General features: G+C 42.2%; 5 protein-coding genes and 3 non-coding genes across 8 annotated transcripts in view; 2 read left to right on the forward strand and 6 right to left on the reverse strand.

Annotated features, from left to right (window-relative positions):
* The first annotated feature begins 29022 nt into the window (after positions 1–29022).
* Positions 29023–30834, forward strand: LOC106603680 (brain-specific homeobox protein homolog). Its single transcript, XM_014197646.2, has 3 exons — positions 29023–29498; positions 30026–30216; positions 30313–30834. Exons 1-3 carry the CDS (start codon positions 29246–29248, stop codon positions 30550–30552), a joined length of 684 nt encoding a protein of 227 aa, XP_014053121.2. The 5' UTR covers positions 29023–29245; the 3' UTR covers positions 30553–30834.
* Positions 30835–34175: 3341 nt separating this feature from the next.
* jhy (junctional cadherin complex regulator) lies at positions 34176–68791 on the reverse strand. Its single transcript, XM_045716261.1, has 9 exons — positions 68717–68791; positions 67580–67932; positions 62348–63107; positions 49395–49505; positions 48268–48326; positions 47416–48211; positions 37153–37239; positions 36127–36267; positions 34176–35321 (listed from the first exon to the last, which is right to left on the reverse strand). The coding sequence occupies exons 1-9, from the start codon at positions 68750–68752 to the stop codon at positions 35100–35102; spliced, it is 2565 nt and encodes an 854-aa protein (XP_045572217.1). The 5' UTR covers positions 68753–68791; the 3' UTR covers positions 34176–35099.
* A 21515-nt stretch (positions 68792–90306) lies between these two features.
* Positions 90307–94934, reverse strand: LOC106603660 (heat shock cognate 70 kDa protein). Its single transcript, XM_045716262.1, is given in 8 exon segments — positions 90307–90663; positions 90665–90702; positions 90904–91126; positions 91356–91576; positions 91796–91948; positions 92101–92384; positions 92387–92533; positions 94912–94934. Coding segments are annotated over 7 exon segments (1161 nt in total). The 5' UTR covers positions 92529–92533; positions 94912–94934; the 3' UTR covers positions 90307–90563.
* Positions 90772–90865, reverse strand: LOC123742628 (small nucleolar RNA SNORD14). The gene has a single exon (XR_006769778.1). It is a non-coding gene; the product is annotated as a small nucleolar RNA SNORD14 (small nucleolar RNA).
* LOC123742630 (small nucleolar RNA SNORD14) lies at positions 91215–91308 on the reverse strand. The gene has a single exon (XR_006769780.1). It is a non-coding gene; the product is annotated as a small nucleolar RNA SNORD14 (small nucleolar RNA).
* On the reverse strand, positions 91645–91738 carry LOC123742629 (small nucleolar RNA SNORD14). Its single transcript, XR_006769779.1, has one exon. It is a non-coding gene; the product is annotated as a small nucleolar RNA SNORD14 (small nucleolar RNA).
* An 8288-nt stretch (positions 94935–103222) lies between the features above and the next one.
* On the reverse strand, positions 103223–113973 carry LOC106603679 (cytotoxic and regulatory T cell molecule). The gene is made up of 11 exons (XM_014197645.2): positions 113899–113973; positions 111618–111755; positions 111201–111353; positions 110189–110308; positions 108783–108944; positions 108193–108390; positions 107616–107696; positions 104791–104865; positions 104503–104655; positions 104115–104198; positions 103223–103840 (listed from the first exon to the last, which is right to left on the reverse strand). The coding sequence occupies exons 1-11, from the start codon at positions 113942–113944 to the stop codon at positions 103677–103679; spliced, it is 1374 nt and encodes a 457-aa protein (XP_014053120.1). The 5' UTR covers positions 113945–113973; the 3' UTR covers positions 103223–103676.
* A 5427-nt stretch (positions 113974–119400) lies between these two features.
* LOC106603659 (heat shock cognate 70 kDa protein) overlaps positions 119401–144179 on the forward strand; it is a 25542-nt gene continuing 763 nt past the window's right edge. The window contains exons 1-9 of the mRNA XM_014197598.2: positions 119401–119501; positions 141194–141403; positions 141604–141809; positions 141904–142056; positions 142355–142910; positions 143023–143225; positions 143452–143650; positions 143751–143983; positions 144084–144179. The exon at positions 144084–144179 is cut by the window's right edge and continues 763 nt beyond it. Of these exons, the coding sequence (XP_014053073.1) occupies positions 141199–141403; positions 141604–141809; positions 141904–142056; positions 142355–142910; positions 143023–143225; positions 143452–143650; positions 143751–143983; positions 144084–144179 (1851 nt within the window). The 5' untranslated portion in view covers positions 119401–119501; positions 141194–141198. The remainder of the gene's footprint in view (positions 119502–141193; positions 141404–141603; positions 141810–141903; positions 142057–142354; positions 142911–143022; positions 143226–143451; positions 143651–143750; positions 143984–144083) is intronic.

The raw sequence follows: 144179 nt of genomic DNA on the forward strand, positions 1-144179 counted from the left end.
TTCGTCAGAATGCACTCCCAGGACTTCTACTTCAACACCCAAAGTTGTTTTGGTTCCAAATAATCCATAGTTATATCCAAATAGCGGTGTTTTGTTCTTGCGTTCAAGACACTATCCGAAGGGTGACGCGCCGGCGCATATCGTGACAAACAAATTCTAAATTTTCCATTACCGTACTTCGAAGCATGTCAAACGCTGTTTAAAATCCATTTTTATGAGATTTTTCTCGTAAAATAGCGATAATATTCCGACCGGGAGACGTTGTTTTTGTTCAAAGACTGAAAGAAGAAAATGGTGTCTTCACGTGCACGCGCGCACCCGTGTCATTGTTCTCAGATCGACCACTATCCAAATCCCCTACTGTTTTCCGGCCAGGGACTGCAGAGTCATCATTCCCCATTCTGGCGCCTTCTGAGAGCCTGTGGGAGCCTTAGAAAATGTCACGTTACAGCAGAGATCCTCTGTTTTCCATAAAGAGGCTATAGAAGGCCAAGAAATGGTCAGAGAGGGCACTTCCTGTATGGAATCTTCTCAGGTTTTGGCCTGCCATATGAGTTCTGTTATACTCACAGACACCATTCAAACAGTTTTAGAAACGATAGGGTGTTTTCTATCCAAATAAAATAATTATATGCATATTCTAGTTTCTGGGCAGGAGTAATAACCAGATTAAATCGGGTACGTTTTTTATCCGGCCGTGAAAATACTGCCTCCTATCCTAAACAGGTTAACAGTGATGTCATTGAGACCCCGGTAGTCAATGCATGGGCACAGGGTCTTGTCCTTCTTCTCCAGAAAGAAGATCCCTGCGCCAGCGGGAGAGGAAGAGGGATGGATAAATCCAGTAGCTAGGGAGTCCCCAATGTAGTCCTCCATAGCTTGGTTTCAGGTCCCGACAGCAAGTACAGACACCCCCAGGGCGGTATGGTGCTAGGGAGAAGGTCAATCCCGCAGTCATAGGGGCTGTGCGGCGGAAGGGAAGAGGCCCGGGACTTGCTGAACACCTCCCGGAGATCCTGGTACTCCGCGGGAATGGTGGAGAGATCCGAAGACGTCCCGGGGCAGGTTGATGAGTGGGTTGTGTCGCAGGAGCCAGGAGAATCCCAAAACCACAGGGACCTGGGGGAACTTGATGAGCAGGAACTGAATGGTCTCATTGCGACTCCCTGACACCCATAGGATGATGGGAGTGGTGTTATGGGTGACCCGACCGATAGACCGCCCATCCAATGCTCTAACATCCACGGGAATGGAGAGGGGCTGAGTGGGGATGTTCAGCTCGGAAGCCAGCGTGGCGTCCAAAAAGCTCTCATCGGACCCAGAGTCAATGAGGACACGGAGAAATTTGGACTGGTTTCCCCTCGGCAGAATGACCTGAAAAGGGGTGCGAATAAGGGAAGCAGAAAAGTTCCCCATATGGCCCACCAGAGTACTCGCTCCTACCTGTGAGCCTGGTCTTTACCAGGCAAGAGGACACAAAATGACCAAAGTCCTACAATACAGACAGCTCCTTGTGCTGATCCGGTGTTGCCATTCCACTGGTGACAGCCCATTCCTGCCTAGTTGCATGGGCTCGGGAAACAGTGCCTCGGCCCTCCTCGTGACTCTCGAGGAAGATCGGGAAATCTTGGGTGCTCACGGCCACGGGACTGTCGGGGACTTCCGGGATGATGGAGGCGAGGTGGAATCCCTGGACGTACGAGTGAAATCAAATTTCCTCTCCATCCGTCATTCCCGCAACCGCCCATCGATGCAGATGGCCAAAGAGATGAGGGAGTCAAAATCTGTGGGTAACTCCTGAGCCACAAGCTCGTCCTTAACCTCCTCCGAGATGCCGTGCAAGAACATGTCAAACAGTGCTTCCGGATTCAGCCAACGTTTGGACCCCTTCCATCAGCCCACGAAGCATTTCCTCGTGCCTACCAATGGAGGCTCTGCGGGAGGAGATGGCGTTTTGCAGCTGGTCTAGGTCTGCTGGGTCAGTCAAGGCCAGTTCGTACTATCAGGTATGAAGGTAAGACCCAGATGCAGACCACGTTGAATAAACAATAGTTTAATATTCCAACGGGGCAGGCAATAGACAGGTCAAGGCAGGTAGGGATCAGTAAACCAGAGGTGGGGCAACGGTACCGGACGGCAGGCAGGCCCAGGGTCAGGGGCAGGCAGAGTGGTCAGGCAGGCGGGCTCGGAGTCAGGATAGGCAAGGGTCAAAACCAGGAGGGCGTGAAAAAGAGAGACTGGAAAAAGCAGGAGCTGAGACACAAAACGCTGGTTGACTTGAACGAACAAGACGAACTAGCAACAGACAAACAGAGAACACAGGTATAAATACACAGGGAATATTGGGGAAGATGAGCGACACCTGGAGAGGGGTGGAGACAATCACAAAGACAGGTGAAACAGATCAGGGTGTGACAGAGTAGGTATTCGAAAACTTTTGACCGGTAATGTATTTATATATAAACTCAGCAAAAAAAGAAAAGTCCTCTGAGTTGCGTTTATTTTCAGCAAACTTAACATGTGTAAATATTTGTATGAACATAACAAGATTCAACAACTGAGATATTAACAAGTTCCACAGACATGTGACTAACAGAAATGGAATAATGTGTCCCTGAACAAAGGGGGGGTCAAAATCAAAGTAACAGTCAGTATCTGGTGTGGCCAGCTGCATTAAGTACTGCAGTGCATCTCCTCCTCATGAACTGCACCAGATTTGCCAGTTCTTGCTGTGAGATGTTACCCCACTCTTCCACCAAGGCACCTGCAAGTTCCCGGACATTTCTGGGGGGAATGGCCCTAGCCCTCACCCTCCGATCCAACAGGTCCCAGACGTGCTCAACGGGATTGAGATCCAGGCTCTTCGCTGGCTATGGCAGAACACTGACCTTCCTGTCTTGCAGGAAATCACGAACAGAATGAGCAGTATGGCTGGTGGCATTGTCTTGCTGGAGGGTTATGTCAGGATGAGCCTGCAGGAAGGGTACCACATTAGGGAGGAGGATTTCTTCCCTGTAACGCACAGTGTTGAGATTGCCTGCAATGACAACAAGCTCAGTCCGAGGATGCTGTGATACACCGCCTCAGACCATGACGGACCCTCCACCTCCAAATCGATCCCGCTCCAGAGTACAGGCCTCGGTGTAACGCTCATTCCTTCAACGATAAATGCGAATCTGACCATCACCCCTGGTGAGACAAAACCGTGACTCATCATTGAAGCACTTTTTGCCAGTCCTGTCTTGTCCAGCAACGGTGGGTTTGTGCCCATAGGTGACGTTGTTGCCGGTGATGTCTGGAGAGGACCTGCCTTACAACAGGCCTACAAGCCTTCAGTCCTGCCTCTCTCAGCCTATTGCGGACAGTCTGAGCACTGATGGAGGGATTGTGTGTTCCTGGTGTAACTCGGGCAGTTGTTGTTGCCATCCTGTACCTGTCCCGCAGGTGTGATGTTTGTATGTACCGATCCTGTGCAGGTGTTGTTACACGTGGTCACCCACTGCGAGGACGATCATCTGTCCGTCCTGTCTCCCTGTAGCACTGTCTTAGGCGCCTCACAGTACGGACATTGCAGTTTATTGCCCTGGCCACACCTGCAGTCCTCATGCCTCCTTGCAGCATGCCTAAGGCACATTCACGCAGATGAGCAGGGAACCTGGGCATCTTTCTTTTGGTGTTTTTCAGAGTCAGTAGAAAGGCCTCTTTAGTGTCTTAACTTTTCATAACTGTGACCTTAATTGCCTACCATCTGTAAGCTGTTAGTGTCTTAACAATCGTTCCACAGGTGCATGTTCATTAATTGTTTATGGTTCATTGAACAAGCATGGGATACAGTGTTTAAACCCTTTACAATGAAGATCTGTGAAGATATTTGGATTTTTACGAATTATCTTTGAAAGACAGGGTACTGAAAAAGGGAGGTTTCTTTTTTTGCTGATTTTATATATGTTTATACACATATACACATTTCCACAGGTGTGCATTCGGATGGTAAATCAGTCCCCTAGACTTTTTACACATTTTGATACGTTACAGCCTCATTATAAAATTGATTAATTAAATAAAAAATCTCATCAATCTACACATAATACTCCATAATTGTCAGGGGCGTCATAAGGATAGGACCAACGCGCAGCGGGTAAAGTGCTCATCTTCTTAATTTATTAGAAATAACACTTAAACAAAAGAAACAAACGACGAAACAGTCCCATAAGGTGCACAGACTATACAGGAAATAACCACCCACAAAACACAAGTGAAATAAACCTCAACTAAATATGGCCTCCAATTAGAGACAACGACAACCAGCTGCCTCTAATTGGAGGTCCTACCAAAAACCCAACATAGAAATAGAAAACTAGATTTAAACATAGAAATAGAAAACATAGAACCTAAACCAAAAACACCAAAACACACAAAACAAACACCCCCTGCCACACCCTGACCACACTACAATGACAAATAACCCCTTTTACTAGTCAGGACGTGACAATAATGACGAAGCGAAAATAGGTTTTTGAACATTTTTGCGAATGTATTAAAAATATAAGCAGAAATACCTTATTTACATAAGTATTCAGACCTTTTACTATGAGACTAGAAATTGAGCTCAGGTGCATCCTGTTTCTATTGCACATCCTTGAGATATTTCTACAACTTGATTGGAGTCCACCTGTGGTAACTTCAATTGATTGGACATCAGTTGGAAAGGAACACACCTGTCTATATAAGGTCCCACAGTTGACAGTGCATTTCAGAGCAAAAACCAAGCTATGAGGTCGAAGGAATTGTCCGTAGAGCTCCGAGACAGGATTGTGTCGAGGTACAGATCTGGGGAAGGGTACCAAAAAATGTCTGCAATATTGAAGGTCCCCAAGAACACAGTGGCCTCCATCATTCTTAAATGAAAGAAGTTTGGAACCACCAAGACTCTTCCTAGAGCTGGCCGCTGGATTAAACTGAGCTATCAGGGGAGAAGGGCCTTGGTCAGGGAGGTGAACAAGAACCCAATTGTCACTCTGACAGAGCTCCAGAGTTCCTCTGTGTAGATGGGAGAACCTTCCAGAAGGACAACCATCTCTGCAGCACTCCACCAATCAGGCCTTTATGGTAGAGTGGCCAGATGAAAGCCACTCCTCAGTATAAGGCACATGACAGACCGCTTGGAGTTTGCCAAAGGGCACCTAAAGGCTCTCAGACCATGAGAAACAAGATTTGAATGGTAGTGTGTATATATATATATATATATATATATATATATATATATATATACACACACTATATATATATATATATATATATATATATACCAGTCAATATATAGAGTACCAGTCAAAGGTTTGGACACTATTTTCTACATTGTAGTGAATGTGAAGAAATCGAAACTATGAAATAGCACATATAGTATCATGTCATGTTGTAACCAAAAAAGTGTTCAACAAATTAGATTATTCGAAGTAGCCACCCTTTGCCTTGATGACAGCTTTGCACACTCTTGGTATTCTCTCTATTTTGAATGTTTTGATGTCTTCACTATTATTCTTTTGACTGGTACTGTATACATATATATACATATATATGTCGGTGCTGCAAAGATGGTTGTCCTTCTGGAAGGTTCTGGAAGATTCTCCCATCTCCACAGAGGAACCCTGGAGCTCTGTCAGAGTGACCATCGGTGCTTTGTCACCTCCCTGACCAAGGCCCTTCTCTCTTGATTGCTCAGTTAGGCCAGGTGGCCAAGCTCTAGGAAGAGTCTTGGTGGTTCAAAACTTATTCCATTTAAGAATGATGCAGGCCACTGTGTTCTTGGGGACCTTCAATGCTGCATAAATGTTTTGGTGCTCTTCCAAAGATCTGTGTCTTGTCTACGGACAATTCCTTCAACCTCATTGCTTGGTTTTTGCTCTGACATTTTTTTTTATGTTGTAACCTTTATTTAACTAGGCAAGTCAGTTTAGAACACATTCTTATTTACTATGACGGCCTATCCCGGCAAAACCCTAACAACGCTGGGTCAATTGGATGATCAATGGAAACAGGATGCACCTGAGCTCAATTTCGAGTCTCATAGCAAAGGGTCTGAATACTTATGTAAATAAGGTATTTCTGTTTTTATTTTTAATAAATTTGCGTACGTTTCTTAAAACTTGTTTTTGCTTTGTCATTATGGGGTATTGTATATTGTTGAGTTAAAAGTTATTTAATCAATTTTAGAATAAAGCTGTAACATAACAAAATGTGGAAAAAGTGAAGGGGTGTCACGGTTGTCGTCGGTTAAGGAGGACCAAAACGCAGCAGGAATGTTGACGCTCATCTTGTGTATTTATTTACCAACTAAGTGAACACCAAAAACGAAAACGAACTTACGAACACCGAAACAGTCTTGAAAGGCACACTCAGCAAAACAAGAAACAATCTCCCACAAACACACAGACAAACACACCCAACTAATATAGGACTTCCAATCAAAGGCAACACCACACAGCTGCCTTCAATTGGAAGTCCACCCCAATTAACTCTACATAGAAACAGACTACCTAGACTAAACATAGAATTACATAAACATAGATCATAAACCAAAAACCCGGAAATACTAAATCAAACGCCCTTTTACCAAAACACCACCCCGAACCACATAAAACAAATACCCTCTGCCACGTCCTGACCAAACTACAATAACAATTAACCCTTATACTGGCCAGGACGTGACAAGGGGTCTGAATACTTTCCGAATGCACTACATACTGCACTCTAACTACAGTTACAGTGTACTGCAGTTATACTGCACTCTGATTGCAATATTTTTTCATAGGTCATTATGTATTGAAAGGTCAAAGGGAGTGGAAACATGACGTGTCAACCACCCATTTCCGAAAAAGAACGTCATACTGTATGATGTGTGAAGATGATAAAAACATTTGTTCAAAACAGAGTACATTCTTCTGGTAATATTGTTCTGAAATGACTCAAAGGTAGTAAAGCTATCAATGAAAGGAGAGTGTTTTATGCACAGCTATCTTAGCACAGGAGCTGAACATAAAATAACTGTAGAATAAAGTAATGTCTACTCACTGTTTGCTGCTCTCTAAATGGATCTTATAATAGAGATTTTAGTGAGATAAAAATGCAAAGACTATGTCAGTCAAAATATGTTTTTGTTACACTAAAAGCTTTAAGTTAAGATGACTTGGAGATGCAAAAGGTAAGCGAAAATTACTTTATTCTACAATAATAAAACCAAGCCATCGCTTCAACTCATTTTATATTTTCTGCTTACTCCCATATTCAAGGCTCCTTATTCACAGCCCATATGTTTACACACATTTAAAGGGATAGTTCAGCCAAATTACAAAATGTAATTTGATCCTTACCTTGAAAGCAGTTTACCGACAAGGAGATACAGCAATCCACACTTTGGTTTTACTTCTTTCACGGTAAGGAAACAAATGTACTGAACAAAAACCTGAATGCAGCACGCAACAATTTCAACAGTTTTACTGAATTACAGTCCATACAAGGAAATCAGTCAATTGAAATGAATTCATTAAGCCCTAATCTCTGGATTTCACATGACTGGGCAGGGACGCAGCCATGGGAGGGCCTGGGAGAGCATAGGCCCACCAACTTGGGAGCCAGCCCCACCCACTGGGGAGCCAGGCCCAGCCAATCAGAATAAGTTTTTCCCCCACAAAAGGGCTTTATTACAGAAAGAAATTCTCAGTTTATACTCAGTTTCATCAGCTGTTCGGGTGGCTGGTCTCAGACGATACCGCAGGTGAAGAAGCCAGATGTGGAGGTCCTGGGCTGGCGTGGTTACACGTGATCTGTGGTTGTGAGGCCGGTTGGACATACTGCCAAATTCTCTAAAATTACTTATGGTAGAGGCTTATGGTAGAGAATGAACATTCAATTAGCTGGCAACAGTTCTGGTGAACATTCCTGCAGTCAGCATGCCAATTGCACGCTCCCTCAAAACTTGAGACATCTGTGGCATTGTGTTGTGTGACAAAACTGCACCTTTTAGAGTGGCCTTTAATTGTCCCCAGCACAAGGTGCACCTGTGTAATGATCATGTTGTTTAATCAGCTTCTTGATATGCCGCACCTGTCAGGTGGATGGATTATCTTGGCAAAGGAGAAATGCTCACTAACAGGAATGTAAAACTCATTTGTACACAGAATTTGAGCAAAATAAACTTTAATAAACTTTGTGTATATGGAACATTTATTTTATTTCAGCTCATGAAACATGGAACCAACACTTTACATGTTGTGTTTATATTTGTGTTCAGTATACATAAAAATTGAGCTGAACGATCCCTTGCACCATCCTCATTGGGTTAATAAAAAGGTGAAATGTTGACATTGGAGCAATCACTAGAGGCTGCTTAGCAATTAACCAGCATAATGCAACATGGTGACATAAAATACAATGTCAGTCTTTGCAACAGTCTTTTGTCAGCCAGACTAAAAGGGAAAAAAATTACTTTCCACTGTTGGCCAACTTCGATGGACTTTTAAGGCACCCACCCATCAATCATTATTAGGCCTAATGATGTCCCCATTTTGACACTCCAGAATCAGTGTGGGCAAATAGCCCTGGGAAGAGGAGCAACATGGAGCGAGATAGCTTTTCTCTCATATAATTTGCGACCACAAATTGCAAATCAGAGGCCGTAATAATGTACAAAGTCAAGTTTGGTGAGGGAGAAAATGGAAAAATATATGGCTGTGTCCCACCCTAATGGATATCCTTGTAGTCGGGAGAAAATGGGACCCAATAATGTCTTCTTAATGTCCGCCAGCGGTGTTTCAGGGAACGTATTTCTGCAAGCAATCACTTAATGGGACCAGCAAATGTTGACAAAATGGACAAGCACTGAGCTATTTCTGGGTTTGACAGACGGAATGAATCTTTGGCTCTTGCAAGGAGAAAAGGAAACAAGCAACAGGGGGAAAAAAGGAAAAACAAAAACCTTTCACGATCCATTCGCCTCCAGTGTGTGTAATGTTTGTGTGCCGCTAAAGTGCAGACAGTGACAGGAATTACAATTATTTCATTATGGGGGAAATGAAAAGACTTAAGTGTTGTGATTTCTGCAGTCTTTCATAGATCAATCTAATGTGCGCTCACATTGGAAATAAACCAAAATGGAAGAGGGAAAGTGAAGCAGCGTCTCCTTAAATCACGCAATTAAAATGCCAAATTAGTTTCTTGATATATTCATTTAAGTGGTTAAGTGGAAGGGTTTCTCTCCCCATCCGTGATGCTGTCTAGCAGGCGTGGGGGGAGCGTCGTCTGCATGCTCTTTTGATTAAAGCCACCGCTTAAATGCTAAGAAAGACGCTGAAAGCACTTGCCGTCCAAATTAGCCATCCGAAGGCTTCAAAATCCAATTCTAAAGAGTTGATTTAAGCATTTAGGCAGAATGCGGCTGGCAACTTAAAGGATTCAGAAACATTTTTCCAGCTGCATTCAACAGCTTTTAGAGGTCATGGCTAGCATAAGGGTTTTACGGTTTGTCATCTTGCGAGTGCAATGCAAAGTGAGGACAGTGAATACAGTGAGGTTAAGTCATTTAATATGTATCCCCACCTCTGTATAATAAGGTCAAAATAATATCATCATTGCCACAATTTGATAACAATAGAATATTAGGTTTTATTCCTTAACTGGTAATTGTATAGGCCAACACTGAATACATTTTCAGTTTACAACAATGTAACATCCAATTTTTTTATCAACAGTGCCTGTGTACCACTTCCTTCATTTTATGAGCAGTGTTATGAAAAATGCTGCAACATGTTTATCGGTAGTTGTCATGATCTGGAAGATAAAAAATAAAATCTGATATATGCAAAGTAGATTCACTGTACAAAATGATTTGTAGTCTCAACTAACTAATTTAAGTTTTGTGCTGCATCATCTTTTTAGTTTTTTTTTGTTTTGTGAACTTAAAATATTAAGTTATCCCAACTTACACAAAATCTATATTCACTATTAAACAAAAAAGGGTCTCGAGGATGGGACTGATGCTGACCAGTCCTGTGTGAACACAGTGGCTTGGAGGCTCAATGTCAAGTGCCAGTATAATGGCCACTGGTCAATGATTGACAGACAGAATGGTCAGACCGGGGAAGTACAGTGCCTTCAGAAAGTATTCACACTCCTTGACTTATCCACATTTTGTTGTGCTACAGTCTGAATGTAAAATTGATTACATTTAGATTTTGTGACACTGGCCTACACACAATACCCCATAATGACAAATTGAAATTATGTTTTTTTTTTATGTTTCAACATTTATTAAAAATGAAAAGCTGGAGTCAATAAGTATTCAACCCCTTTGTTATGGCAAGCCTCGATAAGTTCAGGAGTAAAAATATGCTTAACAAATCACATAATACATTGCACAATAATAGTGTTTGACATGATTTTTGAATGACTACCTCATCTCTGTAGCCTGAATATCCCTTTGAGCATGGTGAAGTTAATAATTACACTTTGGATGGTGTATCAACACAGTTGCTGGAGAGGAAGGAAACTGCTCAGGGACATTACCAAGAGGCCAATGGTGATGTTAATACAGTTACAGAGTTTAATGGCTGTGATAGGAGAAAACTGATGATGGATCAACAACGTTGTAGTTATTACAAAATACTAACCTAATTGACAGGGTGAAAAGAAAGAAGCCTGTATAGAATAATATTTTGATTCTATAAAGATTTCCTTTTCCCTCTGTCAAAACATGCATCCTTTTTGCAACATGGGACTAAAGTAATAATGCAAAAAATGTGGCAAAGCTATTAACTTTTTGTCCTGAATACAAAGTGTTATGTTTGGGGAAAGTCCAATACAACACATTACTGAGTACCACTCTCCATATTATCAAGCATAGTGGTGGCTGCAGTTTTTCAGGATAAAAATTTGACCTGGTTCAGTCTGCTTTTCACCAGAGACTGAGAGATGAATTCACAGAGCTTGAATTTTATTTTAAATAATAATGGGCAAATGTTGCACAATCCTTCGACACTTACCCAGAAGACTCACAGTTGCAACCACTGCCAAAGGTGCTTCTACAAAGTATTGACTCAGCGGTGTTAATACTTATGTAAATTAATATTTCTGTATTTAATTTTCAACAAATGTGCAATTTTCTCTAAAAACACATTTTCCCTGTCATTATAGGGTATTGTGTGTAGATGGGTGAGAAAAATTGAGGCTGTAACAACAAAATGTGGAATAAGTCAAGGGGTATGAATTCTTTCTGAAGGCACTATATATGGCTGGTGGTGTTAGGCAGAGCGAGGCAAGCCAACAGACTGCACAACAAGAGGACATACAAGCCAATGGCATCGTAATGGACATGTGAATGTGAATCTCAGTCAAATAATATTTTTTTAATTGCTCATGGAAGCATTAATGTTATGAACCTCTTAACATTTTGTGTGCTCTTTCCCCAGCTTGCCAATTTATACTGCCCCTGAGCTCCTTACCTAAACCCATACATACATGTGTGCTTTCCATAACAAAATGAATCCGACATAAGCAAGATGGATTTGATGAAGATGGGTTTTTTCTTCCAGCAAAGAGGCATATTGTCCACATTGATGGTGCAAGATGATATAAAATACCCTCCTGGCTGCTGAGTTGAAATGGAAGAAAATAGGTAGGGGTCTATAAAAATGAAGTTGGAAGTAAGTACGCCACTCACATCTATGGGGGGAAAAAATATTTTCCAGGGACATGTTGTAGACATCGATTGGTCTGAGCAACTTGCTGTAATGCAGGTAATGGAGCTACTCTTCTCCTTTCATCTTCAGGGCGAGTGTGTGGCGAGGCGAGGGAAGGCCCAACAGGAGAGGCATATCAGTCGTAATGGACATGCATGAATATATGGGGGGAAAACAAACCCTTATTCTAATAAGCTAATAGCCTAGCTGGTTTGTGTGTGTGTGTGTGTGTGTGTGTGTGTGTGTGTGTGTGTGTGTGTGTGTGTGTGTGTGTGTGTGTGTGTGTGTGTGTGTGTGTGTAAGCTGTCATGATGGTGAATGATACAGAGGAAATGTGCTTTGATGGTTGTATATTTTCCATGCAGAGAGTTATAGGAAGATTTACTGATTCTCACTTTGGGATAGCTTTAGTAGTTGAGGAGAGTAATGTCGCATTCTGATGCTATTTCTCTTCTTTTAAGAGTACAATTTAAAAGAGAACTGCATTAAAGTAAGTCAAATTAAAACCGAATCGTGTTTTTTATTATACAGTCACAGATATTCATAACATTTGAGTGCTCAAATTTCTTCAAATGTGCATTTTTGTTTCTACGGGTAACATTATTTATTGGAAATACACTTTTATCTTTAATCTGCTGTAGACATTCTATAGAAGATAAATCGATGTTGGGTGCCAAATTATTGTTGAATTTCCAGAAAAGGGGACATAGTTCTCTGACATATTGGTCCACTTTGGACATATTCTGCACCATTTCAGTTAAGCATATCTTGACATTTTAGTGCTATATCTGGTTGTCAAAAGTATCAACCTGTCCTCAGGGCAATTCGTAGGATTTGGTACTTACATTTGTTCCCCTCCATTTAGTATGATATACGTTAGCTTACGTTATGAATGGAATAGTGGTTGGACAATATATGACTTACCCAATCTTACAATGTCATATGAGTTGGATGACATAACTTTATCGTAAGTCTTGGAGGACATATGCTACCGTTCAAAAGTTTGGAGTCACTTAAAAATGTCCTTGTTTTTGAAAGAAAAGCCAATTTTTTTGTCCATTAAAATAACATGAAATTGATCAGAAATACAGCTGGCAGCTTCATTAAATAGTACCCACAAAACACCAGTCTCAACGTCAACAGTGAAGAGGCGACTCCGGGATGCTGGCCTTCTAGGCAGAGTTGCAAAGAAAAAGCCATATCTCAAACTGGCCAATAAAAAGAAAAGATTAAGATGGGCAAAAGAACACAGACACTGGACAGAGGAACTCTGCCTAGAAGGCCAGCATCCCAGGGGTCGCCTCTTCACTGTTGACGTTGAGACTGTTTTTGCAGGTACTATTTAATGAAGCTGCCAGTTGAGGACTTGTGAGACATCTATTTCTATTTCTTATTCTGGTTAGAGACCGTTTGCGCTGTTCTGTGAAGGGAGTAGTACACAGAGTTGTATGAGAGTTTCAGTTTCTTGGCAATTTCTCGCATGGAATAGCCTTCATTTCTCAGAACAAGAATAGACTGACGAGTTTCAGAAGAAAGGTCTTTGTTTCTGGCCATTTTGAGCCTGTAATGGAACGCACAAATGCTCCAGATACTCAACTAGTCTAAAGAAGGACAGTTTTATTGCTTCTTTAATCAGAACAACAGTTTTCAGCTGTGTTAACATAATTGCAAAAGGGTTTTCTAATGATCAATTAGCCTTTTAAAATTATAAACTTGGATTAGCTAACACAATGTGCCATTGAAACACAGGAGTGATGTTTGCTGATAATGGGCCTCTGTATGCCTATGTAGATATTCCATTAGAAATCAGCTGTTTCCAGCTAAAATAGTCATTTACAACATTAACAATGCCTACACTGTATTTCTGATCAATTTGAAGTTATTTTAATGGACAAAAAATGTTGCTTTTCTTTCAAAAACAAGGACATTTCTAAGTGACCCCAAACTTTTGAATGATAGTGTACATTTAAAAACATGAACATGTACTGTGCGTGTGTGCGCATCTATCAGTTAAATGTCAGTACATACAAACAAGTAGGTCAGATGGGGGAGAGGCGTTGTGCCGTGAGGTGTTGCTTTGTTTTTTGAAACCAGGTATTCCATAAAAAAATATTTTTCCAGCTACAATAGTCATTTACAACATTAACAATGTCAACACTGTATTTCTGATCAATTTGATGTAATTTTAATGGATAAAAAAAATGAGCTTTTCTTTAAAAAACAAGGACATTTGTAAGTGACCCCAAACTTTAACGGTAGTGTATATTATACATCTTTCTCTGAGACCAGGCTGCTTGTTGCGTTGTTACAAAGGAGAATTAGAAGAAGAATTGACATTGCTGGTTAGGAGAACTAACTTACTAGGGTGGCAGGTAGCCTAGCGCTTAGATTGTTAAACCAGTAACCGAAAGATCACTGGCTCAAATAGCCAAGCCGACAAGGTGAAAAATCTGTCTGTGCCCCTTGAGAATGGCACTTAACCCTAATTTGCTCCAAGCGTGCCATACGAGGGCTGACCCTGTAAAACAACACATTTCATTGCACATAGAATCTATATTTTTTTTTATTAACACCAAATTCTATGACAATTTAGATTTTATTTATTTGTTATTTTATTTCACCTTTATTTAAAACCAGGTTGTAACGGTTGTCGTCTGGAATGGAGGACCAAAACGCAGCAGGAATGTGGATGCTCATCTTGTATTTATTTTAAACCAAGAAAACACCAAAATAAAAGAAGAACTCACGAACAACAAAACAGTCTTGTCAGGCTCACACACGCAAAACAAGAAACAATCTCCCACAAACACTAAACCAAACACATACCCATATATAGGACTCTCAATCAGAGGCAACGAGAAAACACCTGCCTCCAATTGAGAGTCCAACCCCAATAAACCAGACATAGAAATACAAAAGACCAGAGACCACAGAAATACAAACATAGAACATTACCCAAAAACAATAAATCAAACGCCCTACTAAATAAACCACCACCCCGAACCACAAAACAAACACATCCTGACCGAAATACAATAACAAATAACCCTTATACTGGTCAGGACGTGACAGTACCCCCCCCCCAAAGGTGCAGACCCCGGATGCACCTCATAAATAAAAAAATACAAATAAAAAAAACAACAAAAAATCCCCCTAAACTAAAGGGAGGGAAGGGAGGGTGGCTGCCGTCACCGACGGCACTTGTGCTACACCCCCCCTCCCCAACCCACCTATACAGGAGGTGGTTCTGGCTCCGGCCTACTGTCCTCCAGAATGCAGACAGATTTGATTAGTTTCGGGCCGTAGGCAGACTCCCCTTGTTCCGGATCGTAGGCAGACCTCTTCCTTTCCACACTGTAGGCAGACTCATTAAATACATAGTTAATCATTTTTAGTTCCGGATCGTCAAATGACTTACTTAGTTCCGGGTTGCTGATAGACTCCCTTGGTTCCGGGTCATAGACAGACTCACCCGGTTCCGGGACGCAGGCAGACTCACCCGGTTCCGGGACGCAGGCAGACTCACCCGGTTCCGGGTCGCAGGCAGACTCACCCGGTTCCGGGTCGCAGGCAGTCTCCCTCGGTTCCAGACTAGACACCGTTGCCGGATACTCTGGACTGCACACCGTTGCCGGATACTCTGGACTGCACACTATTGCCGAACTCTCGAGGCTGGGCTGACGCACTGGAAGCCTGATGCGTGGTACTGGATGTGCCAGTCTGGGGACACGCACCTCAGGGCTAGTGCGGGGAGCGGGAACAGGTCGAGTCAGACTGGGTTGACGTACTGGAAGCCTGATGCGTGGTGCTGGTACTGGAGGTATCAGCCTGGGAACATACACCTCAGGGCTAGTGCGGAGAGCGGGAACAGGCCGAGTCGGACTGGGCTGATGCACTGGAAGCCTGATGCGTGGTGCTGGTACTGGAGGTATCAGCCTGGGGACACGCATCTCAGGGCTAGTGTGGGGAGCGGGAACAGGCCGAGTCAGACTGGGCTGACGCACTGGAAGCCTGATGCGTGGTGCTGGTACTGGAGGTATCAGCCTGGGGACACGCACCTCAGGGCTAGTGCGGGGAGCGGGAACAGGCCGAGTCGGACTGGGTTGACGCACTGGACCGTAGAGGCGTACTGGCGGTCTCGAGCGAAGAACTGGCATCGCTCTTACTGGCTGATGCCCACTTCCCCCTGGCAAATGCTGGTATTGCGCGTACCGGCCTAAAAATACTTGGCCTCGCCACAGTACCCATTACCCCGAAGCACGGGACCTGTCCATTCACTGGTTGCCCAGAAAAGGTATGGGGATTTGGCCTGGGGCTCACTCCTCGCCCAGCCAAACTACCCGTGTGCCCCCCCAAAATTTTTTTTATTGGGGCTGCCTCTCGGGCTTCAACGCCAGTCGTGTTCCCCGGTAGCGTGCCCGGTCCTCACTAGACTTCCTCCATGGGCCCTCTCCGGCCAGAATCTTCTCCCACGTCCATTTCTCCCGCCAGTCCATATTAAATTCCCCTTGCTCCTTACTCTGCTGCTTGGTCCACTTGTGGTGGGAGATTCTGTAACGGTTGTCGTCTGGAATGGAGGACCAAAACGGAGCAGGAATGTGGATGCTCATCTTGTATTTATTTTAAACCAAGAAAACACCAAAATAACAAAAGAAGAACTCACGAACAACAAAACAGTCTTGTCATGCTCACACACGCAAAACAAGAAACAATCTCCCACAAACACTAAACCAAACACATACCCATATATAGGACTCCCAATCAGAGGCAACGAGAAAACACCTGCCTCCAATTGAGAGTCCAACCCCAATAAACCAGACATAGAAATACAAAAGACCAGAGACCACATAGAAATACAAACATTACCCAAAAACCCAGAAATAATAAATCATACGCCCTACTAAATAAACCACCACCCCGAACCACATAAAACAAATACCCTCTGCCACGTCCTGACCAAACTACAATAACAAATAACCCTTATACTGGTCAGGACGTGACACAGGTAGGCCAGTTGAGAACAAGTTCTCATTTACAACTGCGACCTGGCCAAGATAAAGCAAAGCAGTGCGACAAAAACAACAACACAGAGTTACACATAAACAAACGTACAGTCAATAACACAAAAGAAAAGAAAAACTGAAAAATCTATGTACACTGTGTGCAAATGTAGAACAGTAGGGAGGTAGGCAATAAATAGCCCATAGAGGCAAAAAGAATGACAATTTAGCATTAATACTGGAGTGATAGATGTGCAGATGATGATGTGCAAGTAGAGATGCTGGGGTGCAAAAGAGCAAGAGGGTAAGTAATAATATGGGGATGAGGTAGTTGGGCGTGCTATTTACAGATTGGCTGTGTACAGGTACAGTGATCGGTAAGCTGCTCTGACAGCTGATGCTTAAAGTTAGAGAGGGAGATATAAGCCTCCAGCTTCAGAGATTTTTGCAATTCGTTCCAGTCAGTGGCAGCAGAGAACTGGAAGGAAAGGCGGCCAAAGGAAGTGTTGGCTTTGGGGATGACCAGTGCAATATACCTGCTGGAGCGCATGCTACGGGTGGGTGTTGCTATGGTGACCAGTGAGCTGAGATAAGGCGGGGCTTTACCTATCAAAGACTCATAGATGACCTGGAGCCAGTGGGTTTGGCGACGGATATTTAGTGAGGGTCAGCCAACGAGAGCATGCAGGTCACAGTGGTGGGTAGTATTTTTTCTTCTTATTATTTTATTAAGCCTTTATTTAACCAGGAAGGGCTCATTGAGATTTAAAATCTCTTTTTCAAGAGCGTCCTGGCCAAGATAGGCAGCACCAAGTCAATACAAAAATTACAGATAAACAACATGAAAACTACAAGTAAGTAGTATATGGGGCTTTGGTGATAAAATGGATGTCACTGTGATAGACTACATCCAGTTTGCTGAGTAGAGTGTTGGGGGCTATTTTGTAAATGACATCGCCGAAGTCAAGGATCGGTAGGATAGTCAGTTTTATGAGGGTATGTTTGGCAGCATGAGTGAAGGAGGCTTTGTTGCGAAATAGGAAGCCGATTCTAGATTTAATTTTGGATTGGAGATGCTTAATGTCAGTCTGGAAGGAGAGTTTACAGTCTAACCAGACACCTAGGTATTTGTAGTTGTCCACATATTCTAGGTCAGAACCATCCAGAGTAGTAATGCTAGTCGGGAGGGAGGGTGTGGGCAGCAATCGGTTGAAGAGCATGCACTTAGTTTTACTAGCATTTGGAGGAGCAGTTGGAGGCCACAGAAGGAGTGTTGTATGGCGTTGAAGCTCGTTTGGAGGTTTGTTAGCACAGTGTCCAAAGAAGGGCCAGATGTATACAGAATGGTGTCATCTGCGTAGAGGTGGATCAGAGAATCACCAGCAGCAAGAGCGACATCATTGATATATACAGAGAAAAGAGTTGGCCAGAGAATTGAACCCTGTGGCACCCCCATAGAGACTGCCAGAGGTCCGGACAACAGGCCCTCCGATTTGACACACTGAACTCTATCTGAGAAGTAGTTGGTGAACCAGGCGAAGCAGTCATTTGAGAAGCCAAGGCTATTGAGTCTGCCGATAAGAATGCAGTGATTGACTGAGTCGAAAGCCTTAACCAGGTCGATGAATACGGCTGCACTGTACTGTCTTTTATCGATGGCGGTTATGATATCGTTTAGGACCTTGAGCGTGGCTGAGGTGCACCCATGATCAGCTCGGAAACCAGATTGCATAGTAGAGAAGGTACGGTGGGATTCGAAATGGTCGGTGATCTGTTTATTAACTTGGCTTTCGAAGATTTTAGAAAGGCAGGGCAGGATGGATATAGGTCAATAACAGTTTGGGGCTAGAGTGTCTCCCCCTATGAAGAGGGGGAGGGCCGCGGCAGCTTTCCAATCTTTGGGGATCTCAGACGATAGGAAAGAGAGGTTGAATAGGCTAGTAATAGGGGTTGCAACTAATTTTAGAAAGAGAGGGTCCAGATTGTCTAGCCCAGCTGATTTGTAGGGATCCAGATTTTGTTTTTTGGGGGGGCCCCCCAAAGCAAGTTGCTGCAGGGGGTGCTGAGATGTTGGCCGGGGTAGGGGTAGCCAGCCGTGGAAAAATGCTTATTGAAATGATCGATTATCGCAGATTTATTGGTGGTGACAGTGTTTCCTATCCTCAGTGCAGTGGGCAGCTGGGAGGAGGTGCTCTTATTCTCCATGGACTTTACAGTGTCCCAAAACGTTTTGGAATTAAATTTCTGTTTTAAAAAGCTAGCCTTAGCTTTCTTAACTGACTGAGTATATTGGTTCCTAACTTCCCTGGAAAGTTGCGTATCGTGGGGGATATTCAATGCTAATGCAGAACGCCACAGGATGTTTTTGTGCTGGTCAAGGGCAGTCAAGTCTGGGGTGAACCAAGGGCTATATCTGTTCTTAGTTCTACATTTTTTGAATGGGGCATGCTTATTTAAGATGGTGAGGAAGGCACTTTTGAAGATCAACCAGGCATCCTCTACTGACGGGATGAGGTCAATATCCTTCCAGGATACCTGGGCCAGGTCAATTAGAAAGGCCTGCTTGCTGAAGTGTTTTAGGGAGCGGTAAAAGATTAGAAGAACTAACAACAAAGGTTAGGAGAATTTACGTAGCATGTTAGGTGAATTAGGTTAAGGTTAGCAAAAGCGTTAGGATTAACAACATTTTTACAGTTGTCCCCGATGCGACTCGAACCCGCAACCTTTGGATTTCTAGACGGTCACAGTATACGCCTATCCATTCTCCCCGACCAACCTTGCTTTTGTTTCAGTTATTCAGCATTTGTAACATAACATAACATATCGTATTTAATGGATGTGCAAACATTTCAGTCCAGTCTTAAGGTATTAGGGGTGCAATTTTGTGGACTATGTAGGACCATCATGGGAAACTCTCATATAGAGTATGTCTGGAAATTGTGGGTATGCCTCACAAAAGGATTCCAGTAGTTCTTACAGCTTGCATTTACAGAATAAACATATACTATTGAATCGAAAGTGGGTCAAGGAAAATAATAATTAGGAGAATATTTGCTAAATGTACTTTTGTTTTGGAAATGTAAATAATCAGTACTGGTTGAGGCAGAGCCTCTGATTTAACGCCTGGCCTGCTCTCCACTATAGCTGCTTCAGCCCTTCACTTTCAGTCAAAACCATCCAGTCATCAGTATTACTTCAACCTGACAACTTTAGACAATTCAGTTTTTTCAGCAGATTCCCAAACGACAAAACTAGTAGTGCTGATTGGTTAGCTCTCTGCCTGTCCCTTTGTCTGCCCTCTCCGTTTATTCTATCCCCCATTTCCCTTTTCACCGATTCAAACGATAGCACTATTAGCCTGCTGGAAATCTGCTTGTCTTGGCATTATACGGGCCTTGTTGTATTTTGTCAGGAAACCCAACTTTAATACAGAGTCACTTAGTCTTCATAAAAGGGGTCTATTAAGGTAAGCTTGTCAGCGTGTGGTTGAATTTATGCAATAGTGTCATCCATCTTGAAAATAATGAATTATATTTTAGTGTGTTTGTGTGTGACAGTCAATCTCTGATTCTTTCCAGTATATGAAAAAAAAAGAGTCAGTCATTCAGGGTAAAAATGAGGGTCAGTCAATGCTGATGTTAAATATTGGTATAGTGCTCCAAAACATTTCATTTTTAAATGTAGACTTATATCCTAAATGTTTAAATGAATGACTATACTGCATATGGTCAAGTTTATGAGTATATATAAGTTTACAGGTTGATATCACCAACTTGCATTGATAAAATAGGCACATGCTATCTGCTGTATTAAGAAATAAACAATAAATAATTTGTGTTTGGGAATAATCTGGTTATTGAACCACTGAGAGAAATTTACCAAATGTGTAGCATATAGAATCAGTTTTCAATAAACTATTGTAAAATCTCTACCAAATTATAACCAACAATTTTGTTCGTATAAATAGAATATGGATGGAAATGTAAGGTATGGTGACATATAGGTGACACCGAAAACAACTAGGTTGCCCTCTTCTGGCCAGTGTAAAACTGATAGATAATTGATGGGAGTGTCTATGGCTAATTAGTTTCTGCTCTCACAGTAAGAAGAAAAGTACAGTTGTTTTTGAAAGGGATGACAGATTTAATGTGATTTCATTTTTTTTTAAATCTGATATATTGGCACTCAATGCTGGCAATGAAATACTAGCATTAGTACATCTTTCAGTATTTGGGACAGTTTTACAGTAGTTATTTCTGGAATAGCAACAGATGTGATCACAAATGAACATACTCTTGAGAAGAGTATTGAGAAGCTGCTATAAGAACAGTAATACATAGAGCCATATAAAAACCCACATAAAATGTGGATATACTATATTTGCAATGGTTATTAAAATGATGTTCTGGATTTTACCAGACATAACCTGCCATGTAAATATTTTGAAGTTCAAATAAATGTGAAATTGAAATGAGAACGACCAGGGTTTGGTCAGAAGATATTGTATCAAATATCAAAGTTATCCTGGGCAGATGCCCTGAGTGAAGCTCTATAATATAAGAGGTGCCTATGAGGGCCCATCCTTTCCCACTGATCTCCCAGAGAACAAAGTGGACCTCAGGGGAGACACATACCTGCAACCCCTTGGCTCAATCCAGTGGAAATTATGTGATAATTACAATGCAATTACCAACACTTAGGGCCTCTCTCCCTGAAGTGTGTGTGTGTGTGTGTTGACAGGGGGCCGCGGCTGACCCCTGTATTCTAAGTGACCTCACGCTCATCATTGTGTGTGCGTGTTTGTGTGTCAGTTTGCAGGTGCAGGATGTACAGCTTCATGGGCGGAGGGCTGTTCTGTGCAGACGTGGGGAACATCCTCCTGATTGTTTCTACGGCAACCGATTATTGGATGCAGTACCGGCACTCCAACAACTACATGCATCAGGGCCTGTGGCGGTACTGCATGCCGGGGAAATGCTTCACACACAATGACAGCATTGGTGAGGACTACAGCCAGTGCACACAATGCTGTCATAACACTGTCATAACACCCAAAACATGTCATAGCAAGCCATAAATGGTATATGAGTGGTGCTATTTCCATGTTATGTGCCATGTCAGTGGTACGGCTTATGAATCACAATATGATGTGATGGGAGCTATACCAATCACACCACAGCTTGTTGATTTTGGCACGAAATAGTCATTATCCTAGTCACAGCATGAGCATCAAGGCTTGCTTTCCATAGCAAGATTCATATTTGCCAAGCACAGTTCAAACATGTCATCAATATGGTTAGTTTCAGGTCAGAACAGGCCAGGGTCAGCCTCTCTTGTACCCTGACAATTCCTGTTAACCTTTGACCCCCTGCAGCCCACTTGGATGCCACCCGAGCATTATCAGCATCATGGCCTTCATCCACTCCTCGTTCTTCAACAGGTTTGACAAAACCTTTGCTGCAGGCATATTGTTCTTCATCTCATGTAAGTTGGGTTCATTTACTTCTTTTCACTTATTTTACACATTTTACATAGGGCGTTTTCACATATGAAATTATGTACCCTGGTTCGGTTTCATGGAGCGTTTGTGGGAATTCTACAGAACACATTTTGCTTTCACAATACCTGAAATAACCGTTTCAGGGTGCGATTAGAAAAACGCACATTCTACATGACATTAGCGAGCTAGCTTGTTTACAATGCGCAAAAAAGTTCCATGTGACCCCCTCCACAATACCTGGTGCTCTGGTCCTGGATCTTGGACCCACTAATCACGCAGGTCCAGGATTTGTGTCAGCCAGGGTTCGTTTGCGTTTCACACAAGCTTTATAGCGCGGATCAGGGTACCGAAAGCTCCGGGATCCTGATCATAAGCGGATATGTGAAAGCGCCCATACTGTGTGGTTTTCTTTCCATGTCAACTGTATGATAAGTGATATAAGGCTGATATCTATATTTGTTGGATGCTGAATACAACTTTTAGTTCAAATTCAAAGGTTCTGTCGGTCGAATGGTGTCTAATTGTTTTTATGAACCACGTGGTTTTTGAAGAATAAAACTTAAATACACCATGCAAAATGTGGCATGGGATAGCATAATGATATAATTGCAGTGACAAACAGAGCTTTGGGACACAACATCAGGTGTCTGTGTATTAGTTTGTCTTTCTGAGTTGTGCATCGTCCTGGTGGTTGGCGACAGAACATATGTATAATCTCTTGGAACTCTATTTACCAGACGTAAAAAGAAATGTGTCCCTCACTATCAAATAAAAGTCCAAATTACATTTTTGTCGGAACCGCACCATAAGACTTCCGAGTTAGACAGCGGGTTGCCATTAGACCACGCACTTCGCGCGAGACGTCCTGCCACGGAATCTACCACTGTTTTACACAGCAGGAAGGAATATGGTGCGGTTTGGACAAAAGTAGGATTCTGACATTTAATTGATAGCAAGGAACAGCTTTCATTTTACGTTTGGTAAGTAGAGTTCCTACAGATTATACATATGCTTTTGTTGACAGGAAACGTTTTTTTGGTGAAGCCGGCTATATTGTGGTATGGTTATTTTCCGTCGCCAACCACCAGAACGATGCACAACTCAGGGAGTCCAACCAATACACAGACTCCCGATGTTGTGTCACAAAGCTATGGCGAATCGTGACTATGGGACCTACGCCTTCAGAGGGAACAAAAATCTTCCAATACATTGTATCAAACTCAAAAATCAAGAAAACATAGCATCACTTAATGCGCCCAACATTATATGTTCTGTAGTCGGAAATGTATAGTTCTCAGTACCACCAGTAGTTCTCAGTATCACCAGTACCGACAACAACAGTGTCACATCAAAAGTGACAGGCTCATTGTGCTAAAAGGACAGCGACCGTAATACCTGTGCACTCCATGGTGCTGAAGGAGTGACAGTTTTGGTCAAACTCATAGACACGGCTGATAGACAGGCGATAGCAGTCACACAGCATCAAATAATGTTAAAGAATAAGCATCACATTCAGTCCAGTAGGCCCCATGAAATCATAACAATACAAAAGCACAACCATTTAATTCCGAAAGGAAATTAACAAACCAGCTATTACTTCCCATTGCAAATATATTTTAGCACGTTCATCACACTAACTGGTGAGCTAACATTTAAATGCAACAATGTTTCACAGTCATTATTTTCAATGAGATAGCTAACAGCAAGCAAGCTGCAAAAAAATAGAACAGTGTAATTCACCAGATGATCATTTGAAAAAAAGGTTTGAAAGTTGTTCTTGAAAAGGGTGATACTAACAGTTTAGTAATAACATCCAAATTGAGGCCTTCTGTCCACCTTCTGAAGGCCTAGCCAATGGCTGACTGAGCTAGCTAGATTTCTCTACCCAGAGACCACCAAAGAAAAATTCTGATTGGATATTTTTTTCTCTTCAGTATTAACCCTTCTCTATCCAACACAAAATCAAGAGGTGAAAGCAGAAGACCACTACAATTATTGTAAAGATGAAAAAGAAATTAAAACAACATTTTAAATAAAATAAAAACATTTTAAATAAATCCTTAGGCCTTCCCTGAAGGCCCTCACAGTTCCCCACTGTATAATTGTCTGGATGAAATCTGGTTCTGGTTGAAGCAAGGTCAGATACTCAAATTATAACTATAACTAGCTAGGTTTCCATCCAATTGTTGACAGATTTTTATGCAAATTTCTAAAATATGTATAAAGACAATATGCTCATTTTCCCATCAGAGATGTGTTTCCATCAAATTGGCTTGTTGTGGATAAAAGGCTGTGCATGATGACATTGTAAACATAAAAATGACTTTTGCACTTAAATTCCCATGTACCAAATAAAAAATACAAGTTAAATGGGTTTCCATCACATTTTTCTACTGATGGTTTTGGCAACAGCTTACAGATACAGTGCGGGTATAGCCTATACATGATAAGATTATTATGGACAAAAGAGCAAGATCATTTTTATTTGTCAAATGGCAGCCAAGCATTATCATCATGTCACCAGAATAAGACCCTCATATTTATTGGATAGGAGCATCAAGCTCATCACCATGAAGTTTCACCGCCCTGTGAAGTTCATCATAACTTATTTCATATGTAGCCTAATAAACTGCATCCTTTCCCGAGTCATAGTGGGAGAACCACACAACATATCATCGCATGACTCCAAGTTTACTTCGACATATGTTGGTTATTAGGCCTATATCAATATTTGTGCATAAATCATTTCCACCACCATTTCTCACATAATTAATTTGACCAACAAAAAGATCCCACCCTGTGTAGCATATTTTGTTTGTCAACATTTTGGAAAGTTTACAGACAAATGTGCTTTTTCCATCAGGCCTGTCATGACATTTTTTATCCGACATGTAGTCTACTTTACTCGCATAAAAAGTTTGTATGTATAAAATGTAAAAAGATGTATAAAAAAAAAATGTAATTCTGTGTTTGAATGTATTTGCAGGGACTTTAAATATTGCAATATTGTTTACATTTTTGCATGTGTCTGCCCTTGTGTTTGGCACTTTCAACATTAACCTGAAACAATACTAGAAAATAAGATCTTAGTTCCATCTTATTATTGACTAAATCTAGCCTATTGTTTACTAATTAGACATACAAAAGGAAATCAGACACTTCCCAACAGCAAACTGTTCACTAAATAAGTGTGCATAATTGTGTATCAGTGTTGAAATTGATCAGTATCCACTGATGTCACAATTTGACATATTTCCATGTTAAAACCTAAAGCATAAAACTCTTAAGACTTTTAAGAATCAAAGAAATGCAAAAACATGGATGCCATCGTTAAATAATGTGATGTTGCAGTAAGTAGTTTGCTCTCTTTTTCTCTCCAGGCTTTTTCGTGTTGCTAGCAATGGCAGTGTACACTGGCGTGACGATTAATTACTATGGTAAACGCTATGGCAACTGGAGGTTCTCCTGGTCCTTCATCATCGGCTGGGTGTCAGTGGTGCTAAACTTCTTTTATTTATTTAACCATTATTCAGCCAGGTAAGTCGTGAGAACAAATGTGTACCAATTCAATTATGAATATGTACAGCTCCTAACTACTTGAACAAGCAACAATCTCCTTACAGACAATCTCCTTTGTTGGAATATAGAATTTTGGATGGTAGCTGAATTGTGTTTTATATCGTTTTGGACTACATGCACTTCAGTGTGTGTGTGTGTGTGTGTGTGTGTGTGTGTGTGTGTGTGTGTGCGTGTGTGCGTACGTGCATGATCCAAGTACTTCAAATAAAATGTGACAGATGTGACAGATGCATAAATATACTGTTTCCTGTATGTAGGTATAGCTATTAACAATCTAACTACGCTTTAGCAGAGTTGGGCAGGCTTCAAGAAATTATAGAACACAACTGCCCAGCGTCAGGCTACAGAAGAATAGCAGTTGTTTTCAAGTGTGTATCTTTTGGAAAATGTTAGTAATAGTTTTATAGCATGTATGGGGATGCACAATAAGCTGCTATGTTGAACACATATGCTATTATTATATAGGCTATCATAAAAAAATGTATATTTTTGGATCATACAACAATGTTTTGGTCCTGTGGCAGGCATTCTTGTACAACATGATGAATGATATGATTGTCCAGACTAACTGGATTGGTTAAGTGGAAGACCGCGATAAACCTATTGCATGCAAGATGATACACTGGTGCAGGGTAAACATATTTGCCAAACACATTGTGTGTGGAATTTGTGTCATGATTTCACTTCGATAGGTTAAACATTGACTGAAGTTAATTGATGGTAGTCAGAAATGTTTAGGCCACCATTTCCCAAACTCTGGGGACCACAAGGGGCGGACATTTAGTTTTTTGCCCTAGCACTACACAGCTGTATCAAATAATCAAATCTAGATGAGTTGAATAATTGAACCAGCTGTGCAGTGCTAGGGAAAAAAACGAAATGCGCACCCCTTGTGGTCCCCAGGACAGAGTTTGGGAAACTCTGGTTTAGGCCTATAGGACAATGTTTTGCGATAAAGGTGTTGGAAAAATGTATGCATATTTCAATTCAATCATGATGTTACATATCAATTGATGCCAAAAGGTCAGTGAAGACAAAGGATCTAATAAAACATGTTCTTCACGTGCCCGCGCAACTGGTACATGATGGGAAGCCCCGACGCAAAACAAAGACGAATGTCAAAACAATATAAAGCATATTTCGACTTAATTTGATTTATCTTGTTACCAGATCAATAAATATAGTAACACTGCAAACCCCCAAAAAAGAATGACCAGACGACATCTCTGAAGCTAAACTATATATTACCAAATAGAATGCTGCAAACCTCTTATCGAAGGAAATGTGACACTTAAAGGCGCTGCATGGTCAATCCACTATCTGCATTGGCCGTGTAGCATTTACAGTGATACGGCCTCTGCAGAAGTCAGGTCATTCATACTTATTGGGCTTTGTGGAGCAGCGCATAGCTGTTGTGAAGGAAGTTGTCAAGGAAGTGAGTTTGTGTTTATACAGGACCTCCCGGCCCCACCTACCATCAACCAATCACACGGAGCCCTCCGCATTGTTACAGCATTTGGGAGGCGCACAGCAATGTGGTAGGGAGCTCAATTTGGCCTCTGCGTGGCTCCGGAGGCTCCGCAATTCCGTCACACATCCATACAGCGCCTCCATACAGCGCCTCCGACAACATTTTCAGATCAAGCGTAAATTGGCTTTTAGAATTGACGCTCTGGTGCCCAGGCATCACATTTTACTTGATGAAATGGCTGTTAAAAGCCGATTAACCCCACCTTAAGAACGGAACGGATCTTATTGACTATCCGTGCAAAGACGATTTCATCACCATTGTTTATTTACCCTACTTTCAAATTTTCCTCTAAAACCAACTAGTTACCCTGATGTTCTTTTAAGAAGGACTGGGGAGGCGCACGTGCATGTCAGAGGTCTTCTCAACTTAGTTCATGGTTTAGCTGGAAAGACTCAAAATACTACTATGCTTTGCAAGTGTTTGTTTTTTTCAGCAAGATAATTTGTTCTATAGGCCATTTATCTTCAACAAATGTTTATACAAGTAGCCTTCTACAAATATGTCAAAAGGGGCCTCAAGAGGATTACCAAAGTGAACTAAGACCTGCAAGTCATGTCATATCACTTCATTCGATCAACTGTCGAATTGTGCAGTTGCCATAAAAGCCTATGATTTTTGGACTCAGCTCAGAGAGAGAAACAAACGAAAACAGTGCCTCAAGCTGTCACATTTCCAAGTTCATTAAACTGGTGCTACATTCCATTTGGAGTCATTTGCAAGGTGCACATTCATTTTCCTTATACAAGCTCATGCATATGGAGGACATGTTTAAGATTTGGCGCAGTAATGCAATTTCGTGAGTAATTGAATCCAGTAATTAATTTGTTCTGCCTACCTGATCAAATGGAAATACTGTCCTCGCGCCCAAGGATTACTACTTCCGCTCTAACATCTCCCCTAATTGCCTAATAGCATTGCAGCGAAAATTCTGCCTGCATTAAGACACTTTCACATTAGCCAGCGTGATTGGAAATGTGATGACAACACGATATCAACAAATTAAGGCTTCAGTCGCCTAAATGTCGCAGGAGCACCACTTGTACTCTCACAGATTTTAATACCAACAATTACAGCCAATTTAGGGCGGAATTAGCAGCTCAAAATGACTAACTAAGTAAAGATAGTATAGGAAACTGACTAGCCTAGGGATTACTACAACAGGCTACTGTTGCACAAAACAATAAGTAATGCCATTTAGAGTTGTAAATGTTAGTGTTCTGTCGTCTATTTGGGAATGCCACCAGCAGTCCCACAGATCTTAGGAGTAATTCAACAAGTCTAAGATAGGCTATATGTAGAAAGTGAAACGTTATCATTTGTTAATCATTGGTGTTGCCTAGTAATGGCGTATACCTTGTTATAAACAGTTTATGTTTATAAATAGGCTATAAATTGCACCACAGGTTATGTGACATATATAGTAGTCTAATGGTTTAAAATAGTAGGATATATGTTTATACTCAAATTTGACTGTAAAAGGGGCGAATGGAAGCAATTTTGACTGAGGCGCGGGAACAACTGCAGGACTTCCGTGGGAAGGCTTTTTCAGCACCATGGCGAGCGACCCTCCCTCTTCGTCATCATCATGCTTAATCCATACAAAACTAATTCCATGCTCCGCCCCACTGGCGTCCTATTGGCTGATTACAAATCAATTTCACAATTTACCACAGTCGCTCCCCTTGGATAAATAGTAGGCTAATTTACCTCCCACTGGCACTGAATAAATAGTAGGCTAATCTGCCTGGCACCACTCACTGGCTGCCACACAGACGACAATTCTAGCGTTTGAGACTGACGAGACGGGCAAGAAGTTTAGTGCTACCCTTCCCTGGTTTGTTAGGGTGCGCTTGGCATCAACACCACACTGACTCAATTTTGAAAGTGTTTTCAGAGATTTAAGATGAATCTGAACTACACATCCCCCATGCCTCAGATGCCAGCCCAAAGGTCAACGTCGTTCTTCATCGAAGATATTTTATTACACAAACCCAAGCCTCTGAGAGAGGTCTTCCACTCGCCGTTCTCAAGCTCTCTGGCTTCCCGAATGCCTCTCCTAGAATATGGATACCCACTGATGCCCACTCCGATACTAGCGCATCACCCGCACCATCCTCTACACAAGCTGGACCATCACCAGTATTTCTTTACGTCTGGTAAGTCAACGAAGGCACTGGACTGGTAAATGCATTCACGATGCTAAGGCAGTCAGAGAGCGCAATGACAGTTAAGACGTTAACGTTGACATTCCGTTAGGCCGATAAAGATTTAATTCCAAATGGGTCTTTTATAATGTTGGCGCATGCATCATTTCAATTTTAGTATCCCATTAAACCCAATAGCCTGACAAAACGATGGAATTGTCTCCGGCGTTTTACAACAGGTGCATCGGCCTTTTCGCGCTTAAACATTGGTGCAAAAAATAAATAAAATCAACTCAATCAGAACAAAAACAATTTATACTCAATTATATAATGATTGGCTAACTATAACGAGGCCTAAAGTAATAGTGTGAAGAAATTGCATGGAGTAAAACGCTTTAAAGCCTGATTTAAATAGGCCTTTTGATTTTCCCACATGCCTAGAGTTTGACATCTCATTTAACTTAACAAATGTATATGTTAACATAATTTTATTAAATATTGTGTTGTATTAAATTTTGAATGCAATATTTATTTCACAGGGATGCAAATGCCGGCTTTATTTCAGCATCATCCAGAGTTACCGGGCAAGCATTGCAGACGCAGGAAGGCGAGAACGGTTTTCTCGGATTCTCAACTATCTGGTCTGGAAAAGAGATTTGAGATACAACGGTACCTATCCACGCCAGAACGAGTGGAGTTGGCAACAGCGTTAAGTCTCTCGGAAACCCAGGTAAGAAAACTAACATCACACAATCAACATAGCCTTCGGGATGGTCGCACTGTGCTGAGAAGCAAGTTTATTAAATATTCCACCTTTGTCACACAGGTGAAAACATGGTTTCAAAACAGAAGGATGAAGCATAAAAAGCAGCTGAGGAAAACACAAGATGACCAGAAAAATCTGAATGACTTAGATAGATCCATGGATAACGCAAGTGAGAGTGAACTCAACGGAAAAAATACAGATGATGTTAACAGTGGAATCGAGCCGAACTCGTACATTTTGGAAAATGAGGACGATGTTGATATCGAGGATGACATTTGCTCGCCAGAACCTTCACTATAGAGCAAGTGGCAAGTTGTTTTAAAAACATAATAACCATGACCCATTGTAAATGTAAATATTGAATTGTGTCTTTTCCATATGAAATTATATATAGCTTTTTTAAACAAATCAATGATAATGCAAAGTAGTATTTATTCAAGGGTATGCGTAATATGTCACTACACATTCATTGTAGGCTCTGTCTATATTTATGTTTTCCGTGGCTGTAAAAAGAATCATATCAAACAACTGTACATACAAAATATAATTTGAAGCAATGTTCATTATTAGGATGTTATTAATAATATTATTATTAGTATGACTATTATCTTTGAATCAAAAGTCAAACAAAAACCAGACATCTTAATTCTAAGATTTTTGGGGGGGAATGTTTAAAACCACAAGTTGATTATTTTGCGAGAAAATCTTTGAAAAACATTTGTATATAACTACTTTGATAAACAAAATCGACATCTCAATTGCAGCATGTCACATTTTTAACCTATCTTTTTGCACTTTCGTTCAGCCTAATGAAAGATGTTGCAGCATATGCCCTTTGAAGTGTTATTGCTTTACTATTAAAACGTGCATGATAACCAGAGCTAATTGTTTATTTAGCCTGTACCATTTATCGTTTACATTAGTTGGTTTTATTATTAGGCTAAGGGATTAAAGTTTCATTTTCCTCTAAACTTGGATGAATTGACCAATGTTTCAATTCAATGCCAGTTAATACTTTATTCGTTCGTTATTAATAAATAATTATATCTTTATAGGACACTGGAGATTTAACTAGAACATATATTTTTAATTTAAATAGTTTTATAGTAATACTCATACTTCTGAAAAGCAATTTTAGCCAATGATTATGTCAGTCCGGTTCTACGACCTCTTTTGTACTTCAATAATAATAGCATCTTCATTATAATTAATTATGGTTATAATAATATTTTTAAGTAGCCTATTATTTTGCATAGGCCTATCCACATGAATATCTTTAGAAAATGCACCGTCCGTATCTATAGAAGAGATCAGTTGTAATAGCTTTTTACTAACGTAACCCACCTATTAAAGAACCAGGAGCCATTTAGCTGTGGAGGTAATGTGAATCCGAGGCTGCCTGTTTAAGTTGCTCATGCGGTTGTAAACCTTGGTAGGTGGGACCCCGCTGAGTGAGGAATACAATAAAGACTTCCTCACACCAGAACAAATAGTTGTTACATGCAACTTGGAGGAAGCTATTCATAAACATTCTCATGACTTTTATTCAACTTGAGTTATTCTGCCACTGGATCACCAAATGTCTTAGGAAGAGCAGAAAGAGAAGACGTGCACCACTGACTCAAGCAGTCGACTCAAAACAACATGGGCCCCTCACAAATTGCGTTCAATGCTAAGCTAAATGGGGATATTTGGACAGATATTTAAGTCAAATAATGTGTGCATAATGTTGTTGACATTAAAAGTAAACCAACCCATCGTTGGTCTTTGCCTCTCCGTGGTAGAATATTACTCGAAAGTTGTTCCCAAAAGGAATGAATCGCTGGCGTAGTAAAATAGGCTACCAGCTCCAACCAAACTAAATTTAACACTCAAGTCAACTGATTTGTTCAGAGAATTTAAAAATGTAACGAATGTTGTAAAACTGAAAAATATTCTGGAAGTATGGAAAGAATGCAGGATAAAGTAATTCAGTATAGCCTAGAAATTCAGTCACCTCTTGCAACACAACTGCCACACCTGAAAATAATATGCATTGATTATTTCAATATTCTCCACCTGTATCAATCAGCCATCACTTAATTGCTTGGCCAATCAACAGAGACACTAACAGAAAACGATTTGGACAAATAACAGCAAAGGGAATTGAGAGCCCTTCATTGTATAGTGAATGATACATGGAGATGTTAGTAATAATAGCATGCTTTAATTTAAACACAACAGTAAATGTTGGGGGTTTAAATTACAACATTGAAAACAGCATCCATGACTTGGTGAAAGTAACTCCATAACATACCCATTTTTAATTTTCTCTGAATATGATCAAAATCAGTTAGTACACATTGTTAAAATATACTCACGTTAGATAATACTCATCAGTAGCATGCTAACACACAAATTTGACATTTGAGAAACATTGATGAATGTCTAATTCTGATGTGAGACTGAGAGCTGGAAGCAGCACTACCCTTTAGGCCTACAGGTGAGCAAGTAGCTAATTTCTTCTGCAATGGCAATGAGTGCAAAAACAAGGGCAGATTTTTATTTAAGTATCATCTCTAGTAGAAAAATACTTTCTTATTTTCCTTTCAGATAATGAGAATTCACTATTTGCTTTTAGCTCAACCCCCCGAGAAACAAACACCCACCCACCAAGGAGTTGGAAGCCAGGGTCTGCCATGGTGCACCCCTGGAGTAGATTATAGGTTAAGTCCCTTACTCAAGGGTACAATGGCAGGAGCTGGTACGCCACTTGCCACCAGATTTTCCTATCAGAATTGGGATTCGATCCGGCAACCCTCTGGTTCCTGGCCCACCTCTCTAACCTCTAGGCGATCTGACACTTTCCATGTGGGCCACTTCATCTGGAATGCCCTTTAAAAGCATGCACGCATGCACTGACACACACATGCACACACCGTACGCACGCACGCACACACGCACAGGCCAAAATCATCAATACCAGCTATTGTTGAACTTATTGAGTCATTTAAATGTGCACCACAAGGCAGCTCTCCATTCATTTGGAAGGTTTAAATTAACAGGCACATCCAAACAGGATATGCAGCACTCTCCCACCCTTTGAAAAGCAATTCATGTCGTTTTCAAAACATAATGCGGATTGACTGAGAAAATAAAAAGCGTTGAAGAGAATAGGCCGTGCGGAAGGTGATCAATTAAAAGATTAAGCGTTTTGCAACACATGGATGCATCTGCATTTGGACCTAATAGTGGGGCCATCAGCTCATTTTCAGGAGCCTGCCGCCTACTCACATCAAAGCATGCACGTCTGCCCCGGTTATTCCAATCGGCAGAAAGGGATGCTAATTTAGCCCCCTTCATGTGTGGTGGTGAGAGACTCCTTCAATTAACTAGATTTCTATGGCAAAAGAGGGGTGGGGGGAAAGATGCAAAGAGAGTTGGTCTGGATAGGCAGTGTTTCTCATTAGGTCTGGTATTTATTATTACCCCCACACATCTGAGGCTTTAACACTAAAAACACAGTGCATCAAAGACGCCATGATGGGTTAAATGGAGACTATAATCTAATTAAAATATTACATAGGAGTAAATAGCTCTTTGATAATGATCTGACGGTTCTATTAAATAAATGGGGGGCGCTTGAGATTTTGTTTTATTGGGGGGGAATTATCACTTTAAAGTACAGAGAACAAGTTTACAGACCCTAATCAGGTGTCCTTCAAAGGGTCATCTTTGTTTGACCCATTTGTATCTGTGAAGTAGAGACTGGGGGATACAGGGAGAAACTAATCAGGCATGGAACAAAAAGAGCAGATTATTTCAGATTAACAGCAGCAACCAGGTGCGTGAGAGGGTGAAAGGGGACAAATTGGAAATGTGGATAAAATGCCAAAGAGTGAATTACCAACTCGTTCCCCCAAAAATGAGACAATATAGCAGAGTACCGGAAGCTTTTTGATTTAATGACGTATTGTTGAATTTACAGAGGATGTTTCAATGTCAAGTGCTATAAAAACAACAGAGAAAAACAGATGGAGTACACAGTACTATTTACAAAAGAATTGACCATTAGGTCTTTACCAATGGTCTACCGACAGTATTTTTACTCAGTTGCCTACTCCTTGTCATCAAACAACCTACACAAAGCTTTAGGTGTACATGTTCTCTCAGATTGTAATATTGCACTATTATGTGTGGTATTGTACTAATATGTGTAATATTGTACTACAACAACAAACCATATGTGTTATGCCTGAATTGACTTGAGCAGCTGTACTGTATTAGACATTTTCAGGTCATGTGCACTCAGGTCATGACTCATGAGCAATTGTAAGGTTAAGAATTTTAGCAGAGAGATATTCAAGTAATTGAGGAATCATCAATAGCCAGAGCATGATTTATCTGAAATGTGTACAAACCATTTGCATATTATTCAAACATCAATATATTACCTTATTATCAACTGCAAGCTAAAAAATCCACTTGGTTTGGGATTACAGTACTATGTTTGCCTATAGTGTAAGTCACGGTATGGTACTGAATAAGTACCATGTTTACCTATGGTTTAAGTGCATCAAATCATATGAAGAAACACGCAAGCTATGTTTAACAGCATCACTAGTTGTAAAAAAACGTTCATATAGTAAATGCTTATGTCATCAACCACAAACAGACAGGCTACGCTGTAACACCTCAAACTGCAGTTATAGACACAAGCATTAATGAATGATTGCTGCACTAATCACCTGCTTATTCCTGCATATTGTCTATATAGTCCATATGCTGAGTTTCTTCAAAAGTCGAACGGCCATGTCAGCTTTAAGGGTGACTCCAGTGTGCTGTAAAGTGAATGGGCCGGTGCTGTGTCAGATGGAATGCACCACATTGAAGCGGGCCACAGTCTGTTTCTCCTGCTCGTGCCGTTTCCTCAGGGCCTCCACTGTGGCCAGCTGGGATAGGTCGAGGCCCTCCCGGAGGCGAGTGTTGCCCCTAAGGGCCCCCTGGGCTCTCTCTGGCTCTCTGGTCTTGGGCTGCTGGGCTTGGGGCACTACCTTGGGCCTCAGGATGCTCCTGGCGTACTCCAGGGCCTTAAATCCAATGGAAATAAAAGGTAACATTTTATTTAACACTGACAGGTATAATGAGATTAATATAATACCGTAAGGCTTTCTATGAACATGTATGATGTTCTTATAATTCCCCATATCATCCCTCCTAACTAAATCACTGCCACCTTGAGTCAATAAAACATTTGCTATAAACATATAAGATGACATAAAGACTCACGCTTACAAGTAATAAACAAGTAATAAAGCATTAGGCTTTAAGTAAAGTTTTACAGAAATATAGTTTGGAGATGGAGGGTCAGGTACAACTGCAAGAACTGGGAAAAAAAACTATGCTTTCAAATGGCCGATTGAACTTGGGGATCCAACTTTGTGACAGAATGTTGATGTGTCTTTAATTGATCTCAGTCTCGCAATCAAGTGACATTTCAGTGCACGGGGATTCATTTGTTTTCTGTAAATAACAAAATGGCAACTGGAAGTGCAATACAGACAATTTTCCTAAATGAGCCTATTGTTTCCCAGAGGATGCAGTAAGCTCATACATTGTTTCGAATTGTCTCCTATTATCTGAGACAAAGATACCACATTGTGTGATGGAGCTGACAGATAATGATGATGGACAAATTGACTGAGGAAACCGGGGGAAATGGATGCACTTGAAGCGATGTACTCTCTCTGGCTTTTTTTTTCTCTCTTTCCTTCTTTCTCTCTCTCTTGTCACCGTCTTTCCACCTCTGACTCTCCCTCCCCCTCCCCCTCTCTCTCTCCCTCTGATTTTCTCTCTGATTTGCTTTCTGTTTCTCTCTGTCTCTTTCTCTGTTACCTTCCTCCTAGGAACCATGTTGTCCTTGTTGTTGCTGCCCACTGGGTTCCTGGCGGCTGGCAGAAAGGGAATCCTACTTATCTTCTTGTTCTGCTCGCGGATCACATTTGAATACAGCTTCTGTCGTCTCATTTTCTCGGCCTGAGCCACGTTGTGAATGAACAGAGAAAGAAAGAGAGGGAGTAGAGGGGGAGATTACAAAAGAGTGGGTTTAATTAACTGAGCCATTTCTCCCTTAAGGCCCTATTCTCTTTGTGTATACCTCGGCGGAGCCTCTCCACACCGCCCGACAAAACCAAATACAACAAACCATTCAGCAGGCCTATCAACATTTACACATATCATTCACTAATAGGGCCGACCCTAGAGACAGAGACGGCCTCAATCTAGTGCAAATTGGCCATACATGCTCACTTTTTACTCTCAGGGATTAACAAAAGATACATCAGACCCCAAATACCATTCAACCTTCCATGGCTACTCTCATTTGCTTTGTGAATCCAATTGAATCTGTTCAGAACGAGACAAGTCTTTAATGAGAAACAGGGACAGAGGGGCGGGATATAATGGAAGCACAAAGAGGCCATTGAAGATCATCAGCTGAATAAAATGAACCGGGTAAATGGATTTATGAAGCATCTAATCATTACTGTTGTCTGTTTGAGACCTACATTCCTTTTTTTTAACAAACACTTTAAAAAAAAGTTACAATTTAAGATTGCTGAATAAAAAATGCTCCCGAGTGGCGCAGCGGTCTAAGGCACTGCATCTCAGTACAAGAGGTGTCATTAAAGTCCCTGGTTCGAATCCAGGCTGTATCACATCTGGCCGTGATTGGGAGTCCCATAGGGCGGTGCACAATTGGCCCAGCGTCGTCCATGTTGGGTCATTGTAAATAAGAATTTGGTCTTAACTGACTTGCCTAGTTAAATAAAGTAAAGCATAGGGTACAGAATTGCTGGAAGCCATAGGAACATATTATAATTTGGTATGACAATTGGTTTTAAGGTAGGCAGAGGCACTTACTGTAATTTCTGTGATGGTGTAATCAGGCCCAAGGCCTCCAAGATAAACGTCCTGCTTCAGCTGCTTATAGTCCTTCAGGGTGTAGGCCTAGGACAATACACACACAAACATTCTACATATTACTAGATAATACTTATTATTAAGGCATGGAATGACATACACACACATTAAACTTTATACGGAAATGATGCCTAAGTACAGAAATATCTATATTTTGCCTTTAAACAGGTTGTTGATAAGTGCCTGTATGTTTGGGTCTTTTGGTATTAAGGGGTGTTTGTATTGCACCCTGGGGAGTGGAGTCCCAGGGACAGGTTGACAGAGAGATTCTCTCTTCTAGGCAGAGAGACGAGGAAGCACCTTAATCCGCAATGTATTTCTGAGGTGCACTCGAGCAGCAATCCACAAACTGCCCCGGACAATAGGGGACTAATCATTCCAGATCAGACTGGCTCCTTTTAGGGGCTCAGGCCACTTTGGAATTAGCCATTGGTCATGGAGATGGCTTCCTGTTGAGTTTTTTTCATTCTATTCAACCCCCTCCCATCTGCTTTCACAATTTTTGATACCCTCCACATTGGGGTGTTTACAAATCTACCCTGTAATCTTGTCAGACATGATGGCAAACATGGCAAAGTGGGGATATAGGAGAGGAAAGGGACAGGGGGAGAGACTAGTGAGGATACAGAGAGAGGAAAAGGGCAGGGGAAAGGCTAGTGGGGATACAGGGGAAGGAAAGGGCAGGGGAGAGGCTAGTGGGGATACAGAGAGAGGAAAGGGGCAGAGTATTTGGTATTTTGGGTATTTCATCCCCTTGGAATGAGCGCAACCAAAACAAAACTCATCTCCAAAATGGAAAAATGTGCAGTCAAAATAAATTGTGAGCCAGGGCAACACATTGGCTAAAGGCAAAACACAAAACTCACTGACCGCCCACCCTTGAGAGACAATCAGCAACCAAGTTGTCCTTCCCACGGACATGTCTGGTTTCCAGGTGAAATGCCTGCAATATCCGTAGTAACTTTCCTTTCATTAGGAAAGTTACCACCTCACTGCGGAGCTTCTCTCTCTTTTAAGGGTTCACTCGGTAGGCATGTTGTTAGATTTTTTTCACTATGGGGTAAGGGCCTGAAAAGCGAGCCTGCAACGGTGACCCCAGAACGGGCAACAAAACCAGAACTTAGTCCCCCACATCGAAAGTGCAGTTTTGGGCATTCCGATTGTACCAAACTTTCATTTTTGTTTGTACCCTCTCCAGATTCTCACTGGCAAACTCACAGGCGAGATGCAATCTGTATCAAAAAGCGCTAACGTGCTCAAACAGATTTGTTTTTGTTTTTAACGTGTCGCCCTGCAACAACCTCTCTTTCAGCAAACTCAAAAGACCTCTGACATGATGTCCAAACAGCACAAGAGGGACCCCTTCATCCCAGTCTTCCTCAAACTCAAAGCAGTAAGCTCTCAACATAGACTTCAAGGACTGATGAATTCTCTCAAGAGCACCTTGAGACTCTGGGTGGTAGGCACTAGAGGGGCAATGGGTTACACCCAACTGTTGTAGCATTTGCTGGAATACCTTTGACATGAAATTCGAACCTTGGTTCGACTTCACTGCGGAAGTCCAAACGTTGAATTTTTTTTGCCAGGTCCTTAACAATACTGGGAACTGTGATTTTCCTCAATGGAATGGCCTCAGGGAAATGAGCGGCAGCACACATTATGGTTAAGAGAAACTGGTTACCACTCTTGGCTTTGGGCAAAGGACCAACACAGAGTACCAGAATCCTGCTGAAAGGTTTGTCAAAAGCAGGAAGAGGCTGCAAAGGTGCAACCGGTACAGCATGGTTCCGTTTACCCGTCCCCTGGCAAACACGACAGGATTTACAGTAAGCCAGATGGCCTGCCATACTACCATCGTGAGCCAGCCTCAGTATCTCTTGTCGAAGCGTAACTGGAACGACAATTTGAGATACACTGGACCAATCGTTTTGCCCGAAGTGGCGCAAGAACACCATTTCCTCATTAAAACACCATCTCTGACAAAGCAACCCTCACAAACTTAATCAAACTCCTCCATTGGATGTATCTCAGCAAAAAGATGGGAGAGGGAAACATCTTTAATCTGTTCTGCAATCTGCTGTTTCCTAGACAACCCTCTCTTCCTTCAGCGATCCTACAAACTCACTTACCTTTGGGGTTTTCAAAGGAGAGGTCAATTCAGGAGGTTTAGCTAAATCAACCATGGTAGGATCGCTGACATCCTCCTCCACACTAGACTTGCTCCCGGTGACTTTCTTAGACATAGCACATGTAACAGCAGGGATCACTCTAGGGTAAGTCCATGGATTTTTTTATTAGCCTGTGTGTTTATGCATCTTTCAAAAATGATTCCACCAATCTTATAACCCCTCTAGGTGGATGTCAGTGACAGAAACGCTACCACAAAAGTGTATTTTGAACACTCAAATATTTGGGCACAGCAGAGCTTCAGAGAGGTGACTAGAGCGACCACCATACTAATGGGAAACAAAAGTCCATTACGTTCCACTGCAAAAATGTGTCACAATGTCCACAGGTGGCGCCTCTCCCCGTTCAGGCGGCACTCGGCGGTTGTCGTCGCCGGCCTACTAGCTGCCACCGATTTCCTTTTCTGTTTCGTTTGGTAATGTCTGGTTAGGGTAGAACCTGTTTTGTGTTAGTAATTAGTGGGGTATTTAGTCTGTCTGTTTTGTGTTTGGGGTTGTGCGGGATTGTTTCGTGTCTGTTATCGTAGGTTGGGGGGGGATTTCTTTTCTGGTCCTTTTATATTTAGCGTTTTGGCTTTAGGGTTGCTGGGCTCCATCCCGTTATATTCCCAAGACTGTGTTAGTCTTCCTTTGTTGGAATATTTTTTCCCTTGCCTTGTAGGCTTGATATTTTGGACTTGTTTTTCTTCATTAAAGTAACTACGTGTTTCACGTACCTGAGTCTCCTGCGCCTGACTTCACCCCTCCTGCAGAACTATTATTTGACAGAATCCCGCACCACAATGGAGTCAGCAGGAGCTGAAGCACCAGCCCCGTCCGTGGAGGAACAGGTTAGCCAACACGCCAACGTCCTTCATCGCTTGGGGGCTGCGATGGATCAGATGTTAGCACGCCTAGAGAATTGGGAGAGACGTGCTCTTCCACCTGACCCAGCTACTGTCCACCACCCTGTTCCCCCCTCAGCAGCGACGGAGTCCAGCCCGAGTGGGATTAAGCTCGCGCTCCCGAGGGAGTTTGATGGGACGGCCGCTGGGTGTAAGGGGTTCCTACTCCAACTGGAGCTGTACCTGGCGATTGTTCGCCCCACTTCCTCGGGAGAGGAGAGGGTGAGTGACCTCGTCTCTTGTCTCACGGGTAGAGCCCTGGTCCAACGCCGTCTGGGAGGGCCCAGATTCAGCCAGGGACGACTACCCGGAGTTCACCCGGGTAGTCGGGCTGTATTCGATCATCCCCCTGAGGGCAAAGCGGCGGGTGAGCGACTGTTCCACCTGAGACAGGAGACGAGGAGCGCACAGGACTTCGCGTTGGAGTTCCGGACCCTAGCCGCTGGAGCGGGGTGGAACGAGAGGGCCCTTATTGACCATTATCGTTGTAGCCTGAGGGAGGACGTCCGCCGGGAGCTGGCATGTCGGGACACTACAAACATCCTGGACCAGCTTATCGATCTGTCCATCAGACTGGACAACCTGCTGGCTGCCCGTGGGGGGGGGGGTCTCTCCTGTGCCCACTGTGGTCGCAGAGGGCACACTGCCGACCGGTGCTGGAGAGGCTCACCCGGGAGTTCAGAGGGCAGGAAGAGTACCACGTCGACACCCCAGGTGAGTCAGCACCATTCTCACCCAGAGCCCCCTGTGGCCACATGCATGTCTTAGTGTCTTTTCCTGAGTTTTCCCCGCACTCCCAGTATAAGGTGCTAGTCGATTCAGGCGCGGCTGGGATTTTTGTGGACCGTGGGGTCACCCATAAGTTAGGGATTCCCCTTATCCAGTTGGACCAACCCTTCCCCGTGCACACCCTAGACAGTCGGCCACTTGGGTCGGGCCTGGTTAGGGAGGTTACTGCGCCACTGGTTATGGTGATGCGGGGGGGGGGGGGTCATGAGGAGCGTATCAGCCTCTTCCTCATTGACTCCCCAGCATTTCCGGTGGTACTGGGTATTCCCTGGCTAGCCACTCACAATCCCAAAATTTCGTGGAGACAGAGGGCTCTTAAAACCTGTTGAAGCACCCGTCCCGCATGTGGGATCAACATCCAGCGTAAAATCATTTCGCCATATTCATAACCGAACAATAGAAACATTATATATATATTATTTTTCAAATATAGGACTATTTTATATCGTTTTATAGATACACCTCTCCTGAATCGAACCACGTTGTCCGATTTCAAAAAGGCTTTACAGCAAAAGCAAAACATTAGATAATGTTAGAGAAGTATATCGTCAAAGTATTCACATAGCCATTTTCCGACCAACCACATGCATCACAAATAACCAAAAAACAGCTAAATGCAGCACTAACCTTTGACAATCTTCATCAGATGACACTCCTAGGACATCATGTTACACAATACATGCATTATTTTGTTCGAAAAAGTTCATATTTATATATAAAAACAGCATTTTACATCGGCGCGTGACGTTGACTAACTATTTTCCCTCAAATGCATCTGGTGAATCAGCGCTACAATTTACTAAATTACTATTCGAAAATGTTTTAAAATGTAATATTGTCATTCAAAGAATTATAGATTTACATCTCGTGAAAGCACCTGCATTGCCAGATTTAAAAATAACTTTACTGGGAAATCACACTTTGCAATAAACGACGTGGTATGCTCAGAAAAATAGGCTAGCAATACAGGTCTGCGCCATCTTGGAACAATCGAATATCAAATCTACTCTTGTATACTATTGTAATTATTCCCTTAACTTTGATTATCTTCATCAGAAGGCACTTCCAGGAATCCCAGGTCCCCAACAAATGTAGTTTTGTTCGAAAAAGTTCATAATTTATGTCCCAATAGCTTCTTCTTGTTAGCGCGTTCGAAGGCACCTCAAAATGTTCCGTCGTGCGCGGGACTTCTCCTCATGAAAGCCCCCCCCAAAAATATTTAAGTTCGTTCAAACATCTCAAACGTTGTATAACATAAATCTTTAGGGCCTTTTTCAACCAGAGCTTCAATAATATTCCATGGGGACGGTTGCATTGTCTTTCAAAACGTTTCGAAAGGGGAGGGTAGCCAGGGGCGCCCGCATCATAATGGTGATGGCCCTCCCCATGTGACCAAGATCAACAGCCTCTCTTTCAGTCAGTTTTCACAGTAGAAGACTCAAACCACTTTGTAAAGACTGGGGACATCTAGTGGAAGCCATAGGAAGTGCTCAATGAACCATAGCTCACGGTGTGATTTATAGGCAAAGTGCTGAAGTTGAGTCCGCAATTCAGAATTCCACATCCTGTTAGAAACTGTCTCGGGGTTTTGACTGCTATATGAGTTCTGTTATACTCACAGACACCATTCAAACAGTTTTAGAAACTTTAGGGTGTTTTCTATCCACATCTATTAATTATATGCATATCCTAGCTTCTGAGTTTGAGTAGGAGGCCGTTTAAAATGGGCACGTATTTTTATTTTTTTTATCGCTGTAGCGCCCCCTATCCTGGGCGTGCGTCAAGAGGTTTTAAGGGGTGGTCGAGGGAGTGCTCGGGCAGCTGTATAGGGGTTTCCATCGGTGCTACTACGGTGGAGAGTCCAGACCAAGTCTCTACCGTGCACATTCCCTCAGAGTATGCCGATTTGGCTATCGCCTTCAGTAAAACGAAGGCGACTCAATTACCACCTCATCGACAAGGAGATTGTGCGATAAACCTCCAGGTTAACGCTGCATATCCCAGGAGTCACGTGTATCCTCTGTCTCAGGAGGAGACAGTGGCTATGGAGACATACGTCACTGAGTCCTTGAGGCAGGGATACATTCGGCCATCCAAATCACCTGTCTCCTCGAGCTTCTTTTTTGTGAAGAAGAAGGATGGAGGTTTGCGTCCGTGCATTGATTATAGAGGTCTAAATGCCATCACGGTGGGTTTCAGTTACCCATTACCTCTCATGGCTACGGCGGTGGAGTCATTTCACGGGGCGCGCTTCTTCACAAAGTTGGATCTCAGGAGCACGTACAATTTGGTGTGTATCCGAGATGGGGACGAGTGGAAAACCGCATTTAGTACTACATCTGGCCATTATGAGTACCTCGTCATGCCATATGGGTTAAAGAATGCTCCAGCCGTCTTCCAATCCTTTGTGGATGAGATTCTCCTGGATCTGCTCGGTCAGGGTGTGGTGGTGTACATCAACGACATTCTGATTTACTCCGCCACACGCGCCGAACATGTGTCCCTGGTGCGTAAAGTGCTTGGGCGACTGGTGGAGCATGACTTGTATGTCAAGGCTGAGAAGAGTTCTCCAAACGAGCTGTCTCATTTCTGGGGTATCGCATTTCCAGATCCGGGGTGGTGATGGAATGTGATCGCATTTCGGCCGTGCGTAATTGGCCGACTCCGACCACGGTTAAGGAGGTGCAGCAGTTCTTAGGGTTTGCCAATTACTACCGGAGGTTTATCCGGGGTTTTGGTCAGGTGGCGGCTCCCATTACCTCACTGATGAAGGGGGGCCCGGTGCAGCTGCAGTGGTAGGCGGAGGCGAACAGAGCTTTTTGTCGGCTTAAGGCCCTGTTTACCGACGCTCTGGTGCTGGCTCACCCGGACCCCTCTTTACCATTCATAGTGGTGGACGCGTCCGAGGCAGGGGTTGGAGCTGTCTTGTTGCAGCGTTCGGGCTCGCCCCCCAAGCTTCGCCCCTGTGCTTTCTTTTCTAAGAAGCTGAGTCCGGCGGAGCGTAACTATGATGTGGGGGACAGGGAGTTGCTAGCTGTGGTTAGAGCCCTGAAGGTGTGGCGACATTGGTTAGAGGGGGCGCAACACCCTTTCCTCATCTGGACTGATCACCGTAATCTGGAGTACATCCGGGCGGCGAGGAGACTGAACCCACGCCAAGCCAGGTGGGCTATGTTTTTTACGAAATTCCAGTTTACTATCTCGTACATCCCAGGTTCCCGGAACACCAAGGCTGACGCACTGTCTTGCCTCTATGACGCCGAGGACCGGTCCATCAACCCCACTCCCATACTTCCAGCCTCCTGTCTGGTGGCACCGGTAGTCTGGGAGGTGGATGCGGACATCGAGCGGGCATTGCGGTCGAAACCCCTCCCCCTCAATGTCCTGCAGGGCGGAAGTACGTCCCGCTCGGTGTTCGCGATCGCCTGATTCGGTGGGCACATACGCTACCCTCCTCGGGTCATCCTGGGGTTGAACGGACAGTGTGAGGTCTTAGAGGGAAGTACTGGTGGCCCACTTTGGTGAAGGACATGAGGCTCTGTCTCCTCCTGTTCAGTGTGCGCCCAGTGTAAGGCGCCTAGACACCTGCCTAGGGGGAAATTACAGCCCCTCCCCGTTCCACAGCGGCCATGGTCCCACCTGTCCGTGGATTTCCTCACGGATCTCCCGCCGTCTCAGGGGAACACCACGATCCTGGTCGTTGTGGATCGGTTCTCTAAGTCCTGCCGTCTACTCCCATTGCCCGGTCTTCCTACGGCCCTACAGACCGCGGAGGCCCTGTTTACGCATGTCTTCCGGCACTACGGGGTGCCTGAGGACATCGTCTCTGATCGAGGTCCCCAGTTCACGTCCCGAGTGTGGAGGGCGTTTATGGAGTGACTGGGGGTTTCGGTTAGTTTGACCTTGGGTTTTCACCCCGAAAGTAATGGGCAGGTGGAGAGAATTAACCAGGATGTGGGCAGGTTTCTACGGTCCTATTGCCAGGACCGGCCGGGAGAGTGGGCGAGGTTTGTACCATGGGCCGAGTTGGCGCAGAACTTTTTTCGCCACTCCTCCACTAACCTGTCGCCCTTTCAGGTGGTGTTGGGTTACCAGCCGGTCCAGGTTGCCCTTGCATCAGAGCCAGACTGAAGCTCCTGCGGTTGAGGACTGGGTACAGCGCTCTAAGGAGACCTGTAGTGCCATCCAGGAATCCCTTAAGCGGGCTGGGGGGCGGCACAAGGAGAGCGCTGACCGCCGCCGCAGTGAGGCCCCCATGTTTACTCCGGGGGACAGGGTCTGGCTCTCGACTCGGAACCGGCCCCTCCGCCTGCCCAGCCGGAAGTTGGGTCCGCGATTTGTGGGGCCGTTCGAAGTCCTGAGGAGAATAAACAAGGTGTGTTACAGGTTGCAGCTTCCTTTGTATTACCGTATTAACTCCTCGTTTCATGTGTCTCTCCTCAGGCCGGTGGTAGCTGGTCCAATGCAGGACGCTGAGGTGCGGGAGGTCCCTCCGCCCCCCCCTGGACATCGGAGGGGCCCCGGCGTACACAGTCCGGTCCATCTTGGACTCCAGGCGTCGGGTAGGTGGTCTGCAGTACCTCGTGGACTGGGAGGGGTACGGTCCGGAGGAGAGGTGCTGGGTACCGGTGGAGGACATCTTGGATCCTGCAATGTTGCAGGAGTTCCACAGCCTCCATCCGGATCGCCCTGCGCCTCGCCCTCTGGGTTGTCCTCGAGGCCGGCGTCGGTGCACTGCGGGAGCCGCGCGTCAGGGGGGGGGTACTGTCACAACATCCACAGGTGGCGCCTCTCCCCGTTCGGGCGGCACTCGTCGTCGCCGGCCTACTAGCTGCCACCGATTTCCTTTTCTGTTTCGTTTGGTAATGTCTGGTTAGGGTAGCACCTGTTTTGTGTTTAGTAATTAGTGGGGTATTTAGTCTGTCTGTTTTGTGTTTGGGGTTGTGCGGGATTGTTTCGTGTCTGTTATCGTAGGTTGGGGGGGATTTCTTTTCTGGTCCTTTTATATTTAGCGTTTTGGCTTTAGGGTTGCTGGGCTGCGTCCCGTTATATTCCCAAGACTGTGTTAGTCTTCCTTTGTTGGAATATTTTTTCCCTTGCCTTGTAGACTTGATATTTTGGACTTGTTTTTCTTCATTAAAGTAACTATGTGTTTCACGTACCTGAGTCTCCTGCGCCTGACTTCACTCCTCCTGCAGAACTATTATTTGACAAAATGTCTCTCAAACAGAAGGTGGAACTAACAAAGAGTCACTGACCAACAAACAAAACGAAACCGGTGGGGTTTTAGGAAGGGTTCTGAAAGACACTCATGGAGGTGTCCACTGAAAGTTGACTAGCAACAACAACTGGAACTTAAAAGACACCCACCATGGGGCCCACTAAATTTGCCCAAAAAGAGGCAAACAAAAGAAAAACTTACACCAAACGTAAAGACAGGAAGCAAACCAAAAAATGGCATAAAACGAAATCAGGGAAATCAGATAAAGAATTGTTCGTCTAGAAATCGAAATTGGGAAATCCATTTAAAGATGTCAACCCTCCGTATCTATCAAGAGAACTGGAGCTCTGGGCCAGCCACTCTTAAATAGCACCAGGGCCAGCACAGGTGCAACACCTTCCCACCTTTCCACTAAAGTCCAACCTCAAAACATAAATGGAAAAGCCAAAGCCTGTAACAGTAATAACGTGATAAAAGTCATTTTCTCAGATTAATTGGTACCTTAACAATAATCAGTAGAATATCTATTTAAGTTACCTACTAACATTAACTGAGTGTTTTGTCTTAGAAAGCGAATGTCTACTACTGTATGTGGATGTCTCTAGTCTGTGCTATACTACCTTATGGGAGCAGGGCTGACTTTCTTTGGACACACCTGCAGGGCTCAAGATGGCCAACGACAGAGGCCGTCATTGCATGTAAATGGATATCTTTAGCCGCCCCTTGCCTCCCTCTCTCTTTTATTCACCTTATTCTCTTACATGTCTCAAAATGGTTGTTTTACCTCATCATCTCATTGCTATTAAGTGCATCTTACAGGCATTAGACAATTAACCTGATGTTTTGCGTTCGTTGCCACTAAGGGGCACCTCCTTTAATCGTTCCGTTTGTAAAGGAGAACGTGAGAATGTTATCTCTGCTGTCAAAGAACATTGTTTGTGCGACTTGTGCGATGCTGATTATGCCCTTTGAGATTAGGTAAATGGTTGTAATGTAATTAGCCCGTTAACTGTATTGAGAAAGGTAACCATGCCCTGGCTTGTTAGTGTGGCAATTAAAGATTAACACACACACATAGTGTGCTAAAGTTAACACACACAGGTGCACACACACACACACACACCTTGTAAATGACTCTCTCTTTCAGTTGTTTCTCTCTCCTCATCTGTGCCAGGTAGGCCTCAGAGCTGCTTCTCTGCATGAAGGTGAATCTCTGTGCAGCTATGTCACGGCCTAGCTCAGGGTCTCCCGTCGTTGTTTTACCTATAGGGGGCAGCACTGTGTAGGAGCTGGAGGAGTATTTTGTCTCGGCGGTGTAAGTAGACCTGTGACTATCCTCATCATCATACTGCAGGACAACGTGGTTTTCACGCTGCAATGGGGCGTTCTCCTGGTGCCAGAGATGCGGTGGTTCTCTGCTGCCCTGGCAGAGAGGGGGCATCCCTGGGAAGCCCTGACTGCTGCGAGAGCCCCGACCTGGGCTCAGTGGAGACACATCAGCCTGTGGAACCAAAGCCAGCTGTAATGAACCGTGGTCTTGGGGACAGGGGTGAGGACCTGGGTGGGAGTAAGGGTTTACCAGGATGGTGTTCCTAAGCGGTACATTGGCGTTAGGGCTGTACCCGTCTATAGACTGTGGCTTCCTTTGGGGGCTGGGGCCGCTACAGGGCTTGGGTATGGTGAGAACGGTGTCCTGGTGACTGCAGTGCATAAAAGCGAGGAGCTTGGATGAGGTGTTGATGTTGAGGTGGACGGTGGGGGACTGTGTTAAGGGGATGTGTTGGGGCTGCTGTGGCTGGGTGTCCAGTATGCTAGACTGGGAATCTGTGTCACTGAGTGCCTGGAGGTGGGGTGAGTGGTGGGGGTGGGAGTGAGCCTGGGTCCTGGCTGCAGGTCTGGTGGTGTCAGTGGGGGGGGCTCAGGTAGCAGTCTCTTGGCCTGGCTTTGACCCCCTGAGCCAGGAGTCTCTTCTCACTGGGGGGGTTTGGGATTCACTCTCTGCTGAGCTTGCTTTTCTTTGGAGATCTGAGTTACCTGTGAGTAGGGGTTGGAAATAACACAACTCACATTTGGAATAACAGCAACCAATAGGCTAACAGCAATATGATCAACTCAACACTGACAATAAGGAAAGCAAAAGATACAAGTTCAATATCAATGATGTAGGTAATGGAGGTCAAACAAGTTGTGAAAATCAGGACTTCCTGCATTGGTTAAAATATATGAACACTTGATTGAGTCCCATGTAATACATCTAACAAGGACCCTATTTAACAAAGGAAAATAGGGTAATAACCAAATATTTAAGAGCAGGAGGATGCCAATGTACTGGAAATGTTCTTTCATTGACAAGATATCACATGAAATACGCTTTGGAAAAAGACATCAGAATGTATTTCCCATGATTGAGAAACACCAAAAAAATACACTTAAAATGTTTATTATAAAACATAAAATTCTCAATTTGTGAACAACCTAAGTGTGATCTGTTCCTTAACTCAACGTATCAGTGGGACGATGGCTGGAAGATTTTACCCACAATGTGGAAAAAATACCCTTCTTTCCTTATGTAACTGATGCTTTGTGGCTATTGTCATGGCCAGAGAGGGCCTTTCATGTTCTGTTGGAGATTCTCGTAGCATGGCCCTCCCAAATTATTCTGCCGGGCTCTGAGGCAATGTGCCTCAGCATTTATTGCCTCTGATTTAGCAAACACCAACTTTCCCTCATTCTAATGGGAAAATATTTACACTCCTCTCCTCTACCAAGGCAACAACATTAGGGTGACCGCTCAAGTGCTCAAAATAATGATGTCTCTCCATTGCACTCACTTTTTCCTGTCTGTAGAGGCTCCGTTTCAGGACAGTTTTTGGGCGAAGGCCCCATTATGCCTCGACAACTCTATCAGACATAGATTGGGTCCGTTGCGGGGGTAAAATTAAAATCCCAGGTGACAGTAGTGAACCCAATGTGCAGGCATTTTCATCTTGAGCAGAAAGCCCCTCGCTAGCAGTTATGCGTTATAAGGCAAAAACACACAGGAGAAAGCACAGGAGAAAGTGAATGAGATCATAACATGAAAAGGAGTGGAGAGGGTCCCACCTTGAGTTGCTGGGTTTTCTGGAGCCACCTCAACTCCGGGTCTGAATTGTCCCCTTGGCTTTCCTCCTCCTGGTTCCCACCAATGGTAATCTCCTCTGTAGTATCGCAAACCTTTGGATAGAAAAAGAGAAAACAAATAAAAGGAGAGTGGAGCAAAAAGTGTCATTCAAAATGAAAGAGCTGCTCATCGAACAGATTGAAAGACTTCAGGAAAATGTTGCTAAAAGCTGAGTCTGCTGTCTAACACTTGTATGAAAGCCTACATCATTTGTATAAGAGGAAAGCAAATTGGAGGTAAATATTTCACAGCACAATTAACTGAGTTAAACAATGACAGTCCAGTCAGGTGCACAATACTCAAAACTGCCCAATATATACAGTGCCTTCAGAAAGTATTCAGACCCCTTGAGTTTTTCCACATTTTGTTATTCTAAAATTGATTAAATTGTTTTTTCCCCCCCACTCATCAATCTACACACAATACCCCATAATGACAAAGCAAAAACCGTTTTTTTTTGTTGCTAATTTATTAAAAATAAAAAACGTAAATATTACATTTACATAAGTATTCAGACCCTTTACTCAGTACTTTGTTGAAGCACTTTTGACAGCGATTACAGCACCGAGTCTTCTTGCGTATGATGCTACAAGCTTGGCACACCTGTATTTGGGGAGTTTCTCCCATTCTTCTCTGCAGATCCTCTCCAGCTGTCAGGTTGGATGGGGAGCATTGCTGCACAGCAATTTTCAGGTTTCTCCAGAGATGTTCGATCAGGTTTAAGTACGGGCTCTGACTGGGCCACTCAAGGACATTCAAAGACTTGTCCCGAAGCCACTCCTGCGTTGTCTTGGCTGTGAGCTTAGGGTCGTTCTCCTGTTGGAATGTGAACCTTCGCCCCAGTCTGAGGTCCTGAGCGCTCTGGAGCAGGTTTTCATCAAGGATCTCTATGTACTTTGCTCCGTTCATCTTTGCCTTGATCCTGACTTTATATAGACAGGTGTGTGCCTTTACAAATCATGTCCAATTAATTGAATTTACAATCAAGTTGTAGAAACATCTCAAGGATGATCAATGGAAACAGGATGCACCTGAGCTCAATTTCGAGTCTCATAACAAAGGGTCTGAAAACGTATGTAACTAAGATATTTATGCTTTTATTTGTAATACATTTGCAAATATTTCAAAAAACCTGTTTTCAATTTGTCATTATAGGGTATTGTGTGTAGATTGCTTTATTTAATCAATTTTAGAATAAGGCTGTAACGTAACAAAATGTGGACAAAGTCAAGGAGTCTGAATACTTTCCAAAGGCACTGTACCTTATTTTCCCCAAATAATGACAACAGTCAAAATAAAAAATATTATTTTGAGAGGAGGCATTTTGAGGACACTAAACTGCAGGCTTAAAAAAAGATAGTACTGATGTTTCCCCTAACCACCAAAACTACTCTGCTCTGTCAAATCTGTAGCATAGGTGTAACCTATATTTTTTTCAAGTAGCCTGCCTAACAATCAATTCCCTCACGTTTTGGCCTAAGCTCCACAAACCCTCACATCCATTCTCTTTCATTTTGTACTGTAATGTACCATTTTCGAGAGAGAAATGTATTCAGCTAATGTCGTAATGAAAATCATTTAGTTAACTTGGGTCCCTCACTCTGCGTCCTGAGGACAATCTGAGAGGATCGATGGTATTGACAGGCTGAGGAGTTCCTCGTTAAATGCCACTAATTCTGGGAGAGTGAATAGGCGAAGGTCAGAGAGAGTGAGTGGATGGAGTTGTAATATATCCATCAATAAGTGTGGCGTCAAACTGTTCTGTCTATCTGCTGAAAGGCCAGGTATGCGGGGAGCTGGGCTGATAACCCGATGCAGTGTCCTCCCTATCTGGGCAAGAAGGCACACAGATGATAGCTAAGCGGCGGCAAAAGCAGAGCCGGTGTTGCAGTAAAAAGCTAATGAAAGAAGTAACTGAATGATATACTATTTTGGTAAGAAGACTGACATTTTAGAATTACTATCATGGTGGGATTTGGTGCATGTGATGTTATGGCATATTCAGCAAAAAAAATGGCTGCCAGAAAATTGAAATACGTTTTATGAGTAGTAGCCTAACTTCTCAATGTGAAACTAGGGAAAACTAGGCCTATATCGTATCATTACCATTTCAATGTCAAATGTCAGAAAAACTCTTCCGCTTAAATGCTGACATTTGAGGGGTGGTTTTGTAACTAAGTTAGGTGTTGATTATTTGGCACATAGAACTCAAGGTGATCCTGACAGTGTCCAGATCATATAACTGGGAATTAGAATACTAGAATGGACATGAACCTTCTTATGATGGGATAAAGGTTAGCCATTTTGGTCAGGGAGTTGGTCAATCATGGTTTGCCAGTGCTGTGATAAGTTATTGTGTAAAATAAGGAATTTCAAGAATTTATCTGCACTGTATGTTTGTTAGCTAGCCGTCTAGCCAGCCAGTTTTAGAGGAATCATCCCATAGATTTTTCAAATTAACTGCCAATATGCCAACATTCCATTCAAATAATGCAGTCAATCCACAGCCGTACACTGTCTGAAATCAGTTGATGATAGGACTTAGACAAGTTGTAAATGCAACAAGCACTTACATATTTCCAAGAAAACAAAAATGTAGACATGTATGGCCTGTTAACATATATTTTAGAGGCTATTTATACAGAAAATTGGTGAAAAACCTGTACAAACTATTTACAATTATATGGCAATATTTTAGGTTGACAATAAATCGATTACACAATTTCTGATATATCACATGCCTTACTTTTATTTTCCTGCATAAGTAAAATCACGACGATGCCTCCACTGCCATTAATTCCATTAATTCCAATTAGACTGGTTTGGATTTCTCCCTGACCAATATGGCTGCCATTTTCACACCATTCTGGAACTTTAAGGATTTATGACATAGCCCCTCTAGTAATTTAATAGGCTGTCTAATGGTCCAGGTGTTGTCCTGTGTGTCCCCAAGCCTGACACTGGTGGAGCAGCAGCTGTTTTGTGTGTAGATCAGTAACAGGTGTCAATGACTCCACCAATGACAGTATCCACCCACCCACCCACCTCTCAATCCCCAGCTTTCCCATGGCAAGACAGGACCACAACCTCTGCCCGTGCCCCCTGACACTGCCTTTTGTCACCCATTATAAAAATCCCAATCAATTGGAGCCAAATGATCTAAGCCAAATTGCATTTTGAGCATTGTAAGCTGTGTAATATCTATTCTGCTAAATTGGGGCCCGTAATTGCCCTCCTCTTGGCGAGACGAGCCACAACAAAGTCCAGGCAATTGGGCATGCCATTTTACTTTGAGCCGCCCAGGAAACATCAGTTTTTGCAATGAAGACTTCAAAGGGCCGCGGATCTTGGATTGCTATTTGGTTGCTATTGTGGCCAGGCCCAGGCAATCTTGATTAGGTGTTTACACTGAGGTAGGCTATACAGTGGCCGAGAGCCCCCGGGAAGCTTTGGTCTAAAACTATTAAGAGATTGTACATTATGTCCCATGGCTTTGAAGTGAGGGCCTGAGAGACAGGCGAGGGACTCAGCGGGCTGAGTGCAATAGCTGAAGATTGCTGCTGCTACTTCTGTCTTTATCAAAGGGGACCACTGCTGGAGCCCATCGTTGCTCCTGACACTCGCCGGCTACAAAGTTGCCGCATTACAAGATTGTGTACATTTTAATAACACTGCTAATTATGCAAGTTGATTTCAGACAGTCTTGTCTGTCAAAAATCAAATGGGGCCTTTTAAAAAGAGCATAAAGAGCATGGTTAGCTGGGCTTGGATAATGATGGCGGTGAAACTGATGCGATTTGTCTAGGAAATTGGCCTCTTTTGAAGGACACTGTGGAGAAAGAGAAGGAAACGCACAATATGCAGCAGAAAAATCATATCAGAAAAGAATGAGTTGGCCTGGTAATCATTATATAATGACTTGTGCTTGTTCTGCTGTTTGAAGATTGAGCCTCCATCTGCGCCAATAGGTTATCCTTATACAAATTATACAACAACTAAACCTTATACAAATGTTCTCAGAATATTGGACTGCTTAATTTCATGGTGCTGGATTACATCAAGGAGGCGGTAACACAAACTAGCCTGATCATTCTCAAACGAATGCACTAAAATACAATTTAGCCTACACTGCATGCAAATTGGTGACTGGAATCTTTATCCACAATGTCACCCGTCGAGTAAAATATGTTGTGTGGTTAGTAGTAGTAGCAATGAGAAAATAACACGCTAAGTCAAAGGAGACTGGCAAAACAGACGGTTTAGGGGAGGGAGAAGGCCTGGCTCTGTTTACATGCCACAATGCTAACAGCTCTTGACTATGCTAATCTGGATGATACAAGACATTGTGACAGGCCTAGGGGCTCAGATGAGTAGATGGTAGATGGGGGAAAAGGGTTTAGTGATATAGCTACACGGGGAAGCATACAGTGTACCCCAGCACAGAGGGAGCAGGCTACCGTCCTCAGCCAATTATGCGCCTGTGCCAGGTGCAGGGGGATATCTAAAAGACTATTGGTAACCATGCCTCTCTGATGTTCTTAATAGCTACTGTTGTACAGATCAACTCATAATAGGCACTAGATAGGCAGACATGGCTCCCTTTCCCTTCTCAGAGTGGATAGCAATTGAAAACGGCATTGCTCCTGCCAAATTAATTTTCCAGACTAGGTCAGAGTTCGCTGCTGCATATTCTGTAGTTTCCATGTGAGTCGACAAAGAAATGAGATATTCATATCTTGGATGATAAAAATGGATGGGCATCAGTCTGGTTCGACTGAAAAATGTAGCCTATTACTTTCTTTTATTTAAAAAGATATAAGGAGAAACTAGGAAGATATGTTAAAATATTATGATTAAGGAAAGGAAGCCTATAATCTGACTCATACTTGCCATTGAGAGGATTCAAAAGATAACATCAATGTGAAGCAGACCATTTAGCCTGGCAACATGTTTAATATATAGGAACACAATTGATACGTTTAGAGAAGGCTTTTGCCCACCCCCAAAAATCGGACAATCCTCACATCAGAAGAGTGTGAATACTAAGGCATCTGTGTTGGATCATGTAATGTTAAGACACTGTCTAGCTCTAGCCTTTATTTCAACAGCCAATTGCTGTTGTCGCCTGAACGAAAGTCTGTTTTCTCATATACAGTGCCTTGCAAAAGTTTTCATACCCCTTGGATTTCTTCACATTTTGTGTTACAAAGTGGGATTAAATGGATTTAATTGTATTTTTTTGTCAACAATCTACTCAAAATACTGTAATGTCAAAGGGTAAGAAAAATACTAACATTTTTTTAAAGATTAGTTGAATCTGTGCTTGAAATTCAATACTTGACTGAGGGACCTTACAGATATTGTATGTATCTGGGACAGAGGAATCATGCCAACCTCTATTATTTCACACAGAGTAAGTCTATGTAAGTTATTATGTGATTTGTTAGACCAAATTTTACTCCTGAACTAATGTAGGCTTGCCTGAACAAACGGGCTGAGTACTTATTGGATAACTAAAGTATAGTCGTTGCATATGCATTCATCTAAAAACAATCTTATTTTTCTTCCCCTTTGACATTACACTATTTTGAGTAGATTTTGACAAAAAAATGACAATTAAATCAGTTTTAATCCCACTTTGTAACAATAAAATGTGAAGAAATCCAAGGGGTATGAATACTTTTGCCTGTAAATGTTTTATGCATTTGAAAACCAGCTACAAAAATTATTTCACATATAATTATTTATTTCAGTGAGGTGCTATAGAAGTACTCTGTAATACTTCTAACGGAATATCAGTGGTCAATGCAAAGCCTTCGTCTGCATCGTAAATGCCAATCTCACCTTAATATTGCGATTTAAAAAAAGGAAATGCATGGACGTTAACAAGACTGAATATTGACCCAGCACATGTAAATCACCTCTCTCCAGAGACGCTGGGCAGAATTTAAAGTCAGTATTATGGCATTACAAAACACATCACAGGCAGCATCATAGGTATTAAATACCAGCAACTCAATAAATAAAACCCCAAGACAGCCCTCTCCCATACCATATACAGTACACCTAACCCCAAGAATAAAAAACAACTAAAAAGTGTCCAGCCCATATGTACAATTCCATAGTAAAAAGGCCTTATACTCACTGCATGAGTAGCGTAGATGTGTTAGCTGACAACATCACAAAAACGACGTGCACGCTTCAATGGGGCAGAAGTCAGCATGTTGTGATTCTGGATGGCGGGATTGCTAGCAAGAATGACAAGAAACTACCATGTGGGGAATAGTAAGTGGCTCGTTTCATCTTATTATTGACACCATGTCTTCTTTTGAGGTGTTTTTACTGATTTCATGTCAATGCTAATATAGTGTGATGAAACAGCAGGGAGCAGGCCTCGAACTCTCGACGTTCTAGCCCGAAGTCCAGCGCGCTATCGACTGTGCCGCAAAAGCAGCCTCGAGCGGCAGAGTCGATATCCGCGCTTTTAAACCCAGGGTCGTTACACTACTCCTTCCTTTCAAAGAGCGCGTCCTCGCGCTAGCTTGCAACTCAACGTCTTATAGGAACGCGCTCACCAGCCAAGCACACGCACTGTCGTGGATGCAAGGTCCGATCACTTCTGACACCAATGTAATGAAACAGCAGGGAGCAGGTCTCGAACCCTCAACCTTCTAGCCCGAAGTCCAGCTCGCTATCAACTGTGCCGCAAAATCATGCGCCAGCGGCAGAGTCGATATCCGCGCTTATAAACCCAGGGACATTACAATAGCTACAAATTACTAGCTAGCTAACCAACAACTATAACGATGTATTTGAGCGACAATAAGGGCTCATTGTGAAAAAGTATTTATGTTGTCAATAAACATTGGAGACGAAATATAGTTCACATGTTGTCAATCTAAGCCAAACCGTCTGTCTTGACCCATAGTTGCGCAAGCCTCGGTTTTGTTGCTAAACAACCAACCAGTCTATAGGACATTGCCTTGGCTAACTCATTGTGAGTGTGAATTAGCCTAACCTTTTAAAATTATTATCTATACTGAAAAAAATATGAATGCAACATGCAACAATTTCAATGATTTTACTGAGTTACAGTTCATAGTTTCATCAACTGTCTGAGTGGCTGGTCTCAGACGATCCTGCAGGTGAAGAAGCAGGATGTGGAGGTCCTGGGCTCTGCATGGTTACACGTGGTCTGCGGTTGTGAGGCCGATTGGACATACTGCCAAATTCTCCAAAACGAAGTTGATGGTAGAAAAATTCACATTCAATTCTCTGGCAACAGCTCTGGTCGACATTCCTGCAATTGCACGCTCCCTCAAAACTTGAGACATCCGTTTCATTGTGTTGTGTGACAAAACTGCACATTTTATAGTGGCCTTTTATTGTCCCCAGCACAAGGTGCACCTGTGTAATGATCATGCTGTTTAATCAGCTTCTTGATATGCCACACCTGTCAGAAGGATGGATTATCTTGGCAAAGTAGAAATGCTCACTAGCATGGATGTAAACAATTTTGTGCACAACTTTTTAGAAAAATATGTTTTAGTGCATATTTTTTTGTCTTCTGGGATCTTTTATTTCAGCTCATGAAACATGGGACCAACACTTTACACGTTGCATTTATATTTTTGTTTGGTATAATAGCAAATAGGTGCCAAATGGCACATAACACTGTAGTTTACAGTGGGGTGTTCTAGCAAACAATATCTTTATGTACAGTGTCTACAGAAAGTATTCATACCCCTTGGCTTATTCCACATTTTGATGTGTTACAGCGCTGTCAAATTGGTTGTTGATCATTGCTGGACAACCCTTTTCAGGTCTTGCCATAGATTTTCAAGTAGATTTAAGTCAAAACTGTAACCCAGCAACTCCAGTGTAGATTTGGCCTTGTGTTGTATGTTATTGTCCTGCTGAAAGGTGAAATAATCTCTCAGTGTCTGGTGGAAAGCAGCCTGAACCAAGTTTTCCTCTAGGATTTTGTCTGTGCTTAGCTCCATTCCTTTTTTTTTTTTTTTCTTCTTTTTTTTTCTCCCCATAATATGATGCAGCCACCACTATGCTTGAACATTTTGAGAGTGGTACTCGGTAATGTGTTGTATTGGATTTGCCCCTAACATAACAAATGTTTTGCAGTATTACTTTAGTGCCTTGTTGCAAAAAGGATGCAAGTTTTGGAAAATGTTTATTCTGTACAAGCGTCGTCCTTTTCACTCGGTCAATTAGGTTAGTATTGTGGAGTAACTACAATGTTGTTGATCCATCCTCAGTTTCTCCTATCACAACCATTAAACTGTAACTGTTTTAAAGTCACCATTGGCCTCATGGTGAAATCCCTGGGTGGTTTCCTTCCTCTACGGCAACTGAGTTAGGAAGGACGCCTGCATTTTTGTAGTAACTGGGTGTATTGATACAGCATCCAAAATCCAAAATAACTTCACCATGCTCAAAGGGATATTCAGTGTCTCGTTTTTTTCTTTACCCATCTACCACTAGGTGCCCTTCTTTGCAAGGCATTGGAATATCTCCCTGTTCTTTGTGGTTGACTCTGTGTTTGAAGTTTAATGCTCAACTGAGGGACCTTACAGATAATTGTATGTGTGTGGTACAGAGATGAGGTAGTCATTCAAAAATCATGTTAAACACTATTATTGCACACAGAGTCCATGCAACTTATTATGTGACTTGTTAAGCACATTTTTACTCCTAAACTTATTCGACTAAAGACATTTCAGCTTTTCAGCTTTTCATTTTTAGTTCATTTGTAAACATTTCAAAAAACATTATTCCACTTTGACATTATGGGGTATTGTATGTAGGCCAGTGACCAAAAAATCTAAATGTAACCCATTTTAAATTCAGGCTTTACCAACATTTGGAAAAGTCAAGGGGTATGAATGCTTTCTGAAGGCACTGTATATAGTTTTCAACAGTAAAATTGCTTATTTATGTAGGCCTTTGAGTAGAATAGGACAAGTTCTTCACTATACCGGTGAGATTATTAGATTAAAGAAATGTAATAAACAATTAAACGCCCTGTTGATATACACAACACACACTTCAGGTAGTGCGTTTAGTAGAGATTAGGGTAAAGGAGAAGTTACTCAAATCCAGAAACTCCTAAGTGATGTCATACATTGGAGCTAGTTCAGTGTAGTTTGCCCTCTCCCTCTCTCTCTCCCTGGAGTGCAGAACTGAGACAGCTGCAAAAACAGGTCATGTGACTTGTGAAGTTGCTGGATGCAGACCTCACTCTGCTCTGTTGTCAGTGAATGCATCAGGGCCTAACATTAACACCCACCACCAGCCAAATGAGGGTAGATTTTGGCATTGGCAGTTAAGATGTCCATTTCACCAGCTATGTTGGCGGGTGGTCAGAGCTCCACAGTGCGAGTATTTCACTCGCATTTGTGAATAAAAATGGTCAAGTATGATCACATTTAAAGTAAAATAAAAATGTCAAAGTATTTCTGACGTTTTGTTTCATAGCTAGTAAATGAATCGCACAAAGTCAAAGAACTACGAATCCAAAATAGCCTATTCCACCTCGCACTGCAACACTGCCTGGCTGGGGGCTGTGCGCATGTGAAGAGCTCAGTGAAAGATTCATTTTTAGAAGCGCTGTGCACAGGCATAAAAGTTGGTCTAATTTACTTGAAACAATAGTCTACTGAAGTGAGATGTTTGTCCTTGTGTTTCTTGGCTATTTACATTGTTTTATTCACAAGCTAGGTTGTTTTTCTATGTTTGAATTTCAACTGCTAGGGAAGAAATGACACTTCTACTAGTTAGTCTCAACCTAAAGGGGCAGGTGGAAATGTTTGTCTCATCTGTGATATTTTGGTTAAAAGACTCAGGTCACTAAAAATGTCATTCAACAATATACCACATTACTTCTTACTAGTAATAATTGTATTGTTTTAGAAACAATACATCAGTGGAGGCTTCTCAGAGGAAGAAGGGGAGGCCATCCTCCTTAGTTAATGTCATTTATACCATAACTCTTTTTTAGATAAAACTATAATAAATATATTAACGTTACCAAATAATTGATAATTGACACACTGTTTTGCAATGAATATCTACAGTAGCCTCAGCAGCACTCTGTAGGGTAACACCGTAACTGTAGCCGGAGGACAGATAACTTCTGTCCTCCTCTGGGTACATTGACTTCAATACAAAACCTAGGAGTTTCATGGTTCTCATGCCCTTTTTTTTAACCATTATTTAACTAGGCAAGTCAGTTAAGAACAAATTCTTATTTTCAATGACGGCCTAGGAACAGTGGGTTAACTGCCTTGTTCAGGGGCAGAACAACAGATTTTTACATTGCCAGCTCGGGGATTCGATCTTGCAACCTTTCGGTTACTAGTCCAACACTCTAACCACTAGGCTACCTGCCGCCCCTTCCATAGACTTACACAGTAATTATGATAACTTCCAGAGGAGTACTCCAACCTATCAGAGCTCTTGCAGGATGAACTGACATGTTGTCCACCCAATCAAAAGATCAGAGAATGAATCTAGTACTGAAAGCGTAAGCTACAACTAGTTAGCACTACAGTGCATAAAATGTGGTGAGTAGTTGACTCAAAGAGAGAGAAATACAATCGTTGAACAGTTTTGAACAAATTAATTTCTTCCAAAATGAAGGAGAAGCAAGATAGCGAGAGAGAGCTATATTTGGTTGTATTTCTTTTTAAACGTTGACCTTCACTTAGCTAGCAATGCAGATAGCTAGTTTAGCCTACTCAAACACCCGGCTCAAACAGAGAGGGATGCTATGTTAGCTAGCTGGCTATGGCTCTGGAACGCTCCCAAGTCAAGGTAAGCTTCTGGTTTTGTTAATTTATTGCCACCGGGGCCCGCCGGTGTAACTGCTAAACTGCTTTCTGACTGTACTGCATGAATGTAGAGGGTTTACTAACGTGTTAGTTCTAGTATCTATGTTGACTATGATTTGACAACGATGTAGGCTGTGTGTAGCATTAGTGCATTAGTGGTCATGATATGAAGGTTTGGCTTGGATTGCTGATGTGATGCACTGAAGTCCACAAGCGAAGGGAAAAGGTGAGAGGAGAACAGAGTGTAGATAGTAGCGAGAAGGAATTATATATACAAGGAGCATAGTGGTCATGCTGTTTTCATGTGGCTGCTATGAAAGTGAACTGTGTTTGCGTGTGATCAGAGGTGTATTCATTCCACCGATTCTGTTGAAAAACATTTTTTAAAGCGGAAGCAAACGGAACGAAACAGGGATAAAAAGAACTAGATCAGCTAGATGCAGCCAAGAGTGTGCAAGGTGATATTGAATGTGTCACTGTCTGTCACTTTGATTACTCAAAATTCTCTCGACCTGTACACCTACGTCGTAAACTTTCATTCATAGACTAGGTTGTAGCAACCTCATGATGGGTATAGGGAAAATTTGAGCATCATGTAGTAGCCTAAACCTATCGATGTTACATTGAACTGGGTGAATGGAATATGAATGACAGTCATCCAATATGCTGTAATAGAAATAAGGCCATGATCCTCCCTCATCTTAAACAGCATCGACCACCACTGGTCTAATAACACAATAAGAACACCTCAAACTTCAAGGATGAGGCTAGACTACATACCTCTGCACGCTTGCTTTGTCGCTTTCCCTTCTCAAACACGCCTTGTATTTTGGCACTGCGCCAGATCCAGTCCATAGAAATACAGTAGCAACAGCTGTATCTTTAAGTATCCTTCGGTTTTCTGTCCCCATCATTTCAGATTGCATATCTTGTTCCTATGCTTCGTCGCTGAAGTGCTTGCTACACACACACACACAGCGATGTAAGGTTGGCTGCAGGAGTATGTAGCCTACATTGTATTTACTATTTCTAACTGCTACTAACCATCTTTTGCTTATCTTTTACCAGATAACTGTGAAACTTCTTCCCTTGATTTCCTGTATAAAGTGCAGCCAGGGACCGAACACCAGCTTTCTCTTGCTGCCATCTCTTTTTCCACTTTGCATAATTAACCTTACCTGCGATAGGCCTAACTTGATCAACTTTCGCACCAGCTCCAAAATAAAAACTGTGACATCAATCTCTAGATAAGGGCATATCGTGACGTTTCTACATAGCAGGGTCTCCCCCATGAGGGTGCCCACAAGTGCAGTTGTTACCTATTTTCGCTGCTGTGACAGTACGCTATATAAAATAATTGCATGTTTTAGGTAGAAAATTACATATTTCCAGACTCCAAACCGATAGTACTATTGACAAAAACAGCTAATTCGACCGTACACTTTCAAAGAAACTATGAATTTGTCCACAGTCCACAGATTTGTTAATCATGCATTCACTGACAACGAAACAAAGCGAGGCCTGCATAGTCACATGACCCGTTTTTGCAGCAGTCTCAGTTCTGCACTCCAGGGACAGAGTATGGAATCACTTGGGAGTTTTTGGATTTGGTATAAACTATTCCTTTAAAGGAGATAAAGAGTTATCGGTATGTTTGTGCAGCTCCTAGTGGCTGGTTTTTATACTACAACCTAGGGAAAGGGGACACTTAGTTGCATAACTGAATGCATTCAACCGAAACATGTCTTTCGCATTTAACCCAACCCCTCTGAATCAGAGGTGCGGATGGCTGCCTTAATCGACATCCACATCATCGGCGCTCGGGGAGCAAAAGGGTAGATTTCTCCACCTTGCAGGCTCTGGAATTTGGACAAGCAACCTTTCGGTTACTGTCCCTACGCTCTAACTGCTAGGCTACCTGCCTATTCAACAAGAGGGCAAAAATTATTGGAATAAACAGGAGAGGCCACCTGTGGTTGCCTTCATACACAACCACAAATTCAGAAACCTTTTATGAAAAAACACAGCTTATCAACACATAAGCCTACCTGATTTGGGCTGTCTGATTTCATCTCCTTCTGTTGTACATGTGCCCTCAGGTACGAGCCCTGTTTGGCTGTGTTGATCCCCAGTGTCACTCTGTTGCGTTCAATGATGTCCTCCCTTGGTATGTCTGGCTTTCTGCTGGACAAGTGCCGTGAACCATTTGATTTAGAGGACATCGAATTCTGTAACTGAAACGCTCTATCGTATCTGTCATGTGTCTCCCTGTAACGGTCTTCTAGGTCAGGAGAGCTAGCTTGGATTTCACCACCAGTGGCATTGGTTGGGTTCCTCACACCTCGGTTGGCCTTGACTCTCTGGTGTGGGTTTCTTTCCATGGCTTTTTCAGATGGCACACCAGGACTTGCGTGGGTGGACTCTGGCAAGCTATCCCCTATAACTTGGTTCTGATGAAGGTGGTAGGAAAATGCAGGTGAAACCTCTCTGGTAACTTCATTCTGCAGTGGATGGAGGTGGTAAGACGTTAGGGGGTGTTTAGATTGAAGTTCGTTACTTGTGATTTCTGGAGTCATACTCTCTGCAAGAGCTGGACTGCGGGAAAAGATGTATGTGTGTCCTCCACTCCCTGAAAGCTCCTGTCCTCTCTCGCTATGGCTCTCCTCAGATTGTTCATCCGAGTTGTAGGATTCTTCCTCGAGGGGAAGTTGTGGGGTCATCCTGTCGAACTGTCGAGCTCCCTCAAGATTAGTCCTCCAGTTGGGATTGTAGCGCAATTCTGCATAGGTGTCATCGAAGTGGATCTGTCTGCAAGTTTGAGAATAGAAGCATTAGTAGATAATTTACATGACTAGTGGAATTTGCATTTTCTTTAGTGACCGACCTAAATCAGAACACTATAATGGGAAAGACCAATGTGAATGATTAAAACATCATAAAAGGTATAATAGGCTGGCCTATGATGAAATAAAATATCTTCCCAAGAAATGGAAGATCCTATTATTGTCTTTGAATACAAAAGTACTAGGACCATAGGCCTCCATTCCTGAAAATAAAGATTTTACGAAGAACACAACAAGCTTTGAGAGGTCAGCAGTACAATAGGTGTTACTGTACACCTCAACAATACTGATGGTGTCCTTAAACAATGAGAGTGAGTCCTTCTTTGAACAGACAAGCCGCTGTTCCAAATTGAATTTGACATCAGCACATTATTTGCCTGTATTTATACGTAATCTTCATATTTTCATCTCCTTATCCAATAATGAGGGAGTGTCTGAAGACTACTACTGGCGAATGGTTCACAAATGGCAATTTTCAGCTTAGAAAATGGACTGAAATTGCTACCTAATGTGCCCCTTCTAACGGGGATGAAAAGATCTCATTAAAATAATTAGCAGAGTGCCTCTTTGTTGTGCTGCTTGGCGGACGAGGGGAAGCGTACTCCTCATCTCATGATGCCCCTGCCCGGGGCTGCCTAGGTGTAGGGCACTTCACTCAATGAGGCCAAAAGGGTAAGGGATGGCTCAGTAATGACTGGAGAAGCTGGAGAATTTATTATGGATACAACACAGCTGGACGACGTCTTCTTTACCGTGCACAAAACAACACCCATAGGCTATTATATGGTAGTCGAGATAATGACCAAACACGCAACAAAATGTACTCGGTTGATTTCAAGAAACAGTGTAAGAATAAAAACTGAACTGTGGGGGAAGTAAAAAGAGATTATGGAAAATGTTCAAATGTGTTACTTTATCAGCATTCAAAAGAAATCACGAGGTAAACAGAAAAATATTGCACTGGATGAATAGAGGTGCTTGAATGGGGACATTCATTGATTGAATGACAAGTAGGCTATACATGGGTGTGAAATGCCCACTGTTGTGAATGTGGACGCCCGGCTTTGAGGACAGAGCCGGTCAATGGCGAGGCTATGAGACTATGACGCTGGGAAATTGGGACTGTTCTCAGGGCAGACCATCTGAAATTGACCCTTTTGTGAGTATTTGCCATGGTCATTTTCACTGAAACAATGTGGGCCTACGTGGTGAAGTGGATCTTCATTTGGCGGGCATCAATCTGCCCGGGACCAACAATGAGAGAATAGCCCCTCTTTGTTTAGGGTGAAATTATTATTGCGAGGTCAGTGAGGAAACAGTTCCAGTAGATGGGGAGAGTGAAAAACAGATGTGGGGGTCCTATCTTCAGATTCCTGCATCAGAGAGGTCTCTGGCATGTTGACAATGAAGAGCCGGCCAGTTAATGGACAGCAGAGTGACCACTTATTGTGATAACCTCCAACAAAATTTAAATCTAATTTGCCTTAAATGAAGGCAGTTACTTGGAAAGTACCTAAATTAGCCTGACGCGTCTGCTGACAGCTCAATTAATTTGCCAATGCGTGCATCAGGCTCAATTATTGGCCTTGTTCCATTGTTGAGTGAAGAATGAACGCTATTCATCTTTTATCTTCCATGTGCTGTTTAGTGAGAAAAATGCTTTATTGTTGCTGGAGTTTTCCATATAACATTTTACATAAGCACTGTATTATAATCTTCATTTTGAATAATTTGTGTACTTGAAAACAGTATTTTCAAATTCAATAAACAGATTAGACCTAATTAAAAGTGAAGCACTAATTTGCCTAAAGTAAATAGCGCAATAATGGCATAATTCACTTGAATTGTTCTAATGTTCAGAAAAGCAAAATAAAAAGTGGAATGCCTTGGCTCATTTTAAAACAATCACAGTTGGTTGAAACATAATTATCAATAAATAATGCCCTGTAGGCCTACTTCCCCTGTAGCCTATTTGTATTTTGGACACTTCTGATTATGATTTAGTGTACAACATAACATGTTCCAGAAAATATTTTAATAAATAGCACATCTAGTTTAACTGAAATCTGATCAGCTTGTTCAAACATTACAACGGGAAAAAATACATTAAAAAATAAATGTTTACACTAATGTTATAGGCTACACTACCCTTTGAGATGCACAACCATAGTGAAGAAGACAAATAAGTTTGAGGTGCCACTTATGATCTACTACTGCCACCTACTGACCAAACTGAAAATGTCTTAAAAGTCTACTTTGGGAAAATATACTGAACAAAAATATCAACACAAGCAACATGATAAGTGTTGGTCCAATGTTTCATGAACTGAAATAAATTATCCCTGAAAATGTCCATACGCACAAAAAGCGTATTTCTCTTAAATATTGTGCACAAATTTGTTTACATCCATGTTAGTGAGCATTTCTCCTTTGCCAAGATAATCCATCCACATGACAGGTGGAATATCAAGAAGCTGATTAAACAACATGATCATTACACAGGTGCACCTTGTACTGGGGGCAATAAAAGGCCACTCTAAAATGTGCAGTTTTGTCACACAACACAATGCCACAGATGTCTCAAGTTGAGGGAGCATGCAATTGGCATGCTGACTGCAGGAATGTCCACCAGAGCTGTTGCCAGAGAATTGAATGTTAATTTCTCCACCATAAGCTGCCTCCAACGTTGTTTTAGAGAATTTGGCCGTACGTCCAATTGGCCTCACAACCGCAGACCACGTGTAACCACGCCAGCCCAGAATCTCCACATCCGGCTTCTTCACCTGCGGGATTGTCTGAGACCAGCCACCCAGACAGCTGATGAAACTGTGGGATGGCACAACCAAAGAATTTCTGCACAAACTGTCACAAACCATCTCAGGGAAGTTAACCTGCATGCTTGTCGTTCTCCCCAGGGTCATGACCTGACTGCAGAGCGGCGTCGTAACCGACTTCAGTGGGCAAATGCTCACCTTCAATGGCCACTACCACGCTGGAGAAGTGTGCTCTTCACAGATGAATCCCAGTTTCAACTATACCAGGCAGATGGCGTGTATTCCGTCGTGTGGGCGAGCGGTTTGGGGATGTCACTGTTGTGAACAGAGTGCCCCATGGTGGCGGTGCGGTTATGGTATGGGCAGGCATAAGCTACGAACAACAAACACAATTGCATTTTATCGATGGCAATTTTAATGCAGAGATACAGTGACAAGATCCTGTCGTGCCATTCATCCACCGCCATCCCCTCATGTTTCAGCATGATAATGCTCGCAAGGTTTTGTACACAATTATTGGAAGCTGAAAATGTCCCAGTTCTTCCATGGCCTGCATACTCAACAGACATGTCACCCATTGAGCATGTTTGTGATGCTCTGGATCGACATGTACACCAGTGTGTTCCAGTTCCTGCCAATATCCAGAAACTTTACACAGCCATGGAAGAGTAGTGGGACACATTCCACAGGCCACAATCAACAGCCTGATCAACTCTATGCGAAGGAGATGTGTTGCGCTGCATGAGGAAAATGGTGGTCACACCAGATACTGACTGGTTTTCTGATCCACGGCCCAAACTTTTTTAAAGGAATCTGTGACCAACAGATGTATATGTGTATTCCCAGTCATGTGAAATCCATAGATTAGGGCCTAAGGAATTCATGTGAAATCCATAGATTAGGGCCTAAGGAATTCATTTCAATTGACTGATTTCCTTATATGAACTGTAACTCAGTTAAATCTTTGAAATTGTTGCATGCTGCAATTATATTTCTGTTCAGTGTATAAGATAATGTTTAGGCCTATTACCAGTGATATGAATACCTACTTGACATTATGCATCTACACCGGTCACATTATCTGAAGGACTATTTCAAATGGCTGAGAATCTGTCAGGATCCATCCCATGCATAATAGAATTTGGATGAACTTGGCAGATTGACTGAATCTCTATGGCAGACCATTTATGAATGGTGTTTTTGCCTCGTATCTGCATCATGAGACAAATATAATATTTATGTCCTGCTTTGCAAATACATTTTGAACATTAGACACATTTGTTGAAGAGTCACATTGATATTCAGCACAATGTCTTATGAGAAATCTATTATTTTACCCCTTCTGGATCGCAAACCTATTTACTTTTCATTCTCCTACACAGACGGTTATCCTAACAGTATTAAGTATAGGCTGAGTCATGCAAAAAATGTGAACAACATGGTTCAAGACTTGATTTCTACACTATTGTTTGATGTGGCAGATGAAAATGGTCCTTACATGAGTTGCAAGTGTATTGTGTAGGCCTACTTTGGTTGTTGTTATATGTAGGTCTACTTCCATGCAGTAGTACAGGGCACTCTAGTTTTCAGTTTGCTTAGGTTACGATGACAGTATAACCATCACCATATAGCAGTGGTGATAAAGCAAAGGTTTAGGGCCTACCTGGACACCTCTTTGTCTCTGCTCTGCTGCTGGACGTTGTTTTTGTTCTGCCTGAGTGCTGATACCTCGAGACTATCATAGACATGAAGTTCCCCCTCATCCAGACATGAGCCATCTGTGTCTTCCTCTTGGGGTTGTGTCATGTTTTGGTCACCAGACTCGACACCAATTCGCCTCTGAAGCTCAAACTGGTAGTCCCTCTCCTGGACCAAGCTCTCTGTGTCCGATTCAGCGGCGTCCCACAGGCTTAAACCAACCTCTGGTTTTAGTGGACAGGGTTTTCTGTGTTCATCCTTTAACCTGACATAGATCTTTCCGTGCTCAGGTCCCTTTTTACCTTCCATTTTGTACTGCTGTGCTGAGGAAAAAGTTGAGAGCTTGGTTGTAGTTGAACTGTCACTGTCAGTATGCTGCTTTCATTACAGTACAGTAGGTGTGCACAGATGTTTACTTTACCTGCTGCTTGTTCACTTGCAAAACCTCTATCAAAAAGCTAAATGACATATTCAGAATAGAATATTCTCGATATTTTCACACATTTCTTAGGCTTAGCTGCTAACGTTAGCTGTCAGAAGCTGACATGGCCTTCAACTTTACTTGTTGTGGAGAATTAGTTAGCTAACTCAACACTTTGTTCAGAACCTTGAAAATAATAGAGGACTACTATCTAACCTTACCTCTGTAGCACATTTTTCGCACGTGTTGACAAATTGTAACGTTTGAAGTTTTGCCAGCCATGTTAATAGGTAACTTAGGGAAGAAAGAAAGAGCGATAACACACAGCAAGCTCCCATTGCTGCAATGCTTTCGCACAACACTTGGACATCAAAAAAATCACAATGAGACATCATCACACGAAGTGTGCCCGACGGCCCAATTTGCGGTGTCTGGCTCATGAACTAACGTTAGCCTATACTATAATTTGATTCTCACTTTATGTTGACTACTGAACTAGCCTAGCAAGAACTGGGTTTGCTTTGCTATGCTTCTTGCTCCCCTAGGAAACAACCACCAACAACTATGGTTTGCTTGTCTATCTAAAACGGTTTAGACAGTTTATTAGTGTGGGAGAAAATGTTAAAAGCTGAGAGACGCTGTTATTATGGATTGGTTTATACAATGTCAAAAGACACTCACCAATGTTATTCTCCAGTTGTAAAGAATGGCAACCATGGAAACGAACGGACGCGTACAGACAGTGATTTGCGCCTGCGCAGGGATGTTGGGGGCGTTGCAGGGCGTCCAATTATGCTTATATTAAAATGACTGGACCAATTGACCCTTCACTAAGACGTGTCCTCTAAGACATGCAGCCCAGAGGGAAACAGTTGTAAAGATAGAAGAGAAGCATGGAGAAAACGCAAAGGATGATTTGGGCCCAGTGGGAGTGACATTTTTGGACATTTTTTTCCCTTTCGTTTGGCTGATCCATATGTAGTCTCAGACTGGGTAGAAAATAAATTGGGTACTATTAAAATCGGTGAAAGTAGCTCAAAGTGGACTTCAAATCACATTTTATTTGTCAGGTGCGCTGAATACAACAGGTGTAGACCTTACCGTTAAATGCTACTTACAAGCCCTTAACCAACAATGCAGTTCAAGAAATAGAGTTAAGAAAATATTTACTAAATAACGTCAATTTTTTTATGGAAAAGTAACACAAGAAAATTACATAACAATGACAAGGCTGTGCACAGGTGGTACCTGTACCGAGTCAATGTGTGGGGGTGCAGGTTAGTAGAGGTAATTTGACTATGCATAGATAATAAACAGCGAGTAGCAGAGTGTAAAAACAGCGGGGGGGTCAATGTAAATAGTCTGGTTATGGCTTGGGGGTAGAAGCTTTTAAAGAGCCTTTTGGTGCTAGACTTGGCGCTCTGGTACCGCTTGCCGTGCGGTAGCAGAGAGAACAGTCTATGGCTTGGGTGACTGGAGGTTTTAACAATTTTTTGGGCCTTCCTCTGACACCGCCAAGTATATAGGTCCTGGATGTCAGGAAGGTTGGCCCCAGTGATGTACTGGGCCATATGCACTACCCTCTATAGAGCCTTACGGTCAGATGCCGAGCAGTTGCCAAACCAGGTGATGATGCAACCGGTCAGGATGCTGTCGATGGTGCAGCTGGATAACTTTTTGATGATCTGTGGACCAATGACAAATCTTATCAGTCTCCTGAGGGGGAGAAAGTGTTGTTGTGCCTTCTTCACAACTGTCTTGGTGTGTTTGGACCAGTTGGTAATGAGGACACCAAGGAACTTGAAACTCTCGACCCACTCCACTTCATCCCGTTAATGGGGGCCTGTTCGGCCCTCCTTTTCCTGTAGTCCACGATCTGCTCCTGTGATGATTTTCTGTGTTTCTTCTGTCCAGAGGGAGGGGGCACTTAGTGTAACGCGACTAAGGACAAGACCTGTAACTTGCTTTGCTCTCCGGAGCAAGGTGCCTTTGAAAGGAGTGATTAATGGGGTGGCGTTAATTGTTGAGGTGGAGCAACTGAAATGGAAATTCCCTCTGTCTGTGATGGCTGCCGTTTGGTGCGACGCAGACCCGGTGGCGAGTGTGGTGAAACCAAGAAGACTTTGTCTGTCCTTTTGAGTTTTGAATATTTACCTGATAAAGTCACTTTAGGATATATCAGTTATCCAGTGAGAGCCATTGTGCCGAACCCACTAAGGTGTTTCATATGACAATTCCGAGATGGCAGAAGTGTGCAGGAGGGCATGGGACAAAGGAATTTGTAGTATTGGTGGAAAATGCGGTGTGTGTCAATTGTGGGGGCAGCTCCAGAGAAGCACTTGGGTGTATGAGGTTTTACTGCAGACGCAGTGGCGTGTATTCATAGATGACAAGGGAAGACAGGCCTCCCAAAATATTTGATCAATAAAATGTTTTTAATTATAAAATAATGTATATTTTGTCTCTAATTTTCCATAAATTCACAAGTGGCTGAACCTCACCGGAGAAATCATCCAGGTGAGGGAAACAGCACCCCTCTGTCTCTGTATGTGTAGCTCATGTATCTGAAGCTTTCGGGACCAAGTATGGCATTTTATTGATTGATGCCAGCAAGCATTTGGCCTCCCTTGATATTTTTTGGGGAATAATAATTAGCCAATCAGCGTTGAGCTCAACTGTGCCTGGTGTAGCAATCCAACCCCCCCTCAAATGTTTTGGTTTTACGCACACACGCACGCACGCACACACACACACAAATCAGAACCATAGACAGCCACATGCTATTTAGCAACATTGATTGGGCTACGTTGTTTTTGGTATGTTTAAGTTTGTTTTCAATGTATTAAACTAAGCATACAGTCTTGTTGTTTGGATGATGTTTAATTGTTTAAGTTGAAACGGTGCTGGAATAGCAGAGGCAGTGCTCCTGTTGTCTATGTGCTGACTTGAGGTAACTCTGTGGTTCAGTAGTTATTAGTAAACGGTCAAAAACATTAACTTGCTTGACCATGCTGCAGGTCATGAATCTACACCTAATACCCCATAATGACAAAGCAAAAACAGGTTTTAAGATGTTTTTGCAATTGTATTGAAAATAAAGAAACTGAAATATCACATTTGCATAAATATTCAGACCCGTTACTCAGTACTTTGTTGAAGCACCTTTGGCAGCGATTACAGCCTCTAGTCTTCTTGGGTATGACGCTACAAGCTTGGCACACCTGTATTTGGGGAGTTTATCCCATTCTTCGCTGTAGATCCTCTCAAACTCTGTCAGGTTTGATGGGGAGTGTTGCTGCACAGCTATTTTCAGGTCTCTCCAAAGATGTTCAATCGGGTTCAAGTCCAGGCTCTGTCTGGGTGTAACCGATGTGAAATGGCTAGCTAGTTAGCGGTGGTGCGCGCTAATAGAGTTTCAATCGGTGACGTCACTCGCTCTGAGACCTTAAAGTAGTTGTTCCCCTTGCTCTGCAAGGGCTGTGGCTTTGTGGCGCGATGGGTAACGATGATTCGAGGGTGGCTGTTGTCGATGTGTGCAGAGGGTCCCTGGTTCGATCCCAGGTATGGGTGAGGAGAGGGACGGAAGCTATACTGTTAAATGGGCCACTCAAGGACATTCAGAGACTTGTCCCGAAGCGACTCCTGCATTGTCTTGGCAGTGTGCTTACGGTTGTTGTCCTGTTGGAAGGTGAACCTTCACCCCAGTCTGAGGTCCTGAACACTCTGGAGCAGGTTTTCATCAAGGATCTCTCTGTACATTGCTCCATTCATCTTTCCCTTGATCCTGACTAGTCTCCCAGTCCCTGCCGCTGAAAAACATCCCCATAGCATGATGCTGCCACCACCTTAAGCATACTGCCAGGTTTCCTTCAGACGTGACGCTTGGCATTCAGGCTAAAGAGTTAAATCTTGGTTTCATCAGACCAGAGAATCTTGTTTCTAATGGTCTGAGTCATTTGGGTGCCTTTTCAAAAACTCCAAGCAGACTGTCATGTGTCTTTTACTGAAGAGTGGCTTCCGTCTGGCCACTCTACCATAAAGGCCTGATTGGTGGAGTGTTACAGAGATGGTTGTCCTTTTGAAAGGTTCTCACAGCTCCACAGAGGAACTTTGGAGCTCTCTCAGAGTGATCATCGGGTTCTTGGTCACCTCCCTGACCAAGCCTCTTCTCCCCCGATCGGTCAGTTTGTCCGGGCGGCCAGCTCTAGGAAGTCTTGGTGGTTACAGACTTCTTCGATTTAAGAATGATGAAGGCAACTGTGTTCTTGGGGACCTTCAATGCTGAAGAAATTTGTTGGTATCCTTCCCCAGATCTGTGCCTTCGACACAATCCTGTCTCAGAGCTCTACTGAGAACTCTTTCGACCTCATGGCTTGATTTTTACTCTGACAAGTTGTATAAACGGCACAAGGATGATCAATGGAAACAGGATGCACCTGAGCTCAATTTCGAATCTCATAGCAAAGGGTCTGAAAACTTGTATTACAAATAAAAAACAGAAATACCTTATTTATTTGTAATACATTTGCAGAAATGTCTTTACCTGTTTTCGCTTTGTCATTATGGGGTATTATGTGTAGATTGATGAGGAAAATGTAGGCCTGGTGTAGGATCAGTTATTGTCAAAGTAGTGGAATGGGGTGGTGATTTTTTTGAGTTGCCTCCTCTGTAATTCCACTGCCCCCTAAAAAATAAAATTGTTGCCGAATGTGAAAATGTAGATTTTCAGCTCGATCCTGATATTCTAAGAATTGATTGGGGTTGGGCCAGCCCGGGTTTATGATTTGCCCAATATTGTAGCCTAGAGACCAACTCGTGGCAGTTGCTGTGGTGCGAGAGAGAAGCATGTCTGTATCTCTTACAGAACCAGTGGCGTCCCGTCATTTTTGTTGTTGCCTGTTTTGCCTGTTATTTTGGCATTAATACGTGTCACATATCAGTTTGCAAACAATGTAAAAATTAAAAATATATAATTGACTTAATAAAGCCACCTACAAACATGGTCTCTTTTTTGCTTTCTTGAGTAAGGCAGCTGCAAAATGCAGGTGTTTCAGCCTAGGTCAGTGCTTTCTGTGGTGGTGGGACAGCCAGCGGAAAATATGGAGCGTAGGGGTTGGTAATGTTCTCTAGTTGGGCCATGATTGGCTCAGTGTTCTGTCACTCATGGGGACTCATCGCCGCAAACTCTACAGGGAGAGCTCAAAAATTCAAGCCCCTTGGGAGCTGCCATAGAGTTACATTGGAAGTGCACATCCAAGAAGGCTCAAGCTCATTGGCTACAGATACAATTACGTCAAATCACGTTATATCTACTATACCTTTGATTGGACTGATCATGTCAACATCATACTTTCAAAATCTCGCCTATTCTTTCATCCCATCTTATTCTTTAACATCTCCAATTGTCATTCATGAGTGTTTAGATCATGGCTCTCGCTTAAAGCAATCACTAGCCTACTATTCAGTGGAGTGGGTGTGTGGTCCAAGTCTAGGCTTAAGGGTCTATTTTCCAAGCTTAAAAGGATAAACATTCAATATTGGCCATGCAGTCAATCCAATATGACTTATGCCGCGTCAAAACACCTGGAAACTCTAAACTGGGAAATCTCAGACTTTAGTGAGTTCAAGACAACTGGGAACTCGGGAAAACATGAGCTTCGACTGGGTAAATACGTTTTGAACGGTCATCCAACTCGGAATTGCAAGTCGGGAACTTGGACCTATTTCCAGAGCTCCGACCTGAAGATCAGTGACGTCATGATTCAACCTTCTTTTTTCCGAGTTCCCAGTTGTCTTGAAAGCAACATAAATCCAGAGATTGCCAGACTTTGATGACAAATTTGATGACAAAATTTGCCCACAAAAGACCGCCGCGACACCTTCCTGTTCAAGTGAGCACAGCGAGGGGAGTCCAGAAATGTCTTGTATGCTGCTGAATAAATTATGTAATATGCCAGGGATATACACTACTGTTCAAAAGTTTGTGTTCACTTAGAAATGTCCTTGTTTTTGAAAGAAAAGCACATTTTTGTCCATTAAAATAGCATCAAAATGATCCGAAATACAGTGTAGACATTGTTAATGACTATTGTAGCTGGAAACGGCTGATTTTGTAGCCTATAGCCTGTTTTATTGAAATGTCATCAGCGAATATTGTAAGAGTTTTCATTGTCTGCTTATATGCCCCGTTTATTTATCCTATGATTCTGACTTGGTGTTGTGGTGGTTATTTCTGTATTATCAAATGAGGAGAGAAACGTATTTTTTATATGTAACCTTTATTTAACTAGACAAGTCAGTTAAGAACAAATTCTTATTTACAATGACGGCCTACACCGGCCAAACCCAGACGACAATTGTGCGCCGCCCTATGGGACTCCCAATCACGACCGGTTGTGATACAGCCTGGATTCGAACCAGGGTGTCTGTAGTGACGCTTCTAGCACTGAGATGCAGTGCGTTAGACCGCTGCACCACTCGGGAGCCCCAAAACTTATCACACAAGTCAGAGTTATACTTAAACTAAATCTTTATGAACTTATTAATAAGGGAGCAAGTTCACTACATGCAAACAGAGTCAATAGTGTGAGAGCTCAAATAATACAGAGACACAAGGGGTTTATATAGAAACACAAAACTGCTTAGTCATGGCTGGTTCCACCCCTGCCTGGCAGAGCTGGGCATCATAAGCTACATTGTTTTCTTATTGTGGCCAGGTGTATCGGGAGTGTGAGGTCATAGCGGACAGACAAGTGATAACGGCAGTTACCTTTACTCCCTTCTCTACCAAGCTAGCCTCCGGTCTCTTCTATCTCCCCACAGCTGTGCCCTTGGAAGAGAGTAAAAGAACAGAATGGGCTGAAGAACTGTGGTCACTTCTCAGATGCTCTTTGTCTTATGCCGTGTGACCAGGTTACTCAGAAGCAAAGAGAAATTTAAACAATACAGGTCTATCTGTTCCTCAAGCTTATCTCTATCCTATGTACTTGACTACACACCTAGAACAGTTGCTGGGAGTGAGTGTGGAAGAGATGAACCATCCTTTCTCAGAAGCACATCATTGGCACTGAAGAAATGTCTCTAGTATTGTTAAGCATTTTAATTAACTATTAATATTAAACAAAGCAGGTAAAAACATTATTTTTCTCTCACAGTGTACATGGAGAATACTGTAAGAACGGCCCATGTTCTGAATTCTGTCGCTGTACATTTTAAAAGTGCTGAACTAATAGTTATATTGACTATGTCCGTCTTATCTCACTTATTATCTTAATCAAAATCACGGAATGCCTCTTATCCACTCGTCGTCCCCTTATGTCATAGTTTGTACATCTCAATTGTCAGTAGAAACCACATTTGTTTAATCTGTTATGCTAGGGGGCAGTATTTTCACGGCCGGATAAAAAACATACCCGATTTAATCTGATTATTACTCCTGCCCAGAAACTAGAATATGCATATAATTGTTAGCTTTGGATAGAAAACACTCCAAAGTTTCTAAAACTGTTTGAATGGTGTCTGTGAGTATAACAGAACTCATTTGGCAGGCCAAAACCTGAGAAGATTCCTTACAGGAAGTGCCCTGTCTGACCATTTCTTGCCCTTCTTGATTATCTCTATCCATTACAGGGGATCTCTGCTGTTACGTGACACTTCCTACGGCTCCCATGGGCTCTCAGAAAGCGGTAAAAAGCTGAATCGTGGCTTTGCAGGCTCTGGCTGAAAAAAAGTAGCGCGTTTGGATAGTGGCTGGTCACAGTACTGTGAGACTCAGGCTCGTGCACAAGGGGATCCCATGCTTTTATTTTCTCTCTCTTTGTACGTATACACGCTTTCCCGGTCGGTATATTATCGCTTTTTTCCGAGAAAAATGGCATAAAAATTGATTTTAAACAGTGGTTGACATGCTTCGAAGTACGGTAATGGAATATTTAGAAATCTTTTGTCACGAAATGCGTCGTGCTCGTGACCCTTATTTACACTTCGGATAGTGTCTTGAACGCACGAACAAAACGCCGCTATTTGGATATAACAATGGATTATTTTGAACCAAACCAACATTTGTTATTGAAGTAGCAGTCCTGGGAGTGCATTCTGACGAAGAACACCAAAGGTAATCAAACTTTTCTAATAGTAAATCGGAGTTTGGTCAGGGCTAAACTTGGTGGGTGTCTAAATAGCTAGCCGTGATGGCTGGGCTATCTACTCAGAATATTGCAAAATGTTCTTTCACCGAAAATCTATTTTAAAATCGGACACCTCGATTGCACAAAGGAGTTCTGTATCTATAATTCTTAAAATAATTGTTATGTTTTTTGTGAACGTTTATCGTGAGTAATTTAGTAAATTCACCGGAGGTTTGCGGGGGGTATGCTAGTTCTGAACGTCACATGCTAATGTAAAAAGCTGGTTTTTGATATAAATATGAACTTGATTGAACAAAACATGCATGTATTGTATAACATAATGTCCTAGGTGTGTCATCTGATGAAGATCATCAAAGGTTAGTGCTGCATTTAGCTGTGGTTTTGTTTTTTGTGACATTATATGCTAGCTTGAAAAATGGGTGTCTGATTATTTCTGGCTGTGTACTCTGCTGACATAATCTAATGTTTTGCTTTCGCTGTAAAGCCTTTTTGAAATCGGACAGTGTGGTTAGATAAAGGAGAGTCTTGTCTTTAAAATGCTGTAAAATAGTCATATGTTTGAAAAATTGAAGTTTTTGTATTTTTGAGGAATTTGTCATTCGCGCCACGCCTATCATTCGATATTGGAGCAGGTGTTCCGCTAGCGGAACGTCTAGATGTAAGAGGTTTTAAGCATATCAGCCATATCAGTTATGTTTTTTTAAAATGCAGTAACTGAGGCTGAATGAACTGTTTTGCTGCCAGACAAGGCTCCGCTGATAGCCAGTTGTAACAGTGGTAAGGATTTATTCCATGGTGCTGAAAGGAAAACTCTGCTGTTAGGACACTTTATGGAGGTCCTAACAGTTTGTGGGCACCGTTTGTCACCGTTATAGTGCAGTTAATGTATTGTTTACTGTTGTGTTGTGGCTTTTATTTTTTGCCCCACCAAGATTTACATGCTAAAATCGCCACTGCACAGAACCAGACTGAGATCCACTTTCTCTGATATCTTTCCCTTTCTCTGCTCTGATAGACATGAGCCTGCAACTACCATCTCTCCAGAGTTGTACTTCATCATTTATTTCCTGATAGAATCATAGCCATGGGAGGGTGCAGCACCATTGAAAAATTGAAATACATTTGCCAAAGTTATAGAATTACTACCCTCTGTTCAGAAATAAATACAATTATTCAGAATACTACACCAGGAGTAGGCTTATAATTTAACCGCAGAAGATCAATAGCTTAAAAAAAAATACATGTATAGCCTAGCTGTGGATTGAGTGTAGCGCAATCACAAGGCATTGCCTACAGTCAGGAACGTGTGGCAAATCTGTCAGTGAACAGCATGCAGCCAAAACAGGCCTTTTTTCAATATTTCAAATACAATCATGGGATAGCACAACACAAAAATACTTATCTGTCTGAAGGCTACGAAAATATTTGATCAACTTCCAGATAGGCCTATTGAGTGAACAGTACTGTTTTTACAAACTAAAACGAGAGAGAATATGCTTTTGGACGAGCGCATTGACCATCGCTGGTGAGTGAGCTGCACATCCTTTGGTAAGTAATTGAAACTGGAAATATTTTTTAGGACTATATTTTCCTCATATTGTACAATTTGTGTGTCTCCTCCACACACCTAGGTCTAGGCTATTGATGGATTGAATACCTAAGCATGGCCTTTATCCAATACCTTTTTTTCTCCAAACATTGCTTTTTTTGTGTCAGCAATTAGACATTGTTCTTAGGTGGGGCTAGTTACCTCCTAGTACCCTAAGTGTCAAAGTAGCCTGACATTTCAATCATTTGCGTGGTATTAAAAAAGATTCTGCTAAAGTCTCCAGTCATGTAAAATGACACACATGAAATGTGTTTATAAAAAGGCCCAATTTTTTCCGGACCCTAGGCTACAAAAAAAGATTCCGCGAGCACCTTTACCCTACTGCTCTAGTCTAGAAGACAACGCAAATGCGATGATATGTATGCAGTGCTTTATTATAAAGGTGATTTTCCGGTACCTCAGAGCTCCCCAGGTCACCTCCTACTATGCATAGATAATAAACAGTGAGTAGCAGCAGTGTACAATACAAATGGAGGGGGGTGTCAAAGTAAATAGTCCGGTGGCCATTTGATTAATTGTTCAGCAGTCTTATGGCTTGGGGGTAGAAGCTGTTAATGAGCCTTTTGGCCCTAGACTTGGTGCTCCGATACCCGCTTGCTGTACGCTAGCAGAGAAAACAGTCTATGACTTGGGTGACTGGAGTCTCTGACAATGTTATGGGCTTTCCTCTGACACCACCTATTATATAGGTCCTCGATGGCAGGAAGCTTGGCCCCGGTGATGTACTGGGCCTTACGCACTACCCTCTGTAGCACCTTATGGTCAGATGCCGAGCAGTTGCCATACCAGGCGGTGATGCAACAGGTCAAGATGCTATGGTGGTCTGCTTGAAATATGTAGGTATTACAGACTCAGTCAGGGAGAGGTTGAAAATATCAGTGAAGACACTTGCCAGTTTGTCCGTGCATGCTTTGAGTACACGTCCTGGTAATCCGTCTGGCCCCGCGGCTTTGTGAATGTTGAACTGTTTAAAGGTCTTGCTCACATTGGCTACCGAGAGCGTTATCACACAGTCGTCCAGAACAGCTGGTGCTCTCGTGCATGCTTCAGTTTTACTTGCCTCGAAGCGAGCACAAAAGGCATTTAGCTCATCTGGTAGGCCCGCGTCACTGGGCAGCTCGCGTCTGGGTTTCCCATTGTAGTCCGTAATAGTTTTCAAGCCCTGCCACATCCGACGAGCGTGAGAGCCAGTGTAGTAGGATTCAATCTTAATCCTGTGCTGACGCTTTGCTTGTTTGATGGTTCGTCTGAGGGATTTCTTATAAGCGTCCGGATCAGTGTCCCGCTCCTTGAAAGCGGTAGCTCTAGCCTTTAGCTCGATGCGGATGTTGCCTGTAATCCATGGCTTCTGGTTGGGATATTTAAGTACGGTCACTGTGGGGATGACGTCGTCGTCGATGCATTTATTGATGAAGCCGATGACTGAGGTATACTCCTCAATGCCACTGGATAAATCCCGGAACATATTCCAGTCTGTGATAGCAAAACAGTCCTGTAGCGTAGCATCCGAGTCATCTGACCATTTCTGTATTGAGTGAGTCACTGGTACTTCCTGAATTGGTTTTTGCTTGTAAGCAGGAATCAGGAGGATAGAATTATGGTCAGATTTGCCAAATGGAGGCGGGGGAAAGCTTTGTATGCATCTCTGTGTGTGGAGTAAAGGTGGTCTAGTTTTTTTCCCTCTGGTGGCACATGTGACATGCTGGTAAAAATGTGGTAAAACTGATTTAAGTTTGCCTGCATTAAAGTCCCCGGCCACTAGGAGCGCTGCTTCAAGATTAGCATTTTCTTGTTTGCTTATGGCCTTATAGATTTGGTTGAGTCCGGTCTTAGTGCCAGCATCGGTCTGTGGTGGTAAATAGACGGCTACGAATAATATAGATTTGAACTCTCTTGGTAGATAGTGTGTTCTACAGCTTATCATAAAGTACGAGCAATACCCCGAGACTTAATATTAGACATCGCGCACCAGCTGTTATTGACAAATAGACACACTTCATTTTACCAGACGTAGCTTCTCTGTTCTGCCGGTGCATGGAAAATCCCGCCAGCTCTATATTTTCTGTGTCGTCGTTCAGCCACAATTCAGTGAAACATAAGATATTACAGTTTTTAATTAACGTGGCAGGTTAGGTGAGTTAACGTAGAAGGTTAGGAGAACTAACAGCAGGTTAGGTGAAATAACGTAGCCGGTTAGGAGATTGAGGTTAAGGTTAGAAAAAGAGATAGGGCTTTGCTACAATGCTACAGTTGTCAACTGTTGTCCCCGATGCAACCACTAGATGGAGGTGTAGTCCTACTCCAAGTCCTACGCCTGACATACCATCATTATCATAACGCCGGTAAAATATTGTGAGGTTGCAATAATAACCAAAGGGGCTGGGTTTAACGACTATGTTTGTTGTTCTGTTCGGTGATGTTACACAGAAAACAGCTGAATTGCAGTGTACGGTGCATAGCTGAGCTGGCTGATTTCACCTCAGTTTTTTTTTTATTTAACTAGGCAAGTCAGTTATGAACAAATTCTTATTTATAATGATGGCCTACCTCGGCCAAACCCGGACGACGCTGGGCCAATTTTGCACCACCCTATGGGACTCCCAATCACGGCTAGTTGTGAGAAAGCCTGGAATCGAACCAGGGTTTGTAGTGAGACCTCTAGCACTTAGATGCAGTGCCTTATACTGCTGCGCCACTTGGGAGTTTTCCTCAAGAAATGCAACTGTAAATACTTGTGTCTTGAAGGCTTTCTATGCTGAGGGTGTTTCTTGTGTGTGTCTTACATATTTTATAGATCAATAAAAACGAACTCCTCCTTTAACGATACTGTATTCCCCTCCATATATTCCCAAAGTTCCTTCATCTTCTACTTGGCAGACTACAAACCAATCAGGTTTATCCATTCTGGGCATAGGCACTCCTGACAGCCTGTAGCATATCACAAATGCTTCACAGTGTATTTCTTAAAATTTCAGGCTATAGACTTGAAATAATAATATTGCCTAAATAATTAATTTAGTTCCTTTAGGCTACCTGGCTTGCTCCTGACTTGTTATTTAATAGCCTGTTGAAATGTCGAACGTCATTTGATAGTGACAGAATCACACATTACTTCCCAAGCAAAATCAATTATTTGTCTCGTTCGCTATAGGTTGTAGTGCAGCCTCAATGTTATAGAAACAAACCAAAGATATCTCCTATGCATCGGAGTCACGTCTTTCCCGGCATTTTACAGCTTGTTTCTAGTATAAAGCTTTGTGGAATAAAGCGTTGTTATATATCGCTTTATATAATCAGATCCATTCAAATCTGTTCTAAATCTTAAAGGGGTAGGCCTATGCGTTTAGCCATTTGCTTTAACCAAAGCCACAAATCCCTCACATACCCCCTCAATTCGATCCCTGGTTTTAATTGAACACACCAAACAGTTCACTGACACTGAGATATTTAAGGAGTGCATGGTGACTGAAGGAATTGGCTGACAAAATCTATGGATACTAGACTATCATTTCATCTGTCAAACAGGTAGGCCTACCTCTTATTTCTTGAATAGGAAGAAATAGGCTCCAACACAAAACCCTTGTTGTTAGTAGCCTGAAGTCAAATTCAAATGAAGACTGTTTAAATGAATTAGGCCATCTCGAATTAGACTACTTTAAGCACCCATGCGCTGTCCATCACCGCGGCTGCCGCTTCATAGTAATATAAGTTATGTCAATTACTATAAAATGGCTTATTGTGAGGTCAATAACTCTGATAAATAGCTTCATTACTGGCAACAATACAAGCGTACCTCCGGTCCTCCTTATCTTCCCGCCCTCCCTCTCAAACTGAACAGGACATCAGTAGGCCTAGTCCGCACGCAGATATTTAATTGTAAAAAAATATATATATATATATATATATATATATATATATATATATATTCGAAGAAACATTTAACTCGCTTCAAGAAGTGCCACCGCACACGGCACATTTATTGGTTAGGCAGAACAAAAGGCAGGACAAGCTGAAAGACCAGGCAGGCTGGGGCTCATGATTGGGAATGCCTATCCATTGCAGTATGTAATGCAGTGTAGCCTAGTTTTATATACACCATCCCAGCAGCGCAAAAACTTGGGAAGGAAGAACATTTTCTTAGAAAAATAATTTTGCCCTGTGCTTCTCTAAGCATGCTCTTCGTATAGCTTCTTCACTTCACTTCTACCCAAGATGGCGTAGCAGTTCAGACGTTCTTTGTTCTCCTCCTGTCGTGTCCCGTGTATATATATATATATATATATATTTACATATTTTCTTCGCATATCTTTTTACACACTTTTTTCTAAAAACTCAACCTCAAAACACTCTCCTGCAACCCTCCTCACCAATTTAAAAAATATATATTATTTACCTCAAATCTGAAATCCACAACAGAAGCTAGCCAGAGGTTAGCCATTTCACTGGCTAACGTTGGAGTTCAGCTAGCCACGGTTAGTGGTCCTCAGCTATCCATTAGCTCGAAAAGCTATCGCCAGTTTTTGTACAGCGCGACTCAGACCAGAGCATACCAGACCTATTCTCTCTCCATATCCCCGGATTTCTACCGCAGGCTCTGGACATTTACACCTGGCGAGCTAGCAGCGAGCTAGCTGTTACCTGAGTGACTACAGACGGAAACGCACGAGGTGGCTAAAAACAGACCTCCCTCCATCTTCTACCAGCTTGCTACCTATGGCTTGGCTAGCTATCTAATTCTCACTGGACCCTTTGATCACTCGGCTAAGCATGCCTCTCCTTAATGTCAATATGCCTTGTCCATTCCTGTTCTGGTTAGTGTTTATTGGCTTATTTCACTGTAAAGCCTCTAGCCCTGCTCATTATACTTTATCCAACCTATCAGTTCCTCCACCCACACATGCTATGACATCTTCTGGTTTCAACGATGTTTCTAGAGACAATATCTCTCTCATCATCACTAAATGCCTAGGTTTACCTCCACTGTATTCACATCCTACCATACCTTTGTATGTACATTATACCTTGAAGCTATTTTATCGCCCCCAGAAACCTGCTCCTTTTTCTCTCTATTCCGGACGTCACAGACGACCAATTCTTATAGCTTTTAGCCGTACCCTTATCCTCATCCTTCTCTGTTCCTCTGGTGATGTTGAGGTGAATCCAGGCCCTGCAGTGCCTAGCTCCACTCCTACTCCCCAGGTGCTCTCTTTTGATTACTTCAGTAACCGTAATAGCCTTGGTTTTATGCATGTTAACATTAGAAGCCTCCTCCCTAAGTTTGTTTTATTCACTGCTTTAGCACACTCTGCCAACCCGGATGTCCTAGCCGTGTCTGAATCCTGGCTTAGGAAGTCCACCAAAAACTCTGAAATCTTCATCCCTAACTACAACGTTTTCAGACAAGATAGAACGGCCAAAGGGGCCGGTGTTGCAATCTATTGCAGAGATAGCCTGCAGAGTTCTGTCCAACTATCCAAGTCTGTTCCCAAACAATTTGAACTTCTACTTTTAAAAATCCATCTCTCTAAAAACAAGTCTCTTACCGTTGCCGCCTGCTATAGACCACCCTCGGCCCCCAGCTGTGCTCTGGACACCATATGTGAACTGATTGCCCCCCATCTATCTTCAGAGCTCGTGCTACTAGGTGACCTAAACTGGGACATGCTTAACACCCCAGCCATCCTACAATCTAAGCTTGATGTCCTCAATCTCACACAAATTATTAATGAACCCACCAGGTACCACCCCAAAGCCGTAAACACTGGCACCCTCATAGATATCATCCTAACCAACTTACCCTCTAAATACACCTCTGCTGTTTTCAACCAAGATCTCAGCGATCACTGCCTCATTGCCTGCATCCGTAATGGGTCAGCGGTCAAACGACCTCCACTCATCACTGTCAAACGCTCCCTGAAACATTTCAGCGAGCAAGCCTTTCTAATCGACCTGGCCCTGGTATCCTGGAAGGATATTGACCTCATCCCGTCAGTAGAGGATGCCTGGTTATTTTTTTTAAATGCCTTCCTCACCATCTTAAATAAGCATGCCCCATTCAAAAAATTTTGAACCAGGAACAGATATAGCCCTTGGTTCTCCCCAGACCTGACTGCCCTTAACCAACACAAAACCATCCTGTGGCGTTCTACATTAGCATCGAACAGCCCCCGTGATATGCAACTTTTCAGGGAAGTTAGAAACCAATATACACAGGCAGTTAGAACAGCCAAGGCTAGCTTTTGCAAGCAGAAATTTGCTTCCTGCAACACAAATTCAAAAAAGTTCTGGGACATTGTAAAGTCCTTGGAGAATAAGAACACCTCCTCCCAACTGCCCACTGCACTGAGGATAGGAAACTCTGTCACCACCAATAAACCCACTATAATTGAGAATTTCAATAAGCATTTTTCTACGGCTGGCCATGCTTTCCGCCTGGCTACCCCTACTGCAGTCAACAGCACTGCACCCCCCACAGCTACTCGCCCATGCCTTCCCCATTTCTCCTTCTCCCAAATCCATTCAGCTGATGTTCTGAAAGAGCTGCAAAATCTGGACCCCTACAAATCAGCCGGGCTAGACAATCTGGACCCTTTCTTTCTTAAATTATCTGCCGAAATTATTGCAACCCCTATTACTAGCCTGTTCAACCTCTTTCGTGTCGTCTGAGATTCCCATAGATTGGAAAGCAGCTGCTGTCATCCCCCTCTTCAAAGGAGGGGACACTCTTGACCCAAATTGCTATAGACCTATATCCATCCTACCCTGCCTTTCTAAAGTCTTCGAAAGCCAAGTCAACAAACAGATTACCGACCATTTTGAATCCCACCGCACCTTCTCCGCTATGCAATCTGGTTTCAGAGCTGGTCATGGGTGCACCTCAGCCACGCTCAAGGTCCTAAACGATATCGTAACCGCCATCGATAAGAAACAATACTGTGCTGCCGTATTCTTTGACCTGGCCAAAGCTTTCGACTCTGTCAATCACCACATCCTCATCGGCAGACTCAATAGCCTTGGTTTCTCAAACGATTGCATCGCCTGGTTCACCAACTACTTCTCTGATAGAGTTCAGTGTGTCAAATCGGAGGGCCTGTTGTCCGGACCTCTTGCAGTCTCTATGGGGGTGCCACAGGGTTCAATTCTCGGGCAGACTCTTTTCTCTATATACATCAATGATGTTGCTCTCGCTGCTCGTGATTCTCTGATCCACCTCTACGCAGACGACACCATTCTGTATACTTCTGGCCCTTCTTTGGACACTGTGTTAACAACCCTCCAGACGAGCTTCAATGCCATACAACTCTCCTCTGTGGCCTCCAACTGCTCCTAAATACAAGTAAAACTAAATGCATGCTCTTCAACCGATCGCTGCCTGCACCTGCCCGCCTGTCCAGCATCACTACTCTGGACGGTTCTGACTTAGAATATGTGGACAACTACAAATACCTAGGTGTCTGGTTAGACGGTTAACTCTCCTTCCAGACTCACATCAAACATCTCCAATCCAAAGTTAAATCTAGAATTGGCTTCCTATTTCGCAACAAAGCATCCTTCACGCATGCTGCCAAACATACCCTCGTAAAACTGACCATCCTACCGATCCTCGACTTCGGCGATATCATTCACAAAATAGCCTCCAATACCCTACTCAACAAACTGGATGCAGTCTATCACAGTGCCATCCGTTTTGTCACCAAAGCCCCATATACTACCCACCACTGCGACCTGTACGCTCTCGTTGGCTGGCCTTCGCTTCATAATCGTCGCCAAACCCACTGGCTCCAGGTCATCTACAAGACTCTGCTAGGTTAAGTCCCCCCTTATCTCAGCTCACTGGTCACCATAGCAGCACCCACCTGTAGCACGCGCTCCAGCAGGTATATATCTCTGGTCACCCCCAAAGCCAATTCCTCCTTTGGCCGTCTCTCCTTCCAGTTCTCTGCTGCCAATGACTGGAACGAACTACAAAAATCTCTGAAACTGGAAACACTTATCTCCCTCACTAGCTTTAAGCACCAGCTGTCAGAGCAGCTCACAGATCACTGCACCTGTACATAGCCCATCTATAATTTAGCCCAAACAACTACCTCTTCCCCTACTGTATTTATTTAGTTATTTAGCTCCTTTGCACCCCATTACTTCTATTTCTACTTTGCACTTTCTTCTACTACAAATCTACCATTCCAGTGTTTTACTTGCTATATTGTATTTACTTTGCCACCATGGCCATTTTTTGCCTTTACCTCCCTTATCTCACCTCATTTTCTCACATTGTATATAGACATATTTTTCTACTGTATTATTGACTGTATGTTTGTTTTACTCCATGTGTAACTCTGTGTTGATGTATGTTGTCGAACTGCTTTGCTTTATCTTGGCCAGGTCGCAATTGTAAATGAGAACTTGTTCTCAACTTGCCTACCTGGTTAAATAAAGGTGAAATAAAAATTAATTTAAAAAAATAGCCTGGGCCTTTAGTATAGGCTATGGATAATTTGAGACCACACTAGGCGCACATGATATTTCGTGCCCAGCAGAGTATGAGGGATTTGACATTTAATCAATTACAAATTACATGACACTTCCCTGGACTAAATAAAAAATATACTAAACCCCGCGACAGAAATTGAAAAAGCATGACCCTTCCCATTTTCCACTGGAAAACAGTTGTGTTACTTGCGACCCCTCCCTAATATCTTTCTTTACTAGCTATTGGCAGTCCTCCATCACCCTTAATTGCAGTTGTTAAAACAGCCAGCTTCAGTCAGCTGATTCTATCCATCACTTATGGTTAGTTCTAGTTGGGCAGCTTAGTCTCCCATTCAGAGGACCCCCACTTTTGTTAGTGTCTTATTTGTCAAGGTCAGGCTAACTAATTACTGCCACATCTCCTTCAGCCTATCACTGGCCTTGATTCCCGGGACTTCAGTTTCAGTTAGTCTATGACCCCAGCACGCTGTGTGGTCAGAAACGTGCCTACCCTCCTGCTGAACTTTTCCTCCTGTGGACTGAATCCCTGTATGTATGATTAATTGTGCATGCATCTAAACTATTGGTCGGCCTATTATGATTTTTCAACGCCGATACCGATTATTGGGGGCCCAAAAAAGCCGATACCGATTAATCGGCCGATTTTTTCCCCCCATTTGTTTATTTGTTATAATGACAATTACAACAATACTGAATGAACACTTATTTTAACTTAACATAATACATCAATAAAATAAATTTAGCCTCAAATAAATAATGAAACATGTTCAATTTGGTTTAAATAATGCAAAAACAAAGTGTTGGAGAAGAAAGTAAAAGTGCAATAAGTACCATGTAAGAAAGCTAACGTTTAAGTTCCTTGCTCAGAACATATGAAAGCTGGTGGTTCCTTTTAACATGAGTCTTCAATATTCCCAGGTAAGAAGTTTTAGGTTGTAGTTATTATAGGACTATTTCTCATACGATTTGTATTTCATAAACCTTTGACTATTGGATGTTCTTATAGGCACTTTAGTATTGCCAGTGTAACAGTATAGCTTCCGTCCCTCTCCTCGCTCCTACCTGGGCTCAAACCAGGAACACATCGACAACAGCCACCCTCGAAGCAGCGTTACCCATGTAGAGGAAGGGGAACAACTACTCCAAGTCTCAGAGCGAGTGACGTTTGAAACGCTATTAGCGCGCACCCCGCTAACTAGCTAGCCATTTCACATCGGTTACACCAGCCTAATCTTGGGAGCTGATTGGCTTGAAGTCATAAACAGCGCAATGCATTGCGAAAGGCTGCTGGCAAAACGCACAAAAGTGCTATTTTGAATGAACGCTTACGAGCCTGCTGGTGCCTATTATTGCTCAGTCAGACTGCTCTATCAATCATAGACTTAATTATAACATAACAACACACAGAAACACGAGCCTTAGGTCATTAATATGGTCGAATCAGGAAACTATCACATTTATTCTTTCAGTGAAATACGGAACCGTTCCGTATTTTACCTAACGGGTGGCATCCATAAGTCTAAATGTTCCTGTTACATTGCACAACCTCCAATGTTATGTCATAATTACATAAAAATCTGGCAAATTAGTTCGCAACGAGCCAGGCGGCCCAAACTGTTGCATATACCCTGATTCTGCGTGCAAGGAACGCAAGAGAAGTGACACAATTTCACCTGGTTAATATTGCCTGCTAACCTGGATTTCTTTTAGCATTCGCGTAACAGGCAGGCTCCTCGTGTAGTGCAACGTAAAGCAGGTGGTTAGAGCGTTGGACTAGTTAACCATAAGATTGCATCCCCAAGCTGACATGGTAAAAATCTGTCGTTCTGCCCCTGAACAAGGCAGTTAACCCACCGTTCCCAGGCCGTCATTGAAAATAAGAATGTGTTCTTAAATGATTTGCCTGGTTAAATAAAGGTAAAAAAATAAAATTGACAAATCGGTGGCCAGAAATACCGATCGTTATGAAAACTTGAAATCGGCCGACCTCTAAACTAAACAACCACATAGTTCATGTCAGTTATCACTGGACATGATTCTCAGTTATCTGAACCACGAGTAGTCATGTGTGTGGACATCTTACAAGGATCCACCGCTTTCTTTCAATTTTCGCCTAAAATGACATACCTAAATCTAACAGCCTGTAACTCAGGCCCTGAAGCAAGGATATGCATATTATTGGTAGCGTTTGTGGATATGTTAAAGGAATGTAGAATATAAGACAAAAGATCTGGTAAAAGATAATGAAATAAAAAAAACGTTATTTTGCACCATCATCTTTGAAATGCAAGACAATGGCCATAATGTATTATTCCAGCACAGCTGCAATTTAGATTCTGGCCAGTAGATGGCAGCAGTGTATGTGCAAAGTTTTAGACTGATCCAATGAACCATTGCATTTCTGTTCAATGATGTACCAAGACTGCCAAAATGTGCCTAGTTTATTAATAACTTTATGTTCAAAACTGTGCACTCTCCTCAAACAATAGCATGGTATCCTTTCACTGTAATAGCTACTGTAAATTGGACAATGTAGTTAGATTAACAAGAATAAGCTTTCTGCCAATATCAGATATGTCTATTGTCCTGGGAAATGTTCTTGTACATACGTCATGCTAATCGCATTAGCTTACGTTAGCGCAACCGTCCTGTTGGTACACCAATCCCGAATAAGTTTTAAATTCCCATTAACCTGAACATCTGCCTCATCCTTGTTCTGACTGGACATTCTGTAGTGGTTGCTACCAGCCTTAAACCAGAGCCTAAGGTTTCTTATTATATTCAGTCCCTCGACTCTACAACCATACCTCTATTTTTCACTGATGAACTCCCTTTGTCTGGGAAGGGGAAACATGGAAAAAGAGATGGACACAGGGGAGACATTTAAGATATAATTGGCCACCACACCATAAGAGCTGCTACATTTTACTTATTAAAGACAGATACAAGAGCTGTGCAATAGGGTAGTACTGTTCCTTGTTTGAAAGCTGAACGTGTGTAATTTGTAATAAAACTATCATGTTTCTCATGCACCATCATTCTTTCCTTGCATCCATACATTTCTGAATAAACTTTGCATCAAAAACTCAAGTAAATTGTGCTGTTGAAATAAATCTACCAACCATAGACTGGGTTACCACAGATAGTCTATTGGGATAATTCAGCAAAGTTACCCTACCAGATGTCTGACAAACTGCAATAACTTTTCTAAATCTAACTGCAAAGCAATTGAAGTCAATGTTACCCGAATTACCCTATAAAGCAGTCTGACCAAAGCGACAGCAATCTAGGCTGTGGGTATTTACCTGGTCACACACGGCAACCACTTACTAAGAATTCCTTAACCAATAGCCCATGAACGTCAACTGCAAAAAGCAGGCTTTATATTTCATGCCAAATTAGCTTCAAGTTAATAGCTAGGTTTCCATTTAACTGGCGACAGATTTATGCAAATATTTTGGAATCCATGTGAAGTGGAATGCTTCCACCAAATTAACTATATGCGGATAAAAACAGCACACTAAATGTACTGTTTCGCGTAAGTTTGTCTGGAATAAGAATGTAAAGCTAACTAGGTCACATTTAAGGCTGATAGTCATAAAAAAAAAAAACTTGCAGTAAATAGCGAATGTGCCTAGCCAACAGCTCGCATATAGTGCGGGGTAGACTAATCTACATTAGCCTACCCACACCCCAGTCATAGTGGGAGGAGCATATTTGCGCGTAAAGGTATTTCCACCGCCACTTCCCACAATACATTTTACCAACACAAGATGTATAACGAACAAATTCAGTCAGCATTTATAAAATTACACCATAAACCTCTCCATCACATTTTATTGGATACAACTACTTGCATAACTGTGGCACTTTAGTGGTAGGACCACAAACATTGACACTGTCTAGCAGCTGGAAGTTTGTGATGGGAAGTCACAAGTGAGATTAAACTTTGTCGTAACAATATTAACCAACATAAGGTCCTTATCAAAAGCTCTGAACAGTGGTAAAAACACTTGAGATCAACATTTAGAAGTTGAGGTGGAAGGTCACCATGTTTTATTTTGTCTTTAAGGCACAATATACCCCATGTGAAATCTTACTGTTCTATAGCAAACAAAGTTGCAATAGAAGTGTGATCAGGCAACCTTTTTTCTAACTTTAAAATCTCACTGACAAGAGTCATTGACTCAGTCACAAACGGGTAGAACATTTCAAACGTTGCTTGTGAGGGGGAGATGGTTGCAGAAACAGTGTAATGGTTTAGTCGACTTCCTCAAGTCGGTCAAGATAACCCACCGCCTCTAGGAGCCGTGCCACCAGCTCTGGGGAATCCACCAGCCATGCCGTCGGGCATACCAGCACCTTGGTACAACTTGGTGATGCTCCTTCTGGTGGTGCTCATACTCTTCCTTCTCAGCAGTCTAAGAAACAAACAGATTAACATTAGCAAAATATTAAATGGTCTTCAAATGAGAAATATTTAACTTCAGTCGCTCAGACATCCAAGGAAGGTATTTGGCCATCTTTGGTCTTTCAACCTCTGGTGGAAACTACGAATGGCAGGAGTAAACTTCATCACAGCGAGTGGCCCAAGACTGTACAAGGCATAAATTAATTCTTACCTAGTTCTTGTCAAGCCAGCCGATGACCTCGTTGCACTTGTCCAGAATCTTGGTCTTTTCCTCGTCACTGATCTTGCCCTGTAGTTTCTCATCCTCCAATGTGGATTTCATGTTGAAAGAGTAGGACTCCAGGGAGTTCTTGGCGGAAACCTTGTCACGCTGCACATCATCCTCACACTTGTACTTCTCTGCCTCCTGGACCATGCGCTCAATGTCCTCCTTGCTCAGATGACAAAATACAATCAAGTCAACCAACATCAAAAGAACCACATACTCAACTGTACATCATTGTAGACTCAAAAGTACTATTGTCGCTCAGACATCCAAGGAAGTTGTTAGGCCATCTTTGGTCTTTCGACCTCTGGTGGAAACTACGAATGGCAGGAATAAACTTCATCACAGCGAAACTACTGGGTTAGGGCTAGTAACTGTAGCCCATTTTCTAGTCTTACAATGCCACCACCACAAACTTACCCTTGTCATTGGTGATAGTGATCTTGTCCTCCTTGCCAGTGTGCTTGTCAGCTGCAGACACCTTCATGATGTCGTTAGCATCAATGTCAAAGGTGACCTCAATCTGAGGAACACCGCGAGGTGCAGGGGGGATTCCAGTCAGCTCAAACTTGCCCAACAGGTTGTTGTCCTTGGTCATGGCCCTCTCACCCTCATACACCTGGAGGATACAGTCTATATTAGCTAAAAACATACATGGTTTTCAAACGAGAAGTACATTAAAAATAGTCGCTCAGACATCCAAGGAAGGTATTGGGCCATCTTTGGTCTTTCAACCTCTGGTGGAAACTACGAATGGCAGGAGTAAACTTCATCACAGCGAATAATCACTGCATTGCAGTCCTTTTCAACAGAATAAAGATCATAGCAAGCCATTTACCGTCTTATCCAAGCCGTAGGCAATGGCAGCAGCAGTTGGCTCATTGATGATATGCAGTACATTCAGGCCTGAGATGGTCCCAGCATCTTTGGATGCCTGGCGCTGGGAGTCATTGAAGTAAGCTGGCACAGTAACAACTGCATTGTTGACTGTCTAGGGAAAGAAAATAACAATATACATTTTAATAATTCAATAACAGGGAATCAAGAAACTGACTAGTCATTGCAAACGAAAAACTACACCTTCCTGTTCAGATTTAAAATAAATACACATCAATTTACAGTCTACACATTTTAAATGATTACTTTTCCAAGGTAGGCTTCAGCAATCTCCATCTTCACCAGAACCATAGAGGAAATTTCTTCTGGGTAGAAGGACTTAGTGTCTCCTTTGTATTCAACTTGGTGCTTGGGTCGAGTAGAATCATTGATAACTTAGATGAAAAGGCTTTGGCTCACCATACAGCTAACAAAATACAATTTCAATTAAAATAATGCAATTTAATGATAAATTATCAGAACTTAAAAACGTACCAAACACTGTGTTGCAGGGTTCATGGCAACCCGATTATTGGCGGCATCACCGATAAATCTGAGTCTGTGAAGGAAACATAACTTGGTGTGGTCCTGTTGCTCTGGTCGTTGGCAATGATTTCAACCTTGCCATGCTGGAACACACCCAAGTAGTAGTAGGTGGTCCCGAGATCAATGCCAACTGCTGGTCGTTTAAACATGTTGCCTAAACACAGGAATAGGGTGTAAGTTCAAGTCATCCAAAAACAAATGAAGCTTTCTATCAATCAAAGTAATGCATGAGGTTGCGCATCAAACTAGACTTCTGTAAAGAAATCTCGCCGTTAAAATGTGCGTCACACCATGTGGGGTGCAGTTTCATTGCCGCGTTCACGTCGGAAACTAGACCACGGCACTAGAACGTTCTAGTTACAACTAACTAGGCCGACAACTACGAGGATGATCGCGCGCCTTTTCCTTTAGTTAGCATGTGTACAAACGTTGGAACCGTCAGTCCAATGTCTTTCAAACTGCCTGCACTGCAAATGACCAAACTCGACCACGACAATTACGATACATTTAGTTGGCTAGCCATGTTAGATAAACAGTCAAAGTAAATTGGGATCGAATTGTGACTCAAACTAGTTAGTGAGTTTATTAAATCAATGTGTCTACTAGTTAGCCAGCCTTCATCAGACCGGATAACGACGTCAGCCTGCTAAATACCATCTAGCCGGCCAATTCGGGATATAAAATGTATCTGCTTATGGCGAACTAAAATAAACGCATTGATTACGTTAAGATCAAACTATCTTGTACTAACCAAATTCGTGACCGAGGGTGACGCTGATGTTGGTCGGAGTTAAACAACGACGAAGCCTTGTGAGAGAATAGAGAAAGAAGGAAATGTGATTCCATAACTTTTATATCACCGGCAACGCAACCAATCGTAGCTCTGGATTCCACTTTCCATTCCAAAACACCAATAAAAATACAGGACGGCCCAAGCGTTCCCTCCCACTTCTGCGACAAAGACCTAGCGCTCTTGCCGCCTTCAAAACAACAGTAAACTCGGAAATCTCCGTTTTCCGAGTGTTCGTACCAACTGGGAACTCGGAGGAAAAAACGAGCTCTGACTTGGTAAAATCGATGTAAACGATCATCCAACTCGGGGAACTGGAGCCTCTTTCTAGAGTTCCGACCTGAAGATCACTGACATAATGGTTTCACTTCGTATTTTTCCGAGCTCCCAGTTGTTGAACGCAGAAACGTTCCACGCTCGAACGTTCCAATCCCTCTTCATATCTGGGAAGCCGTTTCCGGTGTGTTGTCGTGCATTACTAACAGGGAGGAGATCTCGTTAAATATGGATCAAATTCGTTAAAATTACATTCACAGAATTTAAAAGATACAGTAATGCCTCAGTGGGATTTGTTAAGGAAAATTTCAAAACGAGTGTTTCAACATAGTATAACCACTACAAAGCTGACGCTAGCTATCCTCTTCCGTAATACGGTTACAGACCGAGGGGTTAGTTATATATTTGACTTTGGTATGGTCTTCTCGGAACTCTGAAATCTCCGACAACTGGGAACTGGTAAAAAACTGGGTACGCGGTTTTATTTTTGTAATTTTTTTTACGGTAATCCAAGTCGGGAAACTCGGACATCTTTCTAGAGCTCCGTCTTTCCGACCTGAAGATCACTGACGTCATGATTTGACCTCCTTTTTCCCCTCGAGTTCACAGTTTTCTTGAAAGCACCAAAAGTATTCAAAGCAATGAGTTTGAGTGAAATACCCAAAATGCAGAAGCATTAAGAAACAATTCCAGGTTTTACATGGTTATGCCAGTGTCTGAACCCAGAGGCGCATAATCGCGAGACTTCGGAGAACGCTTGCGAGATAGACCAAACCAGGCCGGGGTTTGGGAAGTTAATGAGAGAAGTGAATAAATTATTTTCTTGAATTCTAAAGACACAACGTAGATTCTAGCCAATGTCTTAAGTAGTTGAACATGTTATTACTCCAACCCCGTGAAAGTGAAGTTGGAGTAAAAATAACTTTATATCGAAGGAGTGCGCAAGATTACGTGTTTCTACACACGAGTTTAGCTAGCATAGCATGACTTCTTTGAAGGAGCACTTTTAGTCTATCTTTATAATGTACTGCTTTGGTTTGCAACAGCGTTTTTACAAATAAAAACGATAATGTTAATTCATATTTCAGAAATTCAACCACACATTTGTTTTATCATCAAACCGGATAGCAACTTCTGTCCAGTGACTTCCACAAAGTATTTATAATGTACCGTAACAGACCGCTACATGACCTACAGCATGGTCAAGCAAGTTATGGTTTCCGACATTTTCGGACCAACTATTGATTTAGAACCAGAGTTACCGCAAGACGCAAAGAAAACAGGAGTTGCCTTCACTTTTTCAGCACCATTTGAACTTCAACATTTCAACATCATCAAATCACCTCTGCTTAGTATAATACAGTGACAACTAAAAGATAGCAAGAACTATTTAGTCCAATCAACGTAAACTAAATATGATGTGGCTGTCCATGGTTCTGTGCAAGTAGAAAAACATGTCGACTCACCCTACCATCCTCCTCTGTTTCATGTTGATGAAATGTCTATCACTGTCTTACAGGACACACTTATTTTTTGTTGTCCCAGGCTACCTGGCTAAAATGCTTGCACGCTAGCCTAACTTCCATTCATGGGCAACGTTAGCTAGTTAACATTAGCCTTCTACATCTAGCTACACATTGTACTTCCATGGTCACAGCAATGTATGAATTAATGGTTGGATCAGAACTGCCATTACAATCATTGGCCAGTACAGAGAATTATGTAAAACCACAAGTCCAAATCCCTATCGCCATCCATGGCTAATTTAGGAAAGGGACCATTTTAGCTAGCTAGCCACTGAAGGACAACGAGATGCAACAATTCAAGTTTTTCAGTCAATGATGTATGTTCTAGATGGGATTTGATAGGAGTGATGCCAAATCCAAGATGGCTTTCCTTTAGACTTTTTTTGGTGCGCCAGGACCATTCACAGTTGAGCTTGCTCAGTTTAATGCTCATTGGCTGATTTTGTATACTTTTTTTGCCTTCAATGCTACAGGCGGCAGCAATGTCATACTCGTTTGGACCAGACAGCATCAGATAGATACATTTATGGAACCAGATAGCTGCCAAAAGGTTGAAGGTACGTGTTGTTAGGATCTTAAGAAAATCCACATGCAAATGGTTAGGATCGCAAGAAAATCCACATTTTGAATACACACATGGATTTCAATAAACAAATGGAAAAGACTGTTCTATTCTCTTTGATTTAGTTCCTATTGCAACTCAGACAAATGACAGAATGGATGACATAGCGACTGACTGAACTGAATGAAGGATGAATTAAATGTTCAAATATGTTGGAATGAGGAGTTGCACGCTCTGCACTTTATTTGGCTAGTAGGCAAATAGGCCTACATTAGGGTATAATGACTCTATGGCTGCGTGCCTACAGAAGGACATCTTCTGAGGCTGAGGGGTGCTTTTCCCCGAAGGTGCATGGTGCTGTGGTGCTGCATGGAGATCACAAGCCCTTCAACAGGGCAGCAGTGTTGTGATGGAGGGAATAGCCTATAGGGAGACCTAAGACCACTGCAACAAAGTTATTGTAAAGTATGGGAATAAGCTTATGCCAGACTTAGCCTATGTTTTACCTCTCACATGTTTATTTCAAAGTCCATATGTTCTTGACCCGATTGATAAAAAATCATGTCAAATTATATAAAATTCACATTTACCCGTCCTACAGAATATGCTTTGGCAAGATTTTGAGTGATGAAGTAAATGTCAAAATATTCTATAAAAAAATGTTTTGAGTGGCAAAGTATCCAGTGGTCATACATAATTCATAGATTCACCAAACATCTATTATGTTTCATTATTCCTGGTATATACCACTGGTTATGATTACAGACAGAGCCCATAGAATAAGGTCTGCCTACAGCGGCCTTTCTCAATGGCAAGGCTATGCTCATTGAGTCTGTACATAGTCAAAGCTTTCCTTAATTTTGGGTCAGTCACAGCGGTTAGGTATTCTGCCACTGTGTACTCTCTGTTTAGGGTCAAATAGCATTCCAGTTTGCTCAGTTTTTTTGGTAAATTTTTTCCAATGTGTCAAGTAATTATCTTTTTGTTTTCTCATGATTTGGTTGGGTCTAATTGTGTTGCTGTCCAGGGGCTCTGTGGGGTCTGTTTGTGTTTGTGAACAGAGCCCCAGGACCAGCTTGCTTTGGGGACTCTTCTCTAAATTAATCTCTCTGTAGGTGATGGCTTTGCTATGGAAGGTTCGGGAATCGCTTCCTTTTAGATGGTTGTAGAATTTAACTTATCTTTTCTGGGTTTTGATTATAAGCAGGTATCGGCCTAATTCTGCTCGGCATGCATTATTTGGTGTTTTACATTGTACACAGAGGATGTTTTTTCAGAATTCTTCATGCAGAGTCTCTATTTGGTGTTTGGCCCATTTTGTGAATTCTTGGTTGGTGAGTGGACCCCATACCTCACAACCATATTTCTGTCATGCCTCATTCACATGCCGCGTTCAGGTGCTCGTCGGAACTCTGACATTTTCAGCAAGCTACTGGTTGTAGATATACACATTCAACCAGTTAGCAAGTTGACAATTTCTGAGTTCCGACTAGCACATGAACACAGCAACATTAACCATAAGCAAAGATATTTATAATTAACCCAAGATAGTTAAACTGTGTCGTTTACAGTCGGAGCAAATTAAGCATAGTGGGCAGAAGAAGCATGGAGGTGGGCAATGCCAAGCACAAGCTAGTGTAACCGATGTGAAATGGCTAGTTAGTTAGCGGTGGTGCGCGCTAATAGCGTTTCAATCGGTGACGTCACTCGCTCTGAGACTTGAAGTAGGGTTGCCCCTTGCGTTGCAAGGGCCGCGGCTTTTGTGGCGCGATGGGTAACGATGCTTTGTGGGGTGTCAGTTGTTGATGTGTGCAAGGGTCCCTGGTTCGAGCCCAGGCGAAGAGAGGGACGGAACCTACACTGTTACACTAGCAAGATCCTTTTGGCGCATTGCAGCATGTTTTGCATATTTCCATTAGGGAACGCCTTCTCTGTGAAATGCGCTTGTGCACAAACAATTAGACCTTGCACTCCTTCTAGACAACGCCATTTTATAAAACTTTGGCAAAGCATCAAGTTTATAAAACATATAGTGCACTGTGTTCGTAACAGATTTATAGTTTTGAGAACAGAAAACTGTATTGAGATCAGATGTTTCATCGATAAGAACATTTGCAGAATGTCGGCCCAGTTTCACCTAGTTCCATCCTCTTCCACAACCGGGGACTGGGCAAGAGAAAACCTTCTTCTTGGTGGACTACATCCCAAAATGTGTATTGCCGCCACCTATTGGATGGGGTAAAAACAGATACTTTAACGAAAGAAAAAAAACACTCATAATATTCTCAAAAACAAAACAAAAGTCAATGTACTCCTTCACTGTACTCAGATCCCTACACAGACTCTGGGGCTCTGATGGTAATGACGTTTGTTTTGATGATAATTATTAAGTGGAGGTCGCTAGCTTCAGTATTGCCAAGCTTTTAGCTAGCTAGCTGCACTGTAAGCTAGCTTGACTTGCTAGAAAATTATAGAAACAAGTTGAGGAAAAAAAAAAAAAAAACGTTTTATTATCAACTGAATCAATATGTTTCTCCTGTCTTGAATGAAAAGGTCATATTTTACAATCTCCCAAAATAAATGCAATCCCTGACGAAAGACTAGGCACTTTAAAAAAAAAAAAAATGTCGAAATTCTCACCGTATTTTATATAATTTTTATATTTGGTATTTTTAATTGTATAGCAATTAAAAATATACAGTGCATTCGGAAAGCATTCAGACCCATTGACTTTTTCAACATTTTGTTACGTTACAGACTTATTCTAAAATTGGTTAAATAAAATGTCCACATCAACCTACACACAATACCCCATAGTGACAAAGCAAAAACAGGTTTTTAGACATTTTTGCAAATGTATTACAAATAAAAAACTGAAATACCTTATTTATATAAGTATTAAGACCCTTTGCTATGAGACTCGAAATTGAGCTCAGGTGCATCCTTTTTCCATTGATCATCCTTGAGATGTTTCAGACGAGCAAGGTGGTTTGAGAAGACGGTGTTCGAAAATGTGTTTTACTAGCCTGAGTTACAAAACTCTACACTACCATTCATTTTTCACATTGTGAATTTTACAAACATTCAAATTAATTATGTGTTTCGTGTTGGCTTACCTTGACCTGACAGTTTTGATAGCTGTGTAATTCTCAAGTTGAGAATTCCCTGTCAAGTAGAGAGACACGGAAGCTCAGCTAGCCTGTAACCTAGCTAGCTCGGCAGTCTCAAATGGACGTCGCTATTGAATGTTTTCAATGCTGCAGAAGCTGTGTTTACTTTGCTTTATTCCAATGTGGACCGCTTGGACTTTCAATGTACACTACCGTTCAAAAGTTTGGGGTCACTTAGAAATGTCCTTGTTTTTGAAAGAAAAAAATGTTGTCCATTACAAATAACACCAAATTGATCAGAAATACAGTGTAGACATTGTTAATGTTGTAAATGACTGTTGTAGGTGGAAACGGCTGATTTTTCTTAATGGAATATCTACATATGTGTACAGAGCACATTATCAGCAACCATCACTCCTGTGTTCCAATGGCACGTTGTGTTAGCTAATCCAAGTTTATCATTTTAAAAGGCTAATTGATCATTAGAAAACCCTTTTGCAATTAAGTTAGCACAGCGTTAAACTGTTGTTCTGAATAAAGAAGCAATAAAACTGTCCTTCTTTAGACTAGTTGAGTAGCTGGAGTATCAGCATTTGTGGGTTCGATTACAGGCTCAAAATGGCCAGAAACAAAGACTTTCTTCTGAAACTCGTCAGTCTATTCTTGTTCTGAGAAATGAAGGCTATTCCATGAGAGAAATTGCAAAGAAACTTTAGATCTTGTACAACGCTGTGTACTACTCCCTTCACAGAACAGCGCAAACTGGCCCTAACCAGAATAGAAAGAGGAGTGGGACACCCCGGTGGACAACTGAGCAAGAGGGCAAGTACATCAGAGTGTCTAGTTTGAGAAACAGATGCCTCACAAGTCCTCAACTGGCAGCTTCATTAAATAGTACCCTCATAACACCAGTCTCAACGTCAACAGTGAAGAGGCAACTCCAGGATGCTGGCCTTCTAGGTAGAGTTGCAAAGAAAAAGCCATATCTCAGACTGGCAATAAAAATAAAATATTAAGATGGGCAAAAGAACACAGACACTGGACAGATGAAGGCCAACTTCCCGGAGTCGCCTCTTCACTGTTGACGTTGAGACCGGTGTTTTGCGGGTACTATTTAATGAAGCTGCCAACTGAGGACTTGTGAGGTGTCTGCTTCTCAAGCGTTTGACATTATAGATCATAGTCTGCTGCTAGAAAAACATATGTGTCATGGCTTTACACCTCCTGCTATATTGTGGATAAAGAGTTACTTGTCTAACAGAAGACAGCGGGTGTTCTTTAATGGAAGCTTCTCCAACATGATCCAGGTAGAATCAGGAATTCCCCAGGGTAGCTTTTTTACATCCCTTACCTTTTTCAATCTTTACTCATGACATTCCACTGGCTTTGAGTAAAGCCAGTGTGTCTATGTATGCGGATGACTCAACACTATAAACGTCAGCTACTACAGCAACTGAAATGACTGGAACACTTAACAAGTAGCTGCAGTCAGTTTCAGAATGGGTGGCAAGGAATAAGTTAGTCCTAAATATTTCCAAAACAAAAGCATTGTATTTGGGACAAATCATTCACTAAACCCTAAACCTTAACTAAATCTCGTAATGAATAATGTGGAAATTGAGCAAGTTGGGGTGACTAAACTGCTTGGAGTAACACTGGATTGTAAACTGTCATATTCAAATATATTGATGCAACAGTAGCTAAGATTGGGAGAAGTCTGTCCATAATAAAGCGCTGCTCTGCCTTCTTAACAACACTATCAACAAGGCAGGTCCTACAGGCCCTAGTTTTGTTGCACCTAGACTACTGTTCAGTAGTGTGGTCAGATGCCACAAAGAGGGACTTAGGAAAATTACAATTGGCTCAGAAAAGGGCAGCACGGCTAGCCCTTAAAAGTGCACAGAGAGCTAACATTAAAGATATGCATGTCAATCTCTCTTGGCTCAAAGTGGAAGAGAGATTGACTTCATCACTACTTCTTTTTGTAAGAAGTGTTGTTAAGTTGAATGTACCGAGCTGTCTGTGTAAACTACTAGCACACTGCTCGGACATCCATATATACCCCACAAGACATGCCACAAGAGGTCTCTTCACAATCCCCAAGTCCAGAACAGACTATGGGAGGTGCATAGTATTACATAGCCCCATGACTACATGGTTTGAAAAAACAGGTAAAAATACACCTTTTGTCTCTTTACAGCAGGGACTGTGAAGAGGCTCACACAAAAGGTACAGACACATGCATACGCATACATTGTAATATTGTTGTATGGTGGTATTATACATTTTGTATTGTACATTTTGTATTGCAGATATGTAGAGGTGTATAATGTTATATGATGTACTATTTTATCTTTTCTTTTATATGTAATATAAGTGCTTTAATGTGTTTGGACCCCAGGAAGGGGGTCCAAACACTGCCTTGTATCCATAATAAATACAACTTGATTGGAGTCCACCTGTGGTAAATTCAATTGACTGGACATGTTTGTTTATTTTTTTTTTTAACATTATTTAACTAGGTAAGTCAGTTAAGAACACATTTTTATTTACCTTGACGGCCTACCCCGGCCAAACCCGGACGACGCTGGGCCAATTGTGCGCCGCCCTATGGAACTCCCAATCACGGCCGGATGTGATACAGACATGTGATACAGACATGATTTGGAAAGGCACACACCTGTCTATATAAGGTTCCACAGTTGACATTGCATGTCAGAGCAAAAACCAATCCACGAGGGGAAGGAATTGTCCGTAGAGCTCCGAGACAGGATTGTGTTGAGGCACAGGCCTGTGGAAGGGTACCAAAACATTTCTACAGCATTGAAGGTCCCCAAGAACACAGTGGCCTCCCTCATTCTTAAATGGAAGAAGTTTGGAACCACCAAGACTCTTCCTAGAGCTGGCTGCCCAGCCAAACTGATAAATCGGGGGTTAAGGCCTTGGTCACTCTGACAGAGCTCCAGCGTTCTTCTGTGGAGATGGGAAAACCTTCCAAAAGGACAACCATCTCTGTAGCACTCCACCAATCAGGCCTTTATGGTAGAGTGGCCAGACGGAAGCCACTCAGTAAAAGGCACGACAGCCCGCTTGGAGTTTGCCAAAAGCCACCTAAAGACTCTCAGACCATGAGAAACAAGACTCTGGTCTGATGAAACCAACATTGAAAGCTTTGGCCTGAATGCAAAACATCACTTCTGGAGGAAACCTGGCATCATCCCTACGATGAAGCATGGTGGTAGCAGCATCATGTTGCAGGGATGTTTTTCAGTGGCAGAAAAGCGCTCTGGAGCAGGTTAGGACCTCAGACTGGGGCGAAGGTTCACCTTCCAACAGAACAACGACCCTAAGCACACAGCCATGACAACGCAGGAGTGGCTTCGAGACAAGTCTCTGAATGTCCTCGAGTGGCCCAGCCAGAGCCCGGACTTGAACCCGATTGAACATCTCTGGAGAGAACTGAAAATAGCTGTGCAGCAACGCTCCCCATCCAACCTTAAAGAGCTTGTGAGGATGTGCAGAGAAGAATGGGAGAAACTCCCCAAATACAGGTGTGCCAAGCTTGTAGCGTCATTCCCAAGAAGACTAGAGGCTGTAATCGCTGCCAAAGCTGCTTCAACAATGTACTGAGTAAAGGGTCTGAATAGTTATGTAAATGCAATGTTTCAATTTTCAGTTTCTTCATACATTTGCAAAAATTTCTAAAAACCAGTTTTTGCTTTATCATTATTGGGTATTGTGTGTTGATTGATGAGGGGAAAAAACTATTTATTCCATTTTAGAATAAGGCTGTAACGTAACAAAATGTGGAAAAAGTCAAGCGGTCTGAATACTTTCCGAATGCGCTGTACAATATAGAAAAAACAAAGCGTATACAACGGAGTATACTAATATTACAAACAACAGAAGGTAATACAGCGTTTTGATTTCTTTTTTCTTATGAGAAGGTTTTTAAATATTGTTGAACTTAGTTCTCAAAAATAATAAACAGAAGATTCACTCAAAATGTACACTTATGAATATGGAATTGAGCTAAAATAAGAATGAGGTTGATTACGAAGAAAGGCTTTGCATATTCTTTGCTACACTGAGTGTACAAAACATGAACACTTTCCCCACCCCACAGGGATGCTGGTCTCCGGTTGTTAATTACAGAAGGTACAAGAAACAATGTATTTATAAAACAATGTTTAGTAGGGGTAGCACTTGTGGATTAATTTATATGAAACTTCTTTAATCTTATTAGTTAAAAGACATTTCTGTGATAGAGACCAAATATTTTTCCATTAATATTTCTTAAAAAGGCCATTCCAGAAAGATATGACATATGAAAACTCTCCTCCATCTTGTCTTGCATTGTGAAACCCTCCCTATGCTCTCTGCCCAGTTGCGGAATGAGTTTTCATAATGAAATACGTCATGATGTAAACAGGGCATGACACTAATTCTCTTAGGAGACCCCCATGAGTATTCACACTTTGTTTTATCCCAGCATTCAACTAGCAGAACAGTTCATGGTATTTGTTATTCAAAGGTATGTAGGCCAATAGAGAAATCACCCAAACAAAGATAGTGTAAATACAATACAATTACTGAATATCAAATCAGAGTTTATTTGTTACACGCGCAGGATGCAGCAGGTGTAAACAGTACAGTGAAATGCTTGCTTACAAGCTGAACAATGCAGTTGTACTAAGTAATATAAAAGTACACAAGAGAATAAAATAAATACACACGAGAATATACACTATAAACAGGGTGGGGGGGAATACTTCCACAGAATAATCAATACTTATGTTGTATATTTTTCCTTTTTTTCAGTATAAAAATAAACTTGGATTAAAAAAGATATATCATACATAATAGCAGCTTATGAGCCTGTGTACACACATAATTATCCACTATATCACAGTAACATTACATGTTTTAAAACAATATTACATTAAAAAGATATTGTTTGTCACATTTTAGGTGCTTATGATTTGAATTCTCTATGTGAATTCCCAATATTAAAACACACACACTGACATTTTCTACAGTTCCGTCTCCTTGATCTGAGGGCTTAGGGTTGCTCCATCGGTTTGTGGGATGACTTGAATTTCAGGAGCTTCTTCTGTTTTGGTGTTTGTTGTTGTTGTCGTCTCTGTTGCCATTGGTTCCTCAACAACATACTTTGTGAATCCAATGTTAAAAAGTCCTAGAAAAACACGCATTTTTTAAATCATGTGGAACATATAAAATGTCCTACATTTTAGCATATATTAGACATCTCACTGGGCACACACTGGTTGAATCAACTTTGTTTCCACATCATTTCAATTAAATTAAGTTGAACCAACGTGGAATAGATGTTGAATTGTGGGATAGGTCTTCTAATTGTGCATTTTGTCATTGTGTTCTTTCATTGGTTGATTTTTTTTTTTCATATGGCATGTCACAGAAATCCGACTATGTAGGATGTAAAATATTACCATTTCCCCTTCTTCTGGATTGTTTCTCTTCATTGCTTGATTTTGATCTGCTGCTCTCCACAGATTGATCAGAGTCTTCATTTTCTGTAATGATCAAAACTATGATAATTTCTGAATAATTACTTGTGAAAAGTTTAAGAATTAGTGGCAACTCAAGTCTTTGAGGGCTGCAGGTTATTTGCTGTTTTTTGTTCTTTCTGATCTAGACCTGAAAAACCATGTTTGGTTAATATAAACTGATCCAAGAAAGAAGAAAGGAAAACCAACAGAGCGAAATTCCAGTTGAGGACTGGTTGTGCACACCTGCCATAAACCAATGACCAAACATGCAAATTCATGAGAAGATCCTAAACAGTGAGAGCCGAGAGGTGTGCTGGTCTCTAGTTACCTTTCTTCCAGAGTATGTGAGCCCTCCTCAGCTTGATTACAAAGAACGCAACGACCACCAGCAGACCAAGGATGAGGCACGTCACGAGGAAGATGAGCAACGGCGCACTGCTTCCATTTCCTCTCTGCCTCTCCGTCTCATCGAAGAAGATTCCTGTGAATGAGACCAGCAGTGCAACTTTAGCCTCCTCTACTGTAGCCTTATATCCAAATCTGGCTTACACAGCCCCTAAACATGACACTTAAACAGATTTGTATGCACTTCAGAAAAATAGTAAGACTGTCTTACCTCTATTATTAGTGGAGTTGGTTCTTGTGCCATTATGAGGTGTGTTCTCTGTTGTCTGGGACACTGACGACCAATCTACAGGGAAGTACAGGGTAATGAATGAATCAATGCATCATACAGCTATTCTAGACAGCAACTACAGTCACCTTGTTCAGGAGGATATGGAGTGTATTTGTGGATAAAACAATAGTTTTCAATTGATTATACTATTTGATACTGCTATGATGGACATCTGAATATTTTTCTGGTATTTTACAAATGTTCCAACCCCAAAAATAAATCGCCTTCCCGCCAAAACAGGAAGTGTCATTCAAAAGCATTATAAAGCAAATAAAAATGTCTGGCTTTGATTAGAGCTTTGATCAGCATGAAAATTCAAACCTGATGCTACCTGAGCCATATATTAAATACATTTTATGAGCCCTACATTAACGACATTTAATGAGCCGAAGCCTAAAAGAACCCAAATGATTGTGCCGTTATCCAATACATATATGATATAGGCTACTGCACATTACGCACGACAGAAAAACACAAAAGCCCATAGATGTAGCTAGCTATATGCTCTCTTGGTTAAATAAATTAAACTAGCTCCAGTAGACTAATCTTTTTGATTGTGAACTCTATTACTGTACTATATTGTAGCCTATTATATTGTATTATATGGACTGCAATTAAGCACATCGTTCAAGCCATGATAAAGCAGAAGAGAACATGCGATTCTGGTGCAGCACATGCGGCCTACAAAGTTACAAGTATAGGCTAGCGAATTTGATGTTAATTTTGAAATAAAATTGGGCCTATTTGTATAATTAGTTGGCTGACGCACACAGCGCATTCGGGAAAATATTCAGACCCCTTTACTTTTTCCACATTTTGTTGCATTACAGCCTTATTCTAAAACTGATTAAATAGTTTATTTCCCTCAATCTACACATAATACCCCATAATGACAAAGCAAAAACTGGATTTTAGAAATGTTTGAAAATGTATTAAAAATTAAAAACTGAAATATCACATTAACATAAGTTTTCAGACCCTTTACTTTGGCAGTGATTACAGCCTCAAGTCTTCCTGGGTATGGCGCTACAAGCTTGGCACACCTGTATTTGGGGAGTTTCTCCCATTCTTCTCTGCGAATCCTCTCAAGCTCTGTCAGGTTTGATGGGGAGTGTTGATGCACAGCTATTTTCAGGTCTCTCCAGAGAAGTTCGATCGGGTTCATGTCCGGGCTCTGGCTGGGCCCCTCCTGCATTGTCGTGGCTGTGTGCTTAGGGTTGTTGTCCTGTTGGAAGGTGAACCTTTGCCCCAGTCTGAGGTCCTTAACACTCTGGAGCAGGTTTTCATCAAGGATCTCTCTGTACTTTGCTCCATTCATCTTTCCCTCAAACCTGACTGGTCTCCCAGTCCCTGCCGCTGAAAAATATCCCCACAGAATGATTCTGCCACCACCATGCTTCACCGTAGGGATGGTACTAGGTTTCCTCCAGATGTGATACTTGGCATTCAGGCCAAAGAGTTCAATCTTGATTTCATCAGACCAACCTTTTGGCATACTCCAAGTGGGCTGTCATGTGCCTTTTACTGAGGAGTGGCTTCCCTCTGGCCACTCTACCATAAAGGCTTGATTTTGGAGCTCTGTCAGAGTGACAATCGGGTTCTTGGTCACTTCCCTGACCAAGGCCCTTCTCCCATGATTGCTCAGTGTGGCTGGGCAGCCAGCTCTTGGAAGAGTCTTGGAGGTTCCAACCTTCTTCCATTTAAGAATGATGGAGGCCACTGTGTTATTGGGGACCTTCAATGCTGCAGAAATGTTTTGGTACCATTCCCCAGATCTGTGCCTCGACACAATCCTGTCTTGGAGCTCTACAGACAATTCCTTCGACCTCATGGCTTGGTTTTTACTCTGACATGCACTGTCAACTGTGGGACCTTGTGTGTGCCTTTCCAAATCATGTCCAATCAATTGAATTTACCACAGGTGAACGCCAATCAAGTCGTAGAAACATCAAGGATGATCAACGGAAACAGAATGCACAATTTTAAGTCTCATAGCAAAGGGTCTGAATACCTTTGTAAATAACGTATTTCTGTTCTTTATTTTTAATAATAGTCTAACTTTTCCTGCATGGGACTCCAAGAGCTAAGGAGCGTTTTTAAGGAGGCCAATGGAGCACAGGTGTGTGCGTATTGCACAAGAGACAGAGGCTATAAGTTAGAAGCTTATTATGCATAACCCATCATTCATTAGCTAAATAGATCTGATAGACCGATTTAAAGCAATGATATTCGAGTGATAGGCTTTTTTAAAACTCTGCAGCTGCAAGAATTCTTTTTAACGATCTTTACAATTAAAAGCAAGGTGACCCCGAAAGCCAGATGGGTAAAAATAGACGCGCATTCGGTCTTTATATTACTGTAGCATAGGCTATGCTGTAGCAAATGTAGGCCTCCTGGTCACAAGACAAAAAGTGGTCTGTCTGTCCCCACTGCATGATTCATCACGCAGAGGGCATAGAGAAGCCAGATTTAGACATCGCATGTAATTTAGCAGTTCCATTTCACGCCATGCTGTTCATATAAATCATTTATCATAATTTACCTGTTTCTCACAGTTATTTATCCCGGGAAAAGGGAGTGGTTTTGGCCTGTAAATCTGGGTAAATCTCGGTAACAGGGTTCCCGCCATTCAACCATAATTTGTAGTGATGGAAAGTCACCACGAGGTGGAGCAGCAGCCCATTGAATAACTTGTAAGACTAGATGGCAATGATACTGTGAATTTCTTCTCATACAATACTAGCTATGGTTAGTCTTGTTCTTACCGGTAGTACTGGTTGAGTTGCTGCTGCTGTCATTAGCAAGTGTGTACCCTGTAGCTTGAAACACTGAGTGGGCTGGCTGACCTGGAGGTGAAGATATTCAAGAAACATTGATAACTCCAATGAGGAAATGCATTCGTTGATTCATTACAAACTAAATAGACTTCTAGTTGTTGATTTGTGGTTTTATTGTATTGATATTACAGTAAAGTGTAAGTCATTTTCACTCACTGATTGTACTACAGATGAAAATGTTGTAATTTAAGTCAATATATATATATATAACAACAAATGGCAAACTCCAGGTACCTCATATGAGCACAAAAAAAGCATAAGCTGAAATTCGGACTCAAACTTTGACTGAGGTTTAAATTGAGGACCTATATGGCTAATATTGCTATTCACTTCCATTTCAGGAAACATCCTTGATGGTATGAGAACCAAGTGCTTTTGTTTTGCACCTAAGCAGTTTTCAAACTGTTCACAAACACAAACTTTTCACATGTTGAAAACCAACTCGCAAAACATTTGTAGATGTAACCTCAGGGCAACATGGCTGTTAATAAAATGTTTTACTTACTGTGAGTGCTGAGTTGTGAGTCAGGGGTTGATGCTGGTGATCGCTTTGTACTGGGCCAATCTAAGGCTGTAGCTGTTGGTGTTTCTGTTGACACCTGTGTACCAGGCCAACGGGAGACTGTTGTTGTTGGTATCTCTGTTGGACCTTCTGTACTTGGCCAATGAGAGGTTCTCGAAGTGGAGTGTGATTCCTCAGAGGCTATAAAATAGAAGGGAATTTCAGTTATTGATGTTTGTGTGGTAAAGATACCCTAGTGTGCCATGACCCTACCATTCTCATGGCATAATTTTAAACCATTGAGAAAGTACCCACAGTGTGACTGTGCAGTGAAACCAGAAATGTGCACACTTTCCTTTCAATGTTCCTCAAATAGAACACTACAAGCAGAACTACATTTCAAATAAAGGCAAACCTGTTATTTTAAATTCTTTGTTGGATATTTCCACCTTACTCTCAAGGTCATCTGAGCTTTATGTCATAGGATTGTCATTTTTATACCCTGCTAAATTCAACCTCCCATAGCTTGGATACCACCTCAACAACTAATCAAGTGAAATGTAAAAAGTGTGAACAATAAACTTGGGACTTACGATTCTGTCCAATTTTTACAAAATTCATCAGAGAAGAATTGTGTAAGGCTGGATGGCGAACGATGCATTTCACTGTGACTCTCCTCTTGTGGGACTGAACATGCAAGATATCCAGGGAGGAATATGTGTTTTTTTCCAAAAGATACTGGGACTGAGGCTGAGCTAAATAACAAGAGAAAGGTTCAATTAACTTTTGACAAAGTGTCAAAATGTCATATGTAACAGAACGTCAACAACCATCATACGTATTCTTATAATACTGACCTGCACTGCCCTTTACAGGGAGAATACAGACATTTCACTTCCCTTTATTTTGGATGAGATAAAGTGGAATGTGTGGGGGATTTGTTTTCGCAGGGGAAGTCTAAACTGTTTTGAGGCATTTCCCTTCGTTTTATATATCATCACAACATCCTCAGTCTCCTACTACTCCATTTTGACTTGTCTTGTGTTTTTATTTTCCACAATCCCTTAAAGTGGTTGTTATCATTGGTTAAATATATTGAATAATGTAAGTGGGGCGGCAGGTAGCCTGGAGGGTCGGAGCATTAGGCCAGTAAGCGAAAGGTTGCTGGATCGAATCCCCGAGCTGACAAGGTAAAAATCTGTCGTTCTGCTCCTGAGCAAGGCAGTTAACCCACTGTTACCCGGGCGCCGAAGACATGAATGTCGAATAAGGCAGCCCTCTGCACCTCTCAGATTCAGAGGGGTTGGGTTAAATGCGAAAGACACATTTCAGTTGAATGCTTTCAGTTGTACAACTGACTAGGTATCCCCCTTTTAAGTGAACGGCAGGGCGGGGCAGGGAAGCAAACCCAGGTCGATGGTGTGAAAGGCAAACACCCTATGCATTTCGCCAATAGGGTTAACCCACTTGGTGTGAAATTGTAACGTTCCTCATATTTTGAAGATTGCTACACTGCCCCCTCCGAACGGAAAAGGCAAGTCTCAGCGCTTCAATCTACCGTTAACCCCTTACACGTCTGGCCGTGCGTTCCGATGGCCTCATGGCCGCCATTCCACTTCTGTCACAAATATAGTGTCAGGGGTTATGCACTGCCAGGAAGTCTTGTTAAGTGTTGATTGTGCACGTGTGTGGCAACCAGGGTGTGGCAGCTGGCAGAGCCGTGAGGCTGCTGGTGGCCATGTGAAACTTTGGTTTGAATATTTAGTTTTTGGCATGCCATGTTTTGTTGTCCTTTTTGTATATACACTATTATTTGTTGGTCATGCACCATTTTTTAACATAACTCACTTGGGCTGGCCAACCAAGGAGTCAAAACACACCCTTTAGCTAGGCCTAGGACCCTAGAAATAGTAAGTGCATCAAAATCAGAAGGTTTTGATCGTAACATAATCCCTTGCCATGAAATCTACTAAGTGAATCTAGAATAAAGGTAACTTACCATCAATTTCTAACCCACTCCCCAAAAGCCATGAAATTTTGGGAGGATGGCTATTTCCCACTGCAGAACATTTGATGGTAGTCTTTCCATTGTGTTCTGTTGTCTCCAATTTTGGCATACCTTGAGAATGACAAAAAGAATGAGGATATGAGTTTGGGATTCAACTTAATTAGTTGGAAGTGGGAATGGGGCAAGCACTCTACCTCCTGTCATCCGCTAAATATGTGTATGTGACCAATAACATTTGATTTGATCCAATATGAATGTCCGGTCACACTTTATTTAGAGAGTTTGTTGATAGTATGACCATCTGTAGATCATCTATGTTGATAAGCAACTGCTTACTAAGGTTATGGTTAGGATAAGGGTTAGTGGATAATTAGTTGAAATGTTGTTGACAATTATTGAGCGTGTACAAACCATTTACTTAGGACTATCCACATAAAGTGTTACCGAATATCCTACTAGCAACGGTCATCAAAATTGTTAAAAGGTTTTGAAAAAAATTATCATAAATGCAACAGTTGGACAATGGATGAAGATATATTTTTTTATCCATCAGGTATTGAATGAATTATAGCACATAACATGTTTTACTGGCACGGCCAAATAATGAGTTCAGGTATTTGTGGGAATTCAGGTATTCAATTTGTAAAATGTCCCATTTTTTTTCTTAGAATGCACTCATATATACATTTTCTAATGGTATCAGGAATTTATTTTATATTGTGTTAAAATAAAGAAAATTATGTGCCCTCATTTGCATAAATACACTGAGTGTATTTGCATATGTGAACACATTAAAATAAAGGGGTGGAAAGCAATCAATCCAGTGAGATTTAAGTGACAAGTGGATTTTGCACCACTCAAACACAGGAAATAGATGGCTGAAAAAGACACATCCTCAAGTGGGCGGGGCATTCGCGTTGACAATTCTACTCAGTAAAGACAAAGGCTGTGTGCCTACTTAATCACTATAGACAACAATGCTATGACAATATGTCATACTTACCCAAAACTGTCACGGTAACTGACTTCACTACAGGCACTTTTGTGTAATGTAAACATGTGTAGAGGCCTCCATCTTTGAAGGTGACATCAGACACACTGACTGAAAAATCGGACTCGGACAAGTTGATTATCTTGTAGCGCTTATCCCTCAGGGCTGTTAGTGAAGATAAGGAAGAGAGAATGCATGTCACATCATGACTCAACTACTTTAGTTCATAACAAAGATGTTATAATATGAGTAGGAACACACATTTTTAGTTGTATCATGTACAACTATTATTATCCTAGCCATACAGCTGTCAACATCTATTGCTCATTTAGTGGGCTTCCAGTCTACATTCAAATGGAGATACTGCTTCGTTTCTGTATATAAAATAAAATGAACATCTGTCTATATATGGTATTATAATATCCTCACCCTTATGGTCATTGAAAAACATCACATGCCCGTTAGGATTCTTCCATTCCACGTGGCTCCTGTGGGCATTTCTAATGCGACACTTAATGGTTAAAGTCTCACCCTCCATCACGGTCATATGTTGCACTGCAACGGATCCTGCAATGGCAAATACCAATGAGTTAGTAAAGGACATACTTTGATTGACATGATAGAATTTTCCAACATGATTGAAACATGAACATAATAAAACAAACCCTACTTTTCAACAGCACTTTCCTCTTTCTTACAGTGTTTCATTAACATAATATGATTATGGATGGACTGTATAGAAAAGCAATCATACAGAGGAGATTTAGGGGTCGTAGAATGATGAGTAAGTGGGCAGTGTAAATGATCTGGATAAGACCTGAGACAGACCCTTATACCGACCCCTCATTTCTCACAGCTCTGACTCATAGCACTATTCTACCACTCTGACGGCCCCTGGTCTCAGACTCTGCCTCTGGGGGCCACAGAGGAAACTGAAGTAGACTGAGTTGCTATTGTCGGGCTTGAGGTTATGGGAGGTGTGACAAACAACAACATGCGGGGTGTGCATTTGCCCCTGCACTGCACGTAGGCCTACAGATTATGCAGCCAACTTTCACACAGCCTTCTACACTGCAACTGACAGGAAATCAAACATAGCGTGGTCAGTCACCATTCACATGAGGGGTGTGAAAGCGAAAGCAAGGGGCATGTGGTTTTCTTCACACGGTCTACGTGAGCGTCATGTGTTCCTTTTTCCTATGCTACTGCTATGATGACTAGTGGTAGGCCTACTGTATATGGAAAAATGAACTGTGGTGGCAAATTGACACCGTTGGTGTTGGTGGGCTTGAAAAGTTTTGAAGGGTAACTGTTTTCATACATTGTGTGGGCTAAAATAATGTAACCTTATAATAGGGTCATGCTATATAACACCTACTGAAATGAAAGAAATTCCATGGGGATGGTCTATGGTGGTCCATGGAATTACTGTAATTTAGAAATAACCGTTGTGATTTTTAGAGCTGTCTTCAACGATTTAATTCAATATTCATATATTTAATGAGGTACAGCATATGAACTCCAATGAGAGCTGATGACAACCTATAATGGTTGAAACGTTGTGATAATTAACACAGAGAATGTATTACAGTGTTGAGTCTGTTCCAATTCCTAATATACTGCATAACTAGACTATTTTTGTTATCAATTTGAAAACCATGCTATATGATTTAAAAAGTCACAAAATGACATTCAGAGATGCAAAGAATCATTTGCCAAACATATTTAAAACAAGGCAACAATTAGTACACATTTTCACTGTTATACAATCCAAAGAGCATTTGATCATGTCTATCTTTGTGTTGTCACTACTTGTCAGACTGCCAGAGAAACCACAAGATGGTTATCATACTATACTCTAGCAATAAGGCACGAGGGGGTGTGATATATGGCCAATATACCACGGCTAAGGGCTGTTCTTATGCTCGACGCAACGCAGAGTGCCTGGATAGAGCACTTAGCCGTGGTATATTGGCCATATACCACAAACCCCTGAGTTGCCTTATTGTATTATAAACTGGTTACCAACATAATTAGAACAGTAAAAAAATATGTTTTTGTCATACCCATGGTATACGGTCTGATATACCACGGCTTTCAGCCAAATCAGCATTCAGTGTTCGAACCACCCAGATTATAAAATAGTATAGTATATACGCTATGTGACACTGAAAATAAAAAACTGATGGCAGTGTCAGATTATTGAACATTTTTGGAAGATATTATTGTGTAATCAAAAGTAAGGCACTGTGGTCAACAGTAACTTTCTGTGTTTCTCTAAGTATTCACCTGTATACATCATATGCTAGGCTGTATATCGATATACAACATTTCTCTCCAACCCGAGTACATTTTAATAACAGCATTGATTTATCTCAATCTATTGGTAACATCATTCAGATGCACTTACAGTAGAGCAATTCACCTACACAATTCTCATGAAAACAACTAAATGTGTCACAGCACTAGTATCGAGAGAAAAAGCAGTTCCATTTTAATTGATCTGACATGCTGACATAAAGATTGAGGAAACATTTACAATTTAAAAAGTATCTAAATATGAATACAGCAAACATATTGATTTGTGTTCTTACAACAAAAACATATAACTCTGTCAATCTGTATTGTATAGGCCTACATGTACCCTGCCTGGGTACTTTGTACTTAATTGTCTCTGACACAATTACTTTCAGTGAAGTAGCCTACTCACCCCTTACAAACAAGACTAGGAAGCAAAGCTGCAGCTTTAGTGGCATCTTGACTGTCAGATTCAGATGTGGACTATCAGAGCCACTTCCTCTCTGAGGTGCCTTTATACACTACATACACTACAGCAAGGGGCCTTCCATGACATCATAGCAAAATTCATGGGGTTTCCACGCGACACTGAATACATTTACTTTCAAAGGCATTTCGGGTGATACATTTAGAGGTTGTTGATCACATGGAATGAAAAATAATACAATGTTGATTGTATTATGAATTGACAAATGTTAAGAATGTCTATTTTCTAGTCTTTATGACATCTCTTGAAAGTTATCACCATGCACCAATGTTGTAGCCTGGTAGAACCAGCCTGATCCCTGCGTTTACAATTCTATTTCACTTATAATACTGGATCAGTCTGGGCTTTGTCCAATAGATGCAGGGTTGGAGGCATTAATGTTGTTATGGTGAATCATCGAAAGACTGGGTGTAGTAGTGCGAGTCTGCTGGATCCCAGCCCACTCTGGATGAAATAGTAGACCAGGTAGCCAAAAGGGCTTTAAAACTAGATTTAATTGGCATTTTTGCTCCACTTGGTAGAGGTGAAGCCAGATGTACGATTAGAGACATTATTATAGATGTGTGGCAAAAGAGGTGGGACAACGAGCCCAAGATCCGGCATTTATATGCCCTCCAAAGAAAGGTTGGTGGACCAAAATTCAAAGGTCAGATTAGGAAGTAAGAGGTGGTGTTTGCTCGGTTGGGCCTAGGACATTGAACTCATTACATCTGGTTGGCAAGCATGTGAAGTTTGTGTACAGTGTATGGTTGATGAAACAGTGAAGCATGTGTTGATGTATTGTTGTAGGTACCGGAATGTAAGAGGGAAAGATTGATGTGTATGGTTATTGACGTTGTATGGGGCGTTGTAAGGGATTTTTTGGATGGTTTTGTTAGAAGTTAGTAGGGCTCTTTTTTTATTTTCTTAGTAGTACAGAAATGGGTAGGAGGGTTGAGTTTTTCTTAATGTTTGTTTCTTTATTCATTTATTGTAGGTGGTAGCATGCACGTCTAACATTTGTTTGCGGACCGCCATAATACCATAGAAGACTAGATGCAACGTTTTGGAATAGAGCGCAATAGTAATGGAGTCTTTTTGTAGGCACTAACTCTGCCATGGTTTGTAGGAAAAAACCAATGGGAAAATGAATGTAGTTTTTTGGGGATAAACGCCGAAAATAAGGTTTGTGGTAAACACAAGCTTAGATCTTATACGTTTTGTTCTATGAGATAATCTTCATCAGCTAACATTACTTTTTGTGAATTTTGAAGCATGTATTTTACACAAAGCTCAAACAATTCATAATTCATAAAGGTCATGGTAACTGACATAATATCTCATAGAACAAAACGCAGGCAAACAGGGAAACTTAAATCAATTTAACCTAATTTCTGTCAACATGTTAAATGTGCAACCAGAGGGAAAACAATTCTAGACAACCTTTACTCCACACACAGAGACGGGTACAAAGCTCTCCCTCGCCCTCCATTTGCAAATCTGACCATAATTATATCCTCCTGACTCCTGCTTACAAGCAAAAATTAAAGCAGGAAGCACCAGTGACACGGTCTATAAAAAAAGTGGTCAGATAAAGCAGATGCTAAACTACAGGACTGTTTTGCTAGCACAGACTGGAATACGTTCCGGAATTCTTCCGATGGCATTGAGGAGTACACCACATCAGTCACTGGCTTTATTAATAAGTGCATCGAGGACGTCGTCCCCACAGTGACTGTACGTACATACCCCAACCAGAAGCCATGGATTACAGGCAACATTCGCACTGAGCTAAAGAGTAGAGCTGCCGCTTTCAACAAGTGGGACTCTAACCCGGAAGCTTATAAGAAATCCCGCTATACCCTCCGACGAACCCATCAAACAGGCAAAGCGTCAATACAGGACTAAGATCAAATCATACTACACCGACTTCGACATTCTTCGGAAATGGCAGGGCTTGCAAATTATTACAGACGACAAAGGGAAGCATAGCCGAGAGCTGCCCAGTGACACGAGCCTACCTGACGAGCTAAATAACTGACATTTTCAACCTCTCTCTGTCTGAGTCTGTAATACCAACATGTTTCAAGCAGACCACCATAGTCCCTGTGCCCAAGAACACTAAGGTCACCTGCCTAAATGACTACCAACCCGTAGCACTCACGTCCGTAGCCATGAAATGCTTTGAAAGGCTGGTCATGTCTCACATCAACACCATTATCCCAGAAACTCTAGACCCACTCCAATCTGCATACCGCACCAACAGATCTACAGATGATGCAATCTCTATTGCTCTCCACACTGCCATTTCACACCTGGACAAAAGGAACACCTATGTGAGAATGCTATTCATTGTCTACAGATCAGCATTCAACACCATAGTGCCCTCAAAGCTCATCACTAAGCTAAGGAACATTGGGCCTAAACACCTCCCTCTGCAACTGGATCCTGGTCTTCCTGACGGGCCGCCCCCAGATCAGCATTCAACACCATAGTGCCCTCAAAGCTCATCACTAAGCTAAGGAACATTGGGCCTAAACACCTCCCTCTGCAACTGGATCCTGGTCTTCCTGACGGGCCGCCCCCAGGTGGTAAGGGTAGGTAACAACACATCCGCCACGCTGATCCTCAACACAGGGGCCAGCTAATCAAATGGCTACCCAGACTATTTGCATTGCCCCCCCCCTCTTCTACGCTGCTGCTACTCTCTGTTATTATTTATGCATAGTCTTTATGCATAACTCTACCTACATGTACATATTACCTCAACACCGGTGCCCACACACATTGGCTCAGTACCGGTACCCCTGTATATAGCCACGCTATTGTTATTTACTGCTGCTCTTTAATTATTTGTTATTCTTATCTCTTACTTTTTTTTAGGTATTTTCTTAAAACTGCATTGTTGGTTAAGGGCTTGTAAGTAAGCATTTCAATGTAAGGTGTTGTATTCGGCGCATGTGACAAATCATTTTTATTTTATTTGTATAAGACCTCCTAAGCCTGTGTTAACCTCAGACCTTATTTTCAGCGTTTATCCCAAAACCCCATTCATTCCCTATAGGAATGGCTGAACGAACCATATGCAAGATTTATAAAAAGTTAAAGAGCAGCAGAATAGTGATCGGATATTTTGGGTATTTTTTCTTTACATGGGCTTTGCGCCATGGCCACCACTGACAAAATCCATTCCATAACCATCTGCGTTTGTGATAAGAACTGATTTTGTTGGGTCCCCACTTACATTGCATGAAATTGGCACTTTGGTGCACATTAAGAACAAACAGCTTAGATATTGCCACCCCTTCCACCTCATCGCAAGTGAGCTGATGTTAGAGAAGTAAATTGCCGAACCTGACGCACGGGATGGAAAATGCCAGAGACAGTTTTTACAAACCGAAATTGCCAACTAATGTGTGTTTGACAATAGTGCCAGCCGAAAATAAAGCCCTCAGGCTCAGACGGTTTCAATGAGGAATGACAGACTGATCTGTGAAGAGAAATGGTGAACGGAATGGTGAGAATGGTGAACGCTGCAATCAGGCTGGTTTCACCAGGCTATACCAATGTTGTACAGTGACTACTGTTGTTTGAGGTCTATAGGAAGTAGGATGAGGTTCACAGCTCTACAACATACTAATAGAATGAATCTGCAAATCATTTATCATTTCCTTTTAGTACAATTTCAAATCAAAAAAGAAAAACTAGCAGAACATTTACATATTTAACACAAACGCCCACTTCCAAATTGAGCGTTTGCCCCACCCCCTAGACATGGGTGTTTGTGTAGGCTCGATCTAAAAGTTCAGTGAAAATTCCACAGAGGCAATCAAGGATGAGCTATTACAATATCTGACCAATCCTTTCAGAACTATACGTGCTGTGGAAGTAGGGTATGGGGGTTGATTTAGACTTGTGCAAGAATATAGTCAAGAGCATTTTTAGACTAAAGCCTCAAATAGAAGGCTACAATCACATCTATCCAATATCTCTTCAGCTCAGTGTTCTATGATGGCATCTAGTGGAGAAACTTCATGAAATTAAATCCGGTGGTTGATACTGCATCTTGCATCAATAATAGAGTACAACAGTATGAGTCATAATACCCATAAAACCTAGCGGTCAAACAGGGAAATGGTTCCAATCATTTCCCCAACATTCATTATGGGGATTTTAGAAACACTTAAAATAAGGTCTGTGTTCCGTGTAGGCTTACCCTGGCGTGACGTTTTGATAGGGTACGACAGGGTATGCCTACATGAAACACAGCCCTTATTTTAAGTGTTTCTAAAATCGCCTATGGGAAGAATTTATGGTGGAAAAACGATTGGAACTATTTCCCTGTTTGACCGCAATGTTTTATGGGTATTATGACACCTGTGGAAGTTTATTTGTCCCAAAACCACAGAGTAGCTGGTTCGATCCCTCCTATGGCGGTTCCCCTCCAATTTCTACACTGGTGACAGCAGTAGGATAGTCCCATAGGCCTTTGAAGAAAGTTCCCGTTTGCTTTTGTGCATGGGACACTTCTAGAGAGAGGGGAAATTGTGTAGCTTTCTGTGTAGTTCCTCATACACTCTATAATGGGAGTATCGGCACAGGCAGTGCAACTGTCAAAAGACCTCAGGGCCACAAGTTCAAATCCCGTTTTGGCTGTTCCCTTTGAATTGATAAAATAGGTTGGTTAAAGGTTGACATACAGAGCCACCAGTAACATGTGACACTGTTACATTTCCTTCCTGGGAACATTTAGCCTAGATGTAGGGCAGCAGGTAGCTTAGTGGTTAGATTGTTGGGCCAGTAAAAGGTTGCTAGATCGAATCCCCGAGCTGACATGTCAAAATCTGTCGTTCTGCCCCTGAACAAGGCAGTTAACCCACTGTTCCTACGCTGTCATTGTAAGTAACAATTTGTTCTTAACTGACTTGCCTAGTTAAAGAAAGGTTAAATAAAACATTTAAATTAGTGGGGGCTGCTGAGGGGAAGATGCCTCATAATAATGGCTGGAACGGAATCAATGTGTTTGATTTCACTCCATTCCAGCCATTATTATTTGTAGCCTCCACTGATGTAAATGTGGTTGTATATTGGCAGATATAAAACTACATTTCAGGGACTCAGATTTCAGTGGGTCAGTACCAGTTAATTGATTAGGAAAGGTCTAGAATATTATCTTGCTTTTCTGGGGCTATATAAATATTCTGTCGGCCTACGTTTTTCCCCCCAAGGAATTTATGTAACGCACGAGCTAAACTTCAACCAATCAGAGTTCAATGCGTTGAGGGATAGCGTAAAGAAAAATGTAACTGATCCTAGTGCTGGTTGATTCCTTACGTGGCCATATAACGTATTCCGCATTGAACAATAGTGGCTACATTCTGATTGTAGATCAGTTTCAGACTGCTAGAACATACTAGAAGTGCAACATTTCTTTTCACCGGCAGGTGAGGAGTTATTGGAAGAAAATATCCGGAAGAGGCTACGTCTCATTCATCGGGTTGCGGAGTCTGCGAACAGCTTTCATACCGAATTGCGTCCATCATATCCAGGTAATTAAAGCAACAAAATGTTAATCTGTTATATCCTACATCATTGTCAGTTATAGGCAGATGTAATGTGACGTTTCCTACAATTGTTTGTTGGCTACTCATATTCACTTTTGTATCAGTGTGTCCTTATAATTAGAATCCACATGTATATACCTATTTGTTGATTTAAGATAATTTGATGTCTACATTGTTGTATTCACTGTGGGTCTATTCAGCCATTCTCCGAGACGACAGCTAAGAGATGCCAGAGCAGTCTCTAGAAAATGTAATTGGGTACTGGTGAAATGGCCGCAATTAATTTTAATGCGCATGGATGCGGAGCCAGCTGTACTGCAGTACTTACAGCGTTGTCCTTCAGAAGTCCGGGTGGGGGAGGGTATAAAACGGTCGTGACTTGCGACAGATGAAATTGACCACTGAAATAGCGCGAGAGTTTGGACTGGACGTTTTGAAACCAGCCAGCAACTTGGCGCTTTCCGTTGCTATGGCAAAGAGTCCCTCTATTGCAGCTGTTAGCTGATTGAGGACCACATTCATCAGTAATTAGGTCCTCAATCAGCTTAGAGCTGCCCTAGAGCAGAGGTTCCCAAACTTTTTATAGTCCGTACCCCTTCAAACATTCAACCTCCAGCTGCGTACCCCCTCTAGCACCAGGGTCAGCGCACTCTCAAATGTTGTTTTTTGCCTTCGTTGTAAGCCTGCCACACACACACTATACAATACATTTATTAAACATAATGCATTGTTGTCTCAACCCGGCTCGTGGGAAGTGACAAAGAGATCTTATAGGACCTGGGCACAAATAATAATAAATCAATAATTTTGCTCTTTATATAAAACCTTATTTGCTAATCGAAAATTGTGAATAACTCACCACAGGTTAATGAGAAGGGTGTGCTTGAAAGGATGCACATAACTCTGCACAGTTGGGTTGTATTAGAGAGGGTCTCAATATTAAATCATTTCTCACACATAGTCAGTCTGTGCCTGTATTTAGTTTTCATGCTAGTGAGGGCCGAGAATCCACTCTCAGATAGGTACGTGGTTGCAAAGGTCATCAGTGTCTTAACAGCACGACTTGCCAAGGCAGGATACTCTGAGCGCAGCCCAATCCAGAAATCTGGCAGTGGCTTCTGATTAAATTCAATTTTCATAGAACTGCTTGTTGCACTTTCGATGAGGCTCTCTTGTTCAGATATCGGTAAGTGGACTGGAGGCAGGGCATGAAAGGAATAAAGAATCCAGTTGTTAGTGTCATCCGTTTCAGGAAAGTACCTGTGTAATTGCGCACCCAACTCACTCAGGTGCTTTGCTATATCACATTTGACATTGTCCGTAAGCTTGAGTACATTTGCACACAAAAAAATCATACAATGATGGAAAGACCTGTGTGTTGTCCTTGTTAATGCAGACAGAAAGACCTCCAAATTCTTAATCATAGCCTCAATTTTGTCCCGCACATTGAATATAGCTGTGGAGAGTCCCTGTAATCCTAGATTCAGATCATTCAGTCGAGAAAAACATCTCCCAGATAGGCCAGTCGTGTGAGAAACTCGTCATCATGCAAGCGGTCAGACAAGTGAAAATGATGGTCAGTAAAGAAAAGTTTAAGCTCGTCTCTCAATTAAAGAAAAATGTGTCAAAACTTTGCCCCTTGATAACCAGCACACTTCTGTATGTTGTAAAAGCGTTACATGGTCGCTGCCCATACAATTGCATAATGCAGAAAATACACGAGTTCAGGGGCCTTGATTTAACAAAGTTAATCATTTTCACTGTAGTGTCCAAAACGTCTTTCAAGCTGTCAGGCATTCCACTATGTCTCCCTGTCATGGCTTTTGCGCCATCAGTACAGATACCAACACATCTTGACCACCAAAGTCCATTTTATGTCACAAAGCTGTCCAGTACTTTCAAAATATCCTCTCCTGTTGTCCTGGTTTCCAGTGGGTTGCAGAAGAGGATGTCTTCCTTAATTGACCCCCCATAAACGTAATGGACATATACCAGGAGCTGTGCCAGGCCCAACACGTCTGCTGACTCATCCGGCTGTAATGCATAGAATTTCCCTCAATCAGCCTCCCCAGAAATTATCTTCAGTGAGACTGGGGGTCGGCAGGGCCTTAAGTCGTATGGGGCGCCGCTCCACTCATAAAACTGGAGTTACAACTCCGGTAACTATCGTTCTATTGTGTAGCTCTGCTCCTAGTGGTTTAAGGCGGAGCGCAACGTACTCCCTGCCGAGCTTATCACTTCACACTTAATGAAAAGGTCGGGCCCAGCAATGGCTACGACCAAATCCCGCAGTACTGTAACACACTGTGAAAACAGACTGTGTCACAATGTACTGCGTCCTCGGTCTAATCCGCCCTACTCCGTCTAAAGGCATAGTCAATGACTAGTGGGCAGATTAACATAATATGAGTCATACTAATCTGTACCAGCAGATAAATGAGCTCAAAACTGTCAATACTGAAGATTAGTCTAAAAGTACTGTAACACCAGTTACAGAAACGATATCCCTAATCCTTCCGCCCAAACACAGTCATAGACTTGTGGGCAGGATACAACACACGACTCTACTGTGCTACACCCCCAGCCTGGAGTCATGTCATGTAGTTATTCTAATAGGAGAAAGCGGACCTGATGGAAACCCTGTCCATTGATCCTGCATTTCCCGCCTTAGTTTTAGCCTTCCCACCAGCAAAGCTGAGTATAGGCTGAACCAATTTAGAAGACCTGCTCACTGATTTCTCAGTGTAACCCACCACACTCAATCCATATCCAAAGCCAATGATTCGTGGGCAGATAATAGAATATGGGCCACCTACTCTGCCTCAGTAGATAGATGATACCTCAATATTCTATCAAATTTTGTGACCGGTCTAATAGTAAAGTAATACTAGTTACAGTACTATTTCCCTCATCACTCCGCCCCAACACAGTGATACACTGGTGGGCAGTCTCGACATTCCCTGTTGTACTGACAGTGTCAGACAAAGGTCGTGTTGCACGTCTCTCTCCTTGACAAAAAGAGCGGACCTAATGGGAAACCTGCCCAATCGTCCTGCATCTTTTCTTAATTCAAGTTCTCCCTTCAGCTATGCTGAGTACAGAACGAGCTAGAGAGTAAAACGACATGTCTAACAGGTAGAATCGGATAAAAGGAGACAGTGACGCCCATGACGCCGCTGCACAAATATCCTCTACCCCAGTTCCTCTAAAAAGGGCCGTAGACGCCGCTACTCCACGAGTGGAGAGGGCTCTTATTCCCTGAGGCAGTGGCCACCCTGCCGCCGCATAAGCTGTCTCATTGCCTTCACAAAGCCAATGAGACAGCCTCTGTTTTGAAAGTGGTCTACCCAGTGTACTAGCACCGTGACACACAAATAGCTGAAGCGATGACCTAATCGTCGCTGTGCGTTACACGTAGCACGCCAAGGCGCGCACCGGGCACAGGCGATGAAGCCTCTCCTCTCTCCGCTCCACATGGGCAGGGGGGGAGAAGGCCCACAGCTCAACGCTCTGTGACCTATAAAAGCTCTTAATAGCCGTCGGCATAAATGCAGGGTTAGGATGTAACACCGCTCTGCTCAGATCGCTCTTAAATGTCTCATCGAAAGAGCACCCAAATCACTGACGCGCTTGGCCGTAGTCAAAGCAAGCAACATTGCCGTCTTCAGAGACAACATCTTGAGGGGGATTTGATTCAGTGGCTCGAACGGCGTCTCGCAGAACGCCTCAAGTACAAAAGTTAAAAGCCCACTGGTGCAGCGTGGCTCTAGGCATTGGCCTAAGCCGCCGCGTTCCCAATAGAAACTGTTTCACTAGAGGGTGACAGAAGACGGTGTCTATGCCAAACCCCTCATGGCAAGCTGAAATCGCTGCCGCGAACACCTTAATGGTGGCGGGTGAGTGCTCCTTGTGAAACATGAACTGTAGGAAAGAGAGCACGCCCTTGACATGCCAGCACACAGGGTCCACATTCTCTGTGGCAGTTTTCTTTTTTCAACCTTGGTCAGTAGAGTGGATTTTTCCGGAGAAAAATCCAGACACTTCCCAACATCCTCGTCTTCTCTAGAGGCGCCGTCATCATATGCCGCCTCAGAACCTGAGGCTAACACAGACATGGCGTCCTCTAGAGGGAGATCTACCCTGAAATGCCCACCACTGCTTCCTCTCCTTTAAGAAACGAGGGCGCAGCTAGGGCATTTTGGGGGATCTGTGAGGCCGCCCCTAGCGCGCTGTGAACCTAAGCACACGAAACATAAGTCATGCAGGTCCATAGCCGCCATAGTGGAGCAGCGACACTGAGCTCTTAAAAGAGCTTTTGGGGTGGAAAATGTGTGCTCATTGAAGGACGATGTCGAGACCAGGAGATCGACAGCGGGTTCGTCCTGAGACTTCTCGCTTCTCTTCAATGCTTCTTCAGGCCAGTCCTGTCGCTGAAGATAATGGGAGGCTGATTGAGGGGAAGCGTCCTCTTATATAGGGACACCTGTACTCCTATTGGCTGCAGATGTGTGCATAATTTCTCAGGCTATTCACTGCCTAGGCAGCGGGGTAAACCACGAGGAGCAGAGCTCCCCTATGGGGCGGTGCTCCATGATATAGAACATCTCCTGCCATGTCACTGATGTGTCGTGAAACAGTGTTGTTTGATGAAGTCATTGTCTGTATAGTTTTTTGGGGCCTTTTCCCCCAGCATTGTCCCAGCCATATCCGCGGCAGCAGAAAGAATTAAGTCCTCCAAATAGTATGGGACATGCCTGTCCTAGCCACTCGGTAGCTCACCATATAAGACGCTTCTAGCCCCTTCTTATTAATGGTATCTGTTGCTTTTATACATGTCTTACTACTCGAAAGTCGTCTTTATTGTCGCTCCAAAAACTCCCGTGGCTTAATTTAAAAATGGTCATGTTTTGTTTCTAAATGTCTGCGCAATAGTGAAGGTTTCCAGCGAGAGAGTAACGGTTAATGTGATTGGATGTTAATTATTTGACTAGGCTACCTGTATTTGACATTGTGTTGTTATTTCGCTGAACACTAGATGGTTTCATTTTATTTTTGGCAATGAAACGAGGCTACTCAGGCAAGAAAAAAAAACCTCACCCAAAAATGTTTTCTTTTATTTTTAAATGCGAATCACATTTTTATTTGGCGTACCCCAGTTTGGGAATACCTGCCCTAGAGGCACCAGAACATCACATTTAAGAACATTTTGAAGATTGTTCCACAAATAAGGTGCAAGAAACAGAAAGCTGATTTACCTAACTCAGAGACAGAATTTTCAGAGTTAGCCATCCCTGAGACTGGGTGTGGTAACTCGTATGTCTAAAGTTTAGTAATGATGTTAGGCACAGTGGGACTTTTTGCAAAAGGGCTTTATAAATGCAAAAATGGTAATGTATCAACCTACGTTACATCAAAGAGGGCCAACCAACTTTCTGGTAGAAAATGCAGTAATGAGTACTAAAATTGGCACCGTAATAAAATGTACTGCGCTATGATAAACTGCATCTAACCGCTTTAATGAAGTGGCAGCTGCGTTCATATAGATGTCGCCATAGTCTAGGACCGAGAGGAACGTTGACTGAATAATCTGCGTTCTACTATTTAGCGAAAGGCAGGACCTATTCATATAGAATAAGCCCCTTTTTATTCTCCGTTTCTTAACTAACTCATCAATCTGCTTTTTAATTAAAAGACAGCTTTTCACCTATCAATACTGTATGCCAAGATATTGGCAAGCATGGACACAATCAAGTACATATGGTTAAATCAGACTTATTTTTATGCGCTCTAGAGAACAACATATACTTCGTACTGAATGCAGGTAAAACTAATTTCAGGTCAATAAAGCTTTTCTGTAATACAATGATGACAGACTGTAGTTCAGCTAGAGCCTGGTCAACTGTGGGGGCAATAGCATACACAACAGTATCATTGGCATACAAGTGCAGGCTACATGTTTTTTTTACATTTGATATTGTTAATGTAAATAGTAAAAAGTACAGGACCCAGAATCGACCTCTGCGGGACACCTTTCGTAATATCCAGGAAACCTGTTTGAACACCATCAGTAGATATACATTGAGTTCCATCTGTCCAGTAATTTTTAAACCAGTTACATGCAGCCTGGTCTAGACCAATTGAGGAAAGCATCTGAATTAGCAGTGACTGATCAACAGTATCAAAAGCCAATGAAGAGGGCAGCACAATGTTGCCTTTATACTTTTAACTATAGACTCCTCATTCATCTGTAATGACAGCTAGGTAGTATTCATATGGGATGTAAGTGACATGCCAATTTAGCTAACGTCACTGCCATCAGGAAGCACGATGACAAGCTGGTGGGAATGACTAATTCACCGGTGTTGTATCGAGGTGCTTGCCGACGTATGCGCTTCCTACTAGGTAGCAGTATTTACGGTGTTGCCGGTGGCTGCTAAAGGCGTCCGTATGCTTCCCAGACTAAATAGTTTCCGCATACATATGAAGATATTTTGTGATGTTTTTGTTCGTTTTGGACTTCAGCAAAAAAAATGTTGAGGCAAGCCAAAGTCTGTAGACAAATCCTACGCTTCCTCATCAGCGATTGGTCAAAAGTAGGGATTCTTTAATGAAGTGCCTGTTGTCATTCAATGAGAGACGACTCGACCTCATGCACATTTTTTCACTTGAGAAATACTGCACCAATTATTGTAGTCAGATGCAAAATTGCGCAACTATGATCTCGGCAAAAACGTCAAAATGAATGACAGATTTCTTCAGTTATCTTCAATTAATGACTATTTTGAGGAAGTGTCAACTGGCTTTTCTCGTAATTCAATCGAAGGTCTTTTAAAGGAGTATGCGAGCACTCTCGTTCGGCTAGTAGAGCTTGGCTAGACGCCAGCCAAACTGAAGCATGCTGACAACGTGGCCAATTTTCTTCCCTCCCATGATTTGATAACAAGTAGGATACTACCCTATACAAGAAATAACTAATACTGATAACCATCTAGATGTCAAGAATGAACGGTAACAACAAGCACTGCGGTCCAGCAACGGTGTGGGAAGTAGCTGGACTAGAGTAGCCAATATCAGGTTGACAGTCACAGTAAGCACACTCAGGGCCGGCCCGCCCATTAGGCAGGATTACGCGGCCGGCTAATTGACACACAAATCCTCACATAATTCTGCCCAAAAACAATGATAATTTCTCTCAACCAGTGGTATATAGGATTTTTTAGGGGAGCGCTGATGCCGCCCTTTGATGAGCAGTACCCACTTTGTCAAAGGCAGGAGTGTAAAATATTTTGCATGTCCATTCCCTGCACGCCTCTCCACGGTGCTGTTGGAGATGCATCGCTGTGGCGCTCCACCAACATTCCGTCAAAAAACCATCTAACTTAAATTATGTAGCAGAAATAGCCCATGGTATAAAAAAAGTATGTGGACTTTTCTGTAGCCTACAGGCTGGAGATAAAATGTATGACAATGTAATGAGAAGGCCACTTTTTACATCATGTACGTTTCTCCAATCAAATAGCCTAACCTAAATGGTGCCTAATCAAATGAAAAATACACTGACATGTTAACACACCTAGCTTCGATGCAACCAAGATTGTTTTTACATTGTGCTGGACTCTTAAAAACACGTGGTTGCATCGACGCTAACAAACAGCATATCATAAAAACAGGACAGGTCAAAGTAAAATGGACAATATGGAATGGACAATCAGGCTAATCACAACTGCAGTCCAGGAGTTTCACCCTGTGTGCTAAAATAGTCATGATCAGTGGTTTCCAGTTTGTATCTGTAAATGTTTGATGAGCTGATCATAGCGAAAAATAATATACTACTGCATTTTGCTGTAGGCGAAACACATTGCAAATAGAGTACCACAGTATGAATCATAATACCCATAAAACCTAGTGGTCAAACAAGGAAATGGTTCCAATCATTTTTCCACCATACATTTTTCCCCATAGGGGAGTTTAGAAACACTTAAAATAAGGACTGTGTTTCATGTAGGCTTACCCTGGCGTGATGTTTTGATAAGTGTAAATCTCTCCAAGACAAGGTGACTTATCAATATATTCGCTTGCATTTTTACATTTACATTTTAGTAATGCACTCACTTACATTAGTGAGCGCATACATTTGAATACTTTTTTCGTATTGGTCCTCCATGGGAATCGAAACCACAACGGTGGTGCTGCAAGCGCCATGCTTTACCAACTGAGCTACACAGGACTGAATAAATTGGCTAGATTTCTTTAAGTTGACAATTCTGTGAACTGTCTTGTGCAAGTTTTAAATTTACAAAATAACTGTTAGCAAAGGTGTCAGCTAGAGATGACGTGCAGGAGCTTGCAGGGATTTTTTAGTCTTGCATGATGTCTACTTTGATGCTAATTAGCATTTTCGAATCTGAGAGAAAATAGAGCCAAATATATTTATAAGTCACTTTGTCCAAGAGAGATTTACATGGTTATCTGTAACACTTGTCGTACTGGAGAGAAGACCAAGCCGCAGCGGGAATGTGGATACTCATATTTTTAATGAATCAGAGTAAAGCATCCACAGGAAAACCAATAATAACCATGACAGCAACAGTTTTGCAGGCACACAAAACGCAGTGCAAAAACAACTACACACAACCCCAAATAAAACACACACTACTATATAGGACTCCCAATCAAAGGCAACTCAACACACCAGCCTTCAATTGGGAGTCCTAATCACCAACACAACACTTAACACACAAAAACCTGCCACGTCCTGACCAAAACTAATACAATTGCTCCCTCTGCTGGTCAGGACGTGACATTATCAAAACGACATGCCAGAGTAAGCCTACACGAAACACTGACCTTTTTCCCTAAAAATCCCTATGGGAAAAATGTATGGTGGAAAAACAATTGGAACCATTTTGCTCTTTGACCTCTAGGTTTTATGGGTATTATGACACCTCCACTGTAGGGCTCTATAGGCTGAGGATACAGTGGCTTATGAAAGTATTCACCCCTCTGGGCATTTTTACTATTTTGTTGCCTTACAACCTGGAATTAAAATAGATTTTTGGGGGGTTTGTATCATTTGATTTACACAACATGCCTACCACTTTGAAGATGAAAAATATTTTTTATTGTGGAACAAACAAGAAATAAGACAAAAAAAACAGACCACTTGGGCGTGCATAACTATTCACCCCGTCCCCCAAAGTCAATACTTTGTAGAGCCACCTTTTGCTGCAATTACAGCTGCAAGTATCTTGGGGTATGTCTCTATAAGCTTGGTACATCTAGCCACTGGGATGTTTGCCCATTCTTCAAGGCAAAACTGATCTATCTCCTTCAAGCTGGATGGGTTCAGCTGGTGTACAGCAATCTTTAAGTCATACCACAGATGCTCAATTGGATTGAGGTCTGGGCTTTGACTAGGCCATTCCAAGACGTTTAAATGTTTCCCCTTAAAGCACTCGAGTGTTGCTTTAGCAGTATGCTTAGGGTCATTGTCCTGCTGGAAGGTGAACCTCCGTCCCAGTCTCAAATCTCTTGAAGACTGAAACAGGTTTCCCTCAAGAATTTCCCTGTATTTAGCGCCATCATCATTCCTTCAATTCTGACCAGTTTCCCAGTCCCTGCCGATGAAAAACACACCAACATGCTTCACTGTGGGGATGGTGTTCTCGGGGTGATGTGAGGTGTTGGGTTTGCGCCAGACATAGCGTTTTCCTTGATGACCAAAAAGCTCAATTTTTGTTTCATCTAACCAGAGTACCTTCTTCCATATGTTTGGGGAGTTTCCCACATGCCTTCTGGCGAACACCGAACGTGTTTGCTTATTTTTTTCTTTAAGCAATGGCTTTTTTTCTGGCCACTCTTCCGTAAAGCCCAGCTCTGTAGAGTGTACGGCTTAAAGTGGTCCTATGGACAGATACTCCAATCTCCGCTGTGGAGCGTTGCAGCTCTTTCAGGGTTATCTTTGGTCTCTTTGTTGCCTCTCTGATTAATGCCGTCCTTGCCTGGTCCGTGGGTTTTGGTGGGTGGCCCTCTCTTGGCAGGTTTGTTGTGGTGCTATATTCTTTCCATTTTTTAATAATGGATTTAATGGTGCTCCGTGGGATGTTCAAAGTTTCAGATATTTTTTTATAACCCAATCCTGATCTGTACTTCTCCACAACTTTGTCCCTGACCTGTTTGGAGAGCTCCTTGGCCTTCATGGTGCTGCTTGCTTGGTGGTGCCCCTTGCTTAGTGGTGTTGCAGACTCTGGGGCCTTTCAGAACAGGTGTATATATACTGAGTTCATGTGATAGATCATGTGACACTTAAATAAAGTCCACCTGTGTGCATTCTAACTAATTATGTGACTTCTGAAGGTAATTGGTTCCACCAGATCTTATTTAGGGGCTTCATAGGAAAGGGGGTGAATACATATGCACACACCACTTTTCCTCTTTACATTTTGTTTGGAAACAAGTTCTTTTTTCATTTCACTTTATCAATTTGGACTATTTTGTGTATGTCCATTACATGAAATCCAAATAAAAATCTATTTAAATTACAGGTTGTAATTCAACAAAATAGGAAAAATGCCAAGGTGGGTGAATACTTTTGCAAGGCACTGTAACTTCTGATGAATTTGGGTATCTGATTGTCAGAGCTTAAATTTCCAAGTTGATTAGTTACAGGAATCAGGACTAATAAAGCCAATGCAACTGCCTGTTTTACAAACTGTAGGTCTACCATATGGATGGGCATTCATTAAATTCCATTGTGGGCTGACACTGTAGGCTACACCCCAGTAAGCACGGGCCGATTTCTTTTGGATGTCTATTTTTGACATCAATGTTTGGTTCAGATTTGGTCCGGTCTGAACCGGCCTTGATTTGGTCCAAAAATAGACGTCAATAAATGACGTCTTTTCAACTATCATTCAGAACTTAAAATGAACCTAAGTTCAACGTCTGGAAAATACGTATTTTAGATGTCTTTTCAATGTAATTTTGCTTACTGGGACTATTCTAGATTTTGCTGGGTATAGATCGGTTAGCTGACAACAGTAAGGAAAATTATGTGCGCGCTTCCTGTTTTTTGATTCTGGATGGCCAGATTGCTAGCAAGAATGACCAGAAACTGCCAAATGGGGAGAATCATAAGTGGCTCATTTTATCTTGTTATTGATTCCATGACTTTTTTTTTTTTTTTGTAATGTTTTGACTGATTCTATTTCAATGTTAATATGGCCAAAATTCGCTAGCTAGCTAACAATAAGGTGACCAGATTTCTGAAATGAAAACCGGGACATTTCCAGTTCGGTGGTCAATATATCATTAAAATATCCAATGTTATTATCTATGAAATAAAAAAAGGGGGACAATTCTGGTTTCATGTATTTCGTCTAACAGGCACACTGTGATAGACAGAGAAAACAACTATATTACACAAACACTACAGACAAGACAGAACTGTCCGATCTGAACAGCCATTCAGTGGTCCTGGTAGCCTGGGTAGAATAAGAGCGGAAGAGAACATGAACAATTTCTTTTTTTTAAACAGACAATAGTATATGTGAAATACTTAACATAATAAAGAAATAAGATGAGATTGGTAACTACATAATATACTTATACCAACCTAATCTGTATATTTCTCAGAAGAATGTATTTTCTTCAGGATTGCTCTGTCTTTGGCAAGCTTCTCCATGAACTCCTGGCAGGGGAGGTTGAAGTTTGTCTTCACAATAAGCACGGCCTTGATGGTAGGAACAGTGAACCTATTTCTTGCTGCTGTCCATATATCATTCATTTGGGAGAACACTCTCAACTGGTGCATTACTTCCAGGTAAGCACATGACAACAGACGCTAATCAGCCAGGTTAGTGTGTGGGATGTCATTCTTTTTGAAGTGTGTAACCACCTCTGACTAAGCGGTGTCGCAGATGTTTTCCATTCTTCAAGCGATCCTTTTTTAGGAACTCTTGCAGGCCAGTAACCTCGTCAAACAATGTATCCTCATTGATGGTCACATTGGGGCATTTTTCCTGCAGTGTGGCTGCTGCCTTCTGGATCTCTTAACACTGAGGTTGCCTTTTTAAAAGGAGACAATGTACATATTTTAGATTATCTGTGTGCTTTCCCCATGCTTGCAAGTAGTTCACAGCCATAGAGAAGAATGATTGGAATATTTTGAGAAAGCTCTCTTTAGACATTGCTCTATTTTCCACTAGCTCTCTCAGAAGTCCTCTGACCAAAACTGGAATGAAGTTGTCATCACGTCTTTCAGACAATTTTGCCTCAACGTTTCTCAGAATTGCAGCTGACTCCACAGCACAGCGGTCCTGGCCTTCAAGCATCTTGATCGTGTCACTGAATACGGTCAGGTTTCCATGGACAAAGGCCAGCCAAACTTGAGTCAGTGGATCTTCGAACATTGTTCGCAGGACAACAGGGTATTTGTCTTCAGAAAGAAAAAGGATTTTAATGGCACATTTTCAGCACTCTTTCTAGAGCAGGGAGCATGGACAGCCAGCAAACATTGCTGTGTCCTAAAATGTTATGATACTCCTGGCCAACAAACTCACAAAAGCTCTTCAGTCTTTCTACTCTGACGGTGAAAATATGAAAATATCTTTGTGAGCAGGTACTCAACATCAAGGGGTATCATATCCAAAGCTATTCTGGCCATGTTATGAATGATGTGGGCAGGACAACCTAAGCCAATCACCTCCCGCTGCAGAGCATTTTTAACTTTGGTATGGACATTGACCCTCCCCAGCCTATTCAGTCCTCCAAAGTTGGTATTTGTGTTGTCGGCAGGGAATTCCACGACTTTGCTTTCCAGGTTACATTTTTGGATGACCACCAGGACCTCTGCTGTTTCTCCTTTAAATTCAACAAAATCAAGCAGTTTTGTTTCCACAGATGTGCTGCCATCTTATACAGTTGAAGTCGGAAGTTTACATACACCGTAGCAAAATACATTTAAACTCAGTTTTTCACAATTCCTGACATTTAATCCTAGTAAATATTCCCTGTTTAGGTCAGTTAGGATAACCACTTCATTTTAAGAATGTGAAATGTCAGAATAATAGAGTGATTTATTTCAGCTTTTATTTCTTTCATCACATTCCCAGTGGGTCAGAAGTTTACATACACTCAATTAGTATTTGGTAGCATTGCCTTTAAATTGTTTAACTTGGATCAAATGTTTCGGGTAGCATTCCACAAGCATCTCACAATAAGTTGGGTGAATTTTGGCCTATTCCTCCTGACAGAGCTCATGTAACTGAGTCAGGTTTGTAGGCCTCTTTGCTCGCACACAATTTTTCAGTTCTGCCCACACATTTTCTATGGGATTGAGGTCAGGGCTTTATGATGGCCACTCCAATACCTTGACTTTGTTGTCCTTAAGCCATTTTGCCACAACTTTGGAAGTATGCCATTGTTCATTTGGAAGACCCATTTGTGACCAAGCTTTAACTTCCTGACTGATGTCTTGATATGTTGCTTCAATATACATTTACATTTACATTTTAGTCATTTAGCAGACGCTCTTATCCAGAGCGACTTACAAATTGGTGCATTCACCTATAATATCCAGTGGAACAACCACTTTACAATAGTGCATCTAAATCTTTTAAGGGGGGGTTAGAAGGATTAACTTATCCTATCCCAGGTATTCCTTGAAGAGGTGGGGTTTCAGGTGTCTCCGGAAGGTGGTGATTGACTCCGCTGTCCTGGCGTCGTGAGGGAGCTTGTTCCACCATTGGGGTGCCAGAGCAGCGAACAGTTTTGACTGGGCTGAGCGGGAACTGTGCTTCCTCAGAGGTAGGGAGGCGAGCAGGCCAGAGGTGGATGAACGGAGTGCCCTTGTTTGGGTGTAGGGCCTGATCAGAGCCTGAAGGTACGGAGGTGCCGTTCCCCTCACAGCTCCGTAGGCAAGCACCATGGTCTTGTAGCGGATGCGAGCTTCGACTGGAAGCCAGTGGAGAGAGCGGAGGAGCGGGGTGACGTGAGAGAACTTGGGAAGGTTGAACACCAGACGGGCTGCGGCGTTCTGGATGAGTTGTAGGGGTTTAATGGCACAGGCAGGGAGCCCAGCCAACAGCGAGTTGCAGTAATCCAGACGGGAGATGACAAGTGCCTGGATTAGGACCTGCGCCGCTTCCTGTGTGAGGCAGGGTCGTACTCTGCGAATGTTGTAGAGCATGAACCTACAGGATCGGGTCACCGCCTTGATGTTGGTGGAGAACGACAGGGTGTTGTCCAGGGTCACGCCAAGGCTCTTAGCACTCTGGGAGGAGGACACAAGGGAGTTGTCAACCGTGATGGCGAGATCATGGAACGGGCAGTCCTTCCCCGGGAGGAAGAGCAGCTCCGTCTTGCCGAGGTTCAGCTTGAGGTGGTGATCCGTCATCCACACTGATATGTCTGCCAGACATGCAGAGATGCGATTCGCCACCTGGTTGTCAGAAGGGGGAAAGGAGAAGATTAATTGTGTGTCATCTGCATAGCAATGATATGAGAGACCATGTGAGGATATGACAGAGCCAAGTGACTTGGTGTATAGCGAGAATAGGAGTGGGCCAAGAACAGAGCCCTGGGGGACACCAGTGGTGAGAGCACGTGGTGCGGAGACAGATTCTCGCCACGCCACCTGGTAGGAGCGACCTGTCAGGTAGGACGCAATCCAAGCGTGCGCGGTGCCAGAGATGCCCAGCTCGGAGAGGGTGGAGAGGAGGATCTGATGGTTCACGGTATCAAAGGCAGCAGATAGGTCTAGAAGGATGAGAGCAGAGGAGAGAGAGTTAGCTTTAGCAGTGCGGAGAGCCACATATTATCCCTGCCTCATGATCCCATCTATTTTGTGAAGTGCACCAGTCCCCCCTGCAGCAAAGCACCCCCACAACATGATGCTGCCACCCCGTGCTTCACGGTTGGAATGGTGTTCTTCGGCTTGCAAGACTCCCCCTTTTTCCTCCAAACGTAACGATGGTCATTATGGCCAAACAGATCTATTTTTGTTTCATCAGACCAGAGGACATTTCTCCAAAAATTACGATCTTTGTCCCCATGTGCAGTTGCAAACCGTAGTCTGGCTTTTTTATGGCGGTTTTGGAGCAGTGGCTTCTTCCTTGCCTTCTTCATAGCCTTTCAGGTTATGTCAATATAGGACTCGTTTTACTGTGGATATAGATACTTTTGTACCTGTTTCCTCCAGCATCTTCACAAGGTCCTTTGCTGTTGTTCTGGGATTGATTTGCACTTTTCGCACCAAAGTACGTTCATCTCTAGGAGACAGAATGCGTCTCCTTCCTTTGCGGTATGACGGCTGCGTGGTCCCATGGTGTTTATACTTGCGCACTATTGTTTGTACAGATGAACGTAGTACCTTCAGGCGTTTGGAAATTGCTCCAAAGGATGAACCAGACTTGTGGAGGTCTGACTTTTTTTTCTGGGGTCTTGGCTGATTTCTTTTGATTTTCCCATGATGTCAAGTAAAGAGGCACTGAGTCTGAAGGTAGGTCTTGAAATACATCCACAGGTACACCTCCAATTGACTCAAATGATGTCAATTAACCTGTCAGAAGCTTCTAAAGCCATGACATCACATTCTGGAATTTTCCAAGTTGTTTAAAGGCACAGTCAACTTCGTGTCTGTAAACTTCTGACTCACAGGAATTGTGATACAGTGAAATATAAGTGAAATAATCTGTCTGTAAACAATTGTTGGAAAAATTACTTGTGTCATGCACAAAGTAGATGTCCTAACCGACTTGCCAAAACTATAGTTTGTTAAAACTTCTCTAGGCTTGGGGGCGCTATTTTCACATCTGGATGAAAAGTGTGGCCAAAGTAAACTGCCTGCTACTCAGGCCCAGAAGCTAGGATATGCATGTAGTTGGTAGATTTGGATAGAAAACACTCTAAAGTTTCTAAAACAGTTTGAATAATGTCTGTGAGTATAACCGAACTGATTTGGCAGGCGAAACCCCGAGCACAATCCATCCAGGGATTTATTTTTTGGAGGTCAATCTGTTTTCCATAGTTTTTTTATGGTATGCCCGTTTTAATAGAAATATGCTTGCAGTTCCTATAGCTTCCACTAGATGTCAAGAAATTGATTGATGTTTTTCTTTAGAGAAATTAAGAAGTACGGCTGTCCAGAACGAGGGTCCAGCCTAGGGCTCTCTAATGTTTTGATGCGCACGACCTGGAACGCGCTTTCTTTGTTTTCCTCCGGTATTGAACACAGTTTATCCCGTCTTACAGAAGAAGTTCTTCAAAGGTAAGGCATGAATTAAATCGTTATTTCTGACTTTTGTGTCGTGCCTGGCGGGTTGTAATCTGATTTTCATGTGTTGGCATTCTGGGCGCTGTCCTCAGATTATCGCATGGTTTGCTTTCGCTGTAAAGCCTTTTTGAAATCTGACACAGTGGCTAGATTAACAAGAAGTTCAGCTTTAATTTGGTGTATTGCACTATGAAAGTTCTTTTTGGCACTCTGCCATTTGACCGGATGTTGTCAAATCGATCCCGTTAACCTCTCTAAGGTAGGGGGCAGTATTTTCACATCCGGATAAAAAACGTACCCGATTTAATCTGGTTATTACTACTGACCAGAAACTAGAATATGCATATAATTATTTGATTTGGATAGAAAACAGCCTAAAGTTTCTAAAACTGTTTGAATGGTGTCTGTGAGTATAACAGAACTCATATGGCAGGCAAAAACCTGAGAAGATTCTGTACAGGAAGTGCCCTCTCTGACCATTTCTTGGCCTTCTACACTCTCTTTATTGAAAACAAAGGATCTCTGCTGTAACGTGACACTTCCTGAGGCTCCCATAGGCTCTCAGAAGGCGCCAGAACGTTGAATGATGACTCTGGTGTCCCAGGCTGAAAAACAGTAGCGCATTTGGTAAGTGGTCGATCTGAGAACAATGAGACGGGTGCGCGCGTGCACGTGAAGAGTCCATATTACATTTTGAGTCTTTGAACGAAAACAGGGTTTCCTGGTCGGAATATTATCGCTTTTTTACGAGAAAAACTGCATAAAAAATTATTTTAAACAGCGTTTGACATGCTTCGAAGTACGGTAATGGAATATTTTGACATTTTTTGTCACGATACGCGTCCGCGCGTCACCGTTCGGATAGTGTCTTGAACGCAAGAACAAAACAGAGGATATTTGAACATAACTATGGATTATTTTGAACCAAAACAACATTTGTGAATGAAGTAGAAGTCCTGGGAGTGCATTCTGACGAAGAACAGCAAAGGTAATCCAATTTTTCTTATAGTAAATCTGAGTTTGGTGAGTGCCAAACTTGGTGGGTGTCAAAATAGCTAGCCCGTGATGGCGAGCTATCTACTCAGAATATTGCAAAATGTGCTTTTGCCGAAAAGCTATTTTAAAATCGGACACCGCGATTGCATAAAGGAGTTCTGTATCTATAATTCTTAAAATAATTGTTGTGTTTTTTGTGAACGTTTATCGTGAGTCATTTAGTAAACTCACCGGAAGTTTGCGGTGGGTATGCTAGTTCTGAACGTCACATGCTAATGTAAAAAGCTGGTTTTTGATATAAATATGAACTTGATTGAACAAAACATGCATGTATTGTATAACATAATGTCCTAGGAGTGTCATCTGATGAAGATCATCAAAGGTTAGTGCTGCATTTAGCTGTGGCTTTGGTTTTTGTGACATTATATGCTAGCTTGAAAAATGGGTGTCTGATTATTTCTGGCTGGGTACTCTGCTGACATAATCTAATGTTTTGCTTTCGTTGTAAAGCCTTTTTGAAATCGGACAGTGTGGTTAGATTAACAAGAGTCTTGTCTTTAAAATGGTGTAAAATAGTCAATAGTGAAAGTGCAATGATGCAATGGCCAAGGCAAAACACTCTGACATTTGATTGTGTAACATAATAGTAGTAGGCTAAATAGTGTTGATGGTGTTCAAATCAAATCAAATTTATTTATATAGCCCTTCTTACATCAGCTGATATCTCAAAGTGCTGAAAAGAAACCCAGCCTAAAACCCCAAACAGCAAGCAATGCAGGTGTAGAAGCACGGTGGCTAGGAAAAACTCCCTAGAAAGGCCAAAACCTAGGAAGAAACCTAGAGAGGAACCAGGCTATGAGGGGTGGCCAGTCCTCTTCTGGCTGTGCCGGGTGGAGATTATAACAGCACATGGCCTAGATGTTCAAATGTTCATAAATGACCAGCATTGTCAAATAATAATAATCAAAGTAGTTGTCGAGGGCGCAACAAGTCAGTAACACAAGAGTAAGTGTCAGTTGGCTTTTTCATAGCCGATCTTTGAGAGTATCTCTACCGCTCCTGCTGTCTCTAGAGAGTTGAAAACAGCAGGTCTGGAACAGGTAGCACGTCTGGTGAACAGGTCAGGGTTCCATAGCTGCAGGCAGAACAGTTGGAACTGGAGCAGCAGCACGGCCAGGTGAGCTGGGGACAGCAAGGAGTCATCAAGCCAGGTAGTCCTGAGGCATGGTCCTAGGTCTCAGAGAGAGAGAGAGAGAGAGAGAGAGAGAGAGAGAGAGAGAGAGAGAGAGAGAGAGAGAGAGAGAGAGAGAGAGAGAGAGAGAGAGAGAGAGAGAGAGAGAGAGAGAGAGAGAGAGAGAGAGAGAGAGAGAGAGAGAGAGAGAGAGAGAGAGAGAGAGAGAGAGAGAGAGAGAGAGAGAGAGAGAGAGAGAGAGAGAGAGAGAGAGAGAGAGAGAGAGAGAGAGAGAGAGAGAGAGAGAGAGAGAGAGAGAGAGAGAGAGAGAGAGAGATTCACACAGGACACCGGAAAAGACAAGAGAAATACTCCAGATGTGACAGACTGACCCTAGCCCCCCGACACATAAACTACTGCAGCATAAATACTGGAGGCTGAGACAGGAGGGGTCAGGAGACACTGTGGCCCCATCCGATGAAACCCCCAGACAGGGACAAACAGGTAGGATATAACTGTAGTATAATTTATAGGTTCATAGATGAAAAAAGCACTATAGCTTATTTTGTGTGTACTCCTAATAGCTTGAGTGTGCCATTACCCACAGCCCTATGGGTTTGTTTGCCCTTGGAAATTCCCTGCTGTCTCAATGTGTCAACCTCTGCTACATGGTGAATTTCCCATGGGACTGCAGTAGCATAGTCTTTACAGTAGTAAGGCAGGACACCATGCATACCTCTTGCCTTGCCTAAGATGGCTGCCTGGCCCATCCAATGCAGCCCATACATGAATGGCGACGGTGCATAAAGATGGCAGCCCCCATGTAGTTACCACAAATGCCTTGTTTGCTAAGTTCACCGTATTGTACATTGCTCACAGTTAAAAAAATTGTAACGGCATTACATGATTCAAATTCTAGCTCCAAGACAGCAGCAAATTGAAAAAACGAAAAAGTAGATTGTGCTGATTGGTTCAATGTGCCAGTTTAAGAACTTTATGGGAAGTAATAAAAACAAGTATGTCATTTCCAATGGTACCTCTATTTTTTTCGGCACTCAGCAAATTTCAGGTCTGCTGAGCCCAACTTAAATGTGACAATTCTGTGCAACTTCCGGCATGCGTTTACTGTGATCATTGAGGCTTTACTCGCTTTAAGTTACAGTTTTAACAGTGGCCAAGTAGGCTACTGTGGCTAATTGATCAAAGTGTAGGCCTACCAGAGAGACCTACCATCAAAACAAAAAATGCATCACATAACATTTTAACATGGAAATAGCTGTTCTATCATTCACCTACAGTAGCAGAAAGTGTGTGGTGTTCAATGTAGGCCTACATTCCATGAGACTTCTAAAAAAAAAACATGCAGGGCTTGTCATGAACCTGTTTATCCACTTGTCATGAAAATGTTGTTGTTTGATGCAAGAAACCACTTTACAAAATAACATTCATTATTATTCCCATACCATTATTACAAAGAATCAGACAAATTATGCTACCCTTTTCCTATTGGCTACTTAGCTTATTCAAGACCATTTAAAATACAACACTGCCCCTTTAAAACATAAAAAAAGCTATTTACCTGCCTTGTTTTCAAAGATGGCTAGAAATGCACACATTTTGTGCTCTTGTAGGAAGCAACCACTCCCCTATTATTGAATAGAAATTAGCTATAACTAGGCTAATAACTCACTAACTAGCAAAGAATATGAACACATGTACACAGGTGACAACATGCAGCTCTCACTTTGATCTCAAAACAAGCACCTCTACTCGTGACCGCTCATGCAGTAAACACAGTCCAGTTCAAAGTGAACAGCACGGATCCATATATGGCAATGGCTATTTGCATATAGGCCAACTGCAGTTCTGATTGGTTATGGTGCTGTTATGGTGCGCCGGTCGTGCTTGTCAATGCAGTAGAATCCTACTCCGATGTGTTCTGCCTACAAGAAAATCTCTTGCGTAGTTTGCTTTGTTTCGGTATGTTACATTGGAAGTGGCTAATATTGTGTTGATTCAAGCACAATTCCCACGGTCGAGCGAAACGTTGATAGTGTTAATTAAAGGAGGAAACTGAGTGAAGTTCAATCTTGTGCTTCTCTGCGCACGCTGACATTTCTTCTACACTGCAGTCCAAGAGGAGCTGCGTGCAGTTTAGCAGGAACATTGTTCATATCTGAATTTCTCTATATTTATGCACCTTTGCCATCAGTTTAAAGAGCGACTGTCCCTAAAAAGCAACTTCTCATTTTGAAAATGGCCTATGTGGCATCAATATGTGCCAAACATTTATTCTAGTGTCAAAATTGACTACAAAGTTTAAATAGGATCATTTTGGTCATAAAGTCAGTATCGTACAAAACTGAGATTTGCAAGATGATAGGAAAACAAAATTATGTCATGGAATGAAGAGTACGTAACAGTTTTCCATTGGCTGTGTTTATTTTAATCCTGCTCCAAATTCCCACAACTGGCAAGTAATCATCAATTCAGTACTCAGATCGCAATGCCAATGGTCAATTTGGTTGACATTCGATATCACAATGGGGCTAGTTAGGGAACATCAGTAAATTACAGTGTAAATGGAACAATAATTTAAAAGGTCAATAGCTCCAAATTTCAATGACTTAACCTTAAACCAACTATAAATTGTAGAAATTCGTTTACAAATATTGAAAGCATTTGATGAGACAACTAAAAGATGTGCAACATGAAAATATTGTCCCTTTTTACATTGTGTAATTTGACTGCCCCTAACTATCCCCAGAGATAGGCTATTCTGTCATGGCTGTTAGCATTTTTTAATGAACCAAATCTAAAACAAGGCCAAATCAGGAAGTGCAGTCGCCCTTTAATTGAAACTGAAGGCTTATGACTTTTTTGGAACCGGATTAGTCCCCGTTCTTAGGAATTGAATTTCAACACAACGGGTTGGCATTATTCTCCATAAAGGAGTTGCACATGTAATCTATGGTGGCTACGTTTACCTAGGCAGCCCAATTCAGATTTTTTTCACTTAATCTGATCAGCTTTGAAAATATATTTTCACATCAGAGCTGATCTGATTGGTCAAAAGACCAATCAGATAAAAAAAGAATTGGGCTGCCTGTGTAAATGCAGCCACAGTGACTCAAACTACAGTCCAAAGTCTCTATGGGTCACTTTACCTTGAGTGATCATGACTGCCATCTATTGGAAAGACTTTGCTCATCATTAAATATTTATCTGTTCTCACAGCAACCATGTCTAAGGGAACAGCAGTCGGCATTGATCTCGGGACCACTTACTCCTGCGTGGGTGTGTTCCAGCATGGCAAGGTTGAAATCATTGCCAACGACCAGGGTAACAGGACCACACCAAGCTACGTTGCCTTCACTGACTCTGAGAGGCTCATCGGTGATGCTGCCAAGAATCAGGTTGCCATGAACCCCTGCAACACAGTGTTTGGTAAGTTTATGTATTGCAATGGTGATTATTGTTAATGTTTGTAAAGGTGTGATGCACTTTATTCCTGCCATTTGTAGTTTCCACCAGAGGTTTTATAACATTCCTTGGATGTTTGAGTGAGAAACCAAAGGTCAACTGCTATGATCGGAGTAGATCTATAATGCAATCATTTTAACATACTTTTTATTTGCGTATTCCAGATGCTAAGCGTTTGATTGGTAGAAGATTTGAGGACACCGTGGTTCAGTCTGACATGAAACACTGGCCTTTCAACGTCATCAGCGACAGCGGACGCCCCAAAGTGGAGGTTGAATACAAAGGTGAGACCAAGAGCTTCTACCCTGAGGAAATCTCCTCCATGGTGTTGGTCAAGATGAAGGAGATTGCAGAGGCCTACCTCGGGAAGGTGAGTTTGAGTTGCATTGCAGTCTATTTCAGATTTGTATTGACAGTTAGTCTATTCATTCACAACTTTTTTTCTTTAACCCTCATTTTTACAGACTGTATCAAATGCGGTTGTAACAGTGCCAGCTTACTTTAACGACTCTCAGCGCCAAGCAACCAAAGACGCTGGAACAATCTCTGGTCTGAACGTTCTGCGAATCATCAATGAGCCAACCGCTGCCGCTATTGCTTATGGCTTGGACAAGAAGGTGAGACGCATATAATTTCTTTAGAGCTCAGGAAGGTCTATTGAAATAATAATTTGATTTGGACAAACTAGATTTAATTCACAATGATGGAGTTTACTCCTGCCACTTATTTATTTATATACATACATACATACATACATACATACATACATAGCATACATACATACATACATACATACATACATACATACATACATACATACATACATACACACAAACTGTGTACATGGGTCAATAATTATATATATAGCTAGCCATGTGTCATAGGGTTTAAATATTGAACATTCTTCTGTTTCAGGTTGGTGCTGAAAGGAATGTCCTTATCTTTGATCTGGGTGGCGGCACCTTTGACGTGTCCATCCTGACCATTGAGGATGGCATCTTTGAGGTCAAGTCCACTGCTGGAGACACCCATCTGGGTGGAGAAGACTTTGACAACCGCATGGTCAACCACTTCATCGCAGAGTTCAAACGAAAGTACAAGAAAGATATCAGTGACAACAAGAGAGCTGTTCGCCGTCTCCGCACCGCCTGTGAGAGGGCAAAGCGCACCCTGTCCTCCAGCACCCAGGCCAGCATCGAGATCGACTCTCTGTATGAGGGAATCGACTTCTACACCTCCATCACCAGAGCTCGCTTTGAGGAACTCAACGCAGACCTTTTCCGTGGCACCTTGGACCCAGTGGAGAAATCCCTCCGTGATGCCAAGATGGACAAGGCCCAGGTCCACGATATTGTCCTAGTCGGAGGCTCCACTCGTATCCCCAAGATCCAGAAACTGCTCCAAGATTTCTTTAACGGTAAAGAGCTCAACAAGAGCATCAACCCCGACGAGGCTGTGGCCTATGGCGCAGGTGGGTCACTGATCATCTTGTGTGTTCCTTTTTTAATGTCTGAGCGACAATGTTACTGTGGCTCTACAGTTATGTTTTTACATGAGTCTAACCTCACCATTCCCTTTTACAGCTGTCCAGGCAGCCATCCTCTCAGGTGACAAGTCTGAAAATGTCCAGGACCTGCTTCTGCTGGATGTCACCCCCCTGTCCCTGGGTATTGAGACAGCTGGAGGTGTCATGACCGTCCTGATCAAACGTAACACCACCATCCCAACCAAGCAGACCCAGACCTTCACCACCTACTCAGACAACCAGCCTGGTGTGCTCATTCAGGTGAGAAGACCCTGCATAAAATGTACATTTCAGGGCAATGTTTCCTCATTCCTTTAGCCACTCGCTGTGATGAAGTTTACTCCTGTCATTCGTTGTTTCCACCAGAGGTTGAAAGACAAAAGATGTCCCAATACCTTTGTTCGATGTCTAAGTGACTATTTAGTGAAATGTACTTCTCATTTGAAGACCATGTATGGTTTTAGCTAATATAGACTGTATCCTCCAGGTGTATGAGGGTGAGAGGGCCATGACCAAGGACAACAACCTGTTGGGCAAGTTTGAGCTGACTGGAATCCCCCCTGCACCTCGCGGTGTTCCTCAGATTGAGGTCACCTTCGACATTGACGCAAACGGCATCCTCAATGTCTCTGCCGTTGATAAGAGCACTGGCAAGGAGAACAAGATCACCATCACCAATGACAAAGGTAGAAACAAAATCTGACCAAAGTGAAATGTTATTAAAATATGCCCACTTGGATAGTGAGTGTATCCTTAACTTAACACTTTCTTTTTTTGTCTGACCAGGTCGCCTGAGCAAGGAGGACATTGAGCGCATGGTCCAGGAGGCAGAGAAGTACAAGTGTGAGGATGATGTGCAGCGTGACAAGGTTTCCTCCAAGAACTCCCTGGAGTCCTACTCTTTCAACATGAAATCCACAGTGGAGGATGAGAAACTACAGGGCAAGATCAGTGACGAGGAAAAGACCAAGATTCTGGACAAGTGCAATGAGATCATTGCCTGGCTGGATAAGAACCAGGTACAGTATATTGATGTGCCCATTAATTTAAACCAAGTTATTACCCATAATGTGTCAAGAAGGGAAATCGATCAATCTTAACATGTATATTTCTTTTCAGACTGCGGAGAAGGAAGAGTATGAGCACCAGCAACAGGAGCTGGAGAAGGTGTGCAACCCCATCATCACCAAATTGTACCAGAGTGCCGGTGGTATG

This window comes from Salmo salar, chromosome ssa04 (assembly GCF_905237065.1).
Source record: "Salmo salar chromosome ssa04, Ssal_v3.1, whole genome shotgun sequence".
Taxonomy (NCBI): Eukaryota; Metazoa; Chordata; class Actinopteri; order Salmoniformes; family Salmonidae; genus Salmo; species Salmo salar.

Bases quoted from the DNA above. Each gene is read 5' to 3' on its own strand.
- jhy (XM_045716261.1), bottom strand. From the start codon at position 68,752: ATGGTTGCCATTCTTTACAACTGGAGAATAACATTG. The intron at 49,506-62,347 runs GTAGGCTTATGT...TTCTATCCAAAG, and splicing joins AATCAGACAGCCCAAATCAG to GTTTGCGATACTACAGAGGA. The intron at 35,322-36,126 runs GTAACAGAGAAA...ATTGGATTTAAG, and splicing joins ACATGGTTCCTAGGAGGAAG to GCCCTGGAGTACGCCAGGAG.
- LOC106603680 (XM_014197646.2), top strand. From the start codon at position 29,246: ATGAATCTGAACTACACATCCCCCATGCCTCAGATGCCAGCCCAAAGG. The intron at 29,499-30,025 runs GTAAGTCAACGA...TTTATTTCACAG, and splicing joins CCAGTATTTCTTTACGTCTG to GGATGCAAATGCCGGCTTTA. The intron at 30,217-30,312 runs GTAAGAAAACTA...TTTGTCACACAG, and splicing joins TAAGTCTCTCGGAAACCCAG to GTGAAAACATGGTTTCAAAA.
- LOC106603679 (XM_014197645.2), bottom strand. From the start codon at position 113,944: ATGCCACTAAAGCTGCAGCTTTGCTTCCTAGTCTTGTTTGTAAGGG. The intron at 108,391-108,782 runs GTAAGTCCCAAG...TCTATTTTATAG, and splicing joins TGTAAAAATTGGACAGAATC to CCTCTGAGGAATCACACTCC. The intron at 107,697-108,192 runs GTAAGTAAAACA...CTTCACCTCCAG, and splicing joins CTCACAACTCAGCACTCACA to GTCAGCCAGCCCACTCAGTG.